Source organism: Peromyscus eremicus, chromosome 11 (assembly GCF_949786415.1).
Source record: "Peromyscus eremicus chromosome 11, PerEre_H2_v1, whole genome shotgun sequence".
NCBI classification, from domain to species: domain Eukaryota; kingdom Metazoa; phylum Chordata; class Mammalia; order Rodentia; family Cricetidae; genus Peromyscus; species Peromyscus eremicus.
The window spans coordinates 40,227,063-40,338,471 of NC_081427.1; the positions used below are offsets into that span (position 1 = coordinate 40,227,063).

The window sequence follows — 111,409 nt, forward strand, 5'->3', positions numbered from 1 at the left end:
TAGATCCAACATTGGAAAAGAATATTTTGGAAATCTTAAAATATGGAGTGAAGTCAGGTAAGTTGACAGCAAAGAAAAGAAACATTGAAATAGCTGCAGGGAACGGCTGCTTTATCAGAATTTGAGCTCATGTCTTCAAAGCCGTAAGACTTAGGGCAACAGAGACTCGAGTCCCCCTAAAGATAAGACTCAAGAGTTTACCCTCAAAGAAGTAAATGGGAGCAATTGTAACTCCATTACAAGAAGTAAATGGAAGATAAGTTTTCTTAACTGTGACTAGTGGCTACCACACTAGGTGGCATGAAGATAAAACCCTTCAACTACAGAAAATTCAGTAGATTTAAGCATGACAGCTTCTACAGTAATACTTGTAGCCAAACATCTCTCCTAAATCCACATCCAACTGACTACTTAGCACTTTAACTGCACACAATCACAACTCAAATTTAGCATGTTCCAAACTTGATTGTGTTTGTTTGTTTGTTTTTTTCAAGACAGGGTTTCTCTGTGTAGCTTTGGGGCCTGTCCTAGTTCTCATTCTGTAGCCCAGGCTGGCCTCGAACTCACAGAGATCAGCCTGCCTCTGCCTCCCACGTGCTGTGATTAAAGATATGTGCCACCACTGCCTGGCCAAACTTGATTTTCTTCCTCAAAAAAAACCATATGCATACTGTTTTCCTAACTTCAATTAGTGGAATCTTTGTCCTTCTGATTACTCCAATCAAAATTCTTGGAATCATCAGTGACTGCTTTTTCTTACTCCCAGCATCTAATTCATTAGGATATCTTATTGCCTTTTCCTTCAAAGAGATCCAGAATCAGACCATCACCATTTCTTACAAAGTTACAACTGTTTTCTTTTTATGAGAATGTGCTATTTTTATTTTTACTGGTATATAACAAATTTTAATTTAAAATGCTTCAAATGTATTCTACTGTCATCCTTGGGTACTCATGGTTTAAGAGAATCTGTTGAAAACAGAACTTTGAGAAGGTTAAGAGTAGAGTCTACATGGTCTTCCTCATCTACTGGATCAGAATTTCTATTATATTAGAATTCCAGAAATCTGTCACAGGCATTATAATCTAAACCAAATGTTACTATTCTGTTATACTCTAGAATAACTCATTTGCTCAAATATGTTTTGTTTCGCCTACTCAATTTTCACTAAAAAATCATCATCTGCAGAATTATCTAAAATCAAAGTCTATATTTCAATAGGAGTAGCATATAGAATCTAAGACAACTTCCAGTTCAGAAAAGATTATAAAGAACTTCAGCTACATCTCTTTCTTCAGTCAGGTCCCCCAAACAATATTTAATGAAAATAGATAAAGAACTACAACAACTGAGTGGAACTCCCTGCTACTAGCCCTGTCCTACAGTCTATTCTACCATGAAGAGCATATAAAGAGCTGTAGAACAGAGCAATATAAAAAAGAATGTGACGTCCTCCAATTAATTGGTATGATTTGGGGGAGGATGTGTGTACTGACACACAAAGGGCAGAGATCAGTGAGATTGCTAAATATCTAACAACGCACGAGATAACTTCCTACCAAGAAACTACCTAGGCACAACAGCATCCCTTCTGATGCCGAGAGGACACACTAGAGGGACAATGAGGGGTTGTAACAGGAAAGACAGGACATCTGGTAATGGCAGTGTTCAACTTCTTCAATCGAATTCTAGTTACAGGGATATTGGCTCTATAGATAGCGCTCTCTCTCTCTCTCTCTCTCTCTCTCTCTCTCTCTCTCTCTCTCTCTCTCTCTGTGTGTGTGTGTGTTTAACGCAATTTCTGTATGAATATTTCACTATAAAATGCAAAGAACTACACAAAATGAGATCGATTATGAGCTGTAAAAGCAGTCATCATACTTCTTCTTTACCCTCTAAGTTACTCTTAGCGTTGTCATCGTAGACAGAAAGATGAGAAGAAGCACAAGGAACCAACCATGGACTGTCAGGACTGAGGTCCAAATCTGAGCTGATCCTCTTCCCCACAGTGCTGTGCTAGCTGTCCTGCTTTGTCACATCCCCTTCGGTTGTCTTTCATCTTCTCCCATTTCATGTTACCGTGGACACTAAGCCAGTGCTGTGTATCATTCCTGATTTGTTTAATAGACTCTTCCACCAACTTTTCTAATTCATTCTTTCCTGCTCCCCCCTCCTTTCTCCCCCCTCCCTCTTTCTCTCTACTGATGAGTACAGGACATCACGGGTGCTACGTGAGTGAGTGCTCTACCCCTGAACCATACCTGAGCCAAACTTATCCTGATTTTCTAACTGTAATATTTATGGGAGGATTGAAAGGAAATAAGGTTTTGCATCAGAAATCCAGTATCTGCCATTCTATGTGATTTAGCACTATCCATTTAAAGCTCTATGCCACTATTTTCCCACCTGCAAAAGCAAAACATTAACACCCATCTTACCAGTTTACACAGGGATTAAAAATAGTGGTGCATACATTAGAACTCAGAATTGAGAAGCGCTCAGTTGTGCTGTTATTCCTCTCAATAAACTAAAAATACTTTTTCTTTTCTTTTTTAAAAAAAGTCACCTTTTGAACTTCTCCCTTTTAAACAAAAACTGCATTAATAATAAGCATTTAGACAACTGCCATCAACATGCCATTGACTGTGACACAGATGTGAGTAACATGTTTTATTGCCCAAATAGGTGCATTTTTTTTCTATTTTTTCCCCTTTCACTTCCCTCTTTGCTTCTGCTTTTCTGCCCAATATATAAGCCAGTCAAGTCCTCATCAGCACTACTGAAGACAAACAAATGCTAAAGAAATCCATTAGACAGTATCTCGGAAGGGTAACGTTTCCAAGACTGGAAGGGAAGGACAGTGGAAGAGAGCTTACACAGTATGGGAGAGAGCCTGGGTTTGATCCCCAGCACCACAAAAAGGGAAAAGGTAGGGGCAGAAATAATACCATCCCCAAAGAAATATTTCACTTCCACATGCTGTAAGGATTAGAATGGCAGCAACGACTAAGATAGTCCAAATAGTGAGTGATGTAAACCCTGAACAGAGGCATTCAACAAGTGCTTACCGAGAACCTACAGTGTAAAGAGGGATTGAGAAAAGTAGAAAATTAAGCCCCATTTCCCATCATCAGTAAATTTAAAACATAATTTATAAAGCTGAGAGAATAGCCCCTAAATCTCTTAAGTGCTAGCCCAGGAGCATGTAAACTCAATGCCAATTTTCAGTTCATTATTTCACTTCATTATAGCTCAGCTCTATACCAAGCACTGGTCCTAGTTCCCAAATCAGCTTAGGAAGAGATCAGAATAAATAAAAAAGATTTATTCCAAGTGATAACCTGGCTGTTGTAAACAGTGCTTCAATAACCATAAATGTGCAAAAACGAAACAAGATTTATCCCAGGGTAAAGTTTTTTCAATTAACTCTTTGAAACAGATTCATACAGCACATTGTACACTTTCTAACATGAAGGAAAAGAACATTCTTTTGCAGGTTCTCAACCTTCCTAATGCTGTGACCCTTTAATAAAGTTCCTCATGCTGTAGTGACCCCCAACCACAAAATTACTTTGTTGTTACTTCATAACAGCAATTTTGCTACTTTTATGGATTGTAATGTAAATATCTGATATGTGGTCACTAAAGGGGTCATGACCCAAGGGTTGAGAATCACTGCTTTAATGTAAAGTATACATTGTTTGGAGAACCATTGTTTTAAAGTACACATTATTTGAAGGCAATTGCTACTGGAATCCCATTAATATGGGAGCAACTGTGATAACATTAATTTTACTAAAATGGTTGAAATGCAAAAAATAGAAGTTTGATCTTTCATCTATTTATTTATTTTGAGGCAAGGTTTCACTCTGTGGCCCTGTTGGTCTCACATTTGCTAAGCTGTACCCAGCATGATCAAACTGGGCTCAACTACCTCCTCTACATAATAAAACAAGTCAGTTTGCTTGTTTGCTATAAGTTTTAAAACTAAAAGCTTAGATTCTAAGGCAAGACAGATAGGAAGTTAAGGAGATGTGAGACGTGAAGGAGTTCCCTGGTCCTGGGGTCCAGTTAAACTCTCCCACCTGCTAAAAATCAAAGATTGCAGCAAAATTTACCATCGGGATTGGCTACATAGAGATAATTATTTTATAGAGATATTTCAAATGAGAATAGCAAGGAACCGTGCTTAAGGCCAAAGTGTGCTTGAATATGGTCTTCCTCCTTTCCAGGGGTAAACCTGCATTTTTCTGGGAATTTCACAGACAAGAATATAAAATTCATTTACAATATGCCCCAATTTCCTTTGTACAACTCTTGTGACCTATGGCTTTACCTTATCGGCCTGCAATCCCATCCAGCGCACCTCAAGGGCCACTCTGTGATCTTATGTACAAAAAGAGAAGAAGAGAGAAGTAAAAGCTCTTGAACAATGCAACTTCAGGAGCCACCAAACACACACACACACACACACACACACACACACACACACACACACACACACACTGCTAAGAGACTTATGCTCCACCTTCCAGGGAAGCTCACACCTCACATATTGGGCATACTGTCTTTTCCCTAAGCACATCTTCTGTTAACACCCATGCTTAAATCTCGGGTGAAAATCTCTTCCTTATAGATTTAAATCTGCATCACACTGACTCTTCCTGAAATTCTTTTCTACAGCACAGTCAAGAATCCCATCTCACCTCAGTCTCTGAAGAGAATGCCTCAGGCTTGCTGCAGGTTAGTGTGGAACTCTAGCTCTCACTCTGGTTTGTTTCTAAACTGAGGCATGCCTGAATTCAGAGAAAACGAGTCTTCTTAACTCTCAGAGATTATTTGAACTAGGAATTGAATGCTACTAAGAAAGAGGAGAAACTTAGGAAGATTCTCGGATGTCAGTTGGCCTTGCTAAGATGAGAGTGAGATTATGGAAAGATGGAAGGAACAGAAAGAAAAACTAAAGACAGCAAAGAACTGTCTTAGATCACTTAGCTAGCAAAGCCACAGAGGACTGAGAGCAGATCATGCTCGTACCCAATGCTATTTCCTTTATGTAACGACGGACACTAACCTACTCAGAAAGCGAGGACTCACATTTCACTGTTTCCTTAATGTAAAAGTGCAAATTTGACTAATTTTAAAAATGCCTCCTTGAAGCAATGAGTAAAAACCTTTCATATACAATACATTTGTAATTAATTGGGAAAGTGCAAGGGAATGAAAAGCTTATGAAAACTGTAAACATATTGGGCTAGTTACTTTCAGGATTCTGCTATACCCTACAGAATTTTAAAACTCTTTCAGTAGAGAAAGTGTTTTAGAAATTGAAAAGATGATTGCAAGGAAACCAGGACTCTCTCATCAGAAAGAATGGCAAGAGGTGAAGGAGTGGGGAGAAAAAGAGGAACTTTGGGAAAATTGATTTGAAAAAATATAAAACCCATAAAAGTGTTTCTTTGAAATATATAAATTTGAGTCGGGCGGTGGTGGTGCACGCCTTTAATCCCAGCACTCAGGAAGCATAGGCAGGCGGATCTCTGTGAGTTTGAGGCTAGCCTGGGCTACAGAGTGAGTTCCAGGAAAGGTGCAAAGCTACACAGAGAAACCCAATTGCAAAAAAAGAAAAAAAAAGAAAAAGAAAAAAGAAAAAAAAGAAGAACTATATATGTATAAGCATTTAGAACCATGCCAAGCACTATTAATCTGTGCAATGGAATTTGTTGTTATTTGGAATAAGAGCATAAATTCTAAAGTAGAAAAAGAAATAAAAAGGTTTATCTTCATAGCATTATTGAACAATCATGAACAGAAGCATACTAAAGGGAAAGAGTTCATTTCTAGAGAGGACAACTGCATGCCATTTTGGAGGAACCTCAGAGAAAAGGATGCATCTGTCAGTAGAATGGGGGGGTGGGGTGGGGGGAGATGGAGTAGAAAGGGATGGGAAATGGAGTATAAAGGGGCAGGAGATGGGGTAGAATGGGAGCGGGAGATGGGGTAGAAAGCTTAGGCTCTCCGAAAGACCCAAGAACCATCTGAAAAATCAGGTCCTCATCATCTAGATTGTGAATAGCAAACGGCCTTCACCTCTAAAACACAGATGGGACTAAGATGACTACAACTACGTGGTCTGTGCATCCATTGTTAGAAATTCAACACAGAAAGGCGCAAAGCTACACAGAGAAACCCTGTCTTGAAAAAACCAAAAAAAAAAAAAAAAAAAAAAGAAGAGAAATTCAACACAATGAATTCGTTTTCTTTAAGGCAAACTAGTTTTAGACGAATCTGTTTGCTGATGCAAGCTTTTTTTCCCCCCTCAAAGGTATTTCTCTGTCATCATTAGTCCTTCCAGGGACAGTATGACAAATGACAGTAACATCAAATCTGCTTAAAAATGGAAGAGGAAAGTGTCTATACTTCCCTATTTGTAAACCAACACATAGAATTTTTTTTTTTTTTTTTTGAGACAGGGTTTCTCTGTGAATCAGTCCGAGCTGTCCTGAAACTCACTCTGTAGACCAGGCTGGCCTCAAACTCACAGAGATCCACCTACCTCTGCCTCCTGAGCACTGGAATTAAAGGTGTGGGCCACCACTGCCCAGCTGTGGCATTGGTTCTTAAATTACACTAGTTCAGAAAGGTGGCTCCTTGTCATTCCTGGAGATATTTTAACTAGGGATTGAATATTACTAAACTGGGAAAGAGGGGAACTTTAAGAAGATTCTGTAACGTCAGTCAGCCTTACCAAGAAGTGACTGATATTAGGGAAGACACGCCAGCCATTCAGGAACTTAGAGTTCTAGGTTAGCCACATACGAACGTTTATTTTGAGAAATGCTGAAATGTCGTGGCATAGTAAAATTGCCGGTTTATTCCAAAGAAGCCAAAAGTTGATTTAAATTAAAAATAAACTCATAAATGAGGGGTCCAAAGTTCTTGCTGCCTCTTTTATCAAATATTTAATAATTTTTAGGTAAATGCGTACAGAATTTGGTGGTTTCCAGTTGCCCTAATCAATTAGCTCCAACTTCAAATTCCCCTGAAACACTGTTCCATAGGCAATTTACTGGCTTTTAAAAATGAGGAAAACTACAAGATACTCTGCTGCTTGAGAAGTCGAGGTTGAGAAGGAATAAGAGTTCTGTAACTGCAGGTTAGAACGCAGAGTAGTCTGGCCGTGACAAAGATGCTAAGCACTCATACAGCTTTTCCTGCTGCAGTCTTAACACTGACGTAATTGGTGGGTGTTAGAAAGGCAAGGTGACATAGACAGACATATCCAGATCTGGTAGCTTCGTCTCCGAGCTTTAAAACAAAGATCGAAACTCAAGATGCTTTTTTGATTTTGAGACAGGGTTTCTCTTTGTAGCCCTGGCTGTCTTAGAACTCGCTCTGTAGACCAGGCTGGTCTCGAACTCACAGAGATTCTCCTGCTTCTGCCTTCCCAGTGCTGGGATTAAAGGGATGCGCCACCACTGCCCGGCCAAATTCAGTACTCTTAAGCCAAAGCTAAGTCATTAAGAGTTCCTGATTGTTTAGAACTAGTTTTAGTACGTGGGGTACCGCCATGTTTTTCTCTGAGGTTTATGTCGAAAGTAATTCCCAAGGCTGGAGAGATGGCTCAGGTGACAGGAGAAAGAGACCTTTAGGAGGTGATTAAATCACCAGAGTGATTAGTACCTTATAAAGGGATGAAGGAAGGGGCGGAGCTAGAAGGCCCCCTTTGCCTTTCTGTCTCTTTTACCATTGGAGAAGGAGCCGCCCTGGATGCAGAGATCAGGTCCTTACCAAACACCCAAACTAACTCCACCCTGACCTCAGACTCCCTAGTCTTCAGAACACTCAGATATAAATTTGCTGTTTATAAATTACTTCATCCCAGGTATTTTTTTTTTTTTTTGAGAATAACATGAAAAGAGCAAGATGGGTCCAAAAAGGAAATCGACAGCTTACCTAATTTGTGTGATATTGAGGGTAAAAACAAATGTGAGTTAAAATGAATGTCAAGATTAAAATGGTGAGGTTGGGAACACTAGGGATAAGAAATGAAAAGGCTTGCAGCTGGGCATGAGATAGCCAAGCGGACCAGATAAGGGGAAGGACAGGGCTCTGGAAAAAAAAGCAGAGTTGGTCTTGGCAGGCTCCATCTGGCTCCCACAAAGCCCCTACCACCACCCTGAGAACACACCCAAGGCACTGTTGCCCTCTCCCCTCTTCCTGCATCTAGTTGCAACAAACTAAATTGTAAGAATGGCTTTGAATAAAGCCCTGCCTACTAAATTCCCGCTCCCACCGGTCTCTAAAGGGGATGGGGCTTTAAGTTAATATATGACCTGCATACGTGACTTGGTATGATAAACATCACAGAGGTACTAGAAAGGAGAGTATGGGCTGATTAATGTGTGACTATAATTCAAGCTGACTCCATCCCCAGGCAGCAGGAGCAGGCCTTGCTGTGGCTGGTGGTAGCATCACGGACAGAGACTGGAATTGCTTACCTTCAGCGTTCGCTGCTTATCATCAGAAGGGCCTAGATGTTCTAACGACCTCCCTATAAATATCCATTAGCAAACTTGTAGCATCTATGCTAACATGTTAGCATCAATTTGCAGAATAGACTAGGTTGTGGTAAGATAAATATTACTATGGACATAAACATCCGAGGAGTTTATTTATGTCCTTTCTCAGAGGCTGATATTAGTTATTATCTAATACATTTACATATGTTATAAAATTTCAGACACTTTATATTCAGTTTACTAGGCCATAGAGTGACTTCTTTTCTGTAAAGGGACAGAAAAAAATTAATTAAGTTTATCCAGCCAGTGGGTGTCTGCAATTATTCAACTCTGCCTTTTACTGTGATAGATAATATGGAAATGAGTGTGCATGGCTAGACTCTAATAACATTTTATAAAAGGAGAATACAGTCATTAGCAGGTAAAATTTGGTAAGAGTTCATCTACCTCTATAGTATAAAGGCAAGGGAATCACATCATTTTAAAAAGGATTCTGGTAGAAGCTGTTCTTGTATGCATATCTATTTTCCCTATAAATCTCCTATAGAGTCTACTAACACACTTACATAAATCCCTTCCTTATGAATAATTTACTAGTGTGTTAATAGCTAATAGCCATAAATCTACAATTCTGATGTCACCAGTAGAACATGTTTCTATTCTGATCAACTAAGGATGTTAAAATCTGGCAGAGCTGGACATAGTACTGCTTAGAAATCACCAAAGCAGCATCATGGCACCAAAGAACCTCTCCTCCCACCCACACCAGCATCACTAGATTCTTTTAAGTTCTGGATAAAGAAAAACTACTAGCCATGTACTGAAGTTTAAGTGTATTTATACAAATTCAGGCTTTCTAGAAATTTTTAAACTTTTATGATTTTTTTCACTTTTTTGCCAATATAGATCCTTTATAATAACATCATATTGATTTCATTTGTAATTCATGTTAGCAGTACTGTCTTCCTGAGTTTACCCCTGTTTAATACTTAGAGTATTATGAAACTACAATAGGATATTTTTATGTGCACAATATGTACACACTAAAGATTTTGAGAGGAAATCTAAAGCTGATTGTTCTCAAAGTTCTGGTAGGCAAAATTGGGAATGCAAGGTAAATGTATTTCCTTAGAGGTATGTGACATCTTCGTTTATATGGAAGTAGCTGATTTTTCTCATCTGTGCAGTGGATGTGTATGTACATGTTCACGTGTGTGCACACATGCATGTGGAGGCCAGAAGCTGAAGTCGGGTGTCTTCCCTCTACCTTACTTTTTGAGGCAGGGTGTCTCACCGGACCGGGAGCTCACCAACTCCGTTGAACTAGTTGGCCAGCAAGCCTGCGATCCTGCTGTTTCTATCTCCCCAGTGTTGGGGCCTCGCCGTGCATTAGAGCACCTGGGTTTGGTTTTTACAAAGGTTCTGGAGATAGAACTCAGGTCTTCACACTTGCAAGGTCAGCACTTTAGGGACCAGTCATCTCTCCACCTCCGGTTTTCAGGTTTGAGAAAGTCTCATTATTTACGTGAGACGGGGAGATCATCCCTACATCTGCCTCGCCCTCCTCAATCCTGGGATTACCCTATGTCTGTCTGGCAGCAGCTGTTTATAAGGCGCATACATTTCTCTTTCATTGGCAAGTGACATTTGACCTACTGAAAAGTTTTGTTGAAAACAATCAACAAAAACCAAAACAAATAATGAACAATCAAAAACTTTTTGCCTATTACTCCACATGCCGGTTCTTTGTCATATCTGAAGTCATCAAAAAGGAAAAGGGCACTCGAATCTACTGATCTCAACAATAGATACGGCACTGCCAAAAGATCACGACAATTCGGTTTTGGACGAGTTGGCTAATAACTGATTGATGATAAGCGGGTGTCTCCAACTCGGTGGGTCTGTTTCCTGATTTGTAAAGCGAGGAGAATGCATTTGACCAGCTGCCTCACCGCTCCAGTATTGCGAGACAGCCAACACACCGTGCCTTCCACTCTCAGGGCGCTCACTCACGGGCTGGGGAAGTGGCTTGGTGGTACAGTGATTCCATTGCATCTACCAAGCCCTGGGTTGGCTCTCCAGCACCCGTACAAACACAAGTTGAGTAATACCCTTACCACCGGGGTGGTGGGAGTACCCGTGGCTGCACACAGAGACACAAGGAGGCTTCAGCTCTCGATTCCTCTCTCTAGCTTTCTCACGGGACTGTTCTTGCAGTTATCCTAAGAGTCCTTTCATCTCGGCTTCGGGTGCTGATCTGCTCTAACTCTCCCTGCCTTTTTCCAGAGGCTCCGGCAGCTCCAGACTTCCTCAGCCTCCTCGGACTCCCTGCACTCGACCCACTCAAGGGACACGCGCCGGTCCGGGACCGTCTCCCTGACCCAGGGCTTGGCTCTCCCCGCATCCCCCAAACCCCTCGGTGGTGACAGCCGGTTGACCGCAAGCTCAGCCCTTCCCGCCTCGCTTGGGCTCCCTCTCAGACTGTCCCAGGGTGAGTTTGCCAGGAGCGAGAACGTGCTGTACCTCAGCAGGCCAATCCTTCTACCTCGGAACACCGGATCGGGAGGCGAAGACCCCTTCGCAGACCTCGCAGTTGGCGGCCGTCGGGCGACTTGTCCCCTAAACAGGAAGAGGCAACGGCTTAAGCCGCGGGGGCTGGCGGGGGATGGAGTCCTAGGCTCGCCGGGCCCGCCGCCTCTGTCAAAGCGCGGCCATCTGGAACTACAACTCCCAAAGGGCTTTGCAGCAGCCAGCCATCCTCCCTCAAAACCCCGCCCTCTGGCTTCGGAGGCGGGGTCCCTGAGCAGGTGCACGACTGTCGTTCTGCTGAGTCCTCTTCTCCGCCCGAAGAACCTAGGAAGAGAGTAGAGAAACGATCTCCTGCGGAGTTTTATAGCATCACAGGCCACGTGAGAAAAAAGATGATGTGGCTGACGTCCCTGGTGACTTTTCTCTGGCTTTCCTGGCTTATGTTATGTTGTGATCACGCGCTTGAGCGCTGTGGATACTGAGGGGAGCTGGGGTGGGGTAGGACGGAAGGGAGGGCATTGTTAGCTTGCATTGATTTCTCCCTGTTGGAGTTTTTTAAAGGCCCTGACAAATTAGACTCTAGACGAAAAGAAGCTTTCAGAGAATATTGACTCCCCTCTTCCCAGCAGTTTTCCACAAACCGACACAAATAAACACACAATCGCCTTAAGTGTTTTGGTAAGAAAGTCAGCTCATGGTGAGTCCCTAAAACCCATGTGACATGCCCCAAGCCAGGGTTCTGTAAAAACAAAACAAAACAAACCCCAAAAAACTAGCATTAGAAGGCAATGTACTGTAATGTGATCAAGACCCCAAGACCTAAATTTATCAAATAGAAACTAATTCCAAGAATTTTACATGTATCTCTTTTTAAGTCTTTTGCAACTGCACATTTTACCCATTTTACAGAGAAACAGTCTTAGAAAAGTTTAGTGACATGGCAAGGCCAAACTTTCAAGTGTCGAAATATCTGGAATTCAAACCAATGTCTTCCAGACTCTGCTCTCAAACGCCTCTAAATATCCATTCTGATACTGAGGGCTTGAAAATTTCGGGTAGGTGACTTAGTGAGTGTTGCCTTTAAGAGAGATACAAGATGTTACACTGATAGTGTTCTTGTTCCAAAAGGCTTACCAGTGCTTTTTGGCTATGTTTTCAAATGAGCAATGCATTGTTTTGTAAGCCTCCCTGATTGGAAAATTTTCTTCTTTCTCTGAATTCCAGTCCTAGAAAACAGTTTTAGGCAAGGTTGAAAAGTAAATAAATACTGTAAAACTGTCAAAAATGTTTATAACAACAACAAAATTGCTGAAATTGGTAAGAAAGCTCTGTTCATACCAGGCAGTAGTGGCACACGCCTTTGATCCCAGCACTCCAGAGGCAGATATAGGTGGATCTCTGAGTTCAAGGCCAGCCTGGTCTACAGAGATAGTTCTAGGATGGCCAGGGCTACACAGAGAAACCCTGTCTTGAAAAACCACAGAGAGAGAGAGAGAGAGAGAGAGAGAGAGAGAGAGAGAGAGAGAGAGAGAGAAAGAGAGAGACAGAGACAGAGACAGAGACACAGAGAGAGACAGAGAGAGACAGAGAGACAGAGAGACAGAGAGAGAGGAGGAGAGGAGAGGAGAGGAGAAGAGAAGAGAAAAAGAAAGCGATCTGGTCATCTCCCCCATTTCAGGCGGTGGTGTTCTTGAAGGTGGCAGTCTATACTCTTGGTACAGATCACTGGCACCAAAGGGACCAATAAAAATCTTACTCTCAAGAAATTGTAACTGAGTGTTCTGACCTGCCTAGTGGATTCTTGGAGGTTCAGCCCAAAGTTTTGCCTTGTTTCATGGCCCTCATCTTGGCTCCCAGAGCAGGGCCTGTCCAAAGTATTTGAACACATAGCCATAGCTACAGGGGCAAGGTCTAAGTCCAAGCAAGAAAGAAACAGACCAGAATTATGCCAGGCTTCCCACTGAAAAATTCTTAATTAATACATTCAGGTACTGTAGAATAGGATTTTAAAATTACTCAGGATAAAAGTAGGCCAGTAATTGAGAACAAATTCTTTTGTTTTGTTTGTTTGTTTGTTTGATTAATAGATTTTCTCTGTGTAACAGCCCTGACTGCCCTGGAACTCGCTTTGTAGACCAGGATGGCCTCGAACTCACAGAGATCTGCTTCTGCTCCCGAGTACTGGGATTAAAGGTGTGCACCTCCACTGCCCAGCAAGAACAAATTCTAAGACACACTGTCTCAGTTAGGGTTCTATTGCTGCAGTGAAACACCAGGACCAAAAGTCAAGTTGGGAAGGAAAGGATTTTTTTTTTTTTTTTTTTTGGCTTTTACTTCAGTATCATTGTTCATCTTCTAAGGAAGTCAGACAGGAACTCAAACAGGACAGGATGCTGGAGGCAGGAGCTGATGCAGAAGCCATGGAGGGATGCTGCTTACTGGCATGCTCCCCATGGCTTGCTCAGCCTGCTTTCTTATAGAACCCAGGACCATCAGCCCAGGGCTGGCCACACCCACTAAGGGCTGGCCCTATCCCAATCAATCACTAATAAAGAAAAAGCCCTACACACCACACAACCACACACATTGGCACACACACTAACATTTAATGACTAGGTAGAGAAGGAGGCATCCATAGAAAAGTTTGAGAATGAGTTGGTCATAGAGGCAGAGAAGAACAGCCAGGAAAAGCCAGGGAGGGGAGTATATTTTAGCATGACTGTTTGGTTTTTATTCTTACTTATTTATCTATCTTTTAGGTAAGGTCTGTAGAGGAAAAACTAGAAGAGCCATTACACCTGGCATTTACTCCGGAGTGATGGCCACTCAGGCCTTGAAGTCATCTGTGGTAAATAAGGAGTGATTGTTACTTGGGAGTTATGAAGTTGCTCTTTCTTGGGAATTTTAGAACCTTAGCATGACCTCGGTCACAAGACATTACTGGCAAACCTGGAATTCTTATAGTGACTGTGTTTGCTTAGATAATGGTTCCTTCAGACAACTTCTAGATCAGAGAAGAGATTTTGGCATGTGGACATTGACTTGCTAAAAGGCCTTTTGTGTGTAACAATCAATAAAAGCGCTCCTGCAAAGCTTCAAGGCAGTCAGACCATCAGAAGCTGGTCCACCCTGCTGCTTTTTTGCTAAGCTTGTTACATCCTTTAGTGTTTTTTCTTCCTTCAACGGTCCTTCATACTTGAGAACACCAACAAAGGTCTCACTTTGTATGCCACATTGACCCAGAACTTGCTCTGTGACCCCGTATGGTGTGGTCCTCTTGCTTCTGTCTCATAATGCTAGTAGTATGCATGAGTCACCACATCTAGTTTTTCCATCTCTTTCAGTGGAAAGTTTCTGCTCTATCCAGAAGTAGGATGTATGGTGAACCTCTGTGTTTCTATTACTTATAAACAATCAATACAGAATCAAGTCTCATCTATAACCACATCTTTGTGCTTCTAAAATACAAAGACTGCTTTAAAAAGTCATAACCTTCACATCATCTTATCTAAAACATCAATATTTGCTTAGCATCATTTAGTATCTCATCAGTTAATAAATTTCTTGAAACTGTGGAGATACCTCAGTTGGTAGAGTACTTGCCACAGAAGTGCAGAGACTTGAATTTAATCCCCCAAAACCCATGTTTAAAAGAGAGTCCAGGTTCATAGTGACCTGTGCTTCTAATTCTAATGCTGGAGATACATAGGTGGATCCCTGGGGCTCACTGGCTAGCCCAGCTAGCCAGCTTGTCAACCTCCAGATCAATAAGAGCCTCTGCCTCAGAAAACAGGGTGGGCAGCTCCCAAGCAAGGACACCTGAGGTTGTTCAAAGCTTCCATGCATATAACCATAAACACATGCTCCTACACATAAGAGCCTGCACACTCACAAAATAAATGTAAATTTTTTTTAGATAGATTCTTATTATGTAACCCCAATTGGCCAGGAACTTGCTATGTAGACCAGACTGGCCTCAAACTCATAGAGATCTGCCTGTCTCTGTCTCCCAAGTGCTAGATTAAAGACATGAGCTACCATGCCTGGCCCGATTTCTTGAACTGTATTATAAGTTTTATAGTTGGTTGGAGTCTGGATCTACACATTTATATTTGATTTGTCTCTTAGGTCCTGAGATTTTTTCCCCAGTAACATTTCCTGCATTTTGTGCTTTGTTGACTCTGTATCTGTGGTGAAAAAAAAATCTATTTCTTCTATTTGTCAAGGACTGGGAGTTAAATCTAAAAGTTTGATTATATTTAGGGTTGGATTTTGAGATCGAGCCTCTGCATGTAGTGTTTTGTACTTCCCACTGTGATATGTCAGGCAGTGCATGGTTCTTGGAGGTCTTTGTTTTGTGATATAAAGGCTGTCCAGTGGGTTTAAATGCTGTCCTCTTTGTGTGTGTGTGTGTGTGTGGGGGTGTTCAGAACAAGGTGGTAGCTAGGTAAGATCAGATACCAATAACCTCCCTAGAGATGCACTACCTGGTGTGTCCAGCCTATGGCCCTAGGGTATCATGCATCCCAGCATAGCTGTGGGTAAGGCCCAAAACATTTGTAGATAACAAACATCATGTCATAGTGTCCTAAGGGTGGACACCTCCGCCAGATTTTCATGCACTACACTACCTTCATGAGAACTAAAGAGGTAAGGTGAAAGACCACCCATAGTGTTCTGATTTTAGTATAAAAGGAAAAGACACGTTGAAAAAAAATGCCGGAGGCCTGTATTACCCCTCCCATAATTCCAAGCTTCATGGAGAGTGATGCCTCCACTTTGGGGATGGAGAAGGAATTAAATCCTGACCTCCGATTCGAAACAGTATGAACCTATCCATGATGTCAGTGCTGGTGGAACTCTGTGCATCCTGTGGCCCAGGCTGTACCTGAAGATGCTGCTGCTGGACCTGTGATAGTCAGATAGCCAAGACTGCAGTTAGGACTCCTCCCCCACAACCTCAGCTAGTAGACTGGAAAGCAAGACCACTTACTGGGTAGCACGAAAGCAAAGACTCAGCCTTGGAGCTCAGTGCCAGCCTTAATAGTCCCTAAGGCAGCAGTTCTCAATCTTTGGGTTTCAACCCCTTTGGAGGTCAAATGACCCTTTCACAGGGGTCATCTAAGACCATTGGAAAACACAGATACTTACATTACAATCCACAACAGCAGCAAAATTACAGTTATGAAGTAGCAATGAAAATAACTTCATGGTTGGGGTCACCACAGCATGAAGAACTGTATTAAAGGGTTCTCAACATTGGGAAGGTTGAGAACCAAGGCTCAAAGGGACTGTTGCCACCACCCATTCCAACCTCCAGCAGCAAAACTATCCTGGGCCAGTATTCACAGATGGAGCTCAAGACCCTCACTCCTAACACAGTTTTATACTTAGCATGATAGACTTGTTTCAGCTTGCCTTACTGTTAGCTCTTGTATGGGCCTGGATATACTCCTGAGTCTGTGTAGATAAACTGTATCTGTGAAAGTCAGATATGACACAGGTTAATGCCATCTTGGATGGCCAAAGGACTGATTTCATCAACACTATCCAAACCTTGGGCAGCATCACCTGGACTCTGTTCATCAAGTGGGATGGGGTAAAAGCACAGGATTTTGCCTTGGGACTTAGTGCTGGGCTTATGAAACTCAACGCTGGGCATGCAGAACCTAACAGTCCCCATCTCAAATCCTGCCTGAAGACAGGGTCTCTGAAGAGTTCCAGTGCCAGGGGGAGACTTACTGCGATCCTAGTCCAGCAAACTCCTGTTCCAGTCAGGGCAGAGTTCCCAATAGCAGTTGGCAGTCCCCTGCAGTACAGGACTAGGTCTCTGTTGGTCCTGGTGTATTGTGGGCTCAGCACTGTGGCATTCATAGCCACAGTTCTGGAGTACCTACCCAGGGCTTGTTCCTTTTGTGATTCTCTCTAGAGCTTCACAGAATTCTACAGTGCATGACCACAAGCTCATGGTTTGGGAAGGTCCACTGTAGGCCTATGCAAGCCCCACGTAGAGGTTTGTGTGGATGAACTACCCTTTGTAAGAGCTCCCTAACTGAGTCTGAAGAACTCACCAGCTGAGGGTTTACGATAACCCTAAACTTGGACCTTCTAGTACCGCAGCAGGCAACCTGAACTTTGGTGCCATCTAGTGTTGGAACTATAGGATGAAAAAAATTACAGCATCCTGGCTTTAATTTCTGAAAACAGATGAAACCAAAGCATGCCAAATTATGAAGACTGGGATAAAATTCTTTGCCTTTAGATGACGTCATATATCAGCCAGCATCAAGATGTTCAAGGAACTATGGCCTCATCTAACAGAAAAAGTAAAATCCCAGAAACTATCCAGATAATAACCAGTATAGGTGGATGCTCATAAGGGTAATGTACTACTGCTTTTCTGTTGCTGTGATAAAATACCATGACCAAAAAACTGGCTTATGGAAGAAGGAGTTTATTGGTTTTTTTTGTTTTGTTTTTTTTTTTTTTTAACTAAACCAAGCTAAGGCGCAACATTCAAAAGTAAGAATAAGCCTCTGTGTGTGATTTATTTGGGAGCTGGATGGCAGGCCCCCCAAAAGAATAAAAAAGAGTAAAAACTCCCAATAACAGAACCCCAAGACAGGCTATTTGAAAATACACCAAAGAGAGAAAAATGAAGAGGATGAAATACACTTAGGATAACTTTGGTGTGGTGGGTAGCTGTTCCAGCTTTGACCTTGAAACACTGCCCCTAGTGTGGCAGGAAGTAACTGCCACACCTGCCTATGACCTGCCCCTGGGGTGGCCAAGAGGAGACCCGTTAAGACCTGAGATGCATATATGTTCTCTCTCTTAACTCCTCATGGTCCTGGAGACTGGATTTGCAGACCAAGTCAGAGTTCCCCAGAGAACTACGCTGGACTGTACCTCATCTCTCTCAGATCCTGTAATCGACCCCTTATTGGTTGTAAGTTACCCCTGAATAAACCTCTTTTAATTACCAGATAAACTACGTGGAATTGCCTCGTTAATTATAGCAATACTTTGGGACAACATTAAAAGGACAAGTAGGTTACTGGGGATCTGAAAGGGACTTGAAAACCCAAAGGAGTTAATTGATGCAACTACAGTCAGGTTCCAGTTCTGTAGTGGACTATATGTCCAGTTTTCATGACTTTATACAGGCCCATCTCCATGAATCTGGACTAGCCTTGTGACTTTCTCATGCCAATCAATTGAATGAAACAAATATGATGTTTTAACTTGTTATGCTAGGTCTGAAGAACTATTGTCCTGGTCTCTTGGACTGATGTCCATGACATGTCTGTCCATTTAAAATGCTGGCATTGGAGGTGAACAACAACCTTATAGAGTGACTGAGATTAACCAACAACCTTCAAATCTCAAAGCAGTCACTTATAGAGAAATATGTTTGACCAGAATACAATTGTTCTGACTATTGCTGGAGTAAAAAAAAGTCACCTTGGATGTTTAAACAAATTGATATTGGGGGCTGTGGATATACTCAGTGGTAGAGAGCTTGCCTGGTATGCTCAATTATCTAGGTTCAAACTCTGGCAATGCCAAAAAAAAAAAAGAGATGCTGATATTAAACTCTAAGATGATCCAAGTTCCAATCAACATTTGAACATAATCATATAAGATGGTATGCTGAGCCCTCTCAATGCACACAACCATGAGAGCATTTTTGTAAGCCAACACATTTTGCAATCGTTTGTTATATGGTAAAAGGTAACAAGAAGAGGGTTGTGAACTCTGGCCATGTGGTAAAGATAGTGTTTTCCAGGGTTCCTCATTGCATAGTTCTTATGTTCTCCTTATATTTCGGAAAACATTGTGGTACACACCTTAAGGATTTATTGTTCTTCCCCCAATTTTTCCCTAAAGCTGAATTCTCAGCCAAATGCTGGTTCAATCTTTTAGTCTTTATCTTATTTTAAAGCTTTGTTATTGCATTTATTTATTCTGTGGGGTATGTGTGTGAGAGGATGGGGGCTGGTGTGTGTGTGTGTGTGTGTGTGTGTGTGTGTGTGTGTGTGTTCAGGCCATGGTGCATGTGTGGAGGTCAGAGGACACCTTGTGGAAATCAGTTCTCTCCTTCCCTTATGTGGGTTCCAGGGATCAACTTCAAGTCCACAGGTTGTCAGGTACCATCTCACTGGCCTTTGACTTATTAGTATTTGATTTTGGCTTTTGAAGCCAGATGTTATGTTGCACAGGTTGGCCTTGAACTAACCATGCAACTGAGCTCCTGATCCTCCTGCCTGTACCTCCCAAGTAATGGTGACAGGAATGTGCCACTGGACCTAGCAGTGGCAACCCTTCAATCTCAGAGGGCAGACAAAAGGGTTCATTTCAGGCCCAGGTTCACAGACAGGATCTGTTTGTTAACGCATTACTGCTCTTAAGGTGAAATACTTAAAAAAAAAAAAAAGTACAGGATTACTGATAGTGGTAACATTCACAAATCCTCTTTCTATTGCTGCTCGGGACACAGAGGAAGCCAGCTTTCTTTGTTCTTTAAGGCAGATAGTATCCAGTGGGAATGGAAAGATCGACACCATGGTGTCCTGTGTTTCCTAGAACCTGTTCACCAAATTCTACAGTTCAATGATGACTCTCCATTTTGTGGTAAAGGGCCAGAAATGGCTGTTAGTGTGAGGAAGGTTGTCCAAGAGACCCTGACCTAGAATTTGGCTTTTCTTTTTCTTTCAGCTTTAGCGTTCATTACACACTTGTAACAGCACTAGGGCTACTAACATCATGGAGGAGGGCCTGGACCATTACAGGCAGGACCCCTCAGGAACACTGCTCAAACAAGACCCATTTCTGAGCTGCAATATCACTATTAACTCATTACCGGGAACAGATAGTGCCGATAAGTCTCATCCATATTAAATACTTGACAAGTTAAATCATGAATCAGGAAGTCGCTAAGTAAGCACAGAATGGGAACAGGTGTTGATGAAATGTCTTTACAGTGGAGAAACGCTGCTAGAGAGCAGCACCCCATATCCCGAGTCTTCATCCGTACCAGTGTTTCCCACACTTTGGCTACCTGAATATCATCTTCATGTTGCTTCTTCACTGTTTCCCTATTATTATATATCTAAGTTTTTCCTCAGATGAATAAAAATTTTAAAAGGACACATAAATTTAGCCTCATTCTAAGCATTTACATCTCTAAAAACATGGTTGGTGTGCTAGATATAGTTTTAAATACATAACAAATAATAAATTTAAGCACAAAACGACTATCAAAATGGAAAGTGTCCATGAATTGCTTAATGATTGTTAGTGGTGTATACCACAGTCTGGTAAACATTGCCTTACAAAAAAAATACATATTCTCCTTCTCTCCCCCCACTCCATCTTTTTTGAGACAAGGGTCACTCTGTATCCCAGGATGACCTTCAGACCTGGGGGACCCCCTGCCTTACTCTCCCATGCAGTGGGATTCTAACCACAAACTACCACACATGGCAAGAAATTTAATCTTTTAAAGCCCTGTTTGTATGGACAGCCCGTCCATTGAATGCTTTATCTGATGTTTTGCTAACAAGATGGTTTCTGGAAGATGTTGTACCCCTTGCACCTCCATTTTGTGACCCTACATAGTTCTAATATTTGGTATTTAACTTATATCTATGTGCAGAGCTTGAAATTCTCCAATATTTATAGTGCCTAAGGATGCACATCTCTTTTCTCTATTTGAGGTGGCCAACTTTTGGCCTGCTGGTGTATTAAAAGAAAGCTTTAGCAGTTTTACTAGGCTGCTAAGCCACATGCAGTACACATCCACAACAAAAATTGCCACTAAGATAATGTGAAGATAATACTGAGAACATAAAAATACCGAAATGTGGGGTCTTGTCGTTCATATAAACTTGGGGAACTCAGTGCCTCTTTCTAAAGCACAGAGGTCTTACCTACAAGCTTTACTCGGAAATATTTACATTTCAAACTGAAATAGAAAGTTAAATAAAAGAGTCAAGGAAGCCATTCTGTTACTTTATTATATGAGATTTGGAGAATTTGGAGAAGGTATGTATGGTCGAGGGTTTTCCTCCACTGAGCTTTCTAATGAATCTTTTAAGGAAAGACACAAAAAGCTTGAAATTCTACTCACTTCTTCTCATTACCTTTCTCTCCACTAGACTGTCCCTTGAAACCAGCTAGTTCTGTTCATAGTACCTAGCATAACCCCTGGCATTAGTACATGCTAGTTTAACTCTTCTTTAACAAATAAGTGAACACTTGACTTTCCCCTGCCTTGCAGTGTATCACTGCCACACTGTCAGAGGGAACCAGAAAACACAATACACTGGCTTCATTTTTTGCCTACAAAGGGGGATAGTGGAGTAGAGCTGGGCAACATCAAGGAGCAAATGTTTAGTGAATAATGTTTGCTCTATATCTGTTTATGCTCAATTGTAAGTTATATTTTTGTCTTTAGCTCAAAACTGCATTACAGTTCTCATCAGAATCACTTTTTAAAAACTAGGGGTTCTATATATATTTTTTTCACAAAAAGCCATTTCTTTGTAATACCTGAAAGAATAAGAACCTATTCACTCCAAAAGTGAATAACAAAGAATCAAAGAATTTTTGTTTAAAAACATATTCATTTTAGGAAGTTTGTTCACATTCTAAATGACAGCTATATTAAAGGATATAGTGGTTTGGCCTTTCTTAAATGTGACATAGTCTGGCAGGCTCTATCTAGTGCTCACTAGATAAACGCTAACATCTTTTTTGGTGCTGAAACAGAAAGGTGGTTCTAGGAAAGTTTAAAGCAAGCTCAAGCTAGAGTGCTTCTCTCTTACATCTATCATCTTGTATTAGGATTTAAGTTCCTGACAGGTATCTAGACATTTCTTCAAAGATTCAGAGAAAGAAAAATGATGGAAAAAAATGAGATCTGTGCTTTACATACATTTCATTGTTATGCTTTTGGGAGAATTGGGAAAAACATTGAAAGATTTTCCTTCTAGAGAATCGAGGAATGGACAGAATTAGAATATGTAGTTAATGAGTGCTCTAAATACTGGCAACTGCCCTCATGGATGTGATGGGGTAAACCATAAATCCAGGCTTTGGCAAACAAGCCATTTCTCCCTCTTTTCTGCTTGAGGGGCTGTTTTCTTCCCATAGACTAGCTTTCTTGAAAACTCCAAGATGAAATCTCATCCTCGCCCTTTTTTTTTTTTTTTTTTTAAATGGGGAGGAAAAAGACAAGCATCACTTGCACTCGGTTTCAGTAGAGGAGTGGAGGCAAGTGTATTCGTCAAATACAAAGAGAGAGCTTCAGACATTTAGACCCAGCAGGGCCAAGCCAGGCACTGTGGGAGGTCAAGACAAGGCCTAGAGAGCAAGGAGGGAGGGCATTTGCACGGCTCCCATCCAAACTTGAAAAACTTTCGTGGGAGAAAACGGAGCTGAGGAGGTCCCAGGAGACGGGAAGGCTGCAGTGGGTTGCAGGCCCAGGGGCAGCCGCCTCCCGCAGGCCTAACAGGCCGCACTGCCCGGGGCCTCGGCTTCACCCAGGGCCCAGAACGTGCAGGCCCCGCTCCACGGGGCTGGAAGCCGCGCGGCGCCGCGGGCGCTGATTGGCTGGCGGGCCCCGTTGCCTGGTGCTATTTGTTGTCCGCCCCCCCGCGCACTCGACGCAGTCGGCGGCGTCGTCCGCACGCACGTGCAGCCGTTTAAGCCGCGTCGGCGGCTGCGAGGAGCCCAGGAAGCCCGGAGCGGAGAGGTGAGTGGGCTCGGCGGCCTTGTCTCGGCCGTCGGCCATGGACGCCCGAGCCAGGCCCGGCGGCCTCCGGGGGTCCCGAGTAGAGGCCGAGCCGGGGCACACGGGCCTGCGTGCGGTTTGAGGCCGGCCTCGCGGGCCCTCCCCTCCCGACCTGCGGCTCGGTGCTGCGGGGCGCGGGTGTGAGTTCACACTTGGGGCCTGCAGCGGGGGGCGGAGGCCCAGGCAGCCGTCTCTGCTCAGCCCCTGGGCGGCCATTTTCCGGGAGAAACGGTGTTGGACGGCTCCCCGGGAAGCTCGACGCCCTAGGTCGAGGAGATTTGGGCCGCCACCTTTCGACGACGTCCTCCCCGTCCGTCCGTCCGTCCGTCCGGTCTCCCGGGCCTCCACATCCTGTGTGTCTTTGAAGGGACGCAAAGGGAATTAACCTTGACGGTCGGTCGCAGACACTCCCTGCCCAGCCACCCCGGATGCAGCGAGCCCTTTGGGAGTCCCTTGAGGGAGAACAACAGACAGATTTGGGGCAAACCTAGGCATTGCTGGGGACATGGGGATTGCTTGAATGATTCACCTCGGCTTTGAAAGATAAAAATGCTGGCTACAAATATCACCCGTAGGCGAGAAGCAAAAGGATTTTGGGGAAGATGATCACATTAGTCTAGTAGCTGCTGCAAGTGGTGTGTAGGGACAGAATGATAATTTATGTTGTTATATCAGTGCCTTGTGCTTCATTTACTATGTCTTTCACCAACAACACAGCCCCATAATTGAAAGATAACTATTCTGATGTTTTTTTTTGTTTTTTTGTTTTTGGTTTTTTTTTTTTTTTTTAGGAACCTGTAGCGACCATGGGAGAAGAAGATTGGGAAGCGGAAATCCTCAAACCTCACATGTCTTCCTACATTCCTGTATTTGAGAAGGTAATGAAACTCACAGTGTAGAGTCATTAAATGTTGTGGATTTTTATCAGTTAAAAATCAAACTGCTGAGGAAGTTCTAAATTATTATAGCCTGTTTAGTATTTATCTGCATGTGATCTCTATTAACTATTTTATGGGGAATGAGAAAAGCAGGCTAAGCTTCAAATTGAATAGCGTCTAAATGGTATTTTGATAATCACAAGCAAAAGCTGTAATACCACCAGTGTAATTCAAATCTCAATGCTTTAGGACTTACAGGTGAACACAAGCTTGTACAAATGTGCTTGAAAGTCTTGACAGATAACTTGTATAGAAAAAGTTGTAAGTAATGGTTTGATTGGAAAGGAAGGAGCTCAGTGAGAATATATTAGGCTATAAAATATTAGATTTTTTTTCTGAATGGCATTGGGGAGTTAAAATTGTAACTCAAGGAGCTTTGGGGTTTTCTATATATATATATATTCACACAAGTAATAATTTATTATTATTGTTATTATTGGGATGTACTTTCTAAGATAGTGTTTTTGGCCAGGCTCTGGTGGTGCACACCTTTAATTCCAGCACTTGGGAGGCAGAGGCAGGCAAATCTCTTGAATTCAAGTCCAGCCTGGCCTACAGAGAGAATCCAGGACAGCCAGGGCTACACAGAGAAACCCTGTCTTGAAAAACCAAAAAACCAAACAAACAAACAACATCCCCCCCCTTTTTTTTTTTTTTTTTTTTTTGCAGAAGCTCCCTCACATTCAGAAGTTCCATTTTGTGTGTATATCAGTTCTGATTATAAGTGGTGTGTTTGTGGAAATGCTTATTTTATACAAAAATAAAATATTCAGTGTTTTGATTTAGTTGGGGTTGATTGATATGTGGACTTTGAATTCAGATACCCCAAGTAATCATCTGAATGTATAATAATTTTTGGATTGAAACTTATTTTAGCACTAGCAGCTTTAGTGTATATATATATATATATATATATATATATATATATATATATATATACACACACACACACATACACACACACATATATGTATGTACACACACACACAGTGTTTTTTTGTTTTTGTTTTTGTTTCTCTGTGTAGTCATGGCTGTCCTAGAACTAGTTCTGTAGACCAGGCTGGCCTTGAACTCACACAGATCTGCCTGGCTCTGCCTCCTGAGCAATTGTGTTAAAGATGAGTGTCACCACTGCCTGGGTTAGTATGTCATATTTATTATTTATTTATTTATTTATTTATTTAAAATAATGTATTTTTATTTTATGTGCATTGGTGTTTTGCCTGCTTGTATACCTGTATGAGGGTGTTGAGTCACTTAGAACTGAAGTTACAGCTGCCATGTGGGTGCTGGGAATTGAACCTGGGTCCTTTGGAAGAGCAATCAGTGCTCTCAACTGCTGAGCCATCTCTCTAGCCCTATAGTTCTCTCTGCATCATAAAAACATAACATTTTTGTAGACAGAGGCAAATTACCTAAAAGTCTTGCTGTCTTGTTAAATTTTTAGTATTTGTTTTTCAAAAATAATTTACATAGTTTTAATGATGTGCATAACAATATTTTTGATTTTTTTACTTCAACACCAATTATGATTTCTCAAAAATAATATTTTACAGTAATATAAAATTTTGTCAAAAGAATGTACCATAACATGTGATTTTCTTTGGCTTTTTAAGATAGTGGTAGTTTTTCATTATCTTATTATCATTAGTATCCACAGCTGTGTTTAACTTGGGATTTTTTTTTCCAGAAATGGTCAGAGGACATTTAATGGCTTATTGTTCCTTCTGGCTCTTAATAGATTCATATGATAAAAATTTAATGTACTGATACAGGCTCTGTTATACTGGATTTTGTAAGTCATCTGTCTGATTTTTCTTTTCTTCAAGATTTTTATTGTCATGAAATGTTCTTTAAACAGCATTCTGCACTGTGGAGTGTGTTGTATATATTTATTGCACTGGGTTTCTAAAGGTAAATGGTGGTTAAATATCTACCCCCTCCCTTCCTTTCCTCCTCCCCTCCTCCCTTCGTCTTTACCCTCTAAATGCAGGGATTATAGGCATGGGCCATCAAATCTGGAAGGTGGTTAGATCTTTCAAATATACCTTTTTGGAATCTGTACTTTTTAGTAATATAACCATGTCTCTTGACATCGAGAATACTACATTGATAATTCTATCCTATGATTTAATATCATCGTATGGAGCCAGTTTGTAGTAAGTTTCTATTCTTGTCCTCAAACTCGACACTTGGTGCTCGGTTTACAATGTAGTGACTTGGCTTTGTTAACCTGAAGGAACACGATACAATCCATAGCTTTGGTGGCCTTCTTTGTTTGAGTAAAAAATGCAGATGATAAGGATAAATAATATTCTTATGGAGGAAAATCCTAAGGTCTTTTATTCAGAATTTTTTAAAGACACTATTTTGAGTGTTCCCAGTGAATTTCATTTCCATTTTGAATTTAGTGGTTTTGAAATAATCTTGTGCTAATATCATTGTAAACAGTATCTGTGATCAGATTTTTAATGAGCATTCTTTGAGGTATAATAATATATACTTTGAAATATTAGGGCAGTGTTTTGATAGCTCTTAGAACTTCTAAAATCTAGATTTGGAAGTAAACATTCCACCTAAGGATAGAATAAAAGATGTGATTATGAAAAGCTGTTTAGCAATATAGTCTGGAAATCAGTTGTTACATATTTGTACATTGTTGGCATATTGGGATGAGTGTATTAGATATTCACTTTGATTATTGTACTGTGATGCTTTTTGTTAACTGAGAGTAATTCTAAATAGCGATCATTTCTGTGTAAGGCCTATTTGTCTTTTGGGTACGTTTTATGATAAACTCCTGAAAGTGGAAATAGATTGAGTTTAATCTCTCCATAATTGTAATGTTATTAAGCAGTAGTAGCAGTTAGTAATAGTTGATGAAATAAAATAAATTTGTAGATGACATCTCAGACTTAACAGTAAGAATATAGGTAAACAGAACTGTATTCATTTAATGATATTTGTAGCTACACTGAGAATATTTATGGTCACATATTTTAAAGTTTCCATATTGGTGTGTTTGGGTGGCTTAAGAGACAACAAATGGTTTTTAGCTGGTTGTTCTAAAAGCAAATGAGTAACATGACCTATGATTTATTCAACATATTTTTGCTTAATCCTGTGTGCTATAAATAGTGTTGAACATGATAAAATACTTTCTTTCAAAGACATTGTATTGTAGGAGACAGAATAAACACATTCGAGAAACAATTAACTACCTGGCAGAAAGAGCCATAAACACAGAGAAGTGTGAGTCTATTATGTTGGGGTGGGTTTAGATCAAGGGAGAGGGATTGCTTCCTGGAGGTACTGAGAGTGAACTGAAGACCAGGAGTCTCTGCAGGACATCAGGTAAAAAGGTCCAGAAGGGACAAACAGCACATTAGGACATTAGGAAGGCAGGTGTATTAGTTTCAGATATCTACTGTAACAAATCGCCATAAAATGGGTAATGTGAAACAACAGTTTGTTTGTTCTCTCATTGTCCTTGGAGCCAGAAGTTTGAGATCAAAGTGTCTAGAGATCTGCCCTCCTTTTGGAGGTTCTGAGAGAGAATCTTTGGAGCTTCTAGCATCTGTTGCAAGTAGACAGTCCTCAGCTGTGGTTCGTGTCACTCACCCAGCTCCTGCCACCTCTGTGTGTGTGTATGTGCATGTGTGTGTGTTTTCCCTTTACCTCTTAATGACACTTGGGATGACAAATGAGGGCTCAGATGAATATTCTATATCAAAATCCATAATTATATCTGTTATGATCCTCTTTCAAATAAGGTGTTTATTAATTCCAAGGATTATCGGCGTATATGGGATATAGAGTACACCCTAGCTGAAAAGCTGTTGGCAGTGGGTGGCAGCTAGCAGAGGGAGAGTCAGTGTTTTTCAGGGGTGCAGCCCCTCAGAGACTACTTGTGCATATGCTGGCTAAACTAAGTAAGTGGACTCAGGGCTTTGTAAAACTCACAAGAAGTTGGGAGGGAGAAGTGGTGTGGGTACAGAGGAGGAGATGAAGGAGAGGGAATGAGGATTAGGTTTGATCATACATTATAGGCATGTATGAAATTCTCAAACAACACATTCCAGGATTAGGACTTGGTCTCTCTGGGTGTCACTATGCAGCTTGGGTAGCCAGTATGGCTAAAGCATAGTGAGTTAAGAGAGTGGTACAAACAAATCAGAGAAGGAGGGAAAAGGAAGAGAGGAACTGAAAGTAATTAGGCGTGTATGCTTCGTAGGACTGAATGGGATGGATTTAGGTCATGAAGGAAAGAACTTAAGAATGATGAGTAGGTTTTATAACTTAAACTACTAAATTGATGATTTGCTGTTTCCTGAAATGGGGTTTCTATGGAGGGTGAACAAGTTTGGGAAGGAAAAATGAGATGTCTGTATTTTCTATGTTCAATGCCTTCTATGCCTATGAAGGCTTAGATGCATAAGGATGGCAGCCAGTAAAACATATATAGATGGAACATACATACATGTGGAATACATATGGAACGTGTGTGTGTGTGTGTGTGTGTGTGTGTGTGTGTGTGTGCACATCTTAGGTCCCAACTCCCAAACCCTCAAAATGGCAGTGCCACTGACAGTGTCCAAAGGGCTCAGCTCAGGCTGGACTCTTGACAGGGTAAACAGAAGGATTGGTAGTGCAGATAGATAGATAGAAGCTTAACATTGAGCATTCCCCAGAATTGGTGAAACGGGTTTCTGCCTGCCAGGAATAGCTACTTTAGCTCAGCATTAGCACATACCTGTCACACATATCTGAGCCCCATGCTAACCTGGCTCTTTAGGTACCTATTAGCAGTACCTTGCAATGCATGTAAAAGCCACCCTGGGAGCCCGCAACTCCCTCCCCACTACCTTAAACTTCCAGGCTGTTCCAGTTTACAGCTTCATGTTGTAATAAAATGGACCATTACCATTTATCAGTAAAGTTTCAGCTCTGTTTGACTGATAGCACCCCGTCCATTGGTAAGGCTGGTTGGATAATTCTTGTTTTGGTATCTGGTAGCTATAAATTTGGGCTTTTTTATTATAGCAGTTTTCTAGGGCATTTGAGTGACACTGTTGTTGTTTTTACTCTTAATGACAACTTTGGAAAATAGCTGGATGATTGCTGAGCTATATAAAAGTTTTGAAAGTCACTTTAGTGTCTTTTATGAGAGAAATTTTAGAAAAGTGTTATCTGAAGATAGCCATCTTGGTGCACTCTTTTCAACTTTGGCACACACTTGGAAGAACTTATCTGAAGGAAGACTGTGACTTTAATGTGATCATTTGACTACAATAATACCTATAAGTGTAGGTTGCTTCATTCTTAAATTATTTGTGTTGAATTTCAGAGCTATAATCTGAAAGTTTTTTTCTTAAAGGAAGCTTACATAAGAAGAAATAAAGGTGCTGGAAGTGAGAAAAAAATTACTTAAATTGTTATTAACACAGAGAAACCCTGAGAAATACTGGAAGATTCAAAGGTTACCTTGGTATTTAGTTATTGATTTTGTAACAAAAGTTGAATCTCCTAAGCCCATTGATTAGTATAATACTGCCACAGTAATGCACGTGCATATATAGCAGAGTTGTTAGACTAGAAACAGGAGCAGTGAATATTTGAGGGCATTGGTAATCTTCAGCTACTGCTTGCTCAAGTTTAATTGAAATTACTCACGAGTATTTTGACCCAGTAGCTGGTGATTCACCCACTTCATTGAATTTGAAATACAGCCTCAGAATTCATATAATTTTCATAAATGAGTATTCTTTCAAGTCAGTTCTTTAAGTATAGATATATTATTTTAGTTTAGTTGAATTATTTATACAATGGTAATGCTTCTTAAAGCATTTTTGAGACAGAATCTTATTAGTAGCCCAAGTTGGCCTCAGTCTCTTTATCTTCCTGTCGTAGCATCCTGAGTGTTAGCGTGCCTAGTCACAGTGAAAGTTTTAAAGTAAGTATGTTTACTGTGAACCTGCCTTCTGATAACTTTGTCCTGTGTTCTACTTTAGCTTGTGGCATTGGTAAGTTCTGTGAAATGCTGAGCTCTGCAGACAATATCGTGTGTTGTCATTGGTTTATTTACTTAATAACAGTTTATACTTTCAGGTATGTGGGTCAGCAAACCCTTCATTTAAAGTAGTAGACAGTGAATGATTTACATGTTGTAGGTTTTAATCTCATCCACAGCTTGGCTCTTGCAGCTACTGCTATAGTCATAGATTAATGAATTGCTGTGCTCCATTCAATTGTTTATAGAAATGAGTAGCCCACCAGTTTTGGCCCATGGCTGTAGTTTATTATTTAATAATTTTAAGTGATAATTTCATGTCACACCTATAATACTAAGGTTATTATGTCTTGGAAAAACGAATGATACATCTAGTGACCTGGAAAATCTCACTGTTACCATTGTTTTGATGCAGTTATATAGTAGTGTCTTCCTTTAACTGTAGGTTTGCTGTTCACGATTTCAGTTATCAGTAGATAGCTGTGGTGTGAAAATATTAAGTGAGAAATTTCAGAAGTAAATAATTGGTGTTTAAATTGCATGTCATTCTGAGTAGCATGTTAAAACTTCCCATCACCCCCCTTTGTCTTGCCCAGAGAGTGAGTCATCCCTTTGTCTGGTATATCCATGCTGTATACACTACCTTTCTGATGTGAGTTTATGACCCATGATCACCTGACATGTGTCAGAGAGTCACTAGTAGCTCAGTCTTATATTAGAATGTTTCTGTCCTCCACCTCACTTTATCTCAGTATATAGGCATATGTCAGAGCACAAGGGTGGTGAATAAAGAACAATAAGAGTTTTTACAGTCTGCTGCCATAATTGTTTGATTTTCTTACTGTGCCAAATTCATAAACCTTACCATAGGCATACATGTATAAGAAAAAGTGTCTCATGTATTTTGTGTGTATGAGAGAGGGAAGAAGTGAGGTGAAGAGAGAAAGAGACAGTGTATGAATGGAGATACTACTCCTGGTTTCAGGCACAGAGGGTCTTAGAATTTCTTTCTCATGAAAAAGGAAGGGACTGTAATTTTCTGTTTGTGAAATAGATGACATGTTCTTATTATTCAGAGTTGAAAATGTGGTTTTCTTTCTTACAGGATAAATACTCTTCTGGAGCAAATGGAGACACTTTTAACAGGTCTTCAGTTTCATCGGGTATGTGTTAAGGCAAGATGGCTTTTTTTTTTTTTTTTGAGGTTAAAGGTTTTGTATAATACTTAAGGAGTAGACAGATAGACATAGTTTTTTTTAATTTTCTAGTGAGAATTTATTCTAATTTGGATATTTTGGATAGGGAAACAAAGATGATACAATGTTAGAGACCGTATTATTTAATTTAGAGAGTGCTGTAAAACTTTTTCCAACCTGTGGGTTGCATATTTGGCTTCCGGTTGCTAAAGCATTGTCAGGCCTCCTGATATAAGGGAGCAGGATAGATGGTAAAATTATTAAAATAGGTTCTAATTATGATGTTTGTCCAAAAAACAACTGTTTAAGCCAGACACTGTCATACTATCAAGAGCATGAGTTTCTTTGGCATCAGAAAACTAATTTACCAAAGTTCCCAAGAGAATGAGAGATAAGTTTCAAAATAAAGGATTCCAATCTATTCTACTGCTCCTAACCCCTTTCTCTGTATAAACTTTTATTTGAGCTGCCCACCTTCCCTGCATGTGTACTACCATACGCTGTAGAATTAATGTGTACAGTAACATGGTAGACTAGGACTTGAGTAAGAAATTAAGTCATGGCAGTAGTCTTTTGCTTGGTTGAAACAGGCTGAAATGTGACTGCTGCTGTACAGTGAAAGTTTTTTTTTATGGTAAAATGTACATAACAGTGACCATCTTCACCATTATTTTTATTATTATGTGCAGTGTGTGTGTGTGTGTGTGTGTGTGTGTGTGTGTGTGTGTGTGTGTAGGCCAAAAGATAACTTTGTGGACTAGGTTCTCCCTTCACTCTTAGGTGTTTGAAACTTTAGGGAATCAAACTCAGATGGTCTTGTACAGCAAGAACTTTCTAGTTTCTGAGTCATCTTGCCAGCCCTGATCTTTGCCATTAAAAATTAAAAAAGATTTACTTATTATTTATGTGTATGAGTGTAATTTAACTTTGTTTTGAGAAAGTATCTCATAAATTCCTAATACTGGCCTAGAGCTTATGTTGTAGCTAAGGTTGTCTGAATTTGTCACCTTCCTACCTCAGCTTCTTGGGTAGCTTGTCTCTGTCACTTTTCTTGTTAGTAAATAAAATCCCTCTGTTATGTGTGTGGCACATTGAAAAGGCTTTCAATTTGTATGTTTATGTATATATATTTATATATATATATATATATATATATTTATTTATTTGATGTGCTTTGAAATGTTATTTGCTTTAGAAATGGAAGATGGACCTTCTGGAAGAGATCATTTCATGAGGAGTGGATTTTCCTCTGGAAGAAATTTGGGAAACAGAGGTAGGTATGGTCTTCCTATAATCTGAACTGTTGACTAATGACATAAGGGCTTTGACTGGCTGTTTAATGCAAAATTAAGTGTGCTGTAACTCAAGCCGGGCGGTGGTGGCGCACGCCTTTAATCCCAGCACTCGGGAGGCAGAGGCAGGCGGATCTCTGTGAGTTCGAGGCCAGCCTGGGCTACCAAGTGAGTTCCAGGAAAAGGCGCAAAGCTACACAGAGAAACCCTGTCTCGAAAAACCAAAAAAAAAAAAAAAAAAAAAAAAAGTGTGCTGTAACTCAGTGGATGAAAGGTTTTGTTGGTATAATGAATTTTTATTTAATGTCTGGTACGTGGGGATGGGGCAGAGAAACAAAGACAGGCATGCCCAGCTAACTTCAAACACTGTCTAGTATAATTCGTGCTGGCCTTAACCCACACTGACCATAAACTCTCCATGTGTAATAGAGTGCCGACAGGTATTGAACTTGTGACCCTCCTTCCACAGCCTCCTAAGTGCTGGTAGTAGAGGCCTGTGCTACCACTTCAGAGAATGCCAATGCACTTTACTGCTGTTTTACTTCCTTGGGATAATAAGACATAGTTAAGTTGACTGACTACATGGACAGATTGCTGTTTAAGTTCAGATTTCTGTTTCTAGGAACTGATGTGAGAAGAATGTTTGTAAAACCTTTGGAGGGTAGAATAAAAGGACCTCCTAGAGTGTTAAGTTTTCTTAACAAAAACCAGTATGGGAAATAGTTCTATTAGCTTATCAATATTAAGTTTAAGAAGTTATTTTACCAAGGTTGAATTTATTTATTTATTTTTGAGACAGGGTCTCTGGTAGCCCAAACTGGCCTTGAATTTGCTGTCTAGCTGAGACTGGCCTTAAACTCCAGTCTCCACCTTCCAAATGATGCAATTATAGGCATCACTAAGCCTGGCAAGACTGGATTTTAAAATTGTATTTTTAGAGCAATCAATAATTGCCATGTGTGGTGGATCCTGTAATTCTTGCACTTGACAGGCTGAGGCAGGAGGATTTTGAATTTAAGGCTGCTCTGGACTGTACTCAAAACCCTGTCTCAAAACAAATGAACAAACAAAAAGCTAGAAACACTTGGGTTTGTAGATATTAATAGAGCAAAATATCTTCATTTTTCCATAATTAATAGAGTTTATATTAAAGTGCTGAAAAAATTTTGTACTATGTTTTATTATAATAAAATAGCCTGTTATTAAAATTCCATGTTAACTTTAACCTGTATGAGCCTTTTATCTTTCAAGGCATAGCATAGCTGGGACTGTTTGGTAGTTTTAAAACACCTAACACTCATTCTTAAATTGGTCTTTTGAAAAACTTTATTGAATTTTCAGTTGCTATCATAATTAAGGTATTTCATTTGACATCTGGAAAATCTTATTTCTTATTTATATACAGACACAAATTTGAATTTTATATTTGAGTATATTCTTTCTACTAATTGTTAATATAATCTGTAAGTGTTAAGGTACATTTTGTTTTTAAATGTTTACATATTAAGTTATGTTGCTGATTTGGATCATGTAATTAATTTTTTTCATTTAAAAGACATTTCTTTAAAAGATAGTTTTACTTTGTAGCCTGTCTACCTTGGACTTGCTATGTAAACCAGACTGGCCTTGAACTTGAGTGATCCTCTTGCCTCTCTCTGCCTCCTAAGTACTAGGATTATAGCACCACACCAGATAGACCATGTAATTGGGTGAGCTAAAAGGTTCCAGTGTTGGTTTTTCTAGCTCCTACTAACAGTAGAAATAGGTAATATCTTAGTATTATATTTAGGAGAGAATTAACAATGTAGTTATATTTTCAAATTTTAAAGAGGTTACGTGATACATTTTGATGTGGGCTTCTAAATAATTGAGTAGAAGACTATACTTTCAGGGATTTCTTTCTTTCTTTCTTTCTTTCTTTCTTTCTTTCTTTCTTTCTTTCTTTCTTTCTTTCTTTCTTTCTTTCTTTCTTTCAGTGCTGGGCTTAAAGACATGCTGCTGTGCCTCACCTCAATAATACTTTTTCAGTGAGAAAATGACCAATGTAACAGGTTTTATCACAAGTTATTTTCATTGTTTTAGTTTGAAATACACATTTTTTTAAAAAAAAATCAGAACTCTGTGAGTTAGGTGTGAGGATGTACATACATAGTTCCAACACTAAGGAAGCTTAGCAGCATGTGGGTTCAGAACCAGCCCAGAGCTGCGCAGTAAGATCTGCCTCAAACAAAACCAGGAATCCCTCTTGGGTGAGTGCCAATAGCTTTAAAAATTATCTTTGTACTTTGTACTTTGTGAACTCAGAAGTTTATAGATTCATGAGTATAATGACTGACTTAGCATTTTATATGGTTTAATCTTGGCAGTGTTGTTTGAACTTGTATAGTTCAATGTGTGTTAATGTGTTTTTTATTTTATTCTTAGAAATGCAATGTACTGCTTAGCTTTTTATGTCTTTCAAATGATGGCTAAATATCTTTAAATTCTTGAATTACATACAGTCCTTAAGATATGATGAAAATACTCTGCTGTTGGACTATGTCATTAACACATGCTTTTTGGAGTTTTGAAGGTTTCCTTCATCATTTCGAAACTGGAATGTTACAGAGATGAGTAAGACAGTTTATAGGAATCATAGAGAATGTGTTTTTCCAGTTGTAGTGTAGAATAACAGTGCATGCTGATTTGGATGTCTCTGTTGCTCCTTTCTATTCCAGGTAGAGAGGGTGGTAAGGTGAGGAGCTGTGTGTGTGTGTGTGTGGGGATACTTAAAATACACTGTATGAAATTCTGTAAGAATTAATGAAAATATTGTAAACAATAACCAACCGTGTTCCTTGTCGTGATATCTCTGAATTTAAGATTATTTTTCTTTTATGAGGTTCTTTTATCAGTGTTGCCCATGCTGGACCCAAACTCCTGGGATCAAAGGATTCTCCTGCCTCAGCCTCCTAGGTAGCTAGAACTGCAGGTGTGTCCTACCTACCAAGCTAGCTGATTCTTAGTGGTAGAGAAACACATGGAACGTTACAAAGAAGAGAATAGTGTGCTGTATGGAACATGGAAGAACTACACATGGTTAGAGTGCTAGAAAAGACTTCACAGAGTAGTTGGTCTTCTGAAGGATGAAAATTTCAATAGGAAAAAAAAAAAACAGGAAAGCAGGGAATGCCTTGCCAAAAGGAATATCATGTAGAAAGGAACAAAATACTAGATTTGGGCACACACGTATCAAAAAAGCTAGGTGTGTGTCACACACCCTTAATCCCAGCACAGAGAAGCAGAAGCAGGTGGATCTGAGTTTGAAGCTAGCCTGGTCTACCTAGTGAGTTCTAGGCCAGCCAGGGCTACATAGTCAGAATCCGTCTCAAAAAGAGGATGAAAGTAGGACGCTGGCAAGGGGGCTTAGCCCGAGGTGCTTTCTGCTAAGCCGGACAGCTGAGCTGGGGTCTCCGAACCCACACGGTGGAAGGATGCAGGCCATCCTCTGACCTTCACCTGCATGCTCACACAGAACATAAAAGTGTAAAAAATGTTTCTAAAGCAGGAACTTCGGAAGAGATAAAAGTATTAGGAAAAATAATAGAACAATTAAAACAGAACATAGTGCCGAATTTTCCGTAGTGAAGATTATCGAGATGAGGAGGATTCAGTATCTAGAAAATCATAAAGTGAATTCCTGATTAAAGGTAAAAGAATGAATAGACCTTACATTTTGCCACTAGTAAATTTATGATTTTTACTTTGTTCTCATAACTTGAGAATTAAAAAAATAACTTGCAAGTATATTACTTATTTTTAAGTCCCTTTTCTATTTTCTTACTGTCTGTAAAAGTCATCTAACCCTAAAGATTCATTTCATCCCTATTTGTTAATGACACAGTTATGCATATTAAGAATTTTAACTATAAACTTTTTCAGATATTGGCGAGTCTAGTAAAAGAGAGAACACACCTCCAGCTGGGAGCTTTGGAAGAGGAAAGGGTTTTGGAAACAGAGGTAATTACTTACAATATTTTACAAACAAAATTTTAGTTGACTCCAAGGTTCCCAGTTATGTTTTTTTAGAAAATAAAACACATAAAGAATGTGGCATGCGGCCGGGCGGTGGTGGCGCACGCCTTTAATCCCAGCACTCGGGAGGCAGAGGCAGGTGGATCTTTGTGAGTTCGAGGCCAGCCTGGTCTACAGAGCAAGATCCAGGAAAAGGCGCAAAGCTACACAGAGAAACCCTGTCTCAAAAAACAAAACAAAACAAAACAAAACAAAACAAAAAAAAGAATGTGGCATGCTAGAAATTATGAGGATCACAAAGTATTTTCATTTAGATATAGTATAAAAGCCACAGTTTGTGCTGCTTTGGGTATATGCAGTGTTCCACTTGTCTTTTTCAAAGATTTGTTTTATTATTACTGTTTGTATGTGTATGTGTGGGTGCACATGTACTGCAGTGTATGTGTGGGCGCACATGTACTGCAGTGTATGTGTGGAGGACAAAAACCCTTCCAGGTATTGTTCTCTCCTTCCACCATGTGGACTCCAGGGATTGAATTCAGGTCAGCAGGCTTTTGCAGCAAGCACTCTTACCCTGTTGGGCCATCTTGCTGGTTCTCCACTTTGCCTTTTCCTCTTGCTTTAGTATCATTGGTTCACTATACATGAGCCCCAATTCTTTCCTCCTTTACTACTCAGTTCCCTGGGGAGACTTGTTTATACCTCAGTAGGAGAACCTGTGTGCTCATCTGTAGCTGAGCAAAGGAAGACCAGTAATGTATGGGTGGGAGAGCTTCCCAGTCTTTTCAGAAACTGAATGCTGACTCTTCCTTAGGACAGGGACGAGAGGAGCAAGCAGCAGTTGAGAGTAGTGGAATAGTCATTTTCTCAAGCAAATTCGATGATTGCAAATACTTAAGTGACAGTAATAATTTAAAACCTAGGGTTTTTTGTAGAAATAATATTATTTTTTAGGGATTGCATCTATCTATTGAAAGGAAGTATCTGCTAAAGAATTTTTTGGTCAGTCATACAGTGAAGCTCTTGGGTACTTGCTTTTATATGAGAATTATATGTTAAATTTCCATGGCATTTTATTGCTGGGGGGCCCCTTAAATTTGGTTAAACCTGAGGATGTTAAGTGACTTGAGATAACATGTATATATCATGTGTATAAATTGAACAACTGTACAAATAATTCGTTAGTTCTTATATTAAAGAAGCTTAATTGTAACTGAGTACTTTATAATGTAGTTAAGACCATGATTGATAGGTAGGTATTTTTATTGACATTTAATTTTAAGGTATGTATCCCCATGTATCTTTTCTGTGTGTGTGAGAGAGTGGGACAGGCTAGGGTGTCTCACTATGCTGTCCAGGTAGGTATCTAACTCATTAACTCAAGTGATACTCTATAACCAGCTTCCGAGTAGCTAGGGCTACAGGCTATTAAGAGTCAGCGTTTTGGAGACAGATCCCTCACTGAACCCAGAGCTCACTGATCTGGCTAGACTGCCTGGCCAGCAAGCCCCAAAGATCCTCTGGTCTTGCTTCCTCGGTGCAGGAATTAGAGGCACACAGCATTGTGGTTTTTCACTTCCTTTTCAATGTTCATTGCAGTGCTTTTTCAGAGTGGTGCTGGGAATTGAAGTCAAGCCCTTGTGCTTACATGGCAGGCACTTTATCAGTGAGCCGTCTCCTCAGCCCCAAATTTAATTTTTTTTTTATTTTTGAATAGAAAGTCAGTAATGGTTATAATGATACATATTGTTGTCTTGCCTGTGTATCTATAGAGGAATATAGGGTATTTGAGATAATATAAAATTTACTGAAATGTCTTTTAAACTTAAAAGAATAGAGCCAATAACTTGATGAGGCAGAAACGAGTATAATTTGAATTGGTTCTCATACTGTATCTGTATATGTAGTTGTATAAGTTTATCTCATTTTGAATGTCATCATAACTAGCTGTCCCTGAAAAGTATTTTATACTTTTAAAAAAGATTTTAGTGTATATGCATGTTCTATGTGTTTTTGTACACATGCCATGGAAGCTAGAAGTGGGCATCCGATCTCTTGGAGCTGGAATTACAGGCATTTGTAAGCCACCTGCTGAGTGCTTCATCTGAACCCTTGCCCTCTGATAGAACTGTAAGCACTCTTTTTTTTTTTTTTCTTTTTCTTTTTTATGATTTATTTATTTTTATTTTATGTACATTGGTGTTTTGTCTGCACGTACGTCTGTGTGAAGGTGTTGGGTCTCCCCGGAACTGGAGTTACAGACAGTTGTGAGCTGCCATGTGGGTGCTGGGAATGTGGGTGCTGGGAATTGAACCCGGGTCCTCTGGAAGAGCAGTCAGTGCTCTTAACCACTGAGCCATCTCTCCAGTCTGTAAGCACTCTTAACTGCTGAGCCATCTCCAATTCTGAAAAACTTTTTTAAAAACTGTAGAGGTAGGGCTGGAGAGATGGCTCAGAGGTTAAGAGCACTAACTGCTCTTCCAGAGGTCCTGAGTTCAATTCCCAGCACCCACATGGTGGCTCACAACCATCTGTATGAGATCTGGCACCCTCTTTCATATACATAATAAATAAATAAATCTTTTTTTAAAAAAACTGTAGAGGTAAAACAAATTCTTTCAGAAATTTGAAGTTTCCTTTTGTATTTTGTATAGGTTTTTTAAATAACAAGTTTGAAGAAGGTGATAGCTCTGGTTTCTGGAAAGGTAAGTTGTGTTTTTGTGGCAACTTTAAAAACTACAGTGTTAGAAACAGGCTAGAGAGATTCAGATTGGCAATTTTACTCAGGGCCAGCACTAAGTTATGTTATGCTCAGTTTCATGAAGCAGCTATAGGGACCTTAGGCAAGGATGTAGATAAAGAAGTCAGGCATCTTTAATTTGGTACTTTGCCACTTGCCTTAGTTATATCAATAAAGTCCAACCATTGAAAATTGTTACATCTGTACATACAGTACAGGTAGTTGAAAAGGTAAGTCAAGAGTTGAAAGTCTACTCTAGGGAAAATGTAGTTGCCACCAAGCCTGATGATCTGAGTTCAATCTCCAGGACACATGGTGGAGGGAGGACAACTGATTCCTGAAATTTGCTCTCTGACCTCTACGTGTGCCTATGGCATGTACGACCCCCCTCATACATACATAAAATAATTAAGTAAATTATTTTTACTTACGAAATAAGTAAAATGTAATGAAATGAAATGAAAATAATGAAAATGAATGAAAATAAATTTTAAGCCACGTATAGCAGCTCATACCTTTAATCCCAGCATTTGGAAGGCAGAGGCAGGTGGGTCTCTGTATGTTCGAGCTAGTCTGGTCTACAGAGTGAGTTCCAGGACAGCCAGTGCTTCATAGGGAGACCCCTGTTTGAAAAAAAAAAAAAACAAGTAAATTTAACCCCACCCCAGTGTAAGTGCTGGAACTGTTTAAACTCCAGGAAGTCTAAGAGGAAGATGGCTAAAATGTGAGTCTCTGTTCAAAGTAAAGCCATGTCTAAGGTATTAATATTCTGGAAAAATAGAATAATGTTATCAAAAAGTCAGCAATGCTTTCTCAAGTCTGATTGACAAGGTTTTGTGTGGGGTCTTGTATATAAAGAGCATCTCTGGTGATTCTAATGTGCCTTTTGTTTGAAAACCACTGACCTGTAGAATCCTCATGACATTGGGTTCCAGAGCTTATCCACTTCTTGGCCCTGGTTACCTGCTAGTTGAGCAATATTAAAACAAATTAGTCACTCTAAGCCTGTATTTATTACTCTGTAGACTGGAGGCCATCCGTTTTTTTTTTTTTTGTGTGTGTGTGTGCTATTTAGGCTGTTAGTAAAAGAAGAAAGCACAATACTAATATTTGTGATAAATATTTAATAAATGTCATTTCTTTCATCATTAGATACTTGAGGTTTGACTTTGGAATGGAGCGTAGTGGTAGTTTTATAGGCACAAGACCCTGGGTTCCATCTCCTAGACTGGAGCAAAGAGAATGGGTGGGGAGCTTATTTTATTATATGCTTTGATTCCCAAAGTCAAAACCGAGACTAGACACAATCACTAAAACTCTTTAAAAATTGAGATTGGGTAATTGTTGCTTTTGAGACATGGACTTACTCTGTAGCCCAGGCTGGCCTTAAGCTGGGCAGTCTTCTTGGCTCAGCTTCCTGAGTGCAGTGCTGGAACTTTAGATATGAGCCACCATACCTGGTTTAGATTGGATTGTAGTGTATGAAATAAGACAGTTTCTTGTAACCATTGTTTTTAACCCTGCCCCATTCAAAAGAAAACATATAACATAGAATTAGTATTCATGAGGGGAAAAAATCACTTAAAATGTCTCTACTTTTGAGTACTTTAGTTTTAATCTAATTTTAACTTAGGTGCTAGATGTATTAGGTTTGTTTTCTCAGTACTGTGACAAAAGCAACTTAAGGGAGTTTGTTTAAGAAGTCGGTAATCCGTGGTGGTGGTGGGAAGGCATGGCAGTGGGAGTGTAAAATGGCTGCTTCTGTTGTACACACAGTGAGGAGGCAGAGAAAAGGAGGCTGGTGATGCCCAGCCCACCCTTTCTTTTTCTTCAGTTCAGGACTCTAGTACATGGGTAGTGATAGCCACACGCAGGGAAGATCTTCCTTCATCTTTTCAAACTCTCTGAAAACATCCTCACAGACATGCCCAGAGTTGTGGTCTTACATGATTCCACATCCAGTCAAGCTGACAATGAAACTTTACCATCATAATGATCAAGATTATTTCTATCTAACCACAAGTTTTCCACTTTCCCCATTTGAATCCTTTCTAGCAATTGTGGGTCCAATAACAGCAGAGCATAAATCAAGTTCTCATTATGCTAAAGAGAGCTTTTCTCCAAAATGGCTTTTCCTTTTTTCTATCTCTGATTTCATTGTTAGTTAACCTCAAAGACGAAAAATGACACATATAAATCGAATTCTTTCAGACTCACAGTTACAGGCAAATCTAGGAATGGGTTGAACATCACCATAGCACCTTTGCTTGCAACATATGGAGTGTTTTGTGATTTTTTTGCCCAGCTTGGTATAGTGTAATGATAAGGACTGGAGATTTTGGAGTTGGGTGCCTGAAATTTGAAACCCAGATCATCCTGGTAGTTGTAGTGTCTTAAAAACGTTATTCAACTTAAAAAAAAAAGTTCTCTGTTTATAAGATGAGGAGAATAGCCATTGGACACAGATTTTGTGAGGGTTAAAGTTAATTCAGCAAAGCAAAACTGGGTGTGATTGCCTGTACCTCTAGACCTAGCTCTGGGGATACTAAGATAGGAATATGAGACCAGGCATAGTGGTTTCTCCCTTTAATCTCAGCACTTAGGAGGCAGAGGCAGGTGGATATCTGTGGGTTCAAGGTCTTCTCCCTTTAATCTCAGCACTTAGGAGGCAGAGGCAGGTGGATATCTGTGGGTTCAAGGTCAGCCTGGTCCACAGAGAGAGTTCCAGGACAGTTAGGGCTACAAAGAGAGACCCTGCCTTAAAAAACACAACACAACACAGCAAAACAATACAAAAAGATAGGACTGTCACTTGTGCCCAGGAGTTTAAGACCATCCTGGCAAATGTAGTAAGACTATTTCCGACAGATAGGAAGGAAAGCAGAAAGGAAGGAATGTATTAATGATTTATTTAGAACAGTGCCAGGTGCATAAGCTATACATGACATCATTTTTATATCATGCAATTAATAGGTTATAACTATTTAATTTTATTTACTTTTCATTTATTCTTGGCTTTATCTTCTATATCCACAAAGATCACTTCTTATTTTAAACTTATTTCTAAATGGTTAGATTCACAAGAAGTTAGAAAAATAGTATAGCATTGATTTTTCTCCAAGTTCTCCTAATGCCATTATTCTATTTTACTACTTAAAGTGACCAAACTAAATACAGGTTGTTTTAGGGGAATAATTGATGCAAGATAATATAAGACCCTTCCTTTTTGCCAGGTCCTATAGGATACTTTTCAAATACAGATGTGTTAGCTCTCACCTCATTATCTCAAAGTCAGTCTTCTTTCTAAAAGCCCTTTCTTTTCCAAATATATTTCTTAAATCTTCTTTTCGAGAAAGTTGTGCTAGATGATTCTAGGAATATATGCTTGCTGGACAATGGTGGCGCATGCCTTTAATCCCAGCACTCAGGAGGCAGAGGCAGGCGGATCTCTGTGAGTTCGAGGCCAGCCTGGTCTAAAAGTCAAGTTCCAGGACAGCCAAGACTGTTGCACAGAGAAACTTCATCTTGAAACACACACACACAGTCAAAGAGGGACCTTCAGCTAGGTATCAGGATCATGTTTAAAAAATATAAAACAAGGGGGCTGGAGAGATGGCTCAGAGGTCAAGAGGACTGGCTGCACTTCCAGAGGTCCTGAGTTCAATTCCTGGCAACCACATGGTGGCTCACAACCATCTGTAGTGAGATCAGATTCCCTCTTCTGGTGTGCAGGCGTAGCGTAAATGCAGATAGAGCACTCATGTATATATAAAATAAATAAATCTTAAAAATATATAAAAAAAACATTAACTAGGCAGTACTTTTGTGCACGAGTTTAGATGATCACCTGTAAGCTATTTGGTCACTTGACATCATTGTCATTTGTTTAAAGTTCTTGAATACTGGACCTTAATGACATGTAAAAGATACCTTGAAACTATCTCTGTATTTCCCAAATATGCCTTTACTATAACTTGAAGAACTTAGTGTTATATTAATAACATAAAACTCTGAGAATAGAGCTTAAGCATTTATTTTCACCCGGTTCACTTGAGTGTCTTTCAGTGTTGTGATTGATCCTCACACCACCGTTTAGAGAAAGTCTTGGAAGTGTACTGGCACTGTCATTAAAACAGAAAAGCCATTGGGTAATTGAGTGACTTAATTAGGGAAAAATGAGGAAAAATTTGCATGGATTTAAGAAAGCACCACTGTCTAGCGTTATTAAGAATGGTAATTACAGAAAAGGAAATGAGGGCATTTCAAATAGAACAGTCTTGTGTCTCTAGTAGCTCATGAATGCTTTTCAGAGCCATATGATTACTTGTGGAAGTTTTTCTTTTTGTATTTTTTGTCTAGCACAACAGTGAGCAAATTTTCGGTGCTCTATCATACACTTAACATTAAATATTGACATACATAGACACTCTGTATAGGGAATTTACCCTGAGCAATGTTTTTATGTTTCTAGTAAAATTATTTTAAGAAATGCAATGTTTATATTTCAGCTTGAAAAATATTCCTATTAAGTTCTATTTTGTTCTTTAGCTTTTATGCCATTAAAGTTACTTCGATGCTATTCACATGTTATGTTTCTATTCAAGAGTCTAATAATGACTGTGAAGACAATCCAACTCGGAGCAGAGGGTTTTCCAAGAGAGGCGGTAAGGAGGATGCTTTGAAAAGTTTGTGTGAAAGACAAAACTGAACTGACAAAACCAACTTTAGAAAGGCTGAAAGAAAAGAAATGAAAGCCTTTAAGAAAAATATGTTGGTATATGCCGCCTGCTCCTAATTCTTGAGCAGCTATTTGAAGGTCCACCTCTAATGTCATTAGATATTTGGTTTTTTCCTTAGGATCTCAAGAATGTACCATCATTTACAAAAGAGAGATGTTTAGTGTCTTGATCAATCACAATTTAGATGAACTAAGAATGAATTTGTTTCCAAAAAAGGTCATTAGAAATTTGGAAGAGGCAAGAAATTGCACATTATTTTTTGTTCAGATCTCATTGATAGTCCATCATTCTTTGTTAATTCTACCTCTAATGAATTTGAAGTGAGATGGTATATTACAATTATATTTCATACTTTTTTAATATATAGAGAGACATGTTAAAACAACAGCAGCAATACCTTCAAAGAATGCCAGCGAAATTATGATAGAGTACTCACTCGAGTACTCATCTATGCATATCTGTAATTAAAGCTTTTTTGTTTGGAACTCCATCACAGTATGACTTGGGAGCATCTTTTGTTTTGCCTTTGAGATAATTAGCTGACTGAACAGTATGCTTCCTCTCCCTCCCCAGTGAAGCTATCACTCAGTTTCAGATTGAAGAAAGGCTGTTTCCTAAATTAAGCCTTATGATAATTTTGCAAAGATGTGATAGTGGAGAGAAAAACAAAATTAAAAAAAAAATTCTCATTGAAAAAAAAAACCACAACAACAACAGTGCTAGCCATCAAACCCAGGGCCTCCTGTGCTCCCAAGTTCTCCACCACTTAGCTGCATCCCCAGCCCTGATTCTCTTCCCCATTTCTTTCTTTCCTTTTTTTTGTAAAATACTTTTTTGGTGGGTCCCCTCCTCCCCCGAGACAGGGTTTCTCTGTGTAGTTTTGGTGCCTGTCCTGGAACTCACTCTGTAGACTAGGCTGGCCTCAAACTCATAGAGATCCATCTGCGTCTGCCTCCCAAGTGCTGGGATTAAAGGCAGGTGCCACCACTACTGCCCGGCCTTCCTTGTTTCTTACAACCAGTTTTTTTGATACCAGCTGTTTGGAAAAGATTGTTCATATTTTAAATATTCTGATTGTTTTCTGGATAATGATGAATGTTTGTGTATAGCCATAAGTTTCTCCGGTCCTGTCTGGACCCACGGTCGCACAGCCACTTGTAAAATAATCACTCAGAGGCTTAATATTAATTGTAAATTATATGGCTTATGGGTCAGGCTTCTTATTAGCGAGCTCCTATAACTTAACCCATTTTTATTAATCTGTATGTTGCCATGTGGCCGTGGCATTACTGGTCTGCTGGCGTCTTGTTGCTCCTTCAGCAGCAGGCTGGTGTCTCCTTGACTCATTGTCTCATCCTTAGTTTGAATGTCCCACCTAACCTTATCCTGTCCTGCCATAGGCCAGTGTAGCTTTATTTATCATCCAGTCAGAGCAACACATATTCACAGCATACAGAAAGACATCCCACAGCATTTGTCTTACCTTTAAGTCAGATTAATTTGTATTTAAATGAGGAAGCCAGAAGTTATTTGGAGCAGTCTGTTCGTGTTTCTGACTTAAAGCAGTGTAGGATGATTAGCTGGGACATAGCCATTTTCTAGGGTCTTCTTGATTCCTGTTCCCTGGAGACATATATATTTTAGACTAGGAAGCTAACACATGGCCACTCAGTGAATGTGTGTGTGCTTATTTTGTAATGTGATATACATAATATATTACTAGGTAGCTCAATACTTAAGAAAACTGAACACCTCAATTTATTCACCACACCTAAGTTAAGAAATAGAAATTACTAGCACCTCAGAAAACCCACTTTTTATACTTATCTTCACTTAGAAACAATGCATTCTGAAGGTTAATTTTATTCTGACTTCTAAATGTATAATTTCTCTCTTTTTCTACTTGATATAAAGGGACTAACAGCAGGTGCTGTTTTGTTTTTTTGGCTCCTGTTTAATGTTCGAGGAGAGCCATTTATGATATTACTCTTATAGATCATTAACATCGCTGAATAGTATCTTTTCCCTACTAATAGCAAGTATTGGGGTTGTTTTCAGTTTGGGACTGCTATGAAAGTGATGCTATGAATGTTCTAGTATTTTTGTACATTGGTATACATTTAGGAGTAGAATTACTGGTTAATGGGCTATGGAAAGTTTTAGCTTTTAAATACATTATGAAACATTTCTAAGAGTTTATAATACTAAGATATCCCTCACATCTATATGCTTTGCACTTTCCTTTTTCATCTGAACAGTTCACTGAGTTTTGTTGGTTATGCTTTTAGTTTTCATTTACTTTTGTGTATAAAGTAGGAGTCAGAGGCAGACAAAGTAGCTCAGTGGAAAACAGTGCTGCACAAGCTCCTAGGTTTTCTAGCCACATTTTCTGATTTTCATTATGGAGTCCTTAAACATCTTCCTAACTGAGTTACTGGTATTTTGTGATGCATATACCACTTTTCTTTGAATTAATACTTCATATATTATAAAATTTGCCAGTTGATTTCAGTATGTTCACTCTGTTGTACAACTTTGGCTAATTCTAGAACATGGAACAACGTGTTAATATGAGTGCAGGATTTCTTTTGGAAGAGAATGAAAATATTCTTTTCTGAAGATTATTACCATACATTATCAGAAACTGCTGCTAATGAAATATAGGCCATATCTCTTTTTACCTTTGAATTCAGGACTCATTACCTCTAGAATGTACTGTTGGAACTGAGCACATAGCTCAGTGGTAGAGCAAGCATATGGCCCTGAGTGTGATTCCTAGTACTGTTCTTTCCAAATGATAATGTTACTTAGGAAGTAACGTTTAAAGTAGTTAATTTAAAAACAATTTAATGACTCAGAAAAGTAAAGAATACTCTGTTATGAATGAACACTTATATATGGATACCTATATTTAGCAAGAAAATTTTTTTGCATTTCTTTCAAAGCCTGGAAAAACTTAAGAATTATGGGATGGTGAAGATGGTCTACTTTATATTTTATCTCCCCTTAACTGACTGATACTGGTTTATATTCTGTCTATATTTTGATCAAAAGTTAACATATATCTGTCACTACTAATTCAGTATATTTTAAGATTCTTTTCTATTGAAAGTATGGACCTGCTGGGTTTGGTGGTTCACATCTATAATCCCAGGACTTGAGAGGCTGAGGCAGAGGATTGCTGTAAATTTGAGGCTGGACTAGGCTATAGAGTAAACAAACTCAAGGATAGTTTGGAACACATAGGAAACCCTTTCTTAGTTTCCATGTTCAAGAAAGTGTCGGTCTGTTTGATTGATTGTTAATTTTGTATTCTGTTCTTCCATCAACCCATTTATTTTAACAAGGTAATTGTTAAGATTATGGGACCAAAGAGTTTGTGCCCCTTCCTTAAGGTAGTATTGCCTATCTTGAGGGAAGGCATAACACCCATGTTCCTTCCATCTCTGGTTAATATTCTAATATAACTTGGAACTGGCATCAACTCTGGAGGAGCAGGGCGTGCTTCTTTAAATGCTTGCTTCTATTCTGTGTAAAGATGCTAAAGGTGCCAGAGCACAGAGGGGATAGATTGGCGACCTAGCTTGTACTTAGAAAAGAATAGTGTGACTGAAATTTTAAAGCATAGCACATAAGTTAAACAAAAATGAATCAAAAGTAGATCTGAGAAACTATAGTGGAAATGGAAAACAAAATGTAGTTAACTGATTGGAAACAGAGTAGAATGTCTGCTTGCCCACCATATACCTAAATATCTTCTAAGAGAAAACAAGGAAAAGGCAAACAGGAAAGACAACTATTCAAAGGGAATAGATAAGACTTCTAGTTAGTCACAAGAGTTCTGAGCAAATTAAATAAAAACAAATTCCTAATCTCATGCATATATTGAAATTAAAGTGTTTCAAAGGTTGAAATCACTGGAAAGGGCAGGGGATACATACTAGTAAGTAGGTTCAATATAGAATACTATATTCAGAATGTTGAGGAATAGCTTTGAATCCAGATTGCTGTATTCAGACATTTAGGTGCCAGTGAGAAATTATGCTATTCAAGTAAAAACAGTATTTAACACTTTCAAGATATTATAGATAATACTACAAAAATAACTGAAATCAGAGACAGAAGAAGGCAACAAGAAGCATGGAGGAGGAGAGAAGCATCAGTGAGGAGTGCTAATGAGATGACTGCATATGTAAAGGCACATGGCTGCCAAGGCTGATGGCCTGAGTTAATTCCTGGGACCCACCATGGTAGAAGGATAGAATCAACTGAGAAGTTGTTCTCAGACCTGTGCGAGTGCTGTGACATGCATGCAGCACCCCCATACACACATACACACAAACTAAAGTAGTAGAATTTTCCCAGAGGCCTCCCCTGAGAAGATTCCTGCCAAGGTCCTGGGGGAGACGCTATGTCCAGCGTGGGGTAAGCTGAGGGAAAATAATCCAGGTACACCACGCTCTTTATTTCTTTGTCCATTTACTTTATTTCTCTAAGACAAAATTCTGTCTATACAGCTTCAATTCCATCCTCATTATGTATATACAGCATGTTTTGACTGCAGGCCAGAAGAGGGCACCAGATCTCATTACAGATGGTTGTGAGCCACCATGTGGTTGCTGGGAATTGAACTCAGGACTTCTGGAAGAGCAGTCAGTGCTCTTAACCTCTGAGCCATCTCTCCAGCCAGTTCCATCCTCATATACAGCTCCTCTGTGTACCTACTGCCCTGTCATAGACCTAACTAAGCTCCTATGCTTTCGACCTCATCTTCGTCTACTAAACTCCTATGCTTTCGACCTTATCTTTGTTTTCTCTTCCTTTGTCCTCCACCTTTCCGTCCTTGCCCTTTACCCCTTTACTCTGCCTTCTTCTCTTCTCTCTGGCCACATGGTTCTGTCTACTATCTACAGAAATTGCCGCCGCCTTTGTCTCAGGGCCATGCGACTCTGCTCTGGCCAGAAATCCTGCCCCATCCTTCACTCCACCTGGATATGCAAAAGCCTCCTTTGTTCTGAGTTAATTGCTCTGGAATGTCATTTTCCCTGTCGGGAGAAGGGAGGTCTGAGCTTCATTTGCACAAGAAACAAAACTGTTCATCTACAACCAGCCTGTCTCCTAGACCCTGCATGGATGTTACCTAGTGGATCAGCAGTACGTCTGAGAAGCTAAACTGTTTGTCATATAGCCTAGTAGTATATGGGCACACAAGAATTTCATAGAAGACAGCTGATATATTGAAAACTGAATAACACCAAATATTCCTTGATAAAGGGCTTCCTCTAGAAAAATGCCTTGACTTTTCTAGGTATAGCTTTAATATACAGCTGAATCTCTATAATATATTCTTGCAGCCCACTGCAATAAAGTGTAATAAAACAGTGATAAGGCAAAAATGTATGAAACTGGTAAATATATTGGTGAACTTAAGTAAATACTGTATAGACTAGCAGTAATGGCTTAGGGGTGTTATAAACACTAAAGAACTAAAATACTATCAAATGAAAGATTTAAGTTCATTGCCAGCTTGAAAGGAAACTAAAAGTTGCTTTTGACTAAAATTGAAGGATAATCAGAGAAAGGACAAAATAAAGCATATGCTTTACTAATAGAGGAAATCCAGTAGGAGGGCGGAACTCAGTAGGAACAAGGCTATGTTGAAAATAATTTAAATATTTTCTGAATTAATACAGAGGGAGAAATAGTTTTCTCTAAGGATGACCCTCCAATTGGTAATCCAATACTAATTGATCAGCCCTGATTTCATATACATATAAGTAACACTAAACAGACTATGCAGGTTGTATTTTTATATTTAGGCACATGTATATATTATAATTAAATAAAAAGAAACCATGATTTTGAGAAAGAACAAGGACAGTGTACCCAGGAAGGATTGGAGTGAGGAGGGGGAAAGTGAAAATTGATGCAATTCAATGAAAAAAAAGTTAAACTCCTCAAATAGTTAAAAAAAAAAGCTGAAATTCCAGATTTCAAAGAAATCAGTTTTTACAAGGAAGGGATTTTTTGCATTTGGCAATAAAAAATTGATCTTTAAAAAGCATTTCCCTAGCTGTTCATGAATTAATTAGAACACTAAAGTTGAAAAAACAAAACTGGAAAAAAAACCTCAGTGAAGACAAAAAAAATAACAAAACCAGAAACAACCATAAGATGGTAGAAATAAAAATCCATGTGTCAGTAATCATAATATTGGTAAATATATTCACTGATAAATTGAAAAGAGGAAGTTAATTAGTATTAATTCAAACTTAGTTGATACAGAGATGGGAAACAAAATATAATTCAATGTAGAGTATTAGGAATAAACATAAGGGAAAATTCATAAGTCATAGTATGTTTTAGTCCCATTTCCCTCAGAAATTAGGAATGAGCAAACCACTACGGATGTAGATTTGAATAGCAGCTAACAAGTTTCATGTAACATTTCTATTTGGAATAATAGATTCCAAAATCATAAATTAGATGCTTTCTTAGCATATATCGAAATCACATACAAATTAATCATTTAGTAAGACCAGATGAAACTCAGAAAATGTTACAGAATTTGTTATTGTTTCTCTTATTAAATGAAGTACAATAAAAATAAAATATTGAAAGTATACCAAAAGCAGAAGTCAGCAATAGAAGTCTGAATTTCTCAGTTTATGAATAGTCTATAGTGGAAATGTATTTATTATCTAACACCAGTGTAAAATAGATCATAATGTGTGAGATACAGCTAGTTTATTTCATGGGAAGCTAGTGAACTGAGTTCCTTGAGGAAGACAAGTCAGTAGAAAGAAGATAATAGAGCATGTGTGATAGAGTGCTGTTCCTGGTAGACAAGAACAAAGCCAAATAAAATAAATGTAGATCAACTTCTCTGGGATTCCACAACAGAATTAAGCATGCTACTTAAATATATGTACATAGATGAGAATATAAGCGCAGGGAAATGTAAAACAATACAAGGTGTTGGTTCAGTCAGTGAGGGAGAGAATGCTTAAGGAGAGAAACAAGGCACAAGAAACTCATGGCTACAGTTAGCATCTTAGTCTTAACTGGACGGCAGGTCCATAGTCTTAAATTACGTTTTAAATTTAGATATATGTTTGATATCTTTATTACCTTTATGAAAATAATTTCTGCTTAGAAAAGAGAAGTCCAGAAGATTTTTTTTATGAAAGGTAAGAAAGTTGATAGACTTTCTTTTAAATGTAAAGAGACACAAATAATTTAGAATTATTAAGTAGACATAACTATTAACTATTATTGACAGATTAAGGATTGTGTTGGCTAATAGATACATACATTTGAATTCTCTTTGATTTTTAAAAATTTTGTTTTTGGTGGTGCTGAGGATAAAACACAACTTCTGTTGCATGCTTAGGCAAATGTTCTACCACTGAGCCTTATTTCCAGCGCACAAATGTGCTTTGAATTAGTTCTCGTATTTTCTAAGCAGGATTTTAAAATATACGTAATCTACCATCAATAATTAAATATATAGGACATTGGATTTTAGTAATCATTGTGTTATAAATAGTTGTAAATGCATAAACTAAACATTAGTTTATTTTCTGTATAGTTGACCTTTGGTTTGGAAGTGATCTGCTTTTGCGTTAGGTGGAATCACATTTCACTTTTAATTTGTAACAGAAAATGAGACTTTACATGCACCTAATTCCCTGTGCTTTTGTTAAGGTGTTTATTATTTTTCTATAGGGGACAAATAGAAACTGATTTATTTAATCCTATAATAGATTGCAAAAATCCAGCTAATGGCGCAGTTGTGGCAACTTGACATTCTATTCAAGTAACGTGCTTCTTTTACTCATTTTTGATCTTCAAACAATGCCCTTTTTTCCTGTCATAGAAATATCTATATGGGTAAAGCAGAATATCTATAGGTCAGTTGTGACTCTTGAAAAGTTAACTTTCTGTTATTTAAGTGTTCACTAAATCCATTTAAATTATACAAAGGTTAAATTCAATTACTATGTCTCCAAGATTTCTTTGTCGTTATTTTGTGCTGTTCTTGTGTGTATTTTAATATAGGCTATCAAGATGGAAATGATTCAGAAGCTTCAGGGCCATTCAGAAGAGGTGGAAGAGGTAGTTTCCGAGGTTGCCGTGGAGGATTTGGTCTAGGAAGACCAAGTTAGTAGTGGATTGATTGCATAAGATGTTTTCATTTGTTAAGAAGGAAATGATTTTCAAAAATCTATTGCACAAAGTGACCACAAGGATTATCTGAGTATTTTAGTAGAGTGACAGATACAAATTAATCACCCATATCGTGGATCATTACTTTTAGAACATGGGTAACTAAATATTATATTGGAACACATATTTCAGAAGTTTGTGTTACCAAGTCTTTATAAAGCATTATGTTTTGGAGTCTGGGAACTATGGCTGATCTTTTAAATAAGTGGTCATCTTATGGCTCTCCCATTCATACATTCTTTCACCAGTATGGCTGTCTACTCTAAATTCTTACAGACATCATTTTCTAGAAATACTGTTTCAGAAGTCACTGTTGGCATGTCTTTTAATAGAGGACAGATTAGTGACATTGGTAAACCTGTAATACTCATTAAACAAATGTACAGAATTGAATAAATTGCCTTTTAAAAAGAAGTAAAGGCCTCTGAAGAGTTTGTAAATCTGATAACATTAGATTTGGCAATGGTGGGAACAGGGATGGTATTTTGGTGAACAAGTAGTGAAATGATGCAGTGTGGTTTCTAGGCACTATTAAATTGCTATTTGGGGGGAGGTGGAGAGGCTTTTGTTTGGGTATAACATTGACCCTAACTTATTTATAAAATAACACTAATTTTTGAGGGAGTTATTTGTAATTGAAATATATAATTTGTAGAGAAATCCTTTCTCTGACACTTAGAAAAATATACATTGTGATTCTTATTATACTATTTTACACATCTTATAGCCAATAATATCATGACTTGGGCTTCTTTACTAAACGGTTGTAAAACTTTATTAAAAGTAACAGTCAAATTCTGTTTCTTTCAAATAGATAGTGAATATGACCAAGATCAGGGGACACAGCGTGGTGGTGGCCTTTTTGGTTCTAGAAAACCAGCAGCAAGCGATTCAGGTGAGAAATGAAACTTTTACTGAGGACTAATATTCATGTATGCTTTGAGCAAGAAGGCATGTTTAAGTATACTGAGGCTAGCTGACAATTTCATCCAAATCTTAGTTATGTAGGCAAAAATACATGGTTAGTTTCGCCTCCCTTAGAAAACTGGCACACTGTGAATTATCTTTTCTTTGTTGACTGACAGTATGAGATGTGAGCAAATGCTTTTAAGTGGAAGAAGGAAAATAAGGCTTGTATTGGTTTCAAAGGTAAGTTTCTGAAGTATAGGGGAAGATGATGTGTATGATTTGAGGTGAAATGGGAAAACACACACATGAGTGAAAATTGCCTGGAAAAGAATAAGGTTTAAATGAATTCTATGAAATAAAAAAATCGAAGGTATTAGGAATCCTGGGTTATGACTCTATACTGAACACAGTTATCTGTTCCTTGTGTGCCTGATGGGTAGGGAAGTGGGAGGTATGTTTTCTCTAAAGGTGTTGAATGTAATGTCTTCCAGGTAATGGCGACACTTACCAAAGCAGAAGTGGAAGCGGACGAGGCAAGTTCTCCCTTGACTGACTTCTAGCAGTTTAAATTTATTGTAATCTAAGTTTAATTTCTTTAGGATAAAAGTAATTGTCATTGTTCCTATATACTTGATAAGTATGAATTTTACATGGCCTATTGGGGTTCCTTAATTTTCTAGGTTATTTCTGATCTAGCAGTTCCATTGTAAGGTTTATATACAATAAGAGTATTTATAAACAACTGCATAAGGATACCAAGTTTTCTTTATATCAAGTAAAGCCTGAAAACCACCTAAAATTCATCAATATTTACTATAACCGTAAAATGGGATATCATGCAGATAATAAATATTGAGATATTTGCATAAATTATTAAAACACACTTTTTTTCATGATCTAAGAATAAAGGAATGCTAACAGTAGTACAATAAAAGTGACTTTTTTCCTCTCAAAAAGTTTTTTCTTTTAAATATCTTTAAGTATTGTATGAAACTTAAGATACTTTGCAGATCAGTAGATCAGTAAAGTTTACTTGATTTTTGGTAATTATTAGTCTGAAAGCATTTAAGGTAGCAATCTACCCCTGACGACTTATATTCTTCAATATAGAAAAAAGTTTATTAAAATCCAGTTTAATAAGATTGTCCACAGATGTTTGTTTATAGCTTGTCTAAAGAGGGATTGGGAATATTTAGGAGTTGTCAAAGCCCATGGGGACTTTTGAAGTGGGACTGAAAGCATTTTGCAATATGAGTTTGCAATCTGTGGGGACAAGGGATAAAAGATAGTTGCTCAAAGGTGATACATTTAAATGTCAAGTTGACAAGGGATAACTTATTATAGTTTATGTTAATTAATTAACCTTGACATGATCTATAATCACCTGGGAACCACATCTTTGGTATGTCTGTGAGGGATTTTCTAGACTGGGTTAATTGAGGTGTCAAGACTCATGGGATCCTAGACCAATAAAACATCCCCAGCGTTCTTTGCTCTCCACTTATTCACTGCTAATGCAGGGTGATCATCTTCCTCAAGCTCCCTCTGCCTTGGCTTTTTTCCATGATAGATTACTAGCAATTCTGAGCCAAAATAAGTCCTCTCTTCCTTCAGTTGTCTTTTGTCACATCAGTAGGAAAGGAACCCAGACGCTGCATCCCTTAACCTGGTCAGGTTGATTGCTAACCTAGCTCAGCTAACTTGTGAGGATTTGGGATTGGGAAAGAGGTCTTTGAGAAGAGCAAGTCATGGTGCCTGAACTGTTTGTACAATATACACAATGTGGTTTATACTGAGTACTTGCCTTTTTCTGTGAGGCTCTTGGATTTTTGTTATGGTATATACTAGGCAGAAGGTACATAAGTTACCATTCCCCTAATGAAAATTCCAGATATAAGTCTCTTAACTGCTCTGGTAAATACTTGTGTTGTCAAAACTCTAACATGAATGAGAGAAGACTCTGGAAAACTTGACCCACGTTCCTTTTTTCTTGGTTGAGTACGTTCCTTATTTCACTTTATGATCTGAGTCGTCCCAGCAAACCATCCATGCTGGGGGATGGTCTAAGTTTTAGTCTCTTTTAGAAAATTATTCCCTTGCTGACCAGGAAAAAGATCTCATGGCTTAAGGAAAAACAGTAGTGCAGTCTGTAATCTACATAAAACCACCATGTTGAATACCAGACAACCTTAAAATGTATAAGATTCTTGCTTGCCACCTCCCTCTTCATCTTACTCCTTTCCTCTCCCTCCTTTCTTTTCATGCTGGGGAAAGACAAACCCAGGCCTTGTGCACATTAAATGTTCACTGGTAGCACCAAGCTGTGCCTGTGGCCTCTGTCTCAAACACCATTTGTAAGAAGAAACGTTGAAGATGCTTGCTGTTTTAAGATTTACCCACTTTGAATGCAGTGAGAGTAAACATGCACACAATTTGTATCTTAATTGATGATCACTCTGAATTTCTTTAACAGGTGGTTACAAAGGGTTAAATGAAGAAGTAGTGACAGGCTCTGGAAAGAGTAAGTTCTATTTTGGAAAAGGCTTTGATCTTTGTAGTACTGTTCATTTTACTCTTCGATTAACATCTTTTTTGTTTTATCCCCTTTAAGATTCATGGAAGTCAGAAGCTGAAGGAGGAGAAAGCAGTGATATTCAAGGTACATTGAAATTTGCATTATCTATTTGAATATATGTTGCATTTCACTAAGGTGAAAGTATTCAAGAGTGTGGTTAAATTTAAAACATTTGAGCAATGATAATTTTAGTAGTGATTTCTACAGTGTTTTCTATTTGGTTTTTGTCCTTTTCTCTTGTTTGTACTTCTAGTATGTAAATTATATTTTTCATTTCTATTCCAAGGTCCAAAAGTGACATATATACCCCCTCCTCCACCAGAGGATGAGGACTCCATCTTTGCACATTATCAGACAGGCATAAACTTTGACAAATACGATACCATACTTGTAGAAGTTTCTGGACATGATGCACCACCAGCAATTTTGGTCAGTGTATTATTTTTATATTGATATAAACATATGGTATAGTTACATTGCTCTCAATATAAGTTACCTTTTAGTGTCTAGGATCCTTGTTGAAAGTTGAGAAGCATTGTCTACCGTCTTGAATAGGATTGCTCTATCAAAAGAGAAAGTGCTAGAATTCATATCTACTCCTTGTACCATATTAGGAAACTGTTTCAATTTACTAAAAGGCTACTTTTTTTTAGAGAGGAAAAATGTTCACATACTAATTATGTGAGAAAAGTAGGTCTTAGGAAGTGGATTCTGTGTGTATGGCTGGTTTGCCTGTATATGTCTGGGCATTACATGCCTGGTGGCTGCAGTGGCCAGAAGAGGGAGTGCATGCAGCTCCTGGAACTTTACAGGTTGTAAGCCTGTATGTGAGTTCTGGGAATTGAACTCATGTCCTTTCGAAGAGCAGTCAGTGCTCTTAACTGCTGAGCCATCTCTCCAACCCTGGGAAGTGGATTCTGTATGGAGAATAGCAGAAGTGTTCTATTCCCTGTTAATAATTATCCTCATAATGAGCCTTTGTTACTTATCAGAGTTTTTTGTCTCTCCCAGGGCTCAAGGGGGCAGAAAAAGATATTTCCAAGCAAAGTCTATGGAATATACTTCTACTATGTCATGAAAATAGGTTCTTATGTATTTATAGTGGGGTATATTGGTTAGTGTGTAAAATGGAATCCACGTTTAAAGCTCACTTAAATGGAGTATGTTTATGAAATGGTGAGCATATGATGTGCACAATTTATCATTTAATCATTGCTTTCTTTTCTTTTAGACTTTTGAAGAAGCTAATCTCTGTCAAACCCTGAATAACAACATTGCTAAAGCTGGCTATACCAAGCTTACTCCTGTGCAGAAATACAGCATCCCCATTGTGTTAGCGGGACGAGATCTGATGGCTTGTGCTCAAACAGGTTCTGGGAAGACTGTAAGTCATCTTTCCAAATACAGCCAGCCCTCTATCAAACTTTTTTTCTTCCTAAGCAGCTTGAATCTCTTCTGTTGGTTAGAAGATTATTAGTGGTCTTCTGATTTGGGGTTTTCTTAGTGTTTATGTGCTTCTATTTTCTTGCTTCCTTTTGTTTTTAGGCTTGAATGCTGTATATGCCTATGTAGGTTCATTTTTATCATGCTCTTGGGTCTATATAACTCGTTGAGGAGCATCTAGTTCTACATGTTTCAGTTACAGTCACACATGCTTACATTAGGCTTCATAGCAAGCCAGAGTGGCAGAAGTCTTCTTGTCTAAGCAAAAAGGCAAGACCATTGGGCCATGAGACCATAAGGGCCACTATCACTTGAACAGAGATTTGTGGTTATAGCTACCTTGAAGAAGCTATTTTTAAAATTGAAGTTAGCATGCAAGTAATAGGTTTTATTATAGCATGTATATATACATATGTGTCATACTCTGCCATTGTCCCTTTCGTGGATTGCCCTCCCATACGTCCCTCTTCCCCTCTTGCTGATCCCCTTCCTCCCTCCAAACAGTTCTCTCTTTTGCCTTCATGTCATATGTTCATTTACCCTTTCCTAACCTCCTGCTTGTTCCCATTGAGACCTCATCCTTCCCTCATGGTTATGGTCTCTCTCTATTTCCATGTCCTACTCACAAACAAAATCTGTATTAAACTTTGAGATAAAGTGTAGTATTTGCCTTTCTGACTCTGGAGTATTTCACTTAACATAATTATATCTAATTGAATCCATCTTCCTGCAAGTGTTTTGATTTAGTTTTATTTATGGTTGAATGAAATCCCATTTCTTATATTAACACATTTTCTTTAACCATTTATCTATTGATGGATATCTAGGCTAGTCCTGTTTCTTAGCTATTGTGAATAGCATAGCAGTAAACATAGATGTTTTGAGTGTTTTTGTTAGAATCCTTAGGATGTATATCCAGTAGTATTTTTTTTGTTTGTTTCTTCTTCTTCTTCTTCTTCTTCTTCTTCTTCTTCTTCTTCTTCTTCTTCTTCTTCTTCTTCTTCCTCCTCCTCCTCCTCCTCCTCCTCCTCCTCCTCCTCCTCCTCCTCCTCCTCTTTCTTTCTTCTTCTTCTTTTCTTCTTCTTTTTGAGAAATATCTATACTGATTTCCATAGTGGTGCCACCAGCTCACATTATCACCAGTTAATATATAAGGGTCGTTTGTTCTCTTGATAGCCATTCCCACTGGGATGAGATGAAATTTGAAAGTAATTTTAATTTGCATTTCTCTGATGGCTAAAGGATATTGAACACTTTTTAAGTTTATTAGACTTTTTGTTATTTTGGGGATGATGTATTCAGTTCATTACCAATTTATTAATTGCTTTTAGGGGTTACTCAAAATTTGAAGTTTTTATCTTCTAGATAATGCTCCCTCATTTGGTGTATAGCTGGCAGACAATTTTTTCCCTTTATTCTGTAGGTTGTTCAGAAGCCATGTAATTTCATGTAGTTGTAAATTCTTGGGGTGGTTTTCTGTATTACCAGAATCTTAAAACAGTTTCAAAGTTTCAGGTTTTACATTAGGGACTTTGATCCTTTTCTAATTCATTTTTGTGCAGGATGAGATAAATGAATCTAATTTCATTATTCTGTATGTGGATATCTAGTTTTTCCAACATCACTTGTTCAAATAGCCTGTCTTCTAATGTATGTTTTGACACCTTTGTAGAAACTTAGGTAGCTATAGCTGTGTGGACTTATTTCTGTGTTTTCTGTTCTGTTACATTGGTTTACATGTCTGCTTCTGTGTCAGTACTATATGGATTTTGTTACTATGACTACTTGTCTGTTTTTGTATTAGTACTTTATGGATTTTGTTACAATGGCTCTGTGTTTGAGAAGAGGTATTATGTTACCACAAGCATTGTTCTTTCTGTTTAATATCGCTTTACTTCAATATAAATTTTAGAAAATTATTTTTCTAGTTCTATGAAGAATGCCATTGAAATTTTGATGAGCATTGTGTTTCCTCTGTAGATACTTTAGTTAATTCAGCTATTTTGTAAATGTCCCACCAGTCTCTGACAGTCTTCAGTATATTAAACCTTTCATTGTAGAGCTCTTAAGACATTTATGAATTTTCTATGTTGAACCAACATTGTATCCTTGTGGTAAAATGAACTTGGTCATGGTGTGTCCTCTTAAGGTATTCTTGAACTAGAGTTGAAAACAAATAAGAATTTGTTTGTGGGGGCTGGAGAGATGGCTCAGAGGTTAAGAGCACTGGCTGTTCTTCCAAAGATCCTGAGTTCAATTCCCAGCAACCATATGGTGGCTCACAACCATCTGTAAGGAGATCTGGTGCCCTCTTCTGGCCTGCAGGACATACATGCAGACAGAACATTGTATACATAATAAATAAATCTTCAAAAAAAAAAAAAAGAATTTGTTTGTATGCATCTCAGGAAAATGGATATATAATCCAAATTATGATTTTCAAATTTGTATGCTCCTTGACGAACCTGTGATAGATATTACTATTTCCTATGATAATTTTATTACTACTCTCTCAAAGACTTGTGTAGAATAACTTTTGAGTGTAGTAATTTACATGAGATTATACCTACATTCCTCTGTATAACTAATGTCACTTTGTTTAGATATGTAAGATACGTGTATTTTCTTAAAAGACTGATATTTTGTTGAGCTAGATTAATTCTATCAAACATGTTATGTTGTATAACATGACTATGAAGGCCTAGTTAACTCCTTGAAATAAAAGTTATGCTAAGCTGTCATCACTCTACCAGTAAGATGGGAGGGACTCTTAAGGGCTATAAAATAGGACTAGATTTTGGCAAGGACAAAAATGATATATTGTAAATTAATCAATTTAACCTCTAGGCAGCTTTTCTCTTGCCTATTTTGGCTCATATGATGCGGGATGGAATAACTGCCAGTCGCTTTAAAGAGCTGCAGGAACCAGAGTGTATTATTGTAGCACCAACTCGAGAATTGATTAACCAAATCTATTTGGAAGCGAGAAAGTTTTCTTTTGGGTAAGTACATCTGGAATGTTACTCTTAAAATAGTTCTTACAGAGTTTTTTCAGTTATTTGAGAACTCAGTAATATTTATATATTATATACTCCTGTAATTTTTAGTGTAATTAAGTGAAGTATATTTTCTTATAAACTTGTTTATAGAACCCTTTTTATTTTTAGAAGAAATAAAATTAGATAACATGTAAAAATAAGAAAATATTACAAATATTGATACTCGGTAGCTTGTCTTTTCTGATACTAAGGATTGAATAAAGCACCTTGCACATGCTAGGCAAGTACTAAGCTACATACCTTTTTTAATTTTGAGATGGGATCTTACTAAGTTACTAAGCTTAGTCTCAAATTGAAATTCTACCTCAGTTTCCCAAGTAGCCAGATTATAGGTATCTGTCACCACACCTGGATTTTTAGTAGTTAAAATATTTTACTATGTTATTTCTGAATTTATTTACAAATATTTCTTGTACCTGTGTACTGTGGAGATCAGAGGACAACTTAGAAGTGTCTGTTCTCTCATTTTCACCATGTGTATTCCAGGGATCAAATTCAGATCATCAGACTTGTGGGCAAGTGCCTATTCGTGCTGAGCCACCTCACTGGCCTTCTGGTAGTTTGTAGTGCATGTTTAAAGTAAATTTGCCTGGGGCTGGAGAGATGACTCAGAGGTTAAGATCACTTATTGTTCTTGCAGAAGACCTTTGGTTCTCAGCCCCCATGTGGTGGCTCACAACTACCTGTGATTCCAGTTCTAGGGGATCTTTCTTCTGACCTCCACTGGCACTGCACACATGTAGTCTACATATATAACTCAAGAAAATACACATGTATAAAAATGGGTACTTTTTAAAAACTCTAAAAAGTTTACAAAATGAACTTTGAATGTCTCTGGTAATTACCTACGTTTTGACTTCACAGTGTGGAAGACTATTTTTGTATAATCAGATTTGATTTTAATGACGTCAGGTTTGTTTGTGTATAAATGCATTTTATCTTAAGGAATTTGATTTCTTTGGACTATTGTAGTAAAAGCACAATGAATGTCTTGTGTGAAGATTGTATGGGGCCTGGACAAAGATGACTTAGTTGGTGAAAGTGCTTGTTTGTGAACATGAGGATCTGCGTTCACATTCGTAGTTCCCATGTAAAAGCTGGGTGCACAGTGTGCATCTGTTGATCTCAGTGCAAAGTGTGGGGCTGAGACTGTGAGTCCTAGGAGCTTGTTGGCAGCTAGTCTAGCTGAACTGGTGAACTTCAGGGTCAGTGAGAGATCCTGTCTCAAAAAGTAGGGGAGAGTCTCTGACTGAGAAAACACCTGACTTTGACCTCTGGCTTCTGAACATACACCAGGTGGGCACACACACACACGGGGTAGGTGCAGAGAGAGGGTTTTTTTTTATGGTTTTTAATTTTTATGAAGTGAAATTCATAATTTTTATGAATTTTTATGATTTCCAACTATGTATGTTCCTTGAAGAACCTGTGATAGCTATTATTGCTATTTCCTATGATAATTTTATTACTACTCTCTCCAAGACTTGTTAGAATAACTTTTAAGTGTAGTAATTTACATGAGATTATACCTACATTCCTCTGTATAACTACAGGCCTTCCTACAGCCCTGTCTTATGGGGGCATTTTCTTTTTCTTTTATTTTTTACATTATTTTTTTAAAGATTTATTTACTATGTATACAGTGTTCTGTCTGCATGTATGCCTGCAGGCCAGAAGAGGGCACCAGATCTCATTATAGATGGTTGGGAGCCACCATGTGGTTGCTTGGAATTGAACTCAGGACCTCTGGAAGAGCAGCCAGTGCTTTTAACCTCTGAGCCATCTCTCCAACCCCACCTCATCCCTCCATCCCCGTATAACTAATGTCACTCTGTTAGATATGTAAGATATTTGTATTTTCTTAAAAGACTAATGTTTTGTTGAGCTAGATTTGTGTTCAAACTGGCTTTGAACTCCTTGCTGAAGTGATCATCCTGCCTCAGCCTTCTGAGTAACTGGGACTATGGACGTGTGCCACTTTACCCAGCTTGTTTTTTCTCTTTTAAGTCTGTGGAGTGGCTTTTGTTACTGATTTTAATTTTAATAAGAATTGATTTTAATGCTCACACTAATGTACATTTTTATCAGTCATATATGAGAAGTTCAGTTTCACTTTACTCTTATGAACATTTGGTATTCTGTTATCTATTGATGCCTAACAAATTACTGTAGATAGTTAAAACAGTAAGTATCATGCCACACTGTAATGGGTAAGAACTGGGGAGCAGCTTCATTGTGTGTTTCTAGCATGTAGTCTCATGAGATATCAGCCAAGTTTGCAGTAGTCCAGTGGATTGGCTAGACTGGCTGTAGATACTTAGCTCTCCTTAGGAAATGGCAGGTGCTTTCCTCTAGATTAAGCACACAGGAGGCTGCAGTAGTTTTATAAAATAGCAGTCTCAGAAATCCCACACTGTAGTCTACTGCATTATAGGAAGTATGTCATTAGCTAGCATACTCTTGGGACTGGTTATATAATCAGGCTGCAAGCGAGGCTGGCACTGAGGGCAGGGTGGTATACAGCAGCCTGGAGCTCAAGAAGGTCCTGCCCCTGAACATGCTGCTCAACTACACTGACTCTAAACAACAAGAAGATATCTGAGATGAAGAATGGTTCATTTCCTGGGTTAAGTCTCCTCAAATGACTACCATGGTCCACATCTGTGGTCTTGCTGCTGCAGAGACCTTGTTGAAGTCCACAATCCATGCTGCCCCCCCCCAAACCACGTGGAAGTCTATGATCCATGCTGCCACCAGAAACTGTGTAGATGTCTATGGATCCGTGCTGCCACCCGAAACCACATGGAAGTCTATGATCCATGCTGCCACCTGAAACCATGTGGAAGTCTATGATCCATGCTGCCACCCGAAACCACGTGGAAGTCTATGATCCATGCTGCCACCCGAAACCACGTGGAAGTCTATGATCCATGCTGCCACCTGAAACCATGTGGAAGTCTATGATCCATGCTGCCACCCGAAACCACGTGGAAGTCTATGATCCATGCTGCCACCTGAAACCATGTGGAAGTCTATGATCTATGCTGCCACCCGAAACCATGTGGAAATCTATGATCCATGCTGCCGGCTGCTATAGGCAAGGAAGCTTCTTATTCAGTGGCGTCAATGACTGCAGACTCCTAACTGAGAATGAGACACTGAAGGCTTTGGTGACAACCACATCCCAAAGGAAACAGTCCAGACAGAAAGCTGTAGAAGAAGGTCCTTAAAAACTGTGATAAAGATACTGAAGTGTAGCTCTCCAGAGCTGATGGCTTCTGGTCGGGGTGGGCTTGGGAAGGATTCAATTATCTGTAAGGGGCTGGCCACTGGGAGTAGATGGGCAACACAAATTGGACTTGGTGTATTTTTTTAGCAGGAGGTGAGAGGGTGGACCTGGAAAGAATCAGAAGCAAGTGTGATGGGGTGCATTATATGAAATTCCCAAATAATTAATAAAAATATTATGTTGGGGGAAAGTTTGCAAGTGCTTAACATAGGTATCTTCTGTTTCACTTGTTCATATTATCAAGTAGAAGTACTTTTTGAGTGCTTGCTTTTTCATGAACTAATCCATCTGTTTTCTATAGTTTATCCACTGGAATTTTAGTGCTTTTTTTTTAAGCACCTCCTGTGTATAAACCACTAGCCTTTTATTTTTATAAAATTTAAAATGATTATTAAAATCTCTTTAATGTCAAACTTCATAGCCCCTTTGAAAAAATTAGGTGTAAATTGCTTAGAATAGAGTTTGTTTCTTGCTAATCCTTAATGTATTGTGTTGGTATTTGATTTTAAATCAAATTAAAGAAAGAGAAACATTTTTCAAAAACAGTGAATTTGGTAAATTTAGATAATATTTTTATCCAACAATGAATATTTGTATTTGATTGTTTATTGTCACATTGCTATGGTAAAGGCTGGAAAATACCTAAATGTCCTACAGTAGAGGTCTGATTACATTACAGTAAAATGTACAATAATTGCTGAAAACACCACACATTGGTCTCAGGCCATAGAGGAACCAAGTAGGTACTGACTAGGAAGCTTCCTCGTCGCTGGCCAGCTTGCTTAGTACTTGAGAGTGCTGTCTGGGGGCTAAGGAAGAACTCACCACGGGTCATTTGTGTTCTTCTGTGAGTGGGTGATTGGAGAGGAAGGACAGTAGTGGTGTTTCCCATTTTCTGTTAACAGCCTTTAGTCAGACAGATTGCAAAGTAGTCCATCCCTATTTGTTTTATTTGCTTTTTGATATTATAAACTTCCCTTTCTTGATGGAATTTAACATGTTTTAGATAGTTGAATGTTTTTTTCTTTATGAGTCTTATTTCATAAAGTGTTAGAAACATGTATAATTTCCAAATAACTGGAAAATGACATTTCTCTTATCTCTAGGACTTGTGTGAGAGCTGTTGTCATATATGGGGGAACCCAGTTTGGGCATTCAGTCCGACAGATAGTGCAAGGCTGTAATATACTATGTGCTACTCCAGGGAGGCTGATGGATATTATAGGTAAAGAAAAGGTAAGCCTTAGAAAGGTAATGGGAATTATAGGGAAAGGAAGGGAATATGAAAGACTTATTTCCTAGAGCACTGTTCATGTTTCTGCTTATTATCAGTCACTGTGAATTCATTTTCATAGTTGTCAAGATAATCCCAACAGGGCGTAGTATTTTCCATTTTTTACTTGGGAAAACAAACTCAGTGAGATTAATAATTTAAAAATCCCTTAGTTAGCCCTAGTAAATGATAGAATTAGGATTAGAATCTGCACCGCTGGGCGGTGGTGGTGCATACCTTTAATCCCAGCACTCGGGAGGCAGAGGCAGGCGGATCTCTGTGAGTTCGAGGCCAACCTGCTCTACAAAGTGAGTTCCAGGAAAGGCGCAAAGCTACACAGAGAAACCTTGTCTCGAAAAACCAAACAAACAAACCAAAAAAAGAATCTGGATCTAATTCCAGTAATATTTTATTATATGGAAGAAAATACAATGGATACTTTTATATAGTTTCTTATGTGTTTTGGTGAAATAGCTTTTTCCTAAGATGTTCTTTGGTGTATCAATAATTTTGTCTTCTGTTAAAGCATGTGAATGGTAGTAATGTGAGTTGTTAATTTTCAGGTCTTTCAAGAAGAGATTTTTATGGCTAGATATTCATTTGGGAATCTCATACCCAATTATTATATCTCTTAATACTTTAAGTTCATGTTAATGAACTGTAATTTATTATTTTGTGTTCTTGAAAAGAGATACTTAAAACATGTTCTTTTTTGATAAAGGCATCTTTAAAAAGATACTTTATTAAAAGTAACTAGAGAAATCCGTTTCAGATTCTTAACCATTTCTGTGATAGTATCAGTCACTTAGTTCCAGGACAGCCAGAGCTTCACAGTGAGACCCTGTCTCAAGTTAATATATTTTCAGTATTTCATGTTGTTAGATTTTGTTTTCTTACATTAAAAAGTTTGATTTCATCCTATATTATAGTATGGATCCATGTTGTCCAGTATAAGTAACTATTAGCTATATGTTGCTACTTAATGTTTTAAAATAATACAATAAAAATTTAATTTCACAATTATTTGTTTCAAACTACATATGGCTAGTGCCTAATAGGTTAGACATTGCAGATAATAGAGTATTCAGTTAATGCAGGAAGTTCTGGGGTAAAGTATTGCTGTAGATATTTTAGGTTCTTTTAAACTTAATTTATGAAATATTTTATATATCAGTAAAAGTTTAGATCAGGCTGGGCAGTAATGTTGCATGCCTTTAATCCCAGCACTTGAGAGGCAGAGGCAGGCAGATCTCTGTGAATTCAAGGCCAGCCCGGTCGACAGAATAAGTGTCAGGGCTACACAGAGAAACCCTGTCTCAAAACTACGCCCCCCACCAAAAAAAAAAGTTTAGATCAGATATATTAGTATTATCTATTATCTATGATGAATCTAACAGTTATTTTATGCCTTGATTTTCCATGTACTGGGTAAGGTTTCTGTTGCTGTGATAAAACACCATGATCAAAACCAACTTGGGTAGGAAAAGGTTGAACATTACAGTTATTATTGACAGAAATCAGGGCAGGAACTCAAGGCATGGCAGGAACATGGGGGCAGGAAACTGAAGCAGAGGCCATGGAGGAGTGCTGCTTACTAGCTCTCTTGCTCGCGCCTCATGACTTACTCAGCCTGCTTCCTTATAGCAACCCAGGACCACCAGACCAGAGGTGGCACCATACACTGTGAGCTGGGCCCTCTCACATAAATCATTAATCAAGAAAATGCCTCATAGGCATTTTTTTCAACTGAGGTTCCCTTCCCAAATGATTCTAGCATGTGTCAAGTTGATATAAAACTAGCCAGCATAGCCCCTAAGAATACTTTAACAGTTGAAATTGTGGAATGTATTTTAGCTTAATATAAACTAGTATGCATTTTCTGTTCCTGTCTTTGAAAATATCCTTAAAGATTGGTCTCAAACAAGTCAAGTACTTAGTTTTGGATGAAGCTGATCGAATGTTGGATATGGGCTTTGGACCAGAAATGAAGAAGTTAATTTCTTGTCCGGGAATGCCATCAAAGGAACAACGCCAAACTCTTTTATTCAGTGCAACTTTTCCAGAAGAAATCCAGAGGTAAATATTTTCCTTTTAAAAACAATTACAGGTACACATGGTAGTATATGCCTTTAGTCCTAACACTCAGGAGACAGAGAAAGATGACTTTCTGAGTTTGAGACCAGCCATAATTACATATTGAGACTGTGTCTCAAAATTAATTACTTAATTTAGGGGTAGGTAAAATGCCTGTCATGTAAGTATCAAGACCTGAGTTTAACCTCCAGCACATATGTACAAAGCATGGTGGCAGGCTTTTTATTCCAGTGCTGAGCAGGCAGAGACAGGCAGATCCCTAGGGCTCACTGGCCAGACAGTTGAGCCTATTATTCAGATCCCTGTCTCAGAAAACAAGGTTGACTTCTGCCTTTCATATGTACAACCATAAACACATAAATATACATATTTCTGGACATGTGAGCACACATGCAGGTACACATATACAAAATACCATAGCTATATAACAAATGAAAGCAATGTGAATATTCTAGTTTCAGATACTTGAATTGCTTTTTAAAAAGGGCTTTGCACATGCAGTACAATAGTATGTGTATGCTTTAAAGTTTTCCATTTTCTCATTTTTTTCAACTTTTATTCCTGACTGCATTATCATCACCACCCCCTTCCCGTGTGTAGCTGGGAATCAATAATTGTTTACTGAATGAAGTTATTCTCACTGGGCCTTATTTTAATCCTAAATGTATAGGAGGAGAATAGGTCTTTGGTAGAAGCCAATATACCAATCATTGACAGATACTTGAGAATCATCCTGTATATCCTGTGGTCTTAGGAATTCAGAGATCCTTCATAGGAGGGCACCTTCTTCTACCAGCTAGTCCCTTACTTGGCACCAGGAGCCTAAAGTGTCTAGGCAATTCCGGTAGCTTATGATTCAGTAGAATCCTTGCTCTTTTGTCTGGTGAAACTGTTCTCCTTGAGAACTAAGAACTCTATTCCTCCCCATCTAAGGGAGAGGTCAGGAAGCACAGATTTCCTAAGTGGATTGATTATTAGGGGAGTGATAGTAGATGATCCATTCTGGCTTGTGTGCCATGCAAAGACCCATGTTCTAAGGAGGTACTGTGTCGTGTTGTTTGGCGTCCTCTCATAAAAAGTTGCCTCTAGGTGGTCCAGTCCATAGGCTGTTCTTTCCACAGAAAACAGTTCTCTTAGGCTTGAAGCTTGTGGCTAGTGCAATACATGTTGTAATCTGTGGATCTTAGAATATAGGGCTATTTCTTTTATGCAGAGTTGGTCTTTGGTCTCATAAAATATTATGTGGGATCCTGTGCTAGTGTATCAGACTCCACAGTCTTTGGTTAGGCTTGATATTGGCCTCTGATTTGTTTTACTTACATGATCAAAACTTTTCATAGAAAATTGAAAAGGTTTTTATTGTGGAAAAACTAAGTCATAGAGCATTAGATCAGTTTCTTAGTGGTACTTGAGATAGTTATTTCTTTTTCTAAAATTTATTGTGTATGAGGGTATTTTGCCCGTGTATATGTCTTTACCCTGTGTATGCAGTGCCTCAGGAGGTCAGAAGACTTAGGGAGTGGAGTTACAGGTCGTTGTGAACCACCATGTGGGTACTAGTAGTCATACCTTGGTTTGCTGAAAGAGCAGCTAGTGCTTGTAACTGCTGAACAATCTGTTCCACCCCACAATAATTTGTTAATGGTTGCATTCATTGTATCTTAAATTTGAAATGGAGTATCTGCATTCCTATCAGTGTTGATAATAAGTAGATATTAACCTAACCAGTGAGCAGATAATATTCCTGCTGCTGTCTCTTTTCAGATTTTCTTTAACATAGGAAAATAAAAATATTGGCCACTCAAAATGATTCATGTATACTACTGTCAATAGTAGTATTTGTTGGTCTTTTATGGGTCCTGTTTGATTAGTAACCTTGGATATACATGGTAAACAGAAAATCTCTTGATTTTAAATTGTTTACATTTTGTTTCTAGATTAATTTTTTATTTTTAAAAAATATTAAAATTAATATATGCATACTATATTTGCATCATTCTCCCCCTTCTGCCTCTTAACTACTCCTGTACTCCTACTCCCTCAAATTCAGGGCTTCTTTTTCTTTCATTATTATTGTTATATATACATTCTTTCTTCCCACTCCCCTTTTTCTCACACACGAATTAATATGTAAATCAACCTGCTGAATCCACTTGGTGTTGTTCATATGTATATGTATTAGGCCACTTAGTATTGGATAATCAACAGGGAACTCATCCTTGGGGAAGACTGGTTCTTCTTCTCTTAGTAGTCATTAACTGCCTGTGGCTCTTCATCTATGTGTAGGACCTTGTCAGAGTTCCCATCTACACTGGCATGTCAACTGATGGTATCATTGTTGGGATCATGTTTAGGCAACCATATTGTTGAGATTTCCTGGAGTAGCTTCCTTCATGTGTACAGATTCCGACAGCAGACAGTTTTTTCACTCTTGGAATCTTTCTTCCTCTTTTTTGCTGTGTTCCCTGAGCCTTAGGTGTACGAGCTATTTCGTAGATTTATCAGTTATCAGTTGGGGCTGGGTACTCCACCGACAGTTTTCTATAGTTTGGCAGGTCTGAATCCTGTCTTTCTGACTGGACCTTAAGTCCAATTAGACAGCGGATGGCTGCCCTCAGGTGTAAGTGCCACTGTTGCACCTCTGCTGATAATCTTGCAGTGCTGCTCATTATTGGGGTTTGGGTCACAACTGGTGAACTCTTGCCCTGAGGGCACCACTCCCTTTATTCCATTCAGTATTAGGACTTTCTTTAAATTTCTCTTCTCCTTGAGTACAGGAATGACCTCCAACATCCCATTCCCTGGGGTTCTTTTTTTCACAAACTGTACATTTTTTATTTCTTCCTACTCACTTGCTCTACCTTTGTAGATCTCCGTAAGAGTAATCACTGATAACCACTTGACACAGTCAATACTAGGCTGTCTTGAGATTTCCTCTGCCAGTGATATTAGTCCACAATTCTTCAATTTAGCCGAAGGGCAAAAAGCAACCACATTCTTAGCCAAAATATCACAGGAGTGGTCTCTAGGACAGTTGCTATTGTTTTCTGAAACCTCTTGAGCTGGGCCTCCACTACCAACATTGCTCTCAGCACTATTGTTTTCCGTGCCCCATTAAGCACCCCCTTACAACTTTCAGCTGATTTCCTAATACAAAGTCCTGAAGTTCACATTCCACCAACAAACAGCATGGTCAGGCAGTACACCACTCTCTGGTACCAGCTTCTATCTTAGTTGCCATTCTATTGCTCTGATGAAACACTATGACCAAGGCAATATTTTTTTTTATTTAAAAGTTTTTTTCATTTTACACATCACAGTTCCTCCTTCCTCCCCTCCTCCCACTCCCCCCCCTCCACCTCTTCTCTTACCCCACACCCCATTCACTCCTCATGGTAAGGCCTCCCCTGGGGGAGTCAACAAAGTCTGGCATATCAAGTTGAGGCAGGACCAAGCCTCCCCCCTGCTTCAAGGCTGAGCAAGGCATCCACCATAGGGCTTCAAAAAGCCAGTTCATGTACTAGGGATAAATCCTGGTCCCACTGCCAGGGTCCCCACAGACTTCCCAAGCCACACAACTCTCAACCACATTCAGAGGGCCTGGTTCAGTCCGACACAGGCTCCTCAGCTGTCAGTCTAGAGTACTTGAGCTCCTAGTAGCTTGGGCTAGCTGTCTCTGTGCATTTCCCCATCATATGTCCAAGGCAACTTTCTTTAAGAAAGCATTTACCTGGGGGCTTGCTTACAGTTTCAAAGGGTTAGTCCATGACCACCATGGTAGGGAGGGTAATGGCTGGCAGGCAGGCATGGTGCTGGAGCGGGAGCTAAGGGCTTATATCCTGATGTGTGTAAGCAGGAGTCAGAGAGAGAGAGAGAGAGAGAGAGAGAGAGAGAGAGAGAGAGTGTGTGAGTGTGTTAGTTGAGACTGGGCCTATGAGCTTTTGAAACCTCAAAGCCCACCCTAAGTAATATACTCCTCCAACAAGGTCACACCTATCTCAATAAGGCCATACCTCCTAATCCTTCCCAAACAGTTCCATTAATTGGGAACTAAGCGTCCAAATTTATGAGCTTATGGGGGCCATTCTTATTCAGACCACCATAGTAGGACTACCTGTTCTTTTCTCCTATGACTGCTTGCATGGCACCTCACCTTTGAAAGCTAGTCATCAGGGAGGAGGATTCCAGATCATATCTTAGCTTAACTTTTCCCTAAGTCCCATGTTTGAAGTTGATATCTTCAGCCATAGGGATTTAACTTCAGTTCTGGGAGGCAACCAAAGGCAACAGTGATGGCCTATACTGTTTGTGAGTTTCTGAGACTCCACTGACCCAACAATTCAAAAGGAGGTTTTTCATACTTGATACTGGAGGTTTCCTTAGGTCATCTATTGCTTTTGGAGGGAGCATTATCACCCTAAGTATTCGCTGCACACTTTAAAATTTTACCTGTTGCCCACTCTCTGTCTAATCCTTTTCTTTGTAATTTATTTTTTTTTAATTTCTCTTATGTGTGTTGTATATACATATATGTTTGTGCAGGTGCCAGGTGGGCATGCATATTGAGGTCAGAGATCAGTATCTTCCTCTCTTGCTTTCCATTTTGCAGTTTAAAACAGCTTCATTTACTGAACTTGAAACCCTAGTTTCAAGGAGCCGAGGCTGGCTAGCCAGTGAGCTCTGGAGATCTGCCTATCTCTGCCACCAGAGCTGGAATTACAGATTCATGCTGCTATGGCCAGATTTTGACATGGATGCTGGAGATTTGAACTCAGATCCTCAGGTTTCCCTATTGAACTTGGAGTCAGGCTGGTAGCCAATAAGCCCTGGTTATCCTCTTGTTTCTGCCTCCCACAGAACCCTTTTTCTTTTTAATTTTAACTTTGCACAAACAAAAAGCTACAGGAGATGTTTGTCTTTCTCCATCTGGCTTATTTTGCTTAACAGTTCTATCCATTTTCCTGCAAATGACATGATTTGATTTTTATGGTTGGTACTACTATATTGTGTTAGGTGTCATATTTTAAAAATCCAGCTGTTGATGAACAGTTCAACTGATTCCAGATATTGGGTACTGTGAATAATTCAACACTAAACATGAGTATTCAGGCATCTCTTGTATGCTGTCCTCATTTCCTTCACATAAACATCCAGGAGTGATGCTTTTTGAGAACTGTGTACTGTTTTCCACAGTGGCTGTGCTATTTACATTCAAATGAACAGTGATAGGGGTCCCTCCACATTCTTGCCAGCATTTGTTGTTTGTTGGTTGTTGTTCTTTTTTAATTCTCTGATGGCTAAAGTACTTTCCATTTTCATATTTTATTAGCTATTTTTAAGTCTCAGCCCTGCCTGTCCATTTGCCCATATTTTGATTGGACTACTTGTTCTTTAGGTATTAAGATTTTGAGTTCTTTTAAATTCTGAGTATTATTTGTATCAAATGAGTAGCTACAGAGTTTTCCCTCATTCTGTATGTTATCTCTTTGGTCTATTGATTGTTCCTTGCTGTGCAGCAGCTTATTAATGCAATTCCAGTCATTTACTGATTTTTGGTTTTGTTCTTGGGATATTGGGATCATGTTTTGGAAGCTGTTCTGTTGCTTGGACCAGTATCTTGAAGAGTCGTTGCCTTTCTTGTAGTAGTCCCCGAGTTTTAGGTCTTGGATTGTGTTGAGTTGATGTCTCTACAAGGTGAGAGATGCATGTCTAATTTCAGTGTTCTCCATGAGGCTGGCCCGTTTTCCCAGCACCACTTGTGGAGGCTGTTTTTCCCCTCAGTGTTTTCTTGTTGTTTTGTTTTGAAGACAGGGTCTCACTATGTACTCTGGGCTTCCCTGGAGCTCATTATGTAGACCAAGCTGGCCTTAAAGGCATAGAGAGTTGCTTCCTTCTGCCTCTCAAGTGCTAAAATTAAAGGTATGTACCACCAAGCCTGGTACTTTTTAGTGTGGTATTGATGCGTTTGTTGAGATTCAGTTGGTTGTAAATGCTTGCATTCACTTTTGGGTCCTTTTCTCCATTCATCTGTGTGTCTATTTTTTGCTACTACCATGAAGTTTTGTTACTATGGCTTTGTAGTGTATTTTTGAAATCAGGTATGAAGTCCTCAAATTTTTGTGTCACTCATCTCTACTATTGCTATGGGGTAAATTATACAGCAATGGCTTGTTATAACCCTTCTCACTGTGCTTTCTTGGTGTCAGGTCATCATCTGGGGATTTTGATGGAACCTTTTATTTAATTTGAAGTATCTGCTAAGGTTCAAGCAGGACTGGGTTGTAGGTGGAGTAAAGCAGAATTATTTTGGCTAGGTTTGGTGGTATAATTCAGTGGCAAAATGTTCCATCCAACATGCTCAAAGGTTCAGCACTACATAGAGGTAAGCAAAAAACAAAACAAAAAACAAAAAAAAGCTACAGAGTGAAGCAAAACAGAGATAAAAATTAAGTACCAAATAGCCACCACAACACCAATAGATGAGAACATGGCAACACACAGTAGAACAAGCTGAAGTGTTAAGATAAAAATTAATTTTAAAAAGGAAGAGAAAAATTAAAAGGTCAAAAATAAGAAATAAAGAACAAAAATAATGTAAAAAGGGGAAAGGGGAATGAATTATTGAAAAATGAAGACAAGAAAGAACGCAAAATGCGTATCTAAAAGTAAAACACCAATAACAGAAAGTCTTAGTAAAAAGGAAGACTTTCTTCTCTTCCCATATGGTTGAACATGTGAGCAAGAGGAAACATGGCACCTCATGTGGTCAGAGCATCCTTTTGTCTTCTTAGGCTGTGTGGTCCTTGGAAAGAGCAAAGACTTAAGGTGATCAGCAAGAATGGTTGAAATCCCTCCCAGTTGCCCTGAGTGTCAGTATGAGCTATGTAGAAATAACTCCTCCTCCAGTGCTTTACTCCAGAGTTATTTGACACACCCAGAATGGCCTGATGGATGTCCCAGGTGCCTTTTATGCTGCCTGCATGAAGACAGAATCAGTCAGCTTAAATTATGCATGCTAGATTGAGGTGGAGGGAACTCCCATAAATCCAACTCTTGTTATTCTAAAGTTGGAAATGATATCCCATGGCTATTGTACTTCAGAAGTCCTGTAGCTGGCTTCCTAAGTTACCAGTCTTGAGGGGGAGCACAAAGCATTTTCGTAAGGCATGGAACTGTCAGTGTTTTTGTTTGTTTATTTTGTTTTGTTTTTAAGTAGCCTTCTCCTAGGGCCAAATTAAGGTTCAAGGTAGATGCCTGCTGAATCAGTGTAGAAATAGTGCTATTAGATAGGAAAGCTGTAGGATAGATAATACGATTCTCAGAGTTCAAGCTCAAGTTAAAACCTGCTCAAAATGGTTTCCTCCACTAAAACCAGGAATGTCTGCTATAAAATGCAGAGAACTTCTCCATGAGCCAGGTTGTAGGTCTGTTGTCTGTTCAGATTGCACTTCTGTAGAGTGCCAGAGTCTGTGGCAGAGGTGACCAGTTTATCACTCTCTTTTCTTCATCTCTGCCCTGTCCTTTGCCATGCTGCTTTGTAGTCTGCAGTAGAAGACACTCTCTCTGTTTTACTCTCCAGGCTCTGGGTTTTCCTAGGTTTCTGACTGTTCACTATTAGACTGGAGTGTTTTCCATGACCACTCACCTTTCTAAAGGGGGATCTCCACTAATTTTGATTCTCTCAGAGAAGAGGGTAATTGCGTGGTACCTTTTCTGATTTATCATCTTAGAAATAACCGTTTTCTCATTCTGTACATTCCTAAACCAGGGCAGTCTTCATTCCATTGGCTTCCACTTGTACCTGTAACTCCCAGTTACTCTTGTACATGTGATTTCTTCTATCAGCTGCAGAGTTTTATATTTTTATAATTTTTGTGAATATTTTTTCTTATAAACAAGTTAGCAGTGACTCTTGTTGAGGTCCAAAATTGAACCTACTTTCCCCTTTATTTCTGTCTTTTCTTATTTGGACTAATGTATCTTAGTCTTTTGAAGCCAAAAGACTTTGAATCATGGTAATTCCTCCTTCACATTCCTTTAATTTTCTGTCTTTGAAAAATATCCAGATTGACAATTATTTTAAAATTACTCAAATCTAAGATTCTTTACTTTCTGCTCCTGTGGATCAAGCCTGAAAGTTTTAAAGGTTCTTCTTCATAGACTTCATTTCATCCATTTCCTGCTCTTTTCCATTGTGGAAGAAACTGTAGAAAGCACTGCACATCTCTTGGAGTCTAATATCTGTTCAGTAAATGGTAACTCTTCTAATACCGAATTTAAAAATTTCATATAACTTTGTCCTATTTGAGGCTGGTACCAATGTATTCATCTTGTGCTCCCAATACCATGTGCCATGAATACTTAAACAAGTGAAGGGGTGACAGATGCTAAGAATTTCAGCTGCCTCGGAGAAGAGGGTGTTAACTCTTGAAGGAGGTATATTAAAAAAATAACCTTCTGAAAACATGCATACAAGTAACATCCCATAGACTGATTAGGTTGTATCTAGGAATGACTATGCATTATATAACAACAATTAAAAAGAGGCCATAAATTTAAAAGGGAGCAAGGTGGGGGAAACACATGGGAGGGCTTGGAGGGAGGAAAGGGGAAGCGATGTAATATTTTAAAAAACTGAAAAATAATTAGAAGAAACTACGGGAAAAAGTTGTGTTTTTATGGCAAGAGAATAGATAAGGAGCAAGAAGAAGGAGTAACTGAACTAGAGTTTGGGTATGCTGAGTCTGAACTGTTTTATTACATTCATGGAAACAACCACTAAATACTGGACTGCTACCTACACAAGAGGGGAGAATTTGCCAAAGACTTGTTTTCTCCCTTCTTAACCCTTCAAAGCTCAGCACCCTTACTTGACAATGGCCCCACAGAATTACGTTTGGGGCCGATGTAAAGCAGTGCCTTTCAAGTGCATGCTCATAGTAAATGACTGTGTGTCAACTTTGAGAGCAACCTTACACAACTTAATTTTGCATTGCCCTTAGGTCTCATTTTTCTATATGTATTAGGACATGAAAAACATTGACCTGTAATCTGATTTTCTCATAACCATTTATTTAAAGAAGAGTAACTTAACAAGTAATATTTCAGAAAGCAAATCTGAGCAATAGCAAGTATTCATAAGTATTGAGATTTGAATAGAATTTGTGTTTTAAGTTTACATTTTAATCCCCCCTCTTTCCTTCTCTCTTGTGAGACAGGGTGTCATATAGCCCAGACTGGCTTCAAGCTCACTGTGGTGCTAAGGGTGATCTTGAACTTCTAGAGATCATCCTGCTTCTACCTCCTGAGATTATAGGCAGGAACCACCACAACCTGGGTTTTTTGTGGTGCTGGTAATCAAACCCAGGGTTTTGTACATGCTAAAGGAGCAGTCTGCCAATTGAGCTACATTCCCAGGTCCCCTTATAGTTCCATTTTTAACTCAAAAAATTCTTCTTGTTAATAGTCAGCATTGTAGTTCACATTTTTTATTGTTATGTACAAGTTTAATATAACTTTGCATAGACAGAGAATTCACTGGAACTTCCTGTGTCCATAGTTTGACACAAATGTTTTTGTTAACTAATTGTATATTTTCAAAGTCTTAGCATTGTATTCTGACCTTTGAAAGAAATGCTTGGGTAGCATAAGTAGCCATCTTACCACGTTTGTGTTGCTGTCTAGTTAACATGAAATTGCACTCATAGGACTGAAATATCATGAGCACAAGTGGACAAGACTAAGCTAAGGAGTAATATTTTCTCTTTTAAGGTTGGCTGGGGAGTTTCTAAAATCGAATTATTTGTTTGTTGCTGTTGGACAAGTGGGAGGAGCTTGCAGAGATGTTCAGCAAACTATTCTTCAAGTTGGCCAGTATTCAAAGAGAGAAAAACTTGTTGAGATTCTACGGAACATAGGTACCTTATTTTAATATAATTATTTTGCCATGATTTTGATTTTTTTTAAATATTACTTATTTTTTAAAATCACCATTGTTTTGTATAACTTAATAAATCTTATTTTTTGTAAATCTTTTATAGATGACTATGACTTAGTTTTTATATAAATTATATAAAAATATTCCTTTATCTCATAAAAGTAAGGTATTGAGACTTAGTTTGACAATGCTTGACTAAAAAGTATTTCAGCAGAAGTGTATATATATTTTGTTTTTGTTTTTTTAGAAAACTAGAAAGGTTTAAAGGTAGCACATGTTTTTGTTACTGTTACTGTGTTGAAAGATAATTCTTCAATCGGTACATGAGAGAACAGATCTGGAATCCCAACTTTCATGAAGCTAAGGCGGGTGGCTTGTGAGTTTGTGGGCACCCTGGCTTGATAGCAAGACCCAGTCTTCAAAGAAAAACCAATGTGAACTCTTGCTGACTTTGTGTTTCTGGTCCTTCACTTCTTGCCTACTAAACAGTCTTCCCATATTCATAAGATTTAAAGTGTTGCAGGGAGGGAGGGATAATCAAGTTCTGTCCTAAATAATACCCGTGAGAAAAATTTTTCTCTGCCTTCCTCCAAATTATTTTTGTTCTTAAAGTATTTTGTTTGTTTTGTTTCTTGAAGTAGCTTTATTATGAGATTGGAAGTAACTGGTATGGTCCTCTTGATGTCTACTTATGTGCTATTCTTCCCCTCCCCCTTCATTTTCCTAGTGTAGTAATTCTGTTTTGGTTTGAGTGTCAGTGTTGAGACAGAGGAATGAGAAGTCAGTTGTAATTATGATGAATGTTTCTTAAACCGTGACTTACACTTATGTATGTGTATGTGTACACAACATACCATGGAGAATGTATGAGGGTCAGAGGAATTCTTGCAGAAATTGTGTTCTTCCTCCACAGTATTCCAGATCACTCTCAAGCTCTCAGGTTCAGTGGCAAACACCTTGACCCACTGAACTATCTTATAGTCCCTGAGAGATGTTATACTCCCCAAGCACTGTCTACTGTTCTGCTCTTATAGCTACAGGCTAAGAGTTAACATAGAAATACAAATTTTAGCGATCTGGGTACGTGGATCATTTGGTAAAGTGCCCTTGCCCAGTCCATGTGATTTTTTGAGACAGGGTCTCACTGAACCTGGAGCGTACCTCTTTGGCTAGACTGACTGGCCAGGAATCCCAAGTGATCATCCCACTACCTTCATTTCCTGTATGCTGGGGTTACAGGTATATGCTTTTGTGCTTAGTGTTTGTACATGGATGCTGGAGGTCTGAACTCAGCTTTCATCATGCTTGCATGGCTGGCACTTTACCAACTGAGTCATCTTCCCAGGGAGGTAGGAAAGAGTGATCACTAGCAGCCAACATTCTTCCTTCTGTTAAGGCTATAGATATCTTACCATCTTTCTTTTTCAGCATTTTATAGAGTTATCCCTTGTGTAGAATAATCTATGCCAGTTCTGTACTTTAATCTTGCAAGCAAATACTGTTTAATGAGTTAAGCCCCTAGATAAGGCCAGCATTTAACTTTGTATCATGTTCTGGGAATGAACATTGCATTAAGAGATGACGTTGCACATAGATTATAGAGTTTAGATCATAGGGTCGGATGTCATTAGTGTAAATGCCTTCACCTATCCAGGCAGAATGAAAGATTGGATTACTTTTGGAAGTAACAAGCATTTATAGAATAGGAAATGGAGAGGCAAAAGAGATTGAGACAAATTTGAGATTATTAAGAGATGGCAGACAGTTATTTATATTTGCTTAAGAAAAGAAGGCCCACTTATCTTTTTTTAATCCCTCTAATAGGACAACCGTTGTCTCTTTCTTTGACATCCATTCGTTGAGGAAACACTAACTCTTTTCATACCAGGTACTAGTACTACAGTTGTGGAGGAGACAAAGTTTCTCGCTCTAACGTGCCTTCTTTTCTTTTGCTTAATTTTGTAGTTTGGATAGTAATAATTTTGTGGTTTTGTAGGTGATGAAAGAACTATGGTTTTTGTTGAAACCAAGAAAAAAGCAGATTTTATTGCAACTTTTCTTTGTCAAGAAAAAATATCAACTACAAGTATTCATGGGTGAGTACATTATTCTTCTTTTTAAAAAATTATATTATCTTAGTATTTGTTCTTTTTTTTTTTTCCTCCGAGACAGGGTTTCTCTGTGTAGCTTTGCGCCTTTCCTGAAACTCACTTTGTAGCCCAGGCTGGCCTCGAACTCACAGAGATCCGCCTGCCTCTTAGTATTTGTTCTTGTGTGTGTGCCAGTACTGTGTACATGTGGAGGTCAGAGGACAACTTTTTGGAACTGGTTCTTTCCTTTTATATGAGTTTCAGAGATAGAATTCAATTTATTAGGCTCGGAGACAAGTATCTGCACTGGCTGATTCCCTGGCCCTTCATCCTTTGTGTTTTGTTTTGTTTTGTCTTGTTTGAAACAGGGTTTCTCTGTGTAGCTTTGGAGCCTTTCCTGGAACTTACTCTGTAGCCCAGGCTGGCCTCGAACTCAGAGAGATCTGCCTGCCTCTGCCTCCTGAGTGCTGGGATTAAAGGTGTGCGCCACCACCCAGCTCATCCTTTGTTTTTATAGGAACTAAGTAGCAGAGACAGGTAACCTAAAAGTCTGCCTTAAACTCCTCATGAATGGGAACTTGTCAAGAGCAGTCCTTATGGTCTCTGGCTCTTAGATTTCAATGTTTCTTATGCTGAATCTAATCTTTCTGATGCCTGACTTTTCTTTTTTGAAGTTGGAATGCTAAAAAATAGGCACATTAACACCTATTGGTACTTTACTAGAAGATCTAAAATAATTTTTGCATATGTAGAATTCTGGAATTGAACTTTAAGAACATTTTATGAGCAAGAATTCTAACCAAGTAGATCTATAGTCTTTTGCTAAGACTAGAAATTACTCTTCTCTTACTGGGATTTATATTCTGGTCCTGTTAGCTGTCTTACTCCATCTGTTAATAGGGGTGGTTGTTCCACCTGAAGACTGTGAGGACAAAGTGGTGGCTGGGATGTTTTATTAGAGTAACTGTTGTGTGCATAGTGGGCGCTAATACTATGTGCTGTCATTTTCACTTTGAAATACACTGCTTGATGAACTTTAATAACTTCCTCAAAAGTGACTCTAATACAGACTTCTTTTTTTAAAGTGATCGGGAACAGAGGGAGAGAGAGCAAGCTCTTGGAGATTTTCGCTGTGGAAAGTGCCCAGTTCTTGTTGCTACTTCAGTAGCTGCCAGAGGGCTTGATATTGAAAATGTTCAACATGTTATCAATTTTGATCTTCCTTCTGCCATTGATGAATATGTTCATAGAATTGGGCGTACTGGGCGTTGTGGAAATACTGGCAGAGCAATTTCTTTTTTCGATACTGAATCTGATAATCATTTAGCACAACCTCTAGTTAAAGTACTATCAGACGTAAGTCTACACAATTTTTTTAACTTTAAATATTTAAAATAGAGTAGTTCTTTGTTGTTGACATCTTGTACAATTTTTCAGATTTCATGTTGCATAAGAAATTTTTATTTTCTCAAGGCTCAACAGGATGTTCCTGCATGGCTAGAAGAAATTGCCTTTAGTACATATGTACCTCCTGGCTTCAATAATAGCACAAGAGGAACTGTGTTTGCATCTGTTGACACTAGGAAGGTAAGTTGAGAACATTAACAAATGGATTTCTACTTACTCTTGGAAAATGTGCTTGATTCTGTTAGGTAATACTATTCGGTAATTAATCTAAAGCTATCATTTTAATTATGTTATTTATATATATATAAATATATGTACTATATCACACACATATATGTATATGTATGTATTTATTTGAGATTTATAGCTGAACACCCCAGTTCCTTTTTGCTGGTATTTGTTCGGATCATCTTCTGAACTTTCTAGAGAATTCTTTCATTTTGACCACATCATTAAGACAAAATGCTAGAGCTGTGGAGCTACAAATCTTAAAGACATGCCAGGCTTTTTTTTTTTTTTTTTTTTTTTTTTTTTTTTCAGTAAATCTTGTTATAGAGGAGTGTTCTTACTAAACATTTATGCTTACTGGAAGTTTAATGTTAAATTTTTCTGCTCTCTAAAACTTAGTTGAAAAATCATTTTCTTGAGTTGTTTTGTATAATTTAGACTTTGCAGGTTTGTATGGGCCTTTTTTTAAAGACAATCGTTTTATAAGAAAGTCTTTGCATTCTCGAGATAGTCGGGGTAGAATATGAGTCTCTGCTATCAGTCTAGACAGTGTAACATTTGAGCTGTTGTAACTTGTCTCTTTCATTTTTCTTTTCTTTTTTAAAAAAAAGAATTACCAGGGCAAGAACACTTTGAATACAGCGGGGATTTCTTCTTCACAAGTTCCCAATCCAGTTGATGATGAGTCATGGGATTAAAGCAAACAAACATACCTCAAGTCTGATAGTTTTGATGCAGAGAAGAAAAGTTTTTATTTTTAAAATTTTAACAGAAGTGTGAAACCTGATATTCTTATATCTCCTGTTCTTCTGTTCTTCCTCCAAACCCTTAAAAAATAACCAACTTCATTGACTAGTTATGTGAGATGCTGAAAGTTACAACATTGCAGTTACTGATACAAATGGTGTTAACTGAAGACATTAAAGCATTCCAAATGTTTTGCTTATTTCTAGAATATTCTTCAGAAAGTTAAGACATGTTTCATGTCCAAGTGCTAAGTCTTAGTATAGTGTTTATGATCTTATAAAACAAGCAACAGGATATGATGTATATTTGGTTAATTATTGGGTCTAATTTCTACTTGATCCTCTAAAAGAATAGTGTGTTAGTACAATGTAATAACATGATTTTCATGAAACAGTTGAGACTGAAGCCTTTCAAAGTTATTTGATTTTTTTAGATCATCAGTCATGTAATGGAAATGGTTCAGTTTGCAATGTGAGCCCTGTACTTACTTGGTGGTATAACAAATGTTTGCTTTTATAATATACAGATTTTCCTTGGAAATAAAAGATGAAACACATTTCCCCCTAAGTTTTCCAACAGCGTTTTTCATTTTTCTTGTGGCATATTGTAATTTCTAGCTCTCATATTTGGAAAATTTGTTTCTTGTGAAATCAGTGCAGTGAGCAAGAAGTTTTAAACAAATATTAATGTATAACATCCTGACTCCCAAGATGTGGTAATGAAAACCAGTCTTAGACTCTAACCCGCTTATCATCAAATACAGTGTTTCAGTTTCATCATGATTTTTATTCATGTTTTACAGTTGGTAATGGAAAGAGCTCTGCCATTTATGTATCTTGAATTTACCTAGCATATGCCATATTAAAAAATAATTTCATGTAAACTTTAAAAAAATGCTGTGAAGATATTCAGTACCCTGTATGTTGATTTAAAATAGCTCACACTACAAAATACAGAATTTTAAAAATCTTTTGAGTTAGGAATTAAGGTTGACTTGAAGTTCTAAGGACTAAAATCACAAAGAAGGAATAGATTGGCTAAAAATGTATTGAGCCTATAGAAAAGAATGAAAACTAGACAGGGAATAGATAACTGTGACCACTTGATTATCAGTGTGTGGTTCTTTATGTGTGGTTATATAGGAATACAACACCATGAATGGACAGCTCGAGTAAGGCACTTCAACTAATGAAAATCTGGAAAACATTTACTTTATAATCTCACTTCTGGGAAAGACTAAATGAATGAAGATGTTTGCATTATATTTTTAACATCTGTTTTAATTTTTCTCTTGTAATGTATTTGCAGAGAGCACTCATAGTAAATGCTTGTCTCAATTTTTTTCATTTACTCAGAATCTTCGTCCTAGCTATCATGATTGCTTTCAAAGTTTGTGATTTTGCTTAATTTGTAAAATTACTATAAACAGCACCTTTGAGTCAAAATAAAGCAGGAAAACATACATAATCCCACTAACATCACAAAACCAACTGTGAATCTTCCTATGTTCAGTTAACTCTTTTGTCTCTAGGTGTAGGTTTGAATAATTTCCTTAAAATTAACTATAATTAGGAAATAATACAATTATGTAAGAAGTGTTTATAATAGCAGTATTCTTCTGTTTTTTTTTTCTTCAAATCCCACCCCCATTTCATTATCAACTGCCTTTAGCAGTTTCTAGCTGCTACCTTTATATATCCATACATATTTTTGGCCTGCAATGTTTAGACATCTGATAATTTTGATGTTAGGATATAACTCATTTCTCTTTAACTTACCATAAAAGCATATTTTGTGGAGTGATAGTAAAGGCACCCTTTCTCTTGCCTGTCTTCTTTTTTACATAGCAGGCTAAATAGAGTATTTACATTTCCAGATACTTGCATTCTGTTCCATAACTATGATCTCCCCTGAATCTGTTGGTTGATTCTAAAATTAAAACAGTAGCCAGTATTTATATTGTACCTATGCAGATGTCCACAAGGTGGGCCAATTAACAGTCTTGATAATCTTTACTGTCTTCCTAGTTTTATGATTTCTATTTGTATATGAGGAGAGAAAGATTATAATTGTTGGGGTCAAATGGAAATTTTCAAAACTATCCCATAAACAGACTTTCCTTAAATATGGATTGTAATTTGAGCAATTTGTTTACAATGTATTTTTTTAATCATAATTTTGCCTAGGAGGTTCAAATTTTCCATAACAGGTCTTCTACTTTATAGTGATGAATAGGCCTTTTAATTCTAGGAACTACTCTGTGCTTTGAAGAATGTCTTTTTGGGGAGAGGGTGTTCCAGGCATGATTTTTAATTGTTATTTCTTAGCTAATTGGCTCCATAACTATTTAGTTCTTTGCATCATATCTTCATTTGTTTTTTGCTTGTTCTTATGTTTTGGTAGTTTGTTGTTGGTGTCTTTCAAGCCATTTTAAAGCAGTTATTTTTAATATCCCAGGACTTTCTTAATTTCCTTCCCCATTATTGATTATTGCTTACTCAAATTTTCTGTTTCATTAATACTACTTTCTTAGAATTTAACTTAAGAAATCAGGTTTACATTGAGCATCTGTGATTCTGTAGCTTGATATCAGAATCTTAAGCTGCTGTCATTTTATAAATTATATTTTATTCAGACTGAACATTCAGTCCCTTTTTTGTATTTAGATAGAGTCTGATGCTCCTTTTTTGCCTGATGATCAAAGTCGTCTTCAGGAGAAGGCAGAGGTGATGGTGTGTCTAACACGGGTTAGTTTTCTTCCTGGGATCCTCCTTCATATTTTAACTGGGATTGAATGGCTGTCCCAAGGCAGTTCAAATGCAGGAGAGCAAGCAGCTGCACACGTGGGGGATTGGGAGGAATGGAGACGTGACTGGGGACAAAAGGGAGGAGGGGGGCTCTTAGGGTTGGCGGCCTGCCCATTCTGCTCTTTCCTGGGGACTTGGGACTGATGCAGTGGAAATGGTTTTCCTGACAAGCACCGAAAATACCTGTGTTCAGAGGGACGGTATAGGGTGAGCTCACAGGACTTCCTTTCTCAGCTCCAGAATTGAATAGTTTCTGTAGTTATTGCTCTGTTGCCTCTGACTGAAAGCATGTTTCATGTTTTGGTTTTTTTATTGGTGTATGTTTTTCTCCTGGGGATTCTAATCAGAGCCTGGCAAATGCCAGGTAAGTACTGTACCACTAAACCACACACCCAGGCCCACCTTGATACATTTTTACTTACATTTATTGAAAATTGGGAATTGCTGGGCGATGGTGGCGCACGCCTTTAATCCCAGCACTCGGGAGGCAGAGGCAGGAGGATATCTGTGAGTTCGAGGCCAGCCTGGTCTACAGAGCGAGATTCAGGAAAGGCGCAAAGCTACGCAGAGAAACCCTGTCTCGAAAAAGACAAAAACAAAACAAAAAAAAGAAAGAAAGAAAGAAGAAAGAAAGAAAGAAAAAGAAAGAAGAAAGAAAAAGAGAAAGAAAGAAAACTGGCCTGGGGCTCCACATTTAGTGTGCAGAGAAGCATTTCCCAGGGGCTGTATTTAAAACTTAAGCAATCTGTCTCATATTAATTCCTTTGCGCTCCTTGAAGACTGTTACTGCTCTTTTTATCTGATCATGTTAAATATTCTCTCAAGTCATACATTGAGAATTGCAGCGTGACTGGGGAGAGTTCATTCTTCTTTCTTAAACCATTTAGCTTCTCCCATCCTGCACTGAATCATTTTCTTGGTATGTGTTTTGTACAAATGAATTCCACGTTTCCTGGGGCTCTGGCTGTGAAACACTAGCCAGGAAAGTCTAGCTCTGGCGCCTGGCAGCCGGCATCTGGCTACCTGTGCTGGAGCCATTGCAGAGCCCCTGCTGGTCCCAAGAAGCTGCTGCTGTCCTGACTCGGAGAACATAGTGTTCGAAGCCACAGCTGGTCCTGAGAAACCACTGCTGTCTTGGCTCACAGAAATCCCACAGTGCTGAAACAGCCCTGGTCCGAGTCTCCTTCCACTCTGTACCTGGTGACCCTAGCCTTCTTGGGGTCGAACGAGAAGCTGGCCAGGTGGGACCTGGGGGTGCAAGCTGAGCAGCCAGAAGGGATCCTGCAGCCAGGAACCAGGGGCAGCCATGTCCAGGTGAGAGTTGCTGGGTCGTTAAGTGGATTATAGACCAAAGCTTTATCTAAAAAGTCAGGTAGTTTATCAACTTCTCAGACACACTGCTCTGCTAGAAGGAAGAATTGACAGCTGCAGATGAAGACCTCTGTGGTTGAGATAAATGGTGCCACAGGAAATAAACCCTGGTAGGAGGGAGGCCTAGGAGCAACAACAGGCTTTGTATGTGGCAATACCAGTGTGAATGCTGGTAACTGAAGTGAGAAAATGAGACCCTCCTCCCCTGGTAAATTCCTTAGTCCTTTGCGTAAGAGATTATTTTGCTATGATGTAGAGGGTGACTATCAAATCATCCAAGCAGGGCACCAGGAAATTACGATTTTTTTTTAAAATTGGGGGATTCCATGAAGAATTGTCTCCACAGTTAGTTTTTTCTATATTTGAAGTCTCATGTTTCTGTGAAATTCCCTTTCAGTGTTCAGGAATAAAACCCTTTTTCTTTCTGAACACATTTACCCAAAAGTTTTGGGCTTGATCTGTTTCAACTTGATTTTCATGTGAGAGATTGAAAAATTCTCAACAGATAGCATAGAACCTAATTCTTAACAGTAAGAATTTTTGCACGTAGCACACAATGAGTTGCTACACAATGAGGTGAGCATGAGGCTTCATAAGTAGCTAATAGGAATAACATGACGACTTTATCGTGTGTGTGTGTGTGTGTGTGTGTGTGTGTGTGTGTGTGTGTGTCGGGGAGAGAATTAGCACATCCAGTGATCACCTTGGGTCCTCAGTTAACTTGTGTAAAAGGAAGATAGTAACTGGGGCCCCTCCCACCCATTTCACGTGAGGAAGTCAGACAATCCATGTAATCACATAAAAGTTCTGAGAGGCAGACTTGTGGAAGAATGAAGATTATCAGTGCTGCGTGCTGGTGCACTTGTGTAAGAGTTAGGTCTTCTTATCCTAGTAATGTATTAATTGCTCTATCAAAGTTAAATAGTTGGTTCTTGACCACACCTCCAACTGTGTTATATGTTTCTATTGTCCTTGAGCTACCACACAACTTGTTTAATTGACTATCTTGGCGTCTTACTACACCCCTAATCAATTGTTCATCAGAGTGTTCCACCATTGAGATTTATTCATGATAATTCAGGAGTTCTAATCTGCTCAGGCTGCCCATTATTGAGTTCTTGCCAGTAAGTACGGTGTGAGGAAACAGGAACTTGCACTCTTAAGGCGTGGGGACCAGGTACTAGAGGCTTTTAAGCAGTTCAGCTGAGACCCTCAGGGGTGAGGACTCACAGGCTTTCAGTCTGAGGAGTGGTGGAGACAGGATCGGCTGAGGAGTTGGCTGTGGCTTGTTCTGCTTCTCTGATCTTTCAGTATTCACCCCAATACCTGGCTCTGGTTTTTGTTTTGTTTTGTTTGTTTGTTTTTTTGATTAAGACCATTTAGGAATTTGCCTTATAAGTAAGTGTTTATTGTAAGCTCTGATAAGTTGCCTCTTAACATACCCTTCAGTTGAGTTCATTGGGTTAGCAGTCATCTGAAAAGGAAAATTTGGTTCTGATAATTGGCTTTAAAATAATAAACAGAATTACCTATGTCATTAACCCTAAAGTTAATGTTATTGCTTGGAATTTAGAATGTGTCTCTGTTTCGGTGAGTAGTTTATCATAGGATACTATGAATAAAATATGTTGAGTGATGCTAATCACTTTTGAGTAGTTATAGACTTCAGTTCTCTCATCTGTGTGTAGAATTCAGTAGGAAAAGAAACCCTACACTAAGAAAATAACTCACATTGGTCATTACTAATTATGTAATGTGTGCCATTAATTTATTTTTAATTTTTATTACATTTTGTTCTCTGTCTATACATGGTTTTCTTTTGTCAAGCCAGAAAAAAATGGAAGAGTAGGAATAAGGCTCATAGACGTGAACGTAAGATTGTTATGACTTAGATAGACATCTTGTCACATTCCATGTTAAGAACTCAGCCTTATCTATATGTCCAGGAAGTTGAGACTTGACTGGAAGGAAGTCTTAGCTAATAATGTTTAAATAGGATGTGTTCTAGGACGATCAGTAAATTTCTGTACTAAATTGAATCAGGACAAAGATGATTGAGTACATGCATGAGAGAGAGAGAGAGAGAGAGAGAGAGAGAGAGAGAGAGAGAGAGAGAGAGAGAGAGAGAGAGAGAGAGAGAGCACATGCTGGTAGCTGGTATGGAGGCTAAAGAAGACTTGGATGTCTTACTAATGTTAGTTTTTTTTAGACTGGGTCTTTTACTGAACTGGGAGCTCACTGAGTAAGTAGACTGGCTGGTCAACGAGCTTCAGGGATTTGACCGTCTGCTCTCTCCCACTCTTGGTGTTGGGGTTGCTGGAGATTCAAACTTGTATCCTCATGTTTCAATGCCAGGTACTTTACCAAGTCAGCTATCTTCCTACTCCCAGGACAGTGACTTCTTGATCTCCTTCAGTTACTAAGGAATCTGTAATTAAGAGTAGCTTAAGGCGCTGGAGAGATGGTTCAGAGGTTAAGAGCACTGACTGCTCCTCTAGAGGTCCTGAGTTCAATTCCCAACAACCACATGGTGGCTCACAACCATCCGCAATAGGTCTGGTGCCCTCTTCTGGCGTGCAGGTGCACATGCAGACAGAACACTGTATTCATAATAAATAAATAAAATAAAAAAGAAAACAAGACTTAAAAAAAAGAGTAGCTTAAACAAGGACCCCCTCCTCCTTCCTTGCTTTCTTCAGCCTGAATATGCTCTAACAGTTGGAAAATGACCATAGAAGTACAGGAAACAGGCTGGTGAGGTGATTCTATGTGTAAGGGCTTGCTGCCATGTTGATGTCCTGTGTTTGATCATTGGACCCCATATTGTAGAAAGAGAACTGACTCCCACAAATTGTCTTAGGACTTCCACACATCAAACACACAAGCACACACGAACATTTTTTAAAATGCAGGAAATAACTTCCCATTCCGTGTGCTCGGATATAGTATAGTGGAAGAGAACTTGCCTAGCATGTGTGAAGCCCAATAGAGAGCCTCAACCAATAGAAATGGAAAATAAAAATTCCAAGCCCTATTATAAAACCTCAGAACTTTTCAGGTCCTAAGTCTCTGTTTTCATCTTACTGTGCTTATCTTATCCAGGGATTATTAAGACCTCAGATCACCCCACACTTTGCTGGGCGTGCCTAGAAGTCTTGCTTAGGACCTTTGGAAGACAAGTGACATGACTAACAGAGGTGACATTGGTTTGCTTAGCTTATACATAGGAAAGGAGAGAGGAGGCAGAGCTTGCAAATGCTTCTTTCTGGATATGACGTGACAGTAGCTGTGATTTCTTGCACAGATTTGTACAAGATCCAGCAGTCAAAATTCCACATAGATGGGGAGGCACTCTCAAGACCCCACCCATTACTAAGGAGTTTATTGGCATTGATCGATGCTGAGTGAGGGAGAACCACTCTTCCTTTGGGGATGTTGTGACTGGTAGGTTGCATAGTGGGTGACCCCACACCTTTGTACATGGTCAGCATTAATTGGACTTATTGGGTTATTAAGAAAAAAAGACATGAAGATAGGAAAAGCGCACATTGAAGGGAATCTGTAGGATATGGGGGGATGATATGATAATATATGTATATATATATGAAATTTTCAACTTTATTTTAAAATTCACACATGAAATAGATCACTGGCCTCTTTGTCAAGAGTGCTGTGAGATCTTCCCTATCGTGCCCAGTGCAAAACAGGTGGATTAAAAAATGTGTGAGCATCTTCAGGACCCACCCAAAGCCATTTTACCCAAATCCATCTATTAAACCTGCCCAGGAACAAGCACTGAGGTTATAGTTCTAATGACGTCACAATGGTGTCTCTCTACACTGTCGTTCATTGTTACTGATTGAGAAATGTCCCTCACTGGGTTGTGTTTTTGAACACTTTGTCCTTAACTTGGGGAAATGTTTTAGGGTGTTGTGGAACCTTGAATAAAGAAGGCATGGCTGGAGGAAGTACGTCACTTTGAGGGTTGCAGCCCAGGCCCTCTTCCAACCTGAACTCTGTTTTCTGATCTGCCAAGATGTAAAGAGCTGAACCACTATGTGGAGCCAGCAGCTCCCATGCCTTCCAGGGACTGATGGGACTGATACCCTGAAACTGTGAGGTGGGATGAATTCTTGCCTGTTAGTTGTTTCTGTCAGTATTTGGGCACAATGAGAGAAGTAACAGAAATTCACTGTTGGTGCAGTTTTGGAGACCATAGCCAAATAGGAGAGGAGGAAGCCAGAGTCCTTTTGTTTTTATTATTTCTGTGCTGTTAGGAACTGAACTCAGGTTTGCACATGCTGTGTAAGTACCATGTCATTGAGCCACGTTCTCACCCTTTTTATTAGAGATGAAGTAATGGGATGTTGGCCCAGGAAAGTTTTCTCTGCAGTAGACTTCAACCAGGGGCTTAGAGTTAGGACTCTTGGAGATGGGGCTTCTTTCTATTATCCCACCTTACCAGTCATGTTTTTCTCCCTTATAACATCTCCTTTATCAAGGATTATTCTGTCTTTATGCACTCATACTCAAGAACTACTTGCCAAAGTTTACATATATGTGTGTTCTGTTTTTCTGTTTCCTTGAACTGAATTTTGCTTTCGTTACCTATTGACATAATTACACCTAAACTGAGTGACATAAAACATTTCCTATCTTAGCCTTTTGGTGAGTTAGAAATATGAATAAGGCTTAACTACTTCTCCAGTTTTAAGTTCTTACAAGGCAAGATATCAGCTACAATATAATTGAGGCCCCTCAGATAGTTGTGACTCTATCAGTTTCTTACAAGCCATTGACTGAAGTACCCAGAGTTCCTTGCCATGTGTACCTCCCCCAAGTGCATCTTGTAACATGGCAACTGATGTCGTCAAAGTGAACAGAGGACAAGAGTGGAAAAAACACATTACTGGATCCAGGCATGTCTCATCACCTTTGTTCTCTTTGCTAAGTGTGGCCCGATGGTTTCAACTATAGTAGGAAGAAAGGTTACTTAAGAGGACGAATCACCTTTGCTCTGTTCTCTTTGTTAAGTGTGAGCCAATAGTTTAAACTATAGTAGAAAGAAAGGTTACTTAAGAGGACAAATAAGGCAAATCACTGGGAGACATTTTAGAAGCTTCCCATGCTATTTGATTCCTTAACTCTTCAGTGTAACACTACCATAACTTCAAACATCTAACTTGAGTCTAACAGTTGTCTTACTGAAATATCCAGACATTTAATAACAACTTATTGCTTGTATTGTAATTGATAAGGTCAGTCTTAGTTCTTGCTTACAATGGGAAGAGTAGAAAAAAATAAAGCACCAATTAAGCTCTCAGAATTACCTCAGTGGACAAGGTATCAAGAGAAAAACATCTTAAAACATAATTTAAATGTGATTATTGTGCCAAGCTCTTAATAATATCTTTGAAATTTTTATTTCCTTTGGCTGTCAGGCCTTATGAAGGGTTGATTTATCTGCATAGTCTGTCTTCTGCCCAACTCCAACTTGTCAATGGGAGTAGTAATTGCTTTTGAAGTCTTTGTCGATTTATTGTCAGCTTGCATTGCTCTTAATTATCACTCCTTGTTACTGAGGTAATGTTGTGAATCTCTCCAAGCAAAGGATCACCTGCCCTGCAGGGTTTCAAATTCTTGGCTGTATTTAATACAAATGTCCAATTACTAACAGATTGCTTTAGTGACACAGCAGTGTTTATCATTAAGAACTAGAAAAACTGACTTCAGTTGCCCATTTTCCACTTTATTTTTCTTTGAGACATCCAAATTTTAACAGGTGAGGTTTACAGTAATATGTTTTTATGAAATATGTTTTATTATAGGTAAAGCTAAGAATTAAAATAGTTATTAGTTATGAATTTAAAATGTAAACAAATGAAAGCATTTATTATGTAATTGAAGCACTTTTTTTATAACTAGTGAGATGAAATGAATTTCAGTTTTTACTTTTGGTCACCTTTGAAACACTGGTCTCTGTGTCATTTTATTTTGTGAGCTGGAATAATTTTCCTTCATATATGTTAACTTGTGATAAGTTTCTTTTCACATTTAAAAATGATATGTGGGACAAATATTTAATAGAGCAGAGCAGACGTATTTGAGTGTATTTGGTACAGAGTTGTGGAACACAGTCCCAATGGATACACACACAAAACATTCCTACACCTAAGACTCAGGGAACATTGGGGGTGGGGGGGGGTGCAGAAAGATTGTAAGAGCCAGGAGATCAGGGAGTTTGTTGTAAGATTGTGTCTCCAAGTAGTGTCAGGAGCTACACCCATAAAGTCCCACCAGCATGACTACCTAAACATGAGCTAAACAAGGCCAACACCAATAGACATGCCACAGTGGACAGGGAAACCGTTGAGGCCTCAACCCTACACAAAGAACTATAGGCAACTAAGAAATATTAAGAGTGGTATAAATAGTCTCTGGAGAAGAGCACACCAACAAGTTATCTAATACCATATAGTCATTCCTGAAAACATACCTATGAGTAACATATAGACTGTGAGCAGGTTGTAGTTAGGAATATATGCATATAACAATGAAAAGATGCCATGAATTTGAAGGAGCTAGGAAGTATATATGGGAGGGTTTGGAGGAAGGAAAGAAGGGAAGAGGGGTTAATTTTTTCAAAATTAAAAGAAAAAATGAGTGTATTTGGTGTTATGTACCTATAATTTTTGATCTGGAAATCAAGGTAGTAGGTCAAGAATCTGAGACCAAGGGCTGGAGAGATGCCTCAGTGGTGAACACTTGCAGCTCCATTGGGTTCCCAGGACTCACATGAAGGCTCACAACTGTCTGTGAACTCCAGTTCCATGGGTTCCAATGCTGGTTTCTGGCCTTTGCAGGCATTGTATATACATGGTGCATGCCTATATATACAGGCAAATAAAAACACTGATACATGTAAGAATAAGTAAATAAACAAACCACCAACAGCAACCCTTGAAACCAAATTGGACTACATAGCAAGTTTCAGGCCAGTCTGACATACACAGTGAGACCCTGTCACAGATGGAAAAGAGAGTTTAGCTGACCCACTGTTCATATTTAATTTTACCTTTAAAATTTTAAGCTATGCGTCATGGCCTACACCTGGAATCCCAGTACTTAGTAATCTTAAGGTGAAAGGTCATGAATCTGAGGCCAGCCTTAGCTACCTAGTAGACTTTTGTCAAGGAAACCGAAAAACTAGAGCTGGGGATGGAGCTCAGCTGGTAGAGCATCTGTCGTGCATGAAGCACCTGTACCCATTACTCAGCCCAGTGTAGAACTGAGCATTATCTAAAATCCAGCACTTGGAAGGTGGAGACTGGAAGATTGAAAGTTCAAGATCACCTTCAGCTCCATAGCAAGTTCAAGGCCAGTCTGGGCTACATTAGATACTGTCCCATGCCTCCCCACCCAAAATCAAAATAAAGTAACTCTTTACCCAAAATATCTACGTGTATCTAGTTTGAAGAGTCATAGTTTGAGATTTGTTAACACAAAAAGTTACTCTGTTTCAGTCATCTGTTACTGCACTAGCTATTCCAGGGAGCTAGGGAGATGATGGTAAAGTGCTGGCTGGGTTAGCATGAGGACCTGAGTTGATCTAAAACCCACATTTAAAAAAAAAAAATGTAAACATGATGGTGTAAACATGATTAGAGGTGTAAGCCTCTAATCAAGCAGTGAGGTAGTGCATGCAGGAGGATCCCTGAGGCTTGCTGGCTAGCCAGGCTAGCTGAATTGGAAAGCTTCAGCAGGAGACCTTCTCTTAATATGGTGGAGAGCAAAGGAGGAAGATAACCAATATCCACCCTTGTCTCCACACTCACGCATGCATGTGTGTGCAGATGCTCATCCTCCTACCCATGCCGTTGTTTGTTTTAGCTTTCTGTCACTGCAACAAGTATTTGAGACAACCTACAAAGAGAAAAGGGTTATTAGTGCTCATGCTTTTGGAGTTTGGATTCATTATCAGTTGGCATTTTTTCTTTTAGGCTTGTGGTGAGACAGTACATGGTGGCAGTGTGTGGCAAAGCAAAGCAATTCACCTCACAGATGGTGAAAGAGAGGGAGGAGGAAGCCAGAATCCCAAAATCATCTTCAAGGATATTCCTGAAATTACCCAAGACTCTCCACTAGCCCCATCTCCTAAAAACCACTGTCTCCTTCTAGTGCCATGCTGCCAGGCCTTTATCACATGGACCTTTGTGGGAGACACTGTGGTGCTTGTTTTAGAGCCAGTACTCTGTGAAGGCTCCCCTAGTACCCCACCTAGATCAGATAATAAATGCATATTACATTCTACTGAGACTGAGCCTTTGACAAGAAGGGCTGTGTAGGGCTATTGCACAAATTTAATGCGTGCATGCACAGTAAGTAGTTGCAGGTTGATCGTGCCCAAATTCTCTTGGTACTTAAGCTACATTCAACTCACTGTTGTTGGTGTAGTTCCCATCCTTAGTGCCAGTAGAGAAAGCAGGAGAGAGAGAGGTTGTAACCAGAGAAGGAAGCCTATAATGTAGAGCTCAAAATTGCAAAAAGAATTTTAAGTATGAATGGCAAGTGTATTTGGGGGAAGAACTTAAGATGTTCCTAATTCTCTTCAATAAGAACCAGAACTATAGATGTGAACTTCATGCAAAAAGAAAATATGGGGCCTTTTGTCCAAAAGATGATTAAGAATTTCAAGGCAGCTGGGCTTTGTGGTGCTTGCCTTTAATTTCAGCACTTTTGAGGCTGAGGCAGGATCTCTGTGAATTCTAGGCTAATCTGGTCTTCATACTGAGACTCTGTCTAAAAAAAGCTAAACAAAATCAAAACCAGAATTTCAAGGCAGTAATCTCAATACTTTAAAACAAAGACCTAGAAAGAGCTAGATGACACAGTTACACAGGTCATGTAACCTGTGTATAGAAGATGAACAAGGAAGAATGGAAGGTTGGGAAGTGACTTGAAGCATTTGTCTACATTGTTCTATTATTAATAAAAGCTCAGGAGTCAGATATTGGAGTAAAAATACAATAGATCATGAAAGCAGTGGAGGAACAACTATCTGACCCTCTATCTCCCATAAATCCTTTTCAGCCCTTCCTACTCTTCCCTTTGCCTCTCTATTGTATTGTAACCTGGGCCTTCTAAAGTCTCTATAGCTAATTCCAGTCACCTAGTCATTGACTCCACCCCCTGATTCAAGATTAACTTCATTAACAGTCTTGGAGTGTCACAGTATAATCAAAAGCCCTGCAACAGTGACTGCAAGGAAAGATCCATTTGTATGATCAGTAACCCAAAAGACCAATTGTATTCCATACAGCTTTAGAGCAAATCTTCATCTCACGTGATACATAGACGAGTGACATGATTTTTAGTGTCAGTATGTCAACTAGATGGAGTCACTTTCTCAGAGGGAATGAATCTGATTTTTATTTTGATCAAAATAAGGAAGCCAAAGAAAAATGCTCTAGAACAGATTACCAAGAGACCTTGGCTGTCCTACTTCTTTTCTAGTAAAAAATAAGAGTGAAAAATGATCAGATCATGAAAGAAAACAAAGTGGTTTTCAGAAGTTGAGAAACACAACTATAGAAATGCATAAATTTGAATATGAAAGATTGCCATGCGGTTTGCAGAATATAACAGTCTATTTAAATATTTGAGAGCCTGATAGATACAGTAGACCTTCCCTTCAATAATAGCTGCAGTAGACCTTTCCTTCAATGATAAGATGCAGTAGACCTTCTCTTCAATGATAGATGGCAGTAGACCTTCTCTTCAGTGATTGATAGATGCAGTAGACCTTCCCTTCAATGATTGATAGATGCAGTAGACCTTCCCTTCAATGATAGATGCAGTAGACCTTCCCTTCAATGATATATGCAGTAGACCTTCTCTTCAGTGACTGATAGATGCAGTAGGCCTTCCATTCAAGATGCAGTAGACCTTCTCTTCAATGATTGATAGATGTAGTAGACCTTCCCTTCAATGATTGATAGATGCAGTAGACCTTCTCATCTAGGTGGAGTTGCTTGTGCTTGCTTTACCTTTGGACATAGCATGCTTATCAGTGCCTGTGAGAGGGAGGGTTAGGAAGCAAAATTGACAAGTCAATAATCTGAGAAGCAGAACTGGGAGGCATGTCCAACAAAGCCCAAGAAACATTGATAGACAAGCTCTAATGTATTTATGCTGACTGTGGCTCATACTAGGAATAAAAACTGAAAGACATGAGGGACTTGTGTCTGTGTCCAATGTTCTCCAGTTTCTTTTCACTCATTATAGTGGAAAAAACATTTTGTACTAGTGATATATGCATAATTATGAAAAAGCAGATAATTTTTCCACTCACTATTCTTTTTTTTTTAAAGATTTATTTATTTATTATGTATACAGAAGAGGGTGCCAGATCTCATTACAGATGGTTGTGAGCCACCATGTGGTTGCTGGGAATTGAACTCATGACCTCTGGAAGGGCAGTCAGGGCCCTTAGCCTCTGAGCTATCTCTCCAGCCCCCCCACTCACTATTCTTAAAGAAACATTTTTAAGAGTAAATAATGAGTCCAAGGTTTAAAAAGCCTGAAGAGTTTTCCAGAAAATTGTGATAATAAATTATGGTTGGCATGATAAGGTAATGGGATCCATTTGAACTCCCCAGCAAGGGATTGTGTCTCTGTCATTGAGTTGTATTTAAGAAAAGGTGGTTTCAGAAACCCCACAAAGTGCCTTATTTGCACTGTTTTTGAGTGGAATTGCACCTTGCCACAGCTTTCTTGTTCTGAGGTAGTACAGCCATAATTGCATTCTACAGTCAGCCTGATAAGCTCTTGAGGCTGGCAACGGGACAGTTGCTTCTTAAAGAGTACAGTTGGAGGTGATAGCTAGAGGAAGCATGAGTATATAGATTAAAGAGTTAGGTTTTGAAAACAAATCAGGATCTAATGACCTAAGGATATGTTGACCATCAAAGTGTCATGAGAGAGCAAATATATTCCAGGAGTATTATAATTGTTCAACATTGAATAAATTCCAAAACCCCTTTTGGATAATTCCTTCAGTTGGCTTTTCTAGAGTATCATTAATGAGAAGTTAGCTTTTTGAGAGTTCTCCACATCAACTTCTATAGTGGCTGCACCAGTGTGCAGTCCTCCTCACAATGAATGAGGGCTCTCTCTCTCCCACGCCCTCTAGCATTTGTTGTCTGTTATTTTGTGGACCTTTGCCATTCTGACTGAGGTAAAACGAAATCTCAAAGTTGTTTTGATTTACATTTCCTAATTGCTAGGGATTTTTTATTAGCCTTTTTTTTTTCTTCTTTGTTTGAGAACTCTTAGTTCCGTTCCCAGGTCTATCTTTGTATCATTTGGTTTTTTGACTCTTTGGGGTTTGTTTGTTTTTTTTTAAGTTCTTTTTTTGTTTTTTGAGACAGGATTTCTCTGTGTAGCTCTGGTTGTCCTGGAACTCTCTCACTGTAGACCAGGCTGGCCTTGAATTCAGAGACCTGTCTTTCTCTGCCTCCCAAGCACTGAAACATTCTTTATACATTCTGTATATGAGTCCTCTGTCAGGTACAGCTGGGAAAGGTAGTCTCCCAATCTATAGGCTTCCTCTTCACCTAGTTGTTTCTTTAGCTGTGCAGAAGACTTTTCAGTTTTATGGTGCCCTACTTGTTCATTGTTCGCCTTACTTCTTGGGCAAATTAAATCCTATTAAGAAAGCCCTCCCCCACATCTAAATCAGGTAGGGTACTGCCTATGTTTTTTCTAGCAGTATCATTGTTTCAGGTTTTATATTTAGGTCTTTGATCCATTTGGAGTTACTTTTGTGCAAAGTGATAGCTACAAGTCTAATTTTTTCCCTTCCTGGCAGCATCCAGTTTTCCCAGCACCATTGATTGAGGAGGCTTTCTTTTCACCAGTGAATTGTTTTTAGCATCTTTGTCAAATATTAAATGGCTGAAGTTATGAGTAATCATGTTTGGGTCTTCAATTTTGTTCCATTGGTCTACATAGCTGTTGTGCTAGTACCATATTTTTATTACTATGGCTTTGTAACATAGCTTAAGATCTGGGGTGGCAATTTCTCCAGCATTGTTCTTTTTTTTTTCTTTTTAAATCAGGATTGTTTTGGCTATCTGGGGTAGTTTGTGGTTCCATGTGAATTTTAGGACAATTTTTTTTCTATTTCTGCCATAGGATGGTGATTTTGATTGGAATTGTATTACATCTGTAAATAGCTTTTAGTAAAATGGTAATTTTCACAATATTCTGCCAATCCATTAGCATTGGGTGTCTTTCCATTTTCCAGTGTCTTGATCTCTTTCTTCAGAGGTTTAAAGTAGTAGTCCTTCACTTCCTCGTTAGGTTTATTTCTGGGTGTTTTATTTTCTTGGAGGCTATTGCAAATGGCGGCGTGTCTACGATCTCTTTCTCTATGTTTGTTGTTGGTATGGAAAAGGTATTGGATTAGTATAAGTTAATCCTCTATCCTTCCACATTGCTGAATTTTCTTATTGTTTCTAGCAGTTTCCTGGTAGAATTTTTTTGGGGATATCATGTCATCTGCAAATGGGAATAGTACAATCTCTTTTTTTATTTTATCCCTTCATTTCCTTCTCTTGCCTTATATTCCAGCTTGTATGTTGAGCACAACATTGAAAAGAAGTGGGAATAGTGGACACCCCTTTCTTGTTCCTGATTTCAGTAGGGTTGCTTCAGGCTTTTCTCCATTAAAATGATGTAGCCTGTGAGTTTCTCATATATAGCTTTTATTATGTTGCAGTATATTCCTTCTAGCCCCATATTCTCTAGGATTTTTACCATGAAACCATGTTGGATTTTGTCAAAGGCTTTTTTTTTTTTGCATCTATTGAAATGATCATGTATTTTTCTTTAAGTCCACTTATATGGTTTATTACATGTATTGACCTGTGTTTGTTGAACCATCCCTACATTTCAAGGATAAAGCCAAGCTGGTAATAGTAGATAATGTTTTTGATGTATGTCTGTATTCTGTTTGCAAGTATCCTATTGAGCATATTTGAGTCTATGCTCATCAGATACATTGGCCTATGGTTTCCTTCGTTTTCCTCTCTTCACCTGGTTTGGGTAGTAGAGTGATATTGACTTCACAGGAGTTTTGGAGTGTCCCTTTGTTTTTGTTTTTTGCTTTTTTTTGTCTATTTTTTAGTAGTTTAAGAAGTGTTGTCTGTAGGTCTTCTTTGAAACAGAAAGTAGAATTCTGCTGGTCTATCTAGCCCTGGACCATTTCTAGCTAGAAGCCTTTTTATTACTATTTCAATCTCCTCATTTATTTTGAGTCTATTTAGGTTGTTGACTTCCTTTTGGTTTTGATGGTTTGAATCTAGAAATTCATCCATTTATTCTAGGTTTTCCAACGTAATGGAGTACAGGTTTTTAAAGTATTTCCTTAAAATATTCTGAATTTCTTAAGTGTCTGTTGTAATGGTTATTGTTTTTTAATGTTGTAGTGTTGTGTGTAGTGTTGTCCATTTCTGATTCTGTTAATTTGGCTCCTCTGTCCTTTTTGGTTAGTTGGGCTACGAGTCTGTCAATCCTGTTCATCTTCTCAAAGAACCAGGCTCTTTGATTTGTTGATTTTTTTGTTTGTTTTCTATTTCATTAATGTATGCTCTGATTTTTATTATTTCTTGCCATCAACTGGGTTTGGATTTGGTTTGGTCTTGTTTTTGTAAATTTTTGAGTCATATCATCAAGTCATGTATTTGTGCTTTCTGATTTTTTAAATGTAATCACTTAGCACTATAAATTTTTCTTGGAAGACTGTGTTTGATGTGTCCTGGAGGTTTTGTTGTATTGTGTTTTCATTTTCATTTCATTCTAGGAATTTTTTTATCTCTTGATTTTTCTTTGATCCATTCAGTAGTGAGTTGCTTCATTTCCATGAGTTTGTATATTTACTAGAGATTTATTTGCTGTCCAGTTTAAGTTTTATTGCATTGCAATAAAAAGGATACACAGTTATTTCATTTCTTTCGAATTTGTAAAGATTTGTTTTGTATCCCAGGATGTAGAGCTTTTTAGAGAAGCTTCATTGTGTTGCTGAGTATTCTTTGGTCTTTGGGTGGGATATTCTGTAGATATCTGTTAAGTACATTTGATGTATGATGTCAATGAATTCTGGTGTTTATTTTTTGTCTTGATGGCCTGTCTATTGGAGAAGGTGGGGTATTGAAATCCCTACTAGTAATGTGTTAGTATTAATCTGTTTCTTTAAATCCAATAGTAAATTTTAAATGAAATTGGTTGTACCAGAGTTTGGTGCATATGTAGTTCAGATAGTAATCTCTTCTTAGTTAACTGTTCCATCGTTTAGAATGAAGTGTCCCTCTTATATTTTCTGATTAGTTTTAGTTTGAAGTCTATTTTGTCATGTATTAGGATAGGGATGCCTGCTTGCTTCCTGATCCTATTTGATTGAAGTACTTTTTTTTTCTTTTTTTTTTTTTTTTTTTTTTTTTTTGATTGAAGTACTTTTATCCGTCCTTTTACTATAAGGTAATGCCTATCTTTAGAGCTAAAATGCATTTCTTATAGACCACAAATAGATGGATTTTGTTTCTTGATCCGTCAGTCAGCCTGTGTCTTTCGATTGGAAAATTGAGGCTATAGACATTTAAATTTATTGTTGAAATGTTTGTGTGTTAATTGCAGTAACCATATTGCTGCTTTTGGGTGGCATTGTTTGTATATCTGGTGATACTTGTGTTTTAATAAATATGGACTTGTATTTTTCCCACAGTCTCTTGGCTGTGCTCACTCCTCTTTTCAGGCCAAAACATTGCTTCCTGTGTTTTCTTTAGGTTTGATTTGTTGGATGTAATTTTTATTTAAGGCTGTTTACATCATGGAAAATTTTCTTTCTCCTTCAATTATGGCAAATAGTTTTGCTGGGTATATTAGTCTAGGCTGATCTTCATGATCTTTTAGAACTTAGAATGCATTGCTCCAGGCTCTTCTGGCTTTCAAAGTTTTTCATTGAGAGATCAGCTGTTATTATGGTGGATTTTCCTTTATATGAGACTTGTGTTTTTTCTCTCGCAGCTTTCAGTACACTTTCTTTGTTCTGTATACTTAGTGTTTTAACTATGATATGCTGTGAAGATTTTCTTTTCTGGCCTTGTCTATTTGGTGCTCTGTGCACTGCTTGTTTCTCTATAGGTATGTCTTTCCTTAGTTTGGGGAAGTTTTCTTCTATGATCTTGTTTAAGATCTTGGAATTCTTCTCTCCCATCTATGCCTGTAATTTGAAAGTTTGGTCTTTTCATGGTGTCCCACATTTCCTGACTGTTCCTTTCTTGTGGTTTTAAAATTCGTTACAGTGTAGTTTATTTGGTCTTTGTACTCTCTTTGAGTCCTGCTGTTCTGTCTTTTTCTTGATACATTCTACTTGTCAGGCTTTCCTTGGAGTTTTCTAGTTGAGTTATTGGGCTTTTCAATTCCATCTTCATTTCAACTTACGTCCTTTTCCATGCTTCCATCTCTGTACTGAATTTCATTAGAAAGTCTGGACTCTCTTCACCATGTCCGTCAGCCTACCTCTTGTGTTTTCTTGGGCATTACTTGACTGTTTATTCTCCTTAAGTTCTTTCTCCTTATTCATCGACCTGTTTCTTTGTGTCTTTAAATTCCTTGTATTCTTTGCTGTTTGTGATTGGTCTTTTAAATTCTGTATCCTGGGGTTCATCCAGGTAATTCTCATTGGCAAATATTTCCACAGGACTGGTATGTTATGGAGAGGAGAGATTGGTTTGGTTTTTCATATTGTTTGTATTTTTGCAATTGTTTTGTATTTTTGTATTTTCTGGGCCTATGGAGTTTTTTGTTAGTTCTATGTCTGATGGGGACAGAGCAGGTTGGGGCAGAAGAGCGATTGTATGGGCAGGTTGTGCCTAGAGGTTGGAAATGGCTTAGGTGGCATGAAGTAGGGTGGACAGAGGTGACTGGGTTGGGATGTAGGATGTAGATGCTGGTCCAAGCCTGCAGGGTGTCGGGGTAGCTCTGGCAGACTAGACCCTAGAGAAGGATGTCCAGGATCTGGCTGGCTAGTTTTTTAATTATTTTTTTTAGGTTTCCTAACAGAGTTTGAATTTTGTCATAGTATCTTCATACATATGCCAATATACCTTGTTCTCATTGATTCCCCCTTACCACGGCCATTCTCCAGAACCTCGTCCTCTCAGTGGTTCCCTTTCTTCCTCCAGTTGGTCCCTCTTCCTGTTTTCCTATTACATCACCCTCTCTGTTTGCCATCTCCCATAAGATCTCCTCTCTTCTCTCCTGGTCTCCTCTCTAGTTTGGTGACCTACACACACACACACACACACACACACACACACACACATACATACATACATACACATATACACACATACACACTTTCAGTTTAGGTTCTAAGTCTGAGAAAAACTACATAGCATTTGTCTTTCTGAGTCTGGTATATTTTAATTATCATAATGATTTCCAGTGGCATCCATTTTCTTGCAATTGTTTCAATGATCTCATTTTTTTTATGGCCATGTAAAATTACTTTGTGAATATGTTTCATATTTTCATTATACATTCGTATTTGTTGATGGCTATCTAGTCTAGTTCCTTTTTCTGGCTATTGTGAACAATTTAGCCAGGAACCTGGATGTCAATTATCTTTGTGAGATGCTGACTTTGGGTATGGAGTGTCCTATGGTAGTTCCGTTTTCAGTCTCTTGAAGAACTACCATACTAGTTTCACAGCGACTGCACAAATGTATATTCCAACTAGCAGTGAGTTAAGAATTTTTCTTTTCCTGTATCGTGGTCAAGATTTGCTATGTGTTTTCTTGATGCTAGCTATTCTGAGTAGAGTGAGACAAACTCTGAAGGCAGTTTTAATTTACATTTCCCTGATGCCTACAGATGTTAAAAAAAAAAAAACCACCTTTCCCTGTGGTGATATTGTGTTCCCCAATATATCGTGCACCCTAATAAATTTACCTGGGGTCAGAGAACAGAACAGCCACTAGACAAACACAGAATCCAGAAAATGGTGGCACTCACACCTTTAATCCTAGCATTCTAGAGGCAGAGATCCATTCGGATCTCTGTGAGTTCAAAGCCACACTGGAAACAGCCAGGCATGGTGACTCATGCCTTTAATCCCAGGGAGTGATGGCAGAAAGCAGAAAGGTATATAAGGTGTGAAAACCAGGAACTAGAGGCTGGTTAAGCTTTTAGGCTTTTAGTACAGTTTAGCTGAGATTCATTCTGGATGAGGACTCAGAGGCTTCCAGTCTGAGGAAACAGGATCAGCTGAGGAACTAGTGAGGTGAGGAAGCTGTGGCTTGTTCTGCTTCTCTGATTTTCCAGCATTCACTCCAATAACTGGCATCAGGTTTGATTTTATTAATAAGACCGTTTAGAATTACATCTACATTTCCCAGTATTTACTGGCCCTTGATATTTCTTCTTTTGAGAATTACTCATGGGCTCATTTATTGTTTGGATGGCTTGGGGTCTTTTGGTGTTTAATTCTGCAGTTCTTTATGTATCTTAGATATCAGTCCCCTATCTTGTATGTAGTTGTTGATGTTCCCCATGTTTTAAGGGAGTCTCTTTACTCTGGGGATGGTTTTCTTGCTGTGTTAGTTTCATTTCCATAGCTCTGATGAAATCTCCATGCAAAAATCAGCCTCGAGGTGAAAGGTTTGCTTCAGGTCAAAAGGTTTGCTATTCCAGGTTACAGGTCAAGTCAGGGAAGGCCAAGGAGCTCTTTCGTTTTTTAATTACCATTTTTAAAATTACAAATTAGTTTACAAATTACAATTTTTTAAAACAAGAAATGTTTTTAAAATAGGTTTATTATCTTGTGTGTGTGTGTGTGTGTGTGTGTGTGTATGCACGCCCCTGAGTGTGTGTCTGCTGCACTGTGTGCATGCAGGTGCTGGAGGAGGCTAGCAGAGGGCACTAGATGCCCTGGAACTAGAATTACAGGCAGTTAGGGCCACCTCAAGTGGTTGCTGGGAGCCAAACCCAGGTCCTCTGGAAGAGCAGCCAGTATTCTTAACTTCTGAGCCATCTCTTCAGCACCTGTTGGGTTTTTATAAACACTGCCATGATAATTATCCTCAAGGGTGTGTCTCCAGAAAACTCCATCTTTATTCATTTTTTAGTAAATGTCTAAAGGTGGAATTCCTGGGTCAAGGGCATATCGAGTGTTTTCATCTGTTTGCCACTAACAAATGATGACAGGTCCATTGCCCTACTCTGCAGGGTGTGGCTTGTGAGTGGAGCAGCCTCAGGGGCTATAACTCAAAAACCATTCCACAGGGAACTGTTCATCAGTCTGTCAATCTGTCATTTAACTGCCAGTCTCTGACTTCCCCCTTTCAAAACCAATAAACAAAGATGAAATGAAAGAAATAAAACAAAGACCCCTCTTAAATTCTTCAGTTACCCAAGAAACCAGTTCCTTTTGTTCCTCATGGCAGGACATGGTTTAAGTGTCAGATTGAGAGTGACACTGCCCACATTCTGTAGTGGGAAGAGCACTTGTTAATTCGTCTATTAATTCTCATTATCATGGGATTGTATGCATTATCACAGTATTCTGTGTATATAGTGTGCACTTCAGAGAGCACTCAGGGCTAGGACTGAGACCACTCAGTGCCAGATCTCTTCCCCAACTTTCCCCCAGAAATACTATCCCTTCAGTTTTATAGTGGAGGTTGACTGCAGACCCTTCTGCAAGCTGGGCAAGTGCTCTGTCACTCAGCTGCACCCTCAGCCCTTGACATGCTCAGGTAAGATCTCACTGTATAGCACAGGCTAGTTTTGAACTCAGGATCCTCCTGCCTCAGCCTGCCAGGTGCTGGAATGAAAGGCATGCATCCTCATACCTGATACTGTAATTTTGGGGATTTGAATTTCAGATAATTATTATCTTCTTGCTATGATAACTCCCAGGAGTGAAAAATAAACAAAGTATGTTATATAGAATTATAGAATTAGTAAGTAATACATTTTAATAAAACCTCACTGAAAAAAAGAACCCCTTTGTTAGTGTCTCATACACACACATACACACACACACACACACACACACACACACACACACACACTTTGCTAATACTTTTCTTACAATAGTTATCTCACAGTTTTTGGTTGAGTCTATCACTGTTTTCATTGTGATCACTATGTATTAGCTGTTCATAGCTGAGCTATGTAATAAACTGTAAAAATACTTTTTATAAAGTTTTCCTTTTCCTTGGAAACATAGCCCCCACAACTTAACTATTTTTTATTTTAAAATTATATTTATTTAAAATTCTTGTGAATGCATATGTATATGTGTGGGTGCACAGATATCACAGTATGTACATGGAGACTCGGTAGCTTTTGGAAATCCATTGTTTCTTTCTACCGTTGTGGAATATTAAAGTGTGTTACATTTGTTTATGCTGTAGAACATTTGTTTAATGATGCAAAGATGTTGCATTCTTCTGTGTTGCATTTGTTTAACTCTGTGAAGCTGTGTTACTGTGCCTGTCTAAAACACCTGATGGTCTAATAAAGAGCTGAATGGCCAATGGTGAGGCAGGAGAAAGGATAGGCAGGGTGGCAGGCAGAATAAATAGAAGGAGCATTCTGGAATCAAGGAGGAAGAAAGAGCAAGAGAACGAGGAGAAGAGGATGTCAGGGGTCAGCCAGCCACGGAGTAAGAGTGACAAAGAGATATACAGAAGTAAGAAAAGGAAAAAGCTCAAAGGCAAAAGGTAGATGGGAGAATTTAGGTTAAGTAAAGCTGTAAAGCTGGGGGGGGGGGGGTGGCACATGCCCTTTAATCCCAGCACTTGGGAGGCAGAGCCAGGTAGATCTCTGTGAGTTCGAGGCCAGCCTGGTCTACAGAGTGAGATCCAGGACAGATAGCAAAACTACATAGAGAAACCCTGTCTCAAAAAGAGAGAGAGAGAGAGAGAGAGAGAGAGAGAGAGAGAGAGAGAGAGAGAGAGAGAGAGAGAGAGAGAAAGCTGGAAAGAAAGAAGCCAAGCTAAGGCCAGGCATTTATAATTAAGAATAAGCCTCCATGTGTGAGCTGGGTGGCAGGGCCCCCAAGAACCAAAGAGCAAAGAGTAAAAAACAAAAGTTTTCTACCATGTGGGTCTCAGGGATTGAACTCAGGTTGTTGGGGTTGTAGGCCAAGTGCCTTTGTGCACTGAGCCATTTCACAGACCCCACACTTTGTTTATTTAGCACTAATCCTTCTCCAGACTTCCAGTTTCAATATCTGTCCTTTTTTTCCTTCATTTGTTGGAACCATCAATCTAGTCAGCAGTGTTCTTTAATTCTGGGGAACTGAAATTTTTTTTCATGATTTCTCCCCATCACTTCTCTCTTTCTGGAACTACCTCTAGTCAGATGTTGTTTATACTTTGTATCCTTGCTTCTTCTTCTTCTGCACTGTGGAACACTGTGCCAACTTAGATTTCACTATGTAATTAATTTCTAAGGAGTCTTATTTTCTATTCATGGCTTTTTCTTAGTATATTATTCTTATTGTAGAGGTATGGTCTTTTCCTTATTTTCCTAAGGACTTTAGTAAAAAGTTCATAATTAAATATAGTTTGTATTATACAATGCATCTCTTTCTTTCCACTTATTTTCGTGCAAGTGTGGTGGGAAAAATCAAGTCAATTTAGCCTTGTGGGTTTGGGGAAAATTCTAGTAGTCTATTTTCTCTGCAGATTTTCAACCAATATTTCATATCATTTCCCCAAAAATCAATTGTTGTTATTTCTGACAGTTTTATTCTCTAAAGTCACTGAAAACACTGAATTAGCAAATATTGAACCATTTCCCTGTGGAAAATACAGGGCTGGGTTCCTCTGGGCCTTTGCTCTGTTTTGTGCTTTAGTGTGCGTTTGATTTCAGTTACTGTGCTAGGTACAGTGGGACCTTTCTATCTAGGAATAAGTGCTCTTCAATTCTGGGAATTATATTAGTTCTCTCATGATATTTCCATCATCTGAATAATGCATAACCTAGTTTTAAGTGTGTTTCCCTTAAAATACATTATTTGTAGTGTATTGTTGATGAACTCAGCTCAAGGCTAACCACTATACTTCATGCCTGAATGAGGCTTTGTCTAGCATGTATTTGCTCCATAAAACACATCCCATAGACTTGGGAATGGTAGCTAGCACTCAAAACTATGCACATGACCATTTAAAACAGTATAGTCAGTAAACATTGGTACAGAAAACAAAATTTTTTTAAAAAGTGGCACTAAGTGGACCACAAAAAGGATACTTGTATACTTTGAGTGCGGATCAGAAGGCAGCTAAGTTGATTTCAGCTGGAAATGTGTATATCAGGTAACTTGGATGTGCATCTACAAATAACCAAAAATGCTGTATTAGTTTGAGAGTTTACAAATAAATGTTAGTAAGTAGGCAAATTTAGAAATAAAAGCCATGAAAAACGAAGGTGAGTTGTGCCAACTGGTGTCTCAAATTCCTGAACCGTATGTGAGTCTATAGCATAATTATACTTATTTCCTATTGACATTCTTTCGATACTTTTAGGCCTCAGCATTCTCATTTAACAATTCATTTACCATTGGTTTCACTTCCCATTGTTTTGAAAAAAATTTTAATTTTAATTAAAACGTAATTGCATTTTATTTTTGCATTAATGTAATTGCAATAATTGCTTTCCCTCTTCTCTGTCCTGCCTCTAATCCCTCTCATATCCCTTCTCTAAAACTCCTCCTATACCCCTACTCTCTCTCAAATTGATGGTTTCATTTTGATTATTATTGTTACATATTATATAAATACATTAACACAGCATGCTGAGTCCGTTAGTGTGGCTTGAGTATATGTAATTTCAGGGCTGACCACTTTGTACTGGATAACCACTGAGGGTGCTCATCCTTGGGAGAGACTGTCTCTCTCTCTCAGCCATCATTAGTTGCCTGTAGTTCTTAGTCTGGGAGCAGGACCCTGTGGGATTTCCTCCTTCCCTGTTAATATGTCTATCGATATTATCATTTGTTTGGGTCTTGTTTCGTCAGCCATATTGTTGATGATGTATCATGGGTGTAGCATCCCTGTCATTTCTAGGAGACACAACCTCACTTCCTGGTCCTCTGGCTCTTATAATCTTTCTGCCCTCTTCTGGGATATTCTGTGAGCGTCAGGTTCAGGGGTTGTGTTGAAGATATATCTAGTATATATAATATATTATGTATCAACATAATCTGTTGATCTCAACATTATAACCTGTGTGGTTTTCTGTAATGGTCTCCATTTGCTGTAAAGAGAAGCTTCTTAGGTGAAGAATGAGAGCTTCACTTGTCTGTGGATATACGGACAAGTTTTAAAATGCAGTTAGGAGTTATGCTGCTCTAGTAAAGTGGTGGTAGATTCTCTTCTAAGATTCATGACCTCAGTAGCCCTGGGTAGCTGGCTAGGTTTCTGGTACCAGGCATGGTTTCCCTCCTGTCGAGTGGGCCTGAAGTCCCATCAGATAGAAGTTACTGCCAAGATATTGCATCTTTGGGGATATCTTGCCACTGGTCATTGTTATAATTCATTGGTATCACACTGTTGATTCCGGCTCTCCCTTGGTAGTCTGCGTAGCATTTTTTTGGCATTAAGAAAGCTGGGCCACAGGAAGAAGGCCTTCAGGTTAGAGCCAGCTCACATCAGAGTCCTGTGTCCAAAGTGTGCACTGTCTTCAGCAATGGGAACGTGGCCTTCAGCCTCTGACAAGCAACCAATACAGCAAAAGCCTGTATTGTTTGGGGAGTCACTTGGACTACCCTGACCAACAGTTCAAATGGAGGTTTCTCATGACTGGTGCTGGGAGTTTTGTTAGCATGTTGCTCTTGTAGGAAGCATTGTTAGGCCAAGTGGCATACTTTCATTTATACATGTATGTGCATATATGTGTGTGTGTGTGTGTGTGTGTGTGTGTGTGTGTGTGTGTGTGTGTGTATATGCACGTATTACGTATAATTTTGGGTAAATATAAAATAATATGATTCTTTGAAGCTTTCTCAAACATCTTTGGTGTTACTTGTCACTCTGCCCTCCCCCTTCATCTACCTTGACTTCCCCTTAAGTCCCACTATCAAAAAAAATCAACATTTCTTATTTGCTGTTGTCTCTTTTCTTGTTTATTTTGTTTGTGGTTCTATAGTTTCTCGAGAGAGTGAAGGCAGATACCTTCACTTGGCCATATCTTAACTGGAATTCCCTTCACTACACACTTTGGGCAGGTGTGACACATACATTGGGGTTAAGTACGGTTGACTAAAGAAGTCTCTGTACTTCAGCTCATATTAGCTTTCCTATGTAGTCCGTTCTGACAAGACTAAATATATTTATGTTTACTGTGTAAACAGCTGAGCCTGCCCCCTCACCCCAGGGTTTCTGCTAACTTCTTCTGCATAGTGGAGAATTGCCTAAAGAAGATGGGGAGTGGGTTTAAAATAGAAAACACAAGTCCAGAAAACATACCTTATCTCCAAACACAGGCTGTGTTTCTTCCCTGTTCCACAACTTCTTCTCCGGTTTTTTATTTCTCCGTGTTGATGATTTTATCAGTCAGTTACAGAAGGTTGCAAAATTGTGGTACTCAATGGGATCCCCCAAATCCTCTAATGAAGCCTTGGTGTACAGGAAACAACATGGGGTGGCCTTGGTTCTTGGCTGCAATCTTAGTCACTTTTCTACTGCTGTGGTTAAACACCCTGACCGGAAGCTACTTGTAGAAGAAAGGTTTTATTTGTTTCACATTTCCTGAATCACAGTTCATTGAAGTCAGGACAGGAACTCAAACAGAGCAAAAACCTGGAGGCAGGAGCTGGTGCAGAGGCCATGGAGGGGTGCTGCTTACTGGCTTGCTCCTCCTGTCTTGTTCAGTCTGCTTACTTACAGAATCTGGGACCATCAGCCCAGGGATGGTACCACCCACAATAGGCTGGGCCCTCCCCCATCAATCACTAATTAAGAAAATGCTCCACAGTCTTGCCTACAACATGATCTTATGGAAGCATTTTCTCAACTGAGGTTCCCTCCTCTCGGATGGTTATAGCTTGTGTCAAGTCGACATAAAATTAGCCAACACAACTCCATATTTTGTGCAATTTCTCAACTATTTTGAATTCAATTTCTTCACTTGTGCAGTAGACATACTGTCAATCTCACGGGATCATTGTGAAGAAGTGAGAAAATTAAAGTTCTCAGTCCTGACCCAACACATAGCAAGGGATTCATATACTGTTAGTGTTCAGCGTTAGTGTTGAGCTGGGTTTCTACTCAGTTCATATACAGATGCACAGTTCAGTGTAGGCAGAAATAATAATTAAAAACCTCTTTTTAGAGTTAACTACCACTATCTCTTTGCTCTGGCTCCTTCCTGGCTTACACACGTCACGGTTGCATATTTCTTTTTTCAAGTTGAGGATACTCAAAACGTTTCATATCCACTGCCACATTTGCCAGGACTTCCCGAATATAGACTTGAAAGTTGAGTAATTTTCTTGAGTTGTTTGTGGCCTCTCCGATGGCATTTCCTTTAAAGTTGAGTGGTCTAGCAGAAGCTGATGATTATTTATTTAATTGTGCCATTACAGTAATGCAGCCCATTTTCCCGGCAGAAGTGGGTGAGTGCCACCCTGGGTTGGGCTGGATTTAAAAGCCAAAGGAAAGCCCTCAGAGAAACAGAGGAAGCGTACATCTCCCTAAGGATAAAATGCACATCACCCTCCAAGTCCTGGCTTGCGCATAGCCTTGGCTTCTGTGAGGATCCTTTGAACCAGCCAGACATTATGGGGTACCACTTAATCATGAAGGTGAGTGTGAGGACTTCTTTGCTGATGATCAAGCTCCCTTTTTCCTACTATGTATGGGTTTACTTGCTGAAACTATGGGTCAGAAGCCATCATATGGGTCACTCCTGAGACAGCTGTTGATTGTAGACACTTTTGGAAGGTCATGTTTTTAAAAGCTGTGATGAGGAGTCGAGAGGGTCAGGAGTGAGAGGTTGGGAAATGTTTCTTTCTTTTTTTCTTTTTTTTTGGTTTTTCAAGACAGGGTTTCTCTGTATAGCTTTGTGCCTTTCCTGGAACTCGCTTTGGAGACCAGGTTGGCCTGGAACTCACAGAGATCCGCCTGCCTCTGCCTCCTGAGTGCTGGGATTAAAGGCGTGCGCCACCACCGCCCGGTGGGAAGTGTTTCTTAACAAACCAGATTTAAACTGTAGACTAAAGAAAATTACACCTAGGTGAGTTGGAGCAAAATCCTTGTGGGTAGTAGAGTTTTGAAGCAGGAGAGATGAAGGAGAATAAATCACTGAGAGCTAGCATATTGTTTTAATTGAGAGACTGTACTGGAGAGCTTGGATTTGTTTTTGTCCTTCACAAACTAAGCATTTCTCTTCTGTACACATTTTTGAAATGTTTACAGACTGTCTCCGATGTTTGCTTATCTATGAAGTGGAGAGAGTGCCAGCTCTCCAGGGATTTGTAGCTGAGGGTACAGTTTATGTAATATAATGGACACCCAGTGGGCTCTTACCGTTAGCTGCAGTGTGTTCTTGCCAGTCTAGTTGCTGGCCACTTAGAACATTCTTCCTCGGAACAGCTCACTTCCAAACGGGCTTACTGACTTTAGGGCTGAAGGCAGACCTCTGACATCTCAGTTTCCTCCTGGGAAAGCATTCAATACCCTCATATAAAAAGTAAGGGGACGGCCGGGCGGTGGTGGCGCACACCTTTAATCCCAGCACTCGGGAGGCAGAGGCAGGAGGATCTCCGTGAGTTCGAGGCCAGCCTGGTCTCCAAAGCGAGTTCCAGGAAAGGCGCAAAGCTACACAGAGAAACCCTGTCTCGAAAAACCAAAAAAAAAAAAAAAAAAAAAAAAAAAAGTAAGGGGACCATTATTTGTGAAGTTTAAATTGCTAATATTTGGCTGAGTTTGACTTTATGAAAATAGTAATTTTATGTAACTTAACATAAAATATAATAGATAAAATATACTTTAAATAATGTAAATAAATAGGAAACGTAAGTTATCTACCTGATTTACTTCAGGGACCTAGGTAAAAATAGCTGTGTAAGTGCTGTATAAAGCTGAGGCCATTATTATTA

At 38.8% G+C, this 111,409-nt stretch overlaps 1 protein-coding gene across 2 annotated transcripts; it reads left to right on the top strand.

The window, feature by feature from the left end:
- Nucleotides 1-22,690: 22,690 nt before the first annotated feature.
- Nucleotides 22,691-81,625, top strand: Ddx4 (DEAD-box helicase 4). 2 transcript variants are annotated; one of them, XM_059276771.1, is made up of 22 exons: nucleotides 22,691-22,810; nucleotides 23,641-23,727; nucleotides 30,903-30,960; nucleotides 32,189-32,266; nucleotides 36,207-36,284; nucleotides 38,954-39,004; nucleotides 43,644-43,703; nucleotides 51,840-51,941; nucleotides 52,822-52,902; nucleotides 53,408-53,449; nucleotides 55,390-55,437; nucleotides 55,528-55,575; nucleotides 55,778-55,920; nucleotides 56,723-56,875; nucleotides 59,782-59,936; nucleotides 64,389-64,518; nucleotides 66,465-66,631; nucleotides 76,421-76,566; nucleotides 78,583-78,682; nucleotides 79,762-80,032; nucleotides 80,150-80,263; nucleotides 80,923-81,625. In XM_059276771.1, the coding sequence occupies exons 2-22, from the start codon at nucleotides 23,656-23,658 to the stop codon at nucleotides 81,007-81,009; spliced, it is 2,184 nt and encodes a 727-aa protein (XP_059132754.1). In that variant the 5' UTR covers nucleotides 22,691-22,810; nucleotides 23,641-23,655; the 3' UTR covers nucleotides 81,010-81,625. The 2 variants fall into 2 exon arrangements, with proteins under 2 accessions (XP_059132754.1, XP_059132755.1); XM_059276772.1 differs by lacking the exon at nucleotides 22,691-22,810 and adding an exon at nucleotides 22,857-22,989.
- The last annotated feature ends 29,784 nt before the right edge of the window (nucleotides 81,626-111,409 follow it).

Bases quoted from the DNA above. Each gene is read 5' to 3' on its own strand.
- Ddx4 (XM_059276771.1), top strand. From the start codon at position 23,656: ATGGGAGAAGAAGATTGGGAAGCGGAAATCCTCAAACCTCACATGTCT. The intron at 36,285-38,953 runs GTAATTACTTAC...TATTTTGTATAG, and splicing joins AAAGGGTTTTGGAAACAGAG to GTTTTTTAAATAACAAGTTT. The intron at 53,450-55,389 runs GCAAGTTCTCCC...TTTCTTTAACAG, and splicing joins CAGAAGTGGAAGCGGACGAG to GTGGTTACAAAGGGTTAAAT.